General features: G+C 41.2%; 1 protein-coding gene across 2 annotated transcripts; it reads left to right on the forward strand.

Annotated features, from left to right (window-relative positions):
* The first annotated feature begins 4,795 nt into the window (after positions 1 to 4,795).
* mapk1 (mitogen-activated protein kinase 1) lies at positions 4,796 to 96,416 on the forward strand. 2 transcript variants are annotated; one of them, XM_072245303.1, is made up of 9 exons: positions 4,796 to 4,964; positions 59,660 to 59,842; positions 61,849 to 62,038; positions 69,956 to 70,072; positions 83,191 to 83,305; positions 85,312 to 85,443; positions 87,552 to 87,661; positions 90,499 to 90,641; positions 93,645 to 96,416. In XM_072245303.1, exons 1-8 carry the CDS (start codon positions 4,837 to 4,839, stop codon positions 90,616 to 90,618), a joined length of 1,095 nt encoding a protein of 364 aa, XP_072101404.1. In that variant the 5' UTR covers positions 4,796 to 4,836; the 3' UTR covers positions 90,619 to 90,641; positions 93,645 to 96,416. The 2 variants fall into 2 exon arrangements, with proteins under 2 accessions (XP_072101404.1, XP_072101412.1); XM_072245311.1 differs by lacking the exon at positions 4,796 to 4,964 and adding an exon at positions 56,291 to 56,358.
* Positions 96,417 to 144,179: the final 47,763 nt, after the last annotated feature.

Consider the following 144,179-nt stretch of genomic DNA (forward strand, 5'->3'; position numbering starts at 1 on the left):
ATGACTTTATGGTCAAAACGAGCATAGAAGGCATTGAGCTCATCTGAAAGCAAAGCCCTGTGGTCGCCTATGTCGCTTGATTTAACTTTATAAGAGGTCTGCCACAACTGTTGAGCATCCTTCGTTGATTCAAGCTTAGTCCAGAACTGCCACATTGCCTGTGAGATGGCTTTTTGGAGGTCGTACCTGAACTTCTTGTAACTTCCTTGGTCACCAGACCGGAATGCCTATGAGCTGACCCTCAGCGTAGTTCATCCAGGGCTTCTGGTTGGGGAAGACTGAATGATTTTGTGGGGACACACTCATCTACAACTGCTTAAATAAAGTCTGTGATAACTATGGTGTATTCACTCAGATCCATAGATGAGTCCTCAAACACGGCTCTATCCACCGACTTGAAGCAATCTTGTAACCATACTTCTTACTCCCACTACAGTACCTGCTTTCTGAATAACCTACTTCTGCTCCTATATCTTTTTGTTGTGCTAATCTCTGGAGCTTTGCTCTTTAGCCTCTGCCTGTATGAAGGTGGGAGAAGGAAAGGCAAGTGATCCGATTTCCCGAAATGTGGTCTGGCCATGGAAAAGTAGGCATTACTTATCTTAGTATAACAGCGGTCTAGTGTGTTGGGACCTCCGGTGCTACAGGTTATATGCTGATTGTAATTGGGCGGGGTTTTCTTCAAACAAACCTTGATGAAGTCCCCGACTATGATTTGAAATGCATTGGAATGGAATGTTTCTTGCTTGGAGATGCAATCATGTAGTATCTCAAGTGACTGCTGACGGTATGTAAACTGCAGTCAGGATATTGGAGAACTCCGACAGGCCTGCATATTAAAGCAATTGGTAGACAGGTAGGTCTTTGCAAATAAAATGACACGAGGCATTTTATGTTTAAGAAAAAAATGTACAACTTATTTATTGAACTCCAAAAAAAAACTGAACTTAAAAGCCCTTTCTATAATTACGTCATCTCAAGTTTCCATCAAACTCAATATATAAGTTTGCTGATGACACCACAATTGTAGGCCGTATCGCGGGTAATGATGAGTTTGAGTACAGAGAGGAAATTAAGAACCTGGTGGCATGGTACGAAGACAATAACCTATCCCTCAACATCAGCAAGATGAAGGAATTGGTTGTTGACTTCAGAAGGAGTAGCAGACCGCATGACCCAATTTACATCAGTGGTGCGCAAGTGGAACAGGTCAAAAGCTTTAAGTTCCTCGGGGTCAGTATCACAAATGACCTGACTTGGTCCAACCAAGCAGAGTTCACTGCCAACAAGGCCCACCAGCGCCTTTACTTCATGAGAAAACTAAAGAAATTTGGCCTGTCCCCTAAAACCCTCACTAATTTTTATAGATGCACCATAGAAAGCATTCTTCTAGTGTGCATCACAACCTGGTATGGAAGTTGTCCTGTCCAAGACCGGAAGAAGCTGCAGAAGATTGTGAACACAGCGCAGCACATCACACAAACCAATCTTCCGTCCGTGGACTCACTTTACACCACACGTTGTCGGAGCAGTCCTGCCAGGATAATCAAGGACACGACCCACCCAGCCAACACACTTTTCATCCCTCTTCCCTCCGGGAGAAGGTTCAGGAGCTTGAAGACTCGTACGGCCAGAGTTGGGAACAGCTTCTTTCCAACTGTGATAAGACTGCTGAATGGATCCTGACCCGGATCTGGGCCGTACCCTCCAAATATCCAGACCTGCCTCTCAGTTTTTTTTGCACTACCTTACTTCCCATTTTTCTATTTATGTTTTATAATTTAAATTTTTAATATTTACTAATTTTAACTATTTTTAATATTTAATATTTGTAATCCAGGGAGTGCGAAGCACAGCATCAAATATTGCTGTGATGATTGTACATTCTAGTACCAATTGTTTGGCGACTGTAAAGTATCTCGTCAGACCAGCCTCTTAAAGTGAAACCAACTCAAGGTCAATGGATATGAATTGTGTACATTTCCACCCTACATTTACGTTACCCTACAGACAGAGCAGAAAAATGATGGTTGAGGTATAGGCCGAAGTATGTACAATTTCTCTTCGTATTTTCAGTCTTCAATTTTTTTAAATTTTCGATTTAAGTAGAGAACCAGCCGTGATGGTGTTGAATGAGAACGCAGGTTCAGGGTATTGACTAGTTTACAATTAAAGTCATACATTACTGTTTTAGCGCAAACAACAGGAATTCTGCAGATGCTGGAAATTCAAGCTACACACATCAAAGTTGCTGGTGAACGCAGCAGGCCAGGCAGCATCTCTAGGAAGAGGTGCAGTCGACGTTTCAGGCCGAGACCCTTCGTCAGGACTAACTGAAGGAAGAGTGAGTAAGGGATTTGAAAGTTGGAGGGGGAGGGGGAGATCCAAAATGATAGGACAAGACAGAAGGGGGAGGGATGGAGCCAAGAGCTGGACAGGTGATAGGCAAAAGGGGATACGAGAGGATCATGGGACAGGAGATCCGGGAAGAAAGACAAGTGGGGGGAGGGGAACCCAGAGGATGGGCAAGAGGTATATTCAGAGGGACAGAGGGAGAAAAAGGAGAGTGAGAGAAAGAATGTGTGCATAAAAATAAGTAACAGATGGGGTACGAGGAGGAGGTGGGGCCTTAGCGGAAGTTAGATAAGTCGATGTTCATGCCATCAGGTGGGAGGCTACCCAGACGGAATATAAGGTGTTGTTCCTCCAACCTGAGTGTGGCTTCATCTTTACAGTAGAGGAGGCTGTGGATAGACATGTCAGAATGGGAATGGGATGTGGAATTAAAATATGTGGCCGCTGGGAGATCGTGCTTTCTCTGGCGGATAGAGTGTAGATGTTCAGCAAGGCGGTCTCCCAGTCTGCGTCGGGTCTCGCCAGTATATAGAAGGCCACATCGGGAGCACCGGACGCAGTATATCACCCCAGCCGACTCACAGGTGAAGTGTTGCCTCACCTGGAAGGACTGTTTCTGCACGCATGCAGAACTCGTTGACTTTATTAACTTTGCCTCCAACTTTCACCCTGCCCTCAAGTTTACCTGGTCCATTTCCGACACCTCCCTCCCCTTTCTAGATCTTTGTCTGTCTGTCTCTGGACACAGTTTATCCACTGATGTCTACTATAAGCCTACTGACTCTCACAGCTATCTGGACTATTCCTCTTCTCACCCTGTCTCTTGCAAAAACACCATCCCCTTCTCGCAATTCCTCCGTCTCCGCCGCATCTGCTCTCAGGATGAGGCTTTTCATTCTAGGACGACGGAGATGTCTTCCTTTTTTAAAGAAAGGGGCTTCCCTTCCTCCACTATCAACTCTGCTCTTAAACGCATCTCCCCCATTTCACGTACATCTGCTCTCACTCCATCATCCTGCCACCCCACTAGGAATAGGGTTCCCCTGGTCCTCACCTACCACCCCACCAGCCTCCGGGTCCAACATATTATTCTCCGTAACTTCCGCCACCTCCAACGGGATCCCACCACTAAGCACATCTTTCCCTCCCCCCCTCTCTCTGCATTCTGCAGGGATCGCTCCCTACGCGACTCCCTTGTCCATTCGTCCCCCCTATCCCTCCCCACTGATCTCCCTCCTGGCACTTAACCGTGTAAGCAGAACAAGTGCTACATATGCCCTTACACTTCCTCCCTTACCACCATTCAGGGCCCCAAACAGTCCTTCCAGGTGAGGCAACACTTCACCAGTGAGTCGGCTGGGGTGATATACTGCGTCCGGTGCTCCCGATGTGGCCCTTTATATATTGGCGAGACCCGACGCAGACTGGGAGACCGCTTTGCTGAACATCTACGCTCTGTCCGCCAGAGAAAGCAGGATCTCCCAGTGGCCACACATTTTAATTCCACATCCCATTCCCATTCTGACATGTCTATCCACGGCCTCCTCTACTGTAAAGATGAAGCCACACTCAGGTTGGAGAAGCAACACCTTATATTCCGTCTGGGTAGCCTCCAACCTGATGGCATGAACATTGACTTTTCTAACTTCCGCTAATGCCCCACCTCCCCCTCGTACCCCATCTGTTACTTATTTTTATACACACATTCTTTCTCTCACTCTCCTTTTTCTCCCTCTGTCCCTCTGAATATACCTCTTGCCCATCCTCTGGGTTCCCCCCCCCCTTGTCTTTCTCCCGGACCTCCTGTCCCATGATCCTCTCGTATCCCTTTTGCCTATCACCTGTCCAGCTCTTGGCTCCATCCCTCCCCCTCCTGTCTTCTCCTGTCATTTTTATCTCCCCCTCCCCCTCCCACTTTCAAATCCCTTACTCACTCTTCCTTCAGTCAGTCCTGACGAAGGGTCTCGGCCTGAAACGTCGACTGTACCTCTTCCTAGAGATGCTGCCTGGATTACTGTTTTAGATCATCTTGTGCATCGTGGCAGTGATGGTTCCAACGCTCTTTCTTTGCCCGAAGACCTGCCCACGTTCCGACGAATGTTCGATGGTTTTCAGAAATTACCGCGCTTTCCAATCGCGCACTTGTCGTCAGGTGATAGTTTAGGCCGCCCAATGCACTAGTTGATTAACACTGGGGTATCATGTGGTGCATGAATTGACCAATAGAGTTTCACATTGTGGGTTCCATCCGCTGACTCGTCGGTTGCTGTCGTGCAGATGTGTCTTTCATCGTCCAATCAACTTGTTCGTTCGCCAAAAGCATGAGATGGTCTATCACTGTCCAATCAGTTTATTCGATGGCTGCTGCAAATCAGCTGGTTTCCAGCGGTCCAATCCCTCTGCTCCCTGTTGATCTGCCATCACGTGTGCCCGACAATCCAATAGGCGGAAGCCTTGGCCATTCCGGGTTATCTGAGTAAGATGGCGGCCGCGCCGACTCTGCCTCCGTGCGCAATCGGGCCTGAAGTGATCCGTGGACAAGTGTTTGATACCGGGCCTCGATACACCAACCTTAGCTATATCGGCGAGGGAGCTTATGGCATGGTTTGGTGAGTACAGTATCTGTTGCGGGAAGAGGGGCAAAATGGGAGATGCCTGGAGGCCGCAGTAGGGATGACAGGGGCTGTAGGAGGAGGCCGAGATTTAGGGAGGGGAGAGTGGAGGGGCAGTTGAAAGTAGGAGGGGTTGTGGAAATGTGTGTGGAATTTTATTCAGTCGAGCAAGGGTTGAAGAGGGCGAGAGGTTTAAGAGGCAATTGGGGCGTTGAGTGCGATTAGATTGATAGGAGTTACGGAATAGATGCTGGATAGTAGGGACCAAGGAAAATGAAGAAAAAGAGAGCAAAGTACAGGGGAGTAGTTCAGGTGTTTGGGGAGAAAACAATGATTCCGGGAAATGTGAATGGGAAGGGGGAGACCTTGGTGCAGCGGGAAATAATGGATTGTAAATATGGAAAGTGGATTATTATCAGGGTGTGGTTAGACTTATGATATTGAACTCAGGAGTAGGTTTTGATGCCTTTCAGAAATCTGCTCACTCTTTTGGAGTTATAATGCAAAAGTGTTTGAAACGTCTTAGGTTCTATGTTTTTCCTTCTGCTTATGCATCTAGATAACTTGTAGAATTGAGATATTTATGTATGTAACTGCCAATTTGATGATTTGTGATTTGGAGAACCCTGCGTTCTACAGCACAATCAGTAACGTGTTGTGAATGAGTGTTGTCTCAAGCGGCGAGATGCAGTTTAAGATACAGTTTCTGCTAAAGCCTGTAGAGGATTTGCCTGCTGTGACAGGCAAGTAATGGAGCTGCTTGCCCGTGCTTGTAAATTTGGTGTTGTGTTGCTTGCTATATAATAATAAAAAAATAAGGTACAATTAGCAATTGCAATATCTTTAGTTGGTCCCAGAAGCACTGCATTAGGAGTAACCCTTAAGAGTTTAATATTTGTATCAATTTTTTATTGAAAAGGGCTATGGTTGGGAGTTTTTTTTTGGAAGCTTTGTCAGATCATGATTTTTGCGGAGTTGATATTCACTGTCATTAACTGGCCTCCATTATTTTGTGGTAATTTTTCATGAGTCTGGGCACTGTGTGGGTTTGTGCTGGTATACATGACTCTAAGTGAATATCAAAGGGAGATGCTGATGCAGAACATTTGTTCCATTGAAATGACTACTTGCTCACTTAATGTTTGCTTGAAGAACTTTTGCGTAAATAATCGTTGCTTGTTGCTGCTTTTGTGCTGAATAAGTTTTGTTTCTTACAATCTCATGATTAGATGAGAAGATGCATCCAACAACATTAGTAAAAATGTAATCAGTAAAATTAGTTTATTATTTTCATATGTACCAAGATACAATTAAAAAAGATGGTCTTTCATACTGTCCAAAAAGATCAATTACTTACAACAATCCATTGAGGGGTGAGGCAGGTCAAGGTAAAACAGTACAGAATGGTGTTGCAGTACAGTGAAAGTGCATTGCAGGAGGTAATTCTTAAGAGTAAAATGACTAACAGAAGTAATGAGTAGATCTGCAGAGAGCAGCTTGCAACGAGTCGCCACACTCCAGTGCCATCTCGATGAAAGTTATGACTTTTATTATAGAATAAGGTTTGAAGGATCGACATTTGTGTTTTGTAGAATTATCATTTATACTCTGATATTTTAAAGCAATAAATTGGAATAATAAGTTATCTTGCGCAAATGACTTGCTGCGACACTTTTGATGGTATGGTTACTTATGCACTTAGGTAATTGGTCTAATAACTTAAGCACAGATTAATCTTCTCCACAGCTAAGCAATATAATATTTTCCCATTCTCATTGGGAAATATATGACCTGTTTTAAATTTAGTCTTGTGTTAAATGTATTTTAATTTGTGCTGTGACTAATTACCCTTCTAGTCACAATGTGAGATCTTACATGTGAATTTTCTGCAAATATGGAAGTTATATAAGTGGTGTATAATCTACTAATTATATAGTTCTTGTCAATAAGGCTTCACTAATGGTTGTCTAAATATTCTGATTTTTAAAAAAAATTCAAATGTTGCCTTTTGAGTTAGTATTCCACTTCTGAGTACTTTGACTTCAGTAGAGTTGCAGACTATATTTGGAAAGATTCTGTGCCTATCATTTACTCTGGCCATGGATAGTTCATCTATTCAAGTAGATTTGGGCTTTTTACTCGTGCATTCATTGTTATAATTTTGGATAGGTTGAAATGTTCTGTTTGAACACGTAGGATATAGGCTTCTGGAAAATGATTAATTTTTTTTTTCTCCAAACTCTAGTATTTAGTTTTCAATCAGATTTTGGAGACTTTAGTACAAAAGCTCTTGTAGATATTCATACACTGCATTAATTAACGGTGGAAGCAGGTTCTCACTGTCCTTTTCTCTACAAGCCTTTGTAACTTAGCTGGAAGATCACTTTGTAATGTGACCAAAGAACTTTTTTGCACATTGATACAATGTGTGCAGTTTCCTTGAAAGTATTTGAAGAGGGTTTCCACCATCTTTTCAGGAGTATTTCCACAAACTGCAGAAACATTCTCTGTCTCCCCATTTGATGTTTTGCCAACACTTGTAAAGCTACAACTTGTTTATTGAACTATTTGCCTGAAGGTTAGTATTTTCTCTAGTGCAATTGCTTACGAGGTTTGCAGTGATAGTTTCTCAAGAGTTTATGAATAGGGGATTACTGATCCTGTTATTGATTTTCATGTCTTCTAAGTTCATTTATAAGCAGAAATGCCCCCATTCTAAGTTGCATCCTTATAATTCAAAAACATCCTTTCATTTGCAATATTCTTGACCAGAATTGTCTTCTGTTATCCAGCTGAGATTTAACTTTTGATTTTATAAAGTTGTAGCATCATCTTTTTGTTCTGTTTGTCACAACGAGACGTATTTCTCTATTACACTAAGATGCTTTTTTTGATCCTTGTGTTTTGAAATAGATTTTTGAAATTGTAAACAGAAAGTGATAGATTATGAATAATAAAGATTTATTTAATTTAAAAAATCCTAATTATATTGACATTTAAACATTTAATTGCAAATGTCCATTCTGACAGCATCACACAAGTTTTATGATATTGCAGAATTTCTGTTGTCTTGCCTAATGTTGTATTCTTTGTTTTTTCTGAAAACTACTTGAAAGCTTTCCTTGTTTTGCATCTGCAGGTTTATTCTAAAGGCTGTTTTTCATAGCCTGGATTCTTTTCAAACTAATTTTTCAATTTCTTTTGAGTAGTACCATTGAGAGTGACACGGTAGCATAAGGCTTTACGGAAAAGGCGACCTGGTTTAATTCTTGCCACTCTTGTAAGGAATTTGTATATTCTCCCTGTGAGCACATTGGTTTCCTCCAGATGTTCTGGTTTTCCCTCTCACTCCAAAGAACTACTGGCTGGTAGGTTAATTGGTCATTGTAAATTGTCTTGTGATTAGGCTATGGTTAAATCGGGGGATTGCTGGGCAGCGTGGCTCGAAGGGCCTATTGCGTTCTGTTGCTCAATAAAAATAAATCAATTTCTGGGATTCTTTCATTGAAATTCAGATCATGGGAATTCTCTGGTTAAAGAAATTGCAACTTTCCTCTTGTTCTGCTGTTAGCTACCCAATACGTGGGCATTCTGGTAACTGACTGTAACAATAAACAAGGCAAAGTAAATTGTCATCTTTCCTAGTGTGCTTTTGCCAATTGTAAATCTGCACACTCTGGAACTGGCCGTCCTGCCAGTGATGTTGTAAATGCAGAGAAACTCCCCAGACCTTAATTTCAAAATACAATCATGTTTAAAACAAAACAACGAACAACTACAGGTAATGATAGCTGGATCACAGGAGTGGAGGTGGTAGACTTGAGGCAGTGCTTAGCTTACAGTCGAATCATAAAGTTGTGTATAAAATGAGAAAATTGAAGATTCACTACCAGGTGATCCTTTATACCATTTCTTAAAATGATCATATCAAAAGCAGAAGATGGCAGAAGCATTCAGCGGTCTTTGTGAAGAGAGGAACTGTGCTAGTGTTTCCGGTTATTGACTCTTGTTTCCTTTCTCTTCTCTTCCCCTCCCCCCCCCCACCTTCTCCAACCCCAATCAGCTGTGATCCCATCAGATCTGGTGTTGAATGGTCAGACCAGTTTTCTCTGATTTGAGTGCATCCCTTCTACTAAAAACCTTGGTGATGCTACTATAATTCACAGTACTGCTGTTTGTTTCTGTAATACTCTTCTGGTCCACACTTATCAGGTGATTTACTGTATTTGAAGCAGGCAAATGAAATTGGATGACTTTGTTGTTATCCTAGTTGAGTGTAAGAAGTCTGCTGATATATGAAGTGTTTCCTGTTCTCTGTGCATCACCTTTCAACTGCTGTCAACTCTGCTGCGGTTGGTGTACACATAGCGTTTCTTGCAAAGCCTCAGATTCTTTACTAGTCTCTCAAAACTGAAACCACCATGCTTGCATTGTATTGCTCTTGGGGATTATGAGAAGTGTGTTTGGAGAACTGAATGAAATACTTCAAAGTTTTGAAGTTTGTGCGATGGTATCTTTGCTATCGATATTCATATATTTTAAGTTTTTGTTTATCATGTTCAGAAGCAATCTTAAACTAAAAGTACCATTAGGACATTTAAATGGTCAACAGATTTTGGCCACAGACCATTTGGCTAAGTGTGTGGTTTTGATGTATACTTGATTCAGTCGTTGCTACTTTGATTGCTCCTTCTGTCAGACAGGTTTCAGACTGTCATCGTTAATGTATTATATCACTATAATCTGTGACAGTACAGACTGCTGCGGGTGAAATTATTGAGGTTGAAATGCTGTATTATGACTGTCCCTTAACGTGGTTTGTTAGTATCAACATATACAGGAAAAGGATTTAAGGGCCTTTGTGGAAAGGTAGCCAGATGACATTGACATTGAGTCAGAGATGAGGTGAAGAATAAGTAATTGCACTTTAGGATATGGGGCAAGGAGATTTTGCTGCTTGTGCAAGGTTTATGTTCGGAAGTTGGCTAAAAGCCAAGTTGAATACTGCAGCCTCGAATTACAGAAGCACAATGAGTGTTTCACCAGTGTATGTACAAAGCAATGGCAGACCTAAGTGGTAAAGTATTTGTGAAAGAGCAGATATGGGGTTGAGATTGGAAGCTCGTCTTGGGGTCAAATAATGTTACATCAAGAGCATTCTGTTTAATGTAAAGGGATGCAATCTGTAGGGAGAGAAGGGATGGTGGTAGGACCAAAGGAATCATTTAATTGTCTTGATATATCAATTTTAGAACTGGGTGATGTTGGATGTACAAGTTGACAAAGGCAATAGGGAAATTGCAATGTGTCATGGAGAGCTATGGCTGGGTTTCATTATTGTACATGTCCAGTTTTACTTTGGTTCTGTTAATACTGGTATTTTTATTCAACTTTTTGGAATATTAATTGGAGCTTTGTTTTGAATGCAAGCTGTTTCTTTGAGAGTGCTATGAATTATGATGGCATATTTCTGTTTTAAGACAATGCAATATATGACAATATAAAACAGAAGCTGTTCCTAATTGCTCAGTGTACCTTCAGGCTCCATACTATTCAATATACAATGGCATACAAAAGTTTGGGCACTCCTGGTCAAAATTTCTGTTGCTGTGAATAGCTAAGCGAGTAAAAGATGACCTGATTTCCAAAAGGCATAAAGTTAGAGATGACACATTTCTTTAATATTTTAAGCAAGATTGTTTTTCTATTTCCATCTTTTACAGTTTCAAAATAACAAAAAAGGAAAAGGGCCCAAAGTGAAAGTTTGGGCATCCTGCATGGTCAGTACTTAGTAACACCCCCTTTGGCAAGTATCACAGCTTGTAAGCACTTTCTGTAGCCAGCTAAGAGTCAATTCTTGTTTGGGGGATTTTTGCCCATTCTTCCTTGCAAAAGGCTTCTAGTTCTGTGAGATTCTTGGGCTGTCTTGCATGCACTGCTCTTTTGAGGTCTATCCACAGATTTTCGATGATGTTTAGTCGGGGGACTGTGAGGGCCATGGCAAAACCTTCAGCTTGCACCTCTTGAGGTAGTCCATTGTGGATTTTGAGGTGTGTTTAGAATCATTATCCTGTTGTAGAAGCCATCCTCTTTTCATCTTCAGCTTTTTTTTTACAGGCGGTATGATGTTTGCTTCCAGAATTTGTGGTATTTAATTGAATTCATTCTTCCCTCTACCAGTGAAATGTTCCCCGTGCCACTGGCTGCAACATAAGCCCAAAGTATGATTGATCCACCTCCGTGCTTAACAGTTGGAGAGGTGTTCTTTTCATGAAATTCTGCACCCTTTTTTCTCCAAACATACCTTTGTTCATTGTGGCAAAAAAGTTCTATTTTAACTTCATCAGTCCACAGGACTTGTTTCCAAAATGCATCAGGCTTGCTTAGATGTTCTTTTGCAAACTTCTGACACTAAATTTTGTGGTGAGGATGCAGGAAAAGTTTTCTTCTGATGACTCTTCCATGAAGGTCTTATTTGTTCATATGTCGCTGCACCACCACTCCAGAGTCTACTAAATCTTCCTGAAGGTCTTTTGCAGTCAAACGGGGCTTTGATTTGCCTTTCTGGCATTCCTATGAGCAGTTCTCTCGGAAAGTTTTCCTGGTCTTCCAGACCTCAACTTGACCTCCATCGTTCCTGTTAACTGCCATTTCTTAATTACATTACAAACTGGGGCAGTGGCGACCTGGAAACGCTTTATCTTTCTTATAGCCTTCTCCTGCTTTGTGGGCATAATTTATTTTAATCTTCAGAGTGCTAGGCAGCTGCTTAGAGGAGCCCGTGGCTGCTGATTGTTGGGACAAGGTTTGAGGAATTAGGGTCTTTATAAAGCTTTGAAATTTGCATCACCTGGCCTTTCCTAACGATGACTGTGAACAAGCCATAGCCCTAACAAGCTAATTAAGGTCTTGAGACCTTGGTGAAAGTCATCTGAGAGCTCAAATCTCTTGGGGTGCCCAAACTTTTTCATGGTGCTCCTTTTTTTTTCACTCTAAAATTGTACAAGACAAAAATAATACACTAATCTTGCTTAAAATGTTGAGAAGAATGCTTTATCTTTAACTTTATGATTTTTGGAGATCGGTTCATCATCTACTCACTTAACACTCACAGTAACAGAAATTTTGCCTGGGATGCCCAAACTTTTGCATGCCACTGTATGTATACTGTAATTTATTCATTATTATTTTACTTTGGTTTTTTCTTCTACATTTTGTATTGCATTGAACTGCTGCTTAGTTAACAAATTTCAAGTCACATGCTGGTAATAATAAAGCCTGATTCTGGTACTGTACCTCCTTCCTGATGGTAACAATAAGAGGCCATGTCCTGGGTGATGGGGGGTCCTTAGTGAAGTATATCGCCTTTCTGAGGTACTGCTTCTTGAAGATGTCTTGAGTGCTATGGAGGCTAGTAGCCAAGATGAAGCTAACTAAGTTTACGACTTTCTGTAGCTTTTAGTTCTGTGCAGTAGTCCCCCCCCACCCCCATACCAGACAGTGATGCAGCCTGTCAAAATGCGCTCCATGGTTCATCTTTAGAAGTCTGAGTGTTTTGGGTGACAAACCAAATCTCTTCAAACTCTTAAAATATAGCCGCTGTCATGCTGCCTTTATAGCTGCATTGATATGTTGGGACCAGGTTAGATCCTGAGAGATCTTGACACCCAGGAACTTGAAATTGCTCATTCTTTCCACTTTTGATCCCTCTGAAGATTGGTTCATGATTTCTGGTCCTTCCTGAGGTCCATAATCAGCTCTTTCATCTTACTGACATTGAGTGTAAGGTTGTTGCTGCAACACCACTCAACTAGATGGTCTATCTCACTCTTGTACATCCTCACTTCTCCATTTGAGATTCTACCAACAATAGTTGTATCATCAGCAAATTTGTAGATGGTATTTGAGCTATACCTAGCCACACAGTCATGCATATAGAGAGAGTAGAGCAGTGGGCTAAGCACACACCCCTGAGCTGTGGAAGTGTTCATCGTCAGCGAGGAAGAGAGATTATCACCAATCCCCACAGTTTGTGCTCTTCTGGTTAAGAGGTCGAGTATTCAATTTCAGCGTAAGGTACAGAGTTCTGTAACTTAGTGATCAGGATTATGTGAATGTTGGTGTTTAACGATAATAACCCAGTTAGTAAAGGCCACATCAGGAGTGCAGCCGAGACGGTTTCCAGCTTTGCTTTGTAAGTGTGTAAATTCCTTTGGTTTCGGATATTTCTAAAATCTATCACAATTGTTTAAAAAAATGTTTTAAGAATAAATGAACTTAAACTGAAGTTTTTCTTTACTTTTGTTCCCCATCAAGTCAAATTTACATTCAAATAGAAATTCTGATTTGGCTGATGTAAAACTGCAGAGGTTGTCTTAATGTACTGGCATGTGTCACTGAATCCCAAATTATATTTGGTCTATTTATACTTTCCCTGTCATTTACTACCTGCACAACAGCCATCGTTTTGATATTGGCCTCATTAGTCACCCCAAACCTTACAAGCCGTAGTAGAAGTGAGTCCTTTTTTCTGAGGAACTGCCTGAGATTAAATTTCCCAGATATCAATCTGCAATTTTGTTCATTATGACTGTTGAAATATTCATTTGGGAAATGTGCCTTTTTCATGTGTGAATGTTCACGTCAAAATGGCATGTTACTTGAGTGAATATATCAGGTAATGTTATTGGGTTAAATTGTTAGGATATTTTCATTAGAAGTGTGAATCAAGTTTTCCTAATCATGAAGGCACCTCGGGTAATATCGATGCTTTCTACTTCTTTTGCAAGTGTGAAACTGTGACGGAAGTGGAGTCCAAGTGGAAAGTTTGATTATTCTTGAGCTGACTGATCATTCCCATCTGAAGCACTAATGATTTAGAGTAGTGGACTTCTGTGTTCAGTACAACTTGTATTTTCTCTAATGTAGCAATGCCAAATCAAGAACTTTTCGGTCTTTCAAAAAGTGTCAGCTTTTGAATGAAAGATTTTTTTCGTGTGGATAGTGCAGTGATAAAAGTAAGAATGAATGGTGAACTTGCCTTGCATCAGTTTGAAAGCTTGTGATCTAGTTCGAACCTTTTAGAGAAACTTGGCAGCACAATGACACTGTCTTTGCTGAACTACAAGCTCTAATTCCTATTATTTTCATACACTTTTGCAGTGCAGTATTAACAGCATTTGTGTTGCACTGGTAATGATAAATTGTCGGTTTTCCTGATGTGCAGTCACAGAATGCGTTGCCATTGGAATCCAGCTTTTGGCTATAGAGAATGCTAAGTGCTGCAATATTGCACCTCTATCTACACAAGATGACAACACATTTTAAATACAAGTATAATTATTTTTTGTAATGTATTTTTCTATTTCTACCATAGCTCTCAGTAGAGCTTTCAGTGCACTGTTGACAGTAGTGATGAATATTTAATTCTGATTCCACCTATACCCCATCAGTCCCTATCCCAACCATCCCCTGCCCTCCTACTGCTACATACTGCCAATCTTGCCTCTTCTCTAGCAATCTTCATACGGAGTCTTGACTCAATGCGGCTTGTGCCTTCTGCTTCCACAGATGGAGAAGTACAATACAGAAACAAACCTTCTGGCCCAGTGAGTTCACACTGACCATCAAACACCCTTTTACATCAATGGCGATTGACCCACTCAGTTTTTCACATGTTCTGATTTTTGTTGCACTTTTATCTATTTGGTGAAACTAATCACATAAGTTTCTATTGTGAGTCTGGATTGTATGAAGGCTCCTGATTTGGGAGTGGTATATAGATAGCTTGAATCGGCTTCTGAAAAGTCTTGAGTACCATTTTGTATTGTTATTGCTCAGTTGCGTTAACTGCCCAAGCAATGAGACCACACTTTGTTCATATTCATTCAAAATGTTTAATTCTGGAAAAAATCTTAGTGCTCGTTAACTGCATGAAGCTACTCTTTTCTCCGTCTCTTGCCTCCTCTCTCAAAAGAGCTGTATGATCATTTGAGTGCTTGTCAGATTGGAATGGTAACAAGTCTCTAACCCTCCGTCCAGTCAACACATTCACTGGCTGGGTAGATTCGTACTATTTGCAGTGATTTTGCATGGAGCTGACTTTATATCATGCTGTACAATGGAGTAATCTGTATTGGTTTAGTGCTTCACATTTGGAAATGCACAATGACCCGCTCTTTTCCTGTTCTAGGGAATTCCACCTTATGAAGAGCTATATGAAAAACACATTCATGCTAATTTGAGCTCTTGGCCAGAGCTTCAAAGTTGTAACCCAAATAGTTGGTTTATTTCCAAAACAATGGTTGGGTTATAACTTCTCCAGTGTGTTTTTTACTTGTGTTTCATATCTTTGAATCTCAAATACTTGCAGGGCTGTCTCAGCAGGGATTCACTGCAGGAGTATGACTGCTGTCAAACTCTGCAAACAGTAACTAGACAGTGATATTTCAAAATCTGATTTGATAGCTAAATATAACATAGTATTCAAAAGCTGCAACCAGCACTTAGCCTCCTTAGTCAAACCATTAGGACTCTTTTAGAAATAGTAATCATGTTTAACAGCTTCTTTTGTTTTCTGTATATTTAAAATGTGATGGGCTATTGGTGAAGTAGGTGGGAGGAGTTAAGAGTGTGACAGTTGAAATGACAAGACCACGGAAGTACCTTGGGTTAATAACTGTTTACTAATAATTCTGCTCTTGCACTGTTTGACTTTGTAATGCCTCCAAAGCAATCTTGTTGGCATTGGCAGTTGCTGGTTTTAAAAAAAATCTTGCACCCGTTTTGTATTGCAAGGAGTGCTTATTGCAAGAGACACAAAACTTATCACTTACTTTTATTGCAAAACTTGGAGGGTTAGTGATTGCCGATTCCTGTTCCTTTTTACTTGTAGGTTGGGAACAGTTACAGCATTTTGCTCCTGTGTAAAGCTGCCATTTCATTGTTGTAAAATTGTGGCTACCACATTGCTTGCTCTGAACATTTACAATAACTTGCTTTAAGACTCTTTGGGATGTTTTGAGGCTGTGAAAGATGTTTTTGTTTATATATAAAACCATTAGATATAGGAGCAGAATTCGGCCATTTGGCCCATTGAGTCTGATCCACCATTTCATCTTGGCTGATCCATTTTCCCCTCTCAGTCCCAATCTGCGCATTCTCCCCATTACCCTTCATGCCCTGAGGTTGAATCTATCAACCTTTGTCTTAAATATACCCAGTGACTTGGCCTCCACAGCTGTCTGTGGTGATGAAATCCACAGATTCAGCACTCTCTCTGGCTAAAGAAATTCCTCCTCATCTCTGTTCTAAAAGGATGTCCCTTTATTCTGAGGCTGTGCCCTCTGGTCTCCAACCATAGGAAATATCATCTCCATATCCACTCTATCAAGGCCTTTCAACATTGAATAGGTTTTAATGAGGTCACCCCTCATTCTTCTGAATCCCAGTGAGTAGAAGCCCAGAGCCAGGAAACACTCCTCATGACAAGTCTTTCAATCCCGGAATCATTTTTGTGAACCTCCTTTGAATCCTCTCCAATGTCAACACATCCTCTCTTAGATAAAAAGCCCAAAGCTGCTCACTATACTCCAAGTGAGGCCTCATAAGTGCTTTATAAAACCTCAACATCACATCTAGTCCTCTCAAAATGAATGTTAACATTGCATTTGCCGTCTTCACCACTGACTCAGCCTGCAAGTTAACCTTTAGGGAATTCTGCACAAAGACTCCCAAGTTCTTTGGTAAGCTTACTGAATATGTAGCATGTGAGTGCAATTGTTCAGTCTCTGAGAAAGCATTTCTAGCAGCATTGCACCAGTGTTAGCCTATATAATTTACTCTTGTTCAGGATCCTTGGTGTCCTGACTTGGGTGACTATGTTACCACTGAATGATACCTTTTTGATTTCATTGTAAGTGGGACAATGAAGTATGGGGGTCATTCACAGACCATGATTCAACAATACTCATACTAGCTTTATGTATAGGAGGGGTAGGTAGGAAAGGTATACTGTATGTCAAATATTCAACTAATGCTGAATCAATCAACAGTGCGAAGCAAGCATTCATTGAAGTAGCTGCCATCTTGATGCAGAAATGAGGAAAATTCCATTCTATTTTAATTTCAACCTTTCTCTTGCAAAGAAACTTGTTGGATTGTTTGTTATGGTCCATTATGCGTGCTTTTATTCTAAAAGTAAAATATACTGAAAATGCAAAACTGAAAACCATAGCTTTCACTGAAATGATTTCACACTTTTTGATGTTGCTATTGCAACTACTATCCTGCTGACTTTTGATCTTCAGAATTTAGTTAAAGATATTGGGATTGAAACCATTGGTATCCAAGATACTTACTAGCTTCAATCCATTGAAGTGAAGTAACTCCAGAAGTGGTTTAATGCAAAAGTAGCTTCATAATATTGTTTACTTTTCACAGATCTTGAAATATAGATGAATTGATCTATGCAACTAGATTTAATTCTAAATGATATTGGTAGAAGACAGGAATCACTTATGATTGGTCGTTAATCAGAAAAGAGCTTGATTAAATTGGTGAAAATAACATGGAGAGGATTTATTTATATATATTTTTAGAGACAGTGCAGCTACAGGCCCTTCTGGCCCAATGAGTCCATGCTGCCCAATTATACTCATGTGACCATTAACCTTCTAACCTTTACCTTTGGAATGTAGGAGGAAGCTGGAACACCCAGAGGAATTCCCACTGTCATAGGGAAAATGAACAAACTCCTTATGGACAGTGGAGGAATTGAACCCGGGACACTGGCACTGTAATAGTGTTATGCTAACTGCAGTATATGGAAAGTATTTTTTAGTATATGTTCAAGATTGGTAGAGCAGTAAGAATCTAAAACGATTTGTTGCAGTGGAATTTTATTACCTCCTGGGTAACTTCGCACGTGATACACATTTTGCAGTTTGCTTAGATGATAAAGTTTGCATGTCTCTGCATATATTTGAAATGTGTTATAAAAATGTGGATACGTAAAACATTGAAGCTAAAGTTAGTTTATTTTTGATGAGATATTTGTTCTTTAAATGACTCTTTCCAGCTGTGGAGAGAGGAAAGTGAGTCTTTTGAGTCTTCTAAAGAAATATCTGCATTAGAGTTGAGTTTTCCTCGCAATGATGGTTCATAATTGGCTCAGCTAGTTAGTTTCCCATTCATTTGGGTCCTGAAGTAATGGAAGAACACTAGCATGACATCAATTACTTCAAAGATGAACCTTGGACTTTTTGGCGTTAAATGTCACTTTGAATTACATAAGTCTTTTTTCTCAACCACCTGCATCCACCAAAATAAATTTATCTATATCTAGTCAACCAGCTGATATCAACTAACTTGCAAAGTCTACTACATGAATTCCTATAGAGATGGCCGGAGAATGGAGTTGGTAAAGATGCAAAAACAGCATCATCAGCCAGGACTTGCAGCCTCTTGGATGCTGAATGAATAATGGCAATGGGCAAGGAATTTAGGGTGGCAGTATTACCACTGTATCCTCAATCACACAAATTTAAGGATGCAGGCATGGATTCAGTGGCTGTTATCTAGGTGGTGTAAATTCTGTTTTTAAGTTGCTCTATTTTGACCTTAGTAGTCATGTTCCTTTTCTACTGAAGTACTGCAAACCTATGACTGTCCTGTAATGGGAGAGTCTAGAATGAGAGGGCAATGAGAGTCTTAGGAAAATGGTGCTGGCATTTGGTGGTACTTTGGCAATTAGTGATGTTTCATATTTGGCAGAAGTTGTTCAGGTGTACAATGCTCAGGATCATTGGGGACCCAAGTTACCCCAACCACATACTGTTCCAGCTGCTACCATCCGGGAAAAGGTATCACAGCATTAAAGCTAGGACTGACAGGCTCCAGGACAGCTGCTTCCACCAGGCCATCAGACTGATTAATTCAGGCTGACACAATTGTATTTCTAAGCTATATTGACTGTTCTGGTGTACATCTCACTGTACATACTATTTATTACAAATTGCTGTAATTTGCACATTCAGATGGAGTCGTAACGTGAAGATTTTTACTCCTCATGTATGTGAAGGATGTGAGAAATAAAGTTGAGTCAATTCAATGTTTGTCAGTATTAGCATTACTTTTGCCCTCCCTGCTCGAAGGAAAAATACAAAAATCATTGCTTTGCTGCTTGTGCCTATCTGCTGTTAGAGCCTGCTCGTGGTAATGTACTCAATGACTTCTTTGCAGATGAGTGTACTTAGTTGATTTGATAATGTAAACAAGGCTGAAGCAATGTAGATTTTAGATTACTCTTCCTGGTTGCAATTCTGTAGCTAGTAACTACATCCAAATTGTTGTATTAGAATAGAATTTTCCAATATAGAGGGTTTTCCTCGCTGCTTACAATGAGAAACTCGAATCCTTTCCATATTGGTGATTTCTACTAATTCCTTGTTTTCAGGAGTTTCTGAAGGCATGAATTCATGAAAGCACAGTTTTTAAAATTTATCAAATTAGAAGAATATCCATGGAAACTTGTTTCATTCGAGCCTTCATCAAACATTACTCTTTAAAAGTTTTGGCATGATGGGATTATTTCTCAAAAAATGCTCTGTTGTGTTTCGATGTATACATCAATGGTTTACTGTCATAAAAGTACAATGACTTTGCACTTGGTACCCTTTACATTAAGGTTAAATTAAATTTGTAATATGCCAAACTGCAGATCAGAAATTTCCCAATTTTATGTCTAGACTAAGATGCATTACTTTATTTTACTAATTTAATAGTATCTCTGCTTTTGGGGTAGCTAAGAATGTTGATTTAGCCAATCAAGAATAACGTTGGGATAGAGACTATATTATCTTTAATCCCTATCTAGACTTTAGAGTGTTAATTATTTAAGGAACAGTTAGATATGAGAGGAAAGGGAATGGAAAAAACATGAACTGATTTATAGAGAAAGGAAGTTTGTTTTAGGCCAATCTGGATGCTGTTGATAAAGTTAAGTTTTCCACAAAAGACATCTCCTGACTTTTCACACCTTTTGGTTTCGACAAAAGGCGGTTGCTGATGGAGTTTAAGACAGGACATTCCTTTATCAATTAAAATTTAAATTTCAGTAGAGTCTTTTATCAAAGTTATTAAGTCTTGCTCTCTCTGAGTAGCTGGGGTGTCTATCGAACTGAGTGTTCTTTTGTATTGGTGGCCTTAACTTGTAACAATTCTGACGTCAGGCAGTGAACTTGTTGAACCACCGGAGGGATGAGAATGCTTCTCCCCTGATGTCGGGACCAAGTTCACTTGCTGGCTGAGATAGAAGAAATAAACTGGTGAAAAGATAAGTAACAGTCTTTTTGTGCTGTGGTTATTTGATCTGGCAAATTTACGTTTACACTGTGATACTTGATCATTAATGATTGTAGCAACCAATGGATGTGTAGATAATTAGATAACTCCTCATCTTCAGTCCCTTTGCTTTATGCTTCATTATCTGTGGTGGTGGATGTCTTTGCTGAATGTGCTTTTCCTTCATGGGGATGTTTACAGCTAATCTTCCTTGTAATCTGTCAGCAACAAAAGCCTTGAGTATCTGTATAACTGAGGAGAGAGTTCACCTTTGATGATCTGAAAGTTTGAAGTAGTGCATGCAGTGAGTGCTAAGGGGTGCAAGGGTGAAGTCAAGTACTTCTGACAGTTGGGGAATGAATAGTGACTTTGCTGCTGATATCAATATTTGTATTGCAACCCACTCACAACTGTAGGTTTTAACATAGACATAGAAAGTAGGTGCAGGAGTAGGCCATTCGGCCCTTCGAGCCTGCACTGCCATTTATTATGATCATGGCTGATCATCCAACTCAGAACCCTGCACCAGCCTTCCCTCCATACCCCCTGATCACCGTAGCCACAAGGGCCATATCTGACTCCCTCTTAAATATAGCCAATGAACTGGCCTCAACTGTTTCCTGTGGCAGAGAATTCCACAGATTCACCACTCTCTGTGTGAAGAAGTTTTTCCTAATCTCAGTCCTAAAAGGCTTCCCCTTTATCCTCAAACTGTGACCCCTCGTTCTGGACTTCCCCAACATCGGGAACAATCTTCCTGCATCTAGCCTGTCCAATCCCTTTAGGATTTTATATGTTTCAATCAGATCCCCCCTCAATCTTCTAAATTCCAACGAGTACAAGCCTGGTTCATCCAGTCTTTCTTCATATGAAAGTCCTGCCATCCCAGGAATCAATCTGGTGAACCTTCTTTGTACTCCCTCTATGGCAAGGATGTCTTTCCTCAGATTAGGGGACCAAAACTGCACACAATACTCCAGGTGTGGTCTCACCAAGGCCTTGTACAACTGCAGTAGTACCTCCCTGCTCCTGTACTCAAATCCTCTCGCTATAAATGCCAGCATACCATTCGTCTTTTTCACCGCCTGCTGTACCTGCATGCCCACTTTCAATGACTGGTGTATAATGACACCCAGGTCTCGTTGCACCTCCCCTTTTCCTAATTGGCCACCATTCAGATAATAATCTGTTTTCCTATTTTTGCCACCAAAGTGAATAACTTCACATTTATCCACATTAAATTGCATCTGCCATGAATTGGCCCACTCACCCAACCTATCCAAGTCACCCTGCATCCTCTTAGCATCCTCCTCACAGCTAACACTGCCGCCCAGCTTCGTGTCATCCGCAAACTTGGAGATGCTGCATTTAATTCTCTCATCCAAGTCATTAATATATATTGTAAACAACTGGGGTCCCAGCACTGAGCCTTGCGGTACCCCACTAGTCACTGCCTGCCATTCTGAAAAGGTCCTGTTTATTCCCACTCTTTGCTTCCTGTCTGCTAACCAATTCTCTATCAACATCAATACCTTACCCCCAATACCGTGTGCTTTAAGTTTGCACACTAATCCCCTGTGTGGGACCTTGTCAAAAGCCTTTTGAAAATCCAAATATACCACATCCACTGGTTCTCCCCTATCCACTCTACTAGTTACATCCTCAAAAAATTCTATGAGGTTCGTTAGACATGATTTTCCTTTCACAAATCCATGCTGACTTTGTCCAATCATTTCACCGCTTTCCAAATGTGCTGTTATCACATCTTTGATAACTGACTCCAGCAGTTTCCCCACCACCGACGTTAGGCTAACCGGTCAATAATTCCCTGGTTACTCTCTCCCTCCTTTTTTAAAAAGTGGGGTTACATTAGCCACCCTTCAGTCCTCAGGAACTAGTCCAGAATCTAACGAGTTTTGAAAAATTAACACTAATGCATCCACTATTTCTTGGGCTACTTCCTTAAGCACTCTGGGATGCAGACCATCTGGCCCTGGGGATTTATCTGCCTTTAATCCCTTCAATTTACCTAACACCACTTCCCTACTAACATGTATTTCACTCAGTTTCTCCATCTCACTGGACCCTCTGTCCCCTACTATTTCTGGAAGATTATTTATGTCCTCCTTAGTGAAGACAGAACCAAAGTAATTATTCAATTGGTCTGCCATGTCCCTGCTCCCCATAATCAATTCACAAGTTTCTGTCTGTAGGGGACCTACATTTGTCTTTACCAGTCTTTTCCTTTTTACATATCCATAAAAGCTTTTACAGTCAGTTTTCATGTTCCCTGCCAGTTTTCTCTCATAATCTTTTTTCCCCTTCCTAATTAAGCCCTTTGTCCTCCTCTGCTGAACTCTGAATTTCTCCCAGTCCTCAGGTGAGCCACTTTTTCTGGCTAATTTGTATGCTTCTTCTTTGGAATTGATACTATCCCTAATTTCTCTTGTCAGCCACGGGTGAATTACCATTCTTGATTTATTCTTTTGCCAAACTGGGATGAACAATTGTTGTAGTTCATCCATGCAATCTTTAAATGCTTGCCATTGCATATCCACCGTCAATCCTTTAAGTGTCATTTGCCAGTCTATCTTAGCTAATTCACATCTCATACCTTCAAAGTTACCCCTCTTTAAGTTCAGAACCTTTGTTTCTGAATTAACTATGTCACTCTCCATCTTAATGAAGAATTCCACCATATTATGGTCACTCTTACCCAAGGGGCCTCTCACGACAAGATTGCTAATGAACCCTTCCTCATTGCTCAATATCCAAACTAGAATAGCCTGCTATCTAGTTGGTTCCTCGACATGTTGGTTCAAAAAACCATCCTGCATACATTCCAAGAAATCCTCTTCCTCAGCACCTTTACCAATTTGGTTCACCCAATCTACATGTAGATTGAAGTCACCCATTATAACTGCTGTTCCTTTATTGCACACAGTTCTAATTTCCTGTTTAATACCATCTCCGACCTCACTACTACTGTTAGGTGGCCTGTCTACAACTCCCACCAGTGTTTTCTGCCCCTTAGTGTTACACAGCTCTACCCATATCGATTCCACATCTTCCCGGCTTATGTTCTTCCTTTCTATTGCGTTAATCTCATCTTTAACCAGCAACGCCACCCCACCTCCTTTTCTCTCATGTCTATCCCTCCTGAATATTGAATATCCCTGAACGTTGAGCTCCCATCCTTGGTCACCCTGGAGCCATGTCTCTGTGATCCCAACTATATCATAATCATTAATAACAGTCTGCACTTTCAATTCATCCACCTTGTTACGAATGCTCCTTGCATTGACACACAAAGCCTTCAGGTGCTCTTTTACAACTCTCTTAGCCCTTATACAGTTATGTTGAAAAGTGGCCCTTTTTGATGCTTGCCCTGGATTTGTCGGCCTGCCACTTTTACTTTTCTCCTTACTACTTTTTGCTTCTACCCTCACTTTACATCTCTCTGTGTTTCTGCACTGGTTCCCATCCCCCTGTTGTGAACTCACCTCCTCTTGCCTAGCCTCTTTAATTTGATTCCCACCCCCCAACCATTCTAGTTTAAAATCACCTCAGTAGCCCCCGCTAATCTCCCTGCCAGGATATTGGTCCCCCTAGGATTCAAGTGCAACCCGTCCTTTTTGCACGGGTCACGCCTGCACCAAAAGAGGTCCCAATGATCCAAAAACTTGAATCCCTGCCTCCTGCTCCAATCCCTCAGCCACGCATTTATCCTCCACCTCATCGCATTCCTACTCTCACTGTCGCGTGGCACAGGCAGTAATCCTGAGATTACTACCTTTGCAGTCCTTTTTCTCAACTCCCTTCCTAGCTCCCTATATTCTCCTTTCAGGACCTCTTCCCTTTTCCTACCTATGTCATTGGTACCTATATGTACCACGACCTTGAGGTTGCTGGAGGGTTACTTGTGATGTTTCCTGCATCTTATATAACGCCTGTTCGGTTTTAAAATATTTTTTAGTGAATTGTGTTTGTGCTGATGATGTAATTACTGGGAAGTGAAGTGCTGCTGTCATTTAGTGTTCCAAAGGAACAATTTTAGTTTGAGCTATGCCATCCATCAGTGCGAGGTTGGAGTATGTGTAAAAGATCTTGCAGCATTTGTACAGGGCTTTGGTGAAAGCCCTTAACCTTTGGCCTTTGAAGCACAGAAAATTTATGTGATTGATTCTGATAAATGTTGACATTGTTAGATGAGGGGCTGCTTCCTTTGACTAGTGAGTCTGGAACTTGAGGATATAGTCTATCAATTATGACTGCAACTTCTTTGGCAAGGGATCTGTGGCTGTTTTGTTGACTATTCAAAACTAAGGTTGTTTACTATATAACTGAATCTAGGAATATGGAGAATCAGGCTAAAAATGTATTTGTAATGCTGGACTTGTCATGATCTAATTGAAATGCAGAGCAGGGTTAAAGGGTTCATTACTTAAAGGGTATTTTAATATTTTGTACTCTAGAGTAAAGACTGTTCAGAATCCTGTAGCTTTCAGAATGGCCAGGCTTCAAACTAAAACTGCTTGAGCTTTAAATTTATTTTAAGATATTCAAATTCCTGTTTCCTTTCTACTTTAGCTTGCATTTTCCTCTCCAAATGTTCAGAATGCCACTTTTATAAAGGCAGTGAGAACAAAAGTGCCAACATTTTAAATTTGGATTCCAATTGAGAAGTAGTCCTGATCTCCAAATGTGAGCAGGTTCAAAAAATAAATCAATATGCTTTAAAAAAGAAATAAAGGCTGAAAGTACTGATATCATTCTCAAGTAAATCTTTAATTCAGTATGGCATTAACGTCATTCTGAATTCATCTGTCATCCTGACTGACTTGTTTAGTTGCTTCTACATATTTATCACCCCTTGAACCCTTTTATAGTCAAATACTTTAAGATTAGCTTTGAAGCAGTGTTCTGCATTTGTTGATTTTACTTATGTTAGTTGAAAATGTATATGGACTAAATTAAGTTTCTGACTTTGAAAATAGTACTTCACTTGTAGGTGTGAATATTTGATGGCCTCGAACAAGCCTGAAACCGGTGTGTGTACTCATTTGTAGTGGCAGAAGTGAACGTGTCAATAGTAAATGGGTATTTTAACCCACAGTGGAATTATGGGAATATTGGATAGTAATCGTCAGAGTACAATTACTATACAAAACTCGAAGTATAATGTCTGGACTGTTGTTGAGTACCTATATTTAAGTACTCTGAGGCTTTTCAAAACCAGGTTTTGAAAATAGGGGACAAGTTTGGTTGTTTTGGGATTCGGGTCTTTCGAGTGAGTTAATTTGACTCTTTTTTTTTAAAAACTTGCTGCTATTTGGTGAAGGGTGCAATGATGAATAGATCAGCATACTTCACCCAGATGCATAGTACTGAAATCTCAATTTAATTGCAATTGGTATTTCATTTCTCTCATTTCCTTCTATAGCATTGCCAACGGCGGAATTGGCTCAATGCATTTGGTTTAGCACAATATTGTTTCGTGAGTGCAGGCTTGGCAGAGGAAAGAAAATCCCATATCCAGAATGAGCTAATTAAGTTTAATGGCAGATGGAATTTAATGTATATAAGTATAAGGTGTTGTATTTGGGAACCAGGGTAGGGCACCAAAGTGTGTGGTAGAACAAGGGACCCAAGAATACAAATGTAAATGTTTCTTGAAGGTGGCATCATGGGTAGAAAGGGTTGTAAAGAGCTTTTGCCCATTAGCCTTCAGAAATTAGGGCATTGAATACGAGAGTTGTATGTTATATTGAAGGAGACATGGGTGTGGTTAAATTTGGAGTATTGTACACAGTTCTTCTCACCTACCTACTGGATAGATAGGGAAGAACCCTGCATGCAACAATTAGAGGTCATAAGTTTAGGGTGAAAGGTGAAATATTTAAGAGGAATTGGAGGGAATACTATTTCACTTGGTGTGATGTGGAATGAGTTGCCAGTGGAAGTGATAGATGTGAGTTCAATTGTAATATTTAAGAGAAGCTTGGATAGGTACGTGAATGAGTGAGGTATGGAGGTCTATAGTTTGGGTGCCGGTAGATGGGTCTAGATTGACCAAAGGGCCTGTTTCTGTGCTCTGTGATCTTTATGGTGCGGGACTAGAATGTGTCCAGAAATCCCAAGCACACTAGACCTTTACGAAACATGCTATATAACATTTTATATTTTATCAATACTAAATGTTGAGTGTAGGGCACTGGTTTGGCACAATCCCTATGCTATGTAAAAGAATGCATTTCTTAGGATTTTCGTGTCCACTGAAAGTGTCTAAATACACTGAAGCGTTTGTGAGCTCTTGAAATGAGCCAAGTAGATGAGGGAAAGAAGCATCAAGAGACATTCTAGCAATAACAGGAATTGTATTCTCATGTTTTTTCTTTAGAATATGTTTGTGATGCCTCTGACACTCGTTCAGAATAAATCTCCCAATGCAGTATAGAATCATTACTTTGTTTTCATTTAGGAAGGTGGCTACAGTTTGGAAGTTATTTCCAGTATCAACTGAAAAATGCTGCACAAAACTATTGGCAGTGAAGATTTTTGGCTTGATGCAATCCTTAAGAGAACATTTTCATTGTTACTATTTCAAGTGGTTATGTTCTGAGTACAGTTGATGTCATGGGTGTTGCTTCAAATGCTCCGGAAATGTGCTCAGCCTTCAACTGATTGAATTAAGAATAGGTTCTGATCCTTCATACATTTGTCATGGTGTTTTTAAAAAATATATATAAATCTTGGAAGTTATAGAATTTCTCAGATGTCATTGTAGCATTTCTAGTGTTGTAGATGATCCCTCAAGTGCTTTGGTTGAAATTGATTTTTTTGTTGGAATGGATCTCTCTACCAGCATCTGGTGCTCCCAGTGCAACCTCCTTTACATTGGTGAGATCCAATGTAAATTGGGGGACAGCTTTATCAAGCACCTCCGCTCAGTTCTCCAAATGCAGAATTTCCGGTGGCCAACCATGTTAATTCCTATCCTCATTCCTGTTTCAACATGTCGGTTCATGGCCACCTCTTCTGCTATGGTGAGTCCACTCTCAGGGTGGAGAAGCAATGCTGAATATTACATCTAGGTAACTTCCAACCTGATGGTGTGAACATAGATTTCGGTATCTTTTTTTCTTTTCTTTTCCCCCTCCCCTTTCCCTTTTCTATTTCTCTGCTCTGGTCTCTTACCCCGTCTCACCTGCCCATTACCTCGCCCTGGTGCCCTCCCCCTTTCTCCCATGATCCACTCTCCTCTCCTGTCAGATTCCTTCTCCTGCCCTTGATCTTTCCCACCCACCGGGCTTCAATGAACACCACCTAGCCTGTCGTCCTTTCCTTTCACCTTCCTTTCTACTCATGAGGAAGGGTCTCGGCCTAAAATGTCAACTGTTTATTCATTTCCATAGATACTGCCTGATCTGAGTCCCTCCAGCATTTTGTGTGTTGCCTTGGATTTCCAGCATCTGCAGAATCTCTTGTGTTTATGATTTGCTACTATGCTGCAAAATCTCTTTGAAGTATGCTTTCTCTGAAGATGTTGAGATCATCTCTGACTGGAGTTCAGTGAGACCCTCTCACTGCTCTCCCTCTGATCTCTGCTGCTCTCCAACTCTTTGACCGTGTACTTACCCAGACACTCTACCATACCCATGTATCCTTCCAGGGAACTTTTCTTTGCACCCATCTTGTTTGACTTGACCTCCAGCTCTGTTTTCAGGTCTCCCAGTTTGGACCCAGCAAAGATCCCAGGTACCTGCATTCACTTGACTGGTTCTCCCTCTGAATTTTATGTGCCACCCTCTCCACTACGCAGAGATACCTGCAGACCCTGTTTCAGTCTCTGCCACAGCTCCGAGCCCGTCTCTCCTCTGCCTGCCATGGACCCCTCTATTTCATCCTCTGCTGTATCCATGCCTTCAACCACCAGTTCTTTTTCTTCCTCACATCCAGGAAGGATTGGAAGATGGCCCTTCTCCAGACTGTACATCTGGCTATCTACTCCTGTGGCCCTGGGTGCCTCCAGACTGTGGATACCACCTTCGTCAACTCCGGCTTCAACAATCCCAAGCAGCCCCAGACCATGCATCCCACTGTTGCCAACACTGGTTCCAAATACTCCAGATGCCTTCAGACCACGAATTATGTGGCTTCTAGCTCCAGCTCTAGGCAGGACTCAGCTGCCATTACTTTCAGACAGAACTTCCTTGCTGCTCCTGGGCCCCTGGGCGCTCCTTTCCTCACCACCACTCTCCAACCCTGGGTCTTTCAGTTTCCCCAGTCACCTCGGGTCCTTAGAGCCTCCATCCTCCACCCACCGTAACTTCTGTGACACCAGAACCTTCTCCACTTCTAACGCCACCAACTCTCATTGCCTCCCCGATTCCAGCTCAAATCTGCGCATTCAGTCTGACCTCTCCCTCTGAGACGGACTGTTCTGTTGTCAGCAAGGGCCTTACCATTTGTTTCCCTTTGCCCACACCTCGGTGAGTTCTGTACCAGTCATGACACTGAGCTCTTCTGTTGCCTTTGTCTCTGAGCCCACTTCTTTAGCAAGAATTCTCCACCCTGCCTGCTCTGGATCTTTTCATCTTTAATTGATGACGATCCATCAACCAACTCAACCAACACTACTCTTTTCAACTCAAACCTTATCCCCTCTAAACACACTGCCCACCTCGTGCTCTCTCTCACGCTCTCTAATCCCAACCTTACCATCAAACCCACAGACAAAGGAGGCGGTGTTGTAGTACAGTAGGCTGATCTCTACCTTGCTGAGGCCAGGTGGCAGCTCTCAGACACCTTTTGCGTAAAAGGAAAGGCTCAGGCTGGTGTTCAGTCACTGACACAATCTCAAACAAAATAGGCAAGTTTGTAATTTGTGGAGTTGTTCTTGAAACGGCATTTGACCAGCTGTAGAAATCATAACTGATGTGGTTCAGGCGAATAGAAAAGCCTTCTAAAGGCCAGAGAACGCTGGAGTGGCAGAAGATCCAAGGAGGAAAATTTGGGTGGTTGTATGCTCTAGAATACACTGCCTGAAACTGGTAGAGGCTCTTCTAGCCATGACTTTTGAGAATGAATATAGGAAATATTTAAACACAAACATTTACAGGGCTGTAGGGAAAATGTGGAGAATGGGAATAGAGAGATCTCTATTCAAAGCCTATATTGGCTTCATGGGCTGAATGATTATCTTTGGCATTGTTATGCTTTTAAACTTTTTATTTTCTGCTAACTTGGAAGCACTTTGGGACAATTGATTAAAATTATAAGTTATTGATATAAACTATATAGACTTCATGTCTTCACTTGGCATGCCCAAACTATAGTCCTTTGTATGGTATCAGAAAAATGCACAGTGCATGGAGAACGTTTAAACATTCCAGCTAAATGATGATATTATATGTTTGTCAAGATATTCAAGGGTCTTGGGAGCAGATTCTGAAGTAAAAATTGAAGTTTCATTTCAGCTGCTTGGCAAATAACCTATGCTAACAAATGACTGCCTTACAGAACTTTCAATCACGACTGTCTGAAGTATCACTGCTTTATTTTACAAGTCATATGGAACGTGACGTTCTCAGCAGTGAATATTTACTGCAGAGCATCTTAATTTATCCATGGAGTTAGTGCTATTTAAGACTCCAGCATGTATTGGGGGGGGGGTGGTGGAGTTTTTAGAGTTCAAAAGAACTTGGTGTCTTCTGTATGTGTTGTATTGTCAGTTTATGAATGGACCATCCTCACTTTGAAGTGATATGCATCTCAAAATTTTATTCTTGAATATCCTTGGCAGGTGTCAGAGGGTAAATGAGCATTTGACTTGTTTTCTGTTTAAAAATAATTACACTTAAATTAGTTTATTGTATGCAGAATGTTTATGGACACTTTAAGAGCTGTGATAAGACAATATTTTTCCTACAGGTTGGACCTGGTTGTCAAAGGAAGTGATGGAACTATTTGTAAAAGATGGGTTTATTCTAAATATTGAAGTTGAAATGAAATTAGCTGAATTTTGTTAATAGTGCTTTAATCATGAATGTTTTCTTTTATAAAAATGATTCATTTTATTAGCTTACTAATCACAAAGCACTTTGGTCGGGTTTGTTTGCTTGCCATTGTAACCTGGGTAAACCTTTTTGTGTTCTGGTTGGCCAAGTCCTGAGGAGACCAGTTTTGGGTTGAGATTGTGGAGGGCATTGGAAGAGATGTTTCAATGCAAGTACTTTAATGCAGAGGGGTTTTCATCCTTAACGAAATGTATAAACTGTGTAAAGTGTTGAATGCTGACAATCTATATTAAATGTGTATCTGATGTTTCAGAGAAAACTATTTATATCATGTTTTAAGATAACTTCAAATGAAAGACCCTTGCAGCTTACTTCAGTGCTGTTACTACGGAGGAGGATTAACATGGAGAGGATTCAAATTTAGTGCTTTATAGACATTAGCATTTTATTTGAGCTTCCTGCTCTTCTATGGTATAGATTTTTAATACACTAAAATATCCCAAGGTGCATTTAGAAAGATTATGATATCCAGACATGAGGACAATTGGGCAAAGATTTGGACAAGAGGGCTTTAAGGAAAGGGAAGTCATTTAAGAAGGAAAATGATCTCAGACATGGACTGAAGAAAGCTGTCAATGTTTTGTTTGGGTGCTTACTCCAGTCTGGATGAAGGATCTCAGTCAGAAATGCTGACAGTCCATTTCCCTTCATAGATGCTGCCTGACCTGTCAAATTCTTTCAGCAATTTGTGTATTCCTGCAGATTTGCAGACTCTTCTATCTCCAATTAGTTAATATCTCCTAGACTAAGATGCTTAATGCCCATTGTGCAGTTATATTAGTCATGGTGAATAAGCAGTCATTTTGGGCAAATGTTTGATCTCCTTTTTGCAGAATATCTCTAGCATTTTATGCTTATTTCAGTTTTCTAGCATCTGCAGTTTATTTTTAACCTCCTTTTTGCCACCATCCTTACTAGTTTTCATGGAAACAAAATCCAATGAAGTAACTAAAATATCTTGTTAAAGAATCTTGGCATTTATAATAGTTTGAAATTTGACTAATAAATGCAAATGTATGTAAACCTAGAATTCATTTTTCATTTTGGAATATGGTTTATAGATGGTTAATATAAATAATGTTTTGGTTTTGTCACAAGAATTTCAATATAATACCAATACTCATTGCAAATTTGGTACAGGTGTGAAGAGATAGATGTGTCCCAGTGGTATAGTTAAATTTTATTATTCTAACAAGTTGTCTGCACGTAATTGACTATGATGGCTTGTCTTACTCGAGTGTGGCAGTATTACTTGCCATTTAGTTTTCAGTCAGGCACCAGGTAATGCACGGCTGCAGAATTTGTGAGCAGTTACTAGGGCTTGTGGAAAATATTTTGTGCACCGTTTGATATTGCACATACTGGTTGTTAACCATCGAGTTACACTTTACGATAAAATCAAGGTTCAATAGTACAGAATAACCAGAGAATAAAACAATTGAAACAAATGATTTGGTAGATGTTACCAATATGCTGAATAACTGTAGTCACAACACCGTTCACTGAAATAAAGGACTATTGGAATGGTGTGTTAAATATGTTCTGTCTAATTTGAATGGTTACGGTTAATTTTCTCATGTTTGGCAGTGAAATGAGCTTGACAAATTGTTGCTGTGGTGGTAGTGGCACACACACTATAAATAAACTAAATGTGGCACAGCTGACTTTGTTCCTAATCCACAGTCGTGATTTCTTCCACCTACCATGATCTAGTTTAAGCATTAAGCTGCTTTGATTTGTTTGTACCATGATAGAAAAAGCGATCAAGGTGCAACAATATTAAAATATATAAGCTTTGGGTAAGTGCATATTACAGCGTGCTCATGCCATTTTCAGAACTGTGGGGAAGTGTTCCAGCTATCTGAATATACTGAGATTAATTTCTTAATTTATAGCAGTGTAGAAACCTGAGTAAATCTGCTAACTATCATCATCATCATCATCAGGTGCCATGTCCAGTTTGAGCTTTGACTGCCTTGGCCCACACACTCCTGTTTTGGGCTAAGTGGATCAATTCATTAGTATTCATTTCTAGTTCTCTGGCTGCTGTCTCCATCATCATTTGTCTTTGTCGTACTCTTGCTTAATTACCGTGCATTCCTAACTCCTCTTTCCTAATCACATGTCCAACGAAGTTAAAAATGCAAACACGAGGAATTCTGCAGATGCTGGAAATTCAAGTAACACACATCAAAGTTGCTGGTGAATGCAGCAGGCCAGGCAGCATCTCTAGGAAGAGGTACAGTCAACGTTTCAGGCCGAGACCCTTCGTCAGGACTAACTGAAGGAAGAGCTAGTAAGAGATTTAAAAGGGGGAGGGGTAGATCCAAAATGTTAGGAGAAGACAGGAGGGGGAGGGATGGAGCCAAGAGCTGGGCAGGTGATTGGCAAAAGGGACATGAGAGGATCATGGGACAGGAGGCCCAGGGAGAAGGAAAAGGGGGGGGGGAACCCAGAGGATGGGCAAGGGGTATAGTCAGAGGGAGAAAAAGGAGAGTGAGAGAAAGAATGTGTTTATAAATAACGGATGGGGTACGAGGGGGAGGTGGGGTATTAGCAGAAGTTAGAGAAGTCAATGTTCATACCATAAGGTTGGAGGCTACCCAGACGGAATATAAGGTGTTGTTCCTCCAACCTGAGTGTGGCTTCATCTTTGCAGTAGAGGAGGCCGTGGATAGACATGTTAGAATGGGAATGGGATGTGGAATTAAAATGTGTGGCCACTGGGAGATTCTGCTTTCTCTGGTGGACAGAGCGTAGGTGTTCAGCAAAACGATCTCCAGGGAAGATTATAAGGCTAGTAGGAAGGAGTTTAAGAATGAAATTAGGAGAACCAGAAGGGGCCATGAGAAGGCCTTGGCAGACAGGAATAAGAAAAACCTGAAGGCATTCTACAAGTATGTGAAGGATAAGACGTGAGAGGATAGAACCAATCAAGTGTGACGGGGGGAAAAGTGTGTATGGAACTGGAGGAGATAGTACAGATACTTAATGAATACTTTGCTTCAGTATTCACTACGGAAAAGGATCTTGGCAATTGTAGGGATGACTTACAGTGGACTGAAAAGCTTAAGCATGTTGAAATTAAGGAAGAGGATGTACTGGAGGTTTTGGAAAGCATCAAGTTGGATAAGTCACTGGGATTGACAAGATGTACCCCAGGCAGCTGTGGGAAGTGAGGAAGGAGATTGCTGAGCCTTTGGCGATGATCTTTGCATCATCAGTGGGGACGGGAGAGGTCCTGGAGGACTGGAGGGTTGCGGATGTTGTTCCCTTATTTAAGAAAGGGAGTAGAAATAGCCCAGGAAATTATAGACCAGTGAGTCTTACTTCAGTGGTTGGTAAGCTGATGGAGAAGATGCTGAGAAGCAGGATTTGTGAGCATTTGCAGTGGCATAATATGATTAGGAACAGTCAGCATGGCTTTGTGAGAGGCAGGTCGTGCATTATGAGCATGATTGAATTTTTTGAGGATGTGGCTAAACACTTTGATGAAGGTGGAGCTGTTGGTGTAGTGTATATGGATTTCAGCAGGGCATTTGATAAGGTACCCCATGCAAGGCTTATCGAGAAAGTAAGGAGGCATTGGATCCAAGGGGACATTGCTTTGTGGATCCAGAACAAGCTTGCTCACAGAAGGCAAAGAGTGGTTGTAGATGGGTCATATTCTGCATGGAGGTCAGTGACCAGTGGTGTGCCTCGGGGATCTGTTCTGGGACCTCTTCTTCATGATTTTTATAAATGAGCTGGATGAGGAAGTGGTGGGATAGGTTAGTAAATTTGCTGATGACACAAAGGTTGGAGTTGTTGTGGATAGTGTGGAGGGCTGTCAGAGGTTACAGTGGGACACTGATAGCGTGCAAAACTGGGCTGAGAAGTGGCAGATGGAGTGTGAAGTGATTCATTTTGATAGGTCAAATATGATAACAGAATGTTGTATTAATGGTAAGGCGGTTGGCAGTGTTGGAGGATTAGAGGGATCTTGGGGTCTGAGTCCATAGGACACTCAAAGCTGCTGCGCAGGTTGACTCTGTGGTTAAGAAGGCATAAGGTGCATTGGCCTTCATCAATTGTGGGATTGAGTTTAGGAGCTGAGAGTTAATATTGCAGCTATATAGGACCCTGGTCAGAACCCACTTGGAGTACTGTGCTCATTTCTGGTTGCCTCACTATAGGAAGAGTGTAGAGGTGATTTACAAGGATGTTGCCTGGATTGGGCAGCATGCCTTATGAGAATAGGTTGAGTGAACTCAGCCTTTTCTCCTTAGAGTGACAGAGGATGAGAGGTGACCTGATAGAGATGTACAAGATGATGAGAGGCATTGATTGTGTGGATAGTCGGAGGCTTTTTCCCAGGTCTGAAATGGCTAGCATGAGAGGGCATAGTTTTAAGGTGCTTGGAAGTAGGTACAGAGGAGATGTCAAGGGTAAGTTTTTTTTATGCAGAGAGTGGTGAGTGCGTGAAATGGGCTGCCAGTGACGGTGGTGGAGGTGGATACCATAGGGTCTTTTAAGAGACTCTTGGATAGATACATGGAGCTTAGGAAAATAGAGGGCTATGGGTAACCTTAAGTAATTTCTAAGGTAAGGACATGTTTGGCACAGCTGTAGGTTTACTATGTTTTCTATGTTTCTACCTGCAGGGAAATGCCAACCATTTTTCATTGGAATTGGAAACGTTTTGGAGTTAAACAAGGTTAAAGGTGCAGAGAATGAGAGAGAGGGAAGGCATGATGGTAATTACAATAATTTGTGCTAAATTAGGTAATCTGTCAAAAATTGAGGATGGATGGGGAAGAGGATGAGGTTAGGTATATCGCAAAATTATCCAAGGTTGTTCTTGTTGAAGCTATTTACACGAGAGAAGGGCCTGTCCATTAAGCAACTATACCGGTAGGCTTGGTCTACATTTCAGTGTTGACCAGTGAGAGATTCCAGAGCTTTGCCTTCAAGCCTTCCCTCCCATTTCTTCCATTTCACCATGACTCATTTCTCATGCCTTCACTCTTCCTCTGATCTTACCATCTCATTCTTTACTCCCCCTTCCCCACCCACCCACCTCCAAGTCCTTTCAAAAGTGCTCTGCTGCTCCTTGAGTGGCAGCAAGAGTTGAAGCCCCCCTCCCCCCACTGCACCTTGATAACCTGGAGCTCAACAGGGCAGGTTGGTAAGTGAAGGCCACTTAATCCATTGAAGCAGCAAGAAGGACAAGGAAATATTTGAAGCCCACTGGTACTTGGGTGGGGGATGTGATAGGCTTCAAGGACTGTGTTTGATGTCTTTTGCTCTCTGCCCAGGCTATTTTCAGCCAACAATTCCTGCCTAAATCAATCTGGTAGGCTTTTCTGATCAAAACCTAGGTTTGCCATGATTTTGGTGCAGACTTGAGGGATCTTATGGGCTATTCCCACTGTTACTTAGCTGTCTTGTGAGCTGGACTGACTTTTAGCTGAGCACTGGTTGGTTCAAAATTTTCTGCACCATTGCTTGCCTTCACTCTTTGAAGGAATGCTATAAACAAATATTGACTGACTGGGAGCAACACTGAAACGAATGTGGTTTGGGAGTTGCATACAGCAATGCAGGGTGTGGTTTCTGTAAATTGATCGTTATACATTGAACAACGATTGTAAATCAAACAAGCCAACAAGAGGAATGCCAATGGCAAGCCACGGGCAATGTTTGAGTGCAACACCTCAGCAATAAAGTACTAGGGTTGGCTTCAAAAATTAGTGCTTGGACTGAGCTGTGTGGAAGTAATTTTGTGTAATATATGTGAAAATGCAATGAACGATTTTTGACAGTTTCCTTTTATGCTAAATAATCAGAATGAATGATTAGATCTTGATTTGAACAAGTAAGAGGAGATCCTCCCGCACCTAATTTGGCGCATAGGGCGGCAACTTTGCCCTTTACCATTTGTTTTATGAGGCAGAGTAGCTAGCTCAACACTAACACAGCACGGGTGGAACTTGAGCAAGGAGCCAGCTGGATTTGAACCCAGTACCTCTCGTCCTGATGTCTGGTGCACTCCTGGCACTTGATTTGAATACTGAGGACTTCATTGGATCATGTCTAGCTAGTGAGTTAATGTAACTGAATTGTGATTGAGATTTTATTTCGAATTCTACTCAATCTTCAAAGGGACTAGAGCAGGGGTTCCCTACTTTTTATGTTCCATGGATCAGTACCATTAAGCAAGGGGTCCATGGACACCAGGTTGGGAACATCAGACGAGAGCAACAACTGGAAGATCAAAAAAAATGGAGGTGCTTTAATGAAAACAGAAAATGCTGGGAAATATTCAAGTTAGGCAGCATCTATGGAAAGATAAACAATGAATGTCTTTGGACCAGGAGCTATTATCAGGACTGGAAAGGAGAGAAACAAGTTAGTCTTCCATTACCTTAGCTAACATGGTTCTCTTTTACCATTCTGTTGAAGGATCCTGGACAGGAGATGTTGATGATTTCTTGTTCCACAGCTGCTGCCTTACTTGCTGAATGTTTCTAACATTTTCTGCTTTCGGAGCAACATTTAAATCAGGATGATCAATAAAAAGCTTGTTGTGTGATAGCATTCCATTTTAATTCCACACTGCAAATTGGCTTTATTTTTGCAGCTTGGTAAGAAAGTTGCTGTCTTTGGACAGCGGAGATGTGACTGGATTTTGAAAACTGTCAAATTAACTTTATGCAACATACCCAAAATGCTGGAGGAACTCAGCAGGTCAGGCAGCATCCATGGAAATGAACAGTCAAGGTTTCAGGCCAAGACCCTTCAGGACTAGAAAGGAAGGAGGAAGACGCCAGAATAAAATTGTTGGGGGAAGGGAAGAAGGATAGCTAGGAGGTGAAAGCTGAAGCCAGGTGAGTAAGAAAGGTAAAGAGCTGGAGAGGAAGGAATCCGATAAGAGAGGAGAGTGGACCATAGGAGAAAGGGAGGTGATAGGTAGGTTGAGAAGGGGGAAGGAAATTTTTTTTTACCTGAAGGAGAAATTGGTATTTATCCCATCAGGTTGGAGGCTACTGAGAATGAATATAAAGTGTTGCTCTTTCACCCTGAGGTTGGCCTCAACCTGGCACAAGAGGAGGCCACGGACCAACATGTCAGAATGGGAATCGGAACTTAAATGTTTTGCCACAGGGAAGTTCAGCTTTTGGCAGATGGGGTGGAAGTGCTCAATGAAGTGGTCCCCTAATTTAACATAAGAACATGAAATAGGAGCAGGAGTAGGTCATCTGGCCTGTCAAGCCTACTCCGCCATTCAATGAGATCATGGCTGATCTGACTATGGGCTTATCTCCCTCTGGCAATGAAGGCTAACACTCCGGTTACCTTCTTGATAGCCTGCTGCACCTGCAAACCTACCTTTTGCGATCCATGCACAAGCACTGTCAAGTTTCTCTGCACAGCAGCATGCTGCAATCTTTTACCATTAAATAATTGCTAATTTTTCCTTCCAAAGTGGATGACCTTGCATTTACCAACATTGTACTCCTGCCAGACTCTTGCCCACTCACTTAACATATCTATGTCTCTCTGCAGACTCTCTGTATCCTCTGCACAATTTGCTTTTCCATTCAATTTAGTGTCATCTGCAAACTTAGATATACTACACTCAGTCCCCTCTTCCAGATCATTAGTGTACAGGTTTCCCCCGCCATCCGAAGGTAGAGCGTTCCTATGAAACGGGTCATAAGCCGGAATGTCGTAAAGCAAAGAAGCAATTATCATTTATTTATATAGGAAAATTTTGTGAGTGTTCGCAGACCCAAAAATAACCTACCAAATCATGCCAAATAACACATAAAACCTAAAATAACAGTAACATATAGTAAAAGCAGGAATGATATGATAAATACACAGCCTATATAAAGTAGAAATACTTTTCCACAATCATTACTAAACTGTTCTCCGGAGCAAAAATCCTCACACAAGCGCCGTCGGCAGAAAATCTCACACAAGCACCGTTGGCAGGAAATCTCATGCAAGCGCTGTTGGCAAAAACACACGCAAGCGCTCTCCAGTAACCTTTAAGCTATGAAGCTGCCAAATCATACCAAATAACACGTAAAAATACACAGCCTATATAAAGTAGAAATAATGTGTGTACAGTGTAGTATCACTTACGGGAATCGGGACAGCACCGAGCACACTGATGATGGTGTGTTAGACTGAGTCGTCGGAGTTTGGGTGGTGCAGTGGCCCCCCACCCTCCAGGCCGCTGAGCGATACATTGCAGCGAAGAACGCAGGGGTCCAGCGGTAGCCGGGAGGTACACAGCACATCTTTAAGAAAAAAGCTGAAACAAACACGCTAATTAATTAGGTGCCGCCCGTAATTGTCGGCCTAGATCAGTGCTGATTTCCGATTGCGTCGTCTCTGATATGGGCCGACAATTACGTGTCGGCGGCACCGAATTAATTAGCATGTTTATTTCGGCTTTTTTCTTAAAGATGAGCTGTGTGCCTCCCGGCTACCTTTGCATTCTCTGCAAATCGGTATGTGTCCGTGGCCTGAGGGTTGGGGTGGTGGGACACTAGGGCGTCATCTCATCACCTTTTTCCATTGGAGCAGGCAGCTCAACTTCTCCTATGACTGCCTGCCTCGATGTCGAAGGTCGAGGTTCGTCATCTGCTGTGGCTGATGTGGAAGGCTTGCTTGACTGCTGAGCCTCGCGTATTTTTCTCTCACACAGTTCTTTAATAAGGACTCAAACCATCCTGCAAATATCTCCTAAACCGACGTACTCTTTCAAAATTAAAGTCATACTTTATCATTACTCATTTGGTTTCGATTGTTATCCTTTTTTCTTCCAATTGCATCAGCTCTTCATCTGTCAGTTCTTGATGATGAGATGCCAAAACCTCTTCAACATCATCTTCGTCAACTTCCACAAGCCAAACTCACATTGTCCTTACTTCGTTCATCACGATCAAAACGCTTAATTATGTCTAGTTTTACCGTAAGTGTAACACCCTTAAGAGCTCTTTCAGGCTTTTCCGATACCATAGAACTCATCTTGCAAACGGCTGCTCACAGGCTCGTGCTTAAGCAATGCTGGCGAGAATCGGGGGGAAAGTGGCAGCTCGGGGCGCGCTGTCTTTTATCGCGTGGCGATTTTTTCACGCGCTGAGTTTTTTTTTGTAACAGTGAAAACACCTTCTGAAAGCGAAAATAGAGTACTAATGTAGGTCTTTCATAACAGTGAGGTTTCGTAAAGTGAACGTTTGAAAAGCGGGGGACACCTGTATATCGTAAACAGTTGTGGGCCCAGCACTGACCCCTGTGGTACACCACTCACCGATTGCTAACCAGACAAACATCCATGTATCCCAACTCTCTGATTTCTATTCGTTAACCAATTCTCTATCCATGTGAATATATCACCCCCAACTATATGCATCCTTATGGTTAAGTCTTTTATGTGGTTCCTTATCGAATGTCTTCTGGAAATCCAAGTAAATAACTTCCATCTGTTCCCTTCTACCCACTGCACTTGTTATATCCTCAAAGAACTCCAGTAAGTTTGTCAAACTTTGCTGAAGCTGCGTCTGCCTGATGGACCTATTTCTTTCCAAATGCCTCGCTATTTCTTTCATAGCTTCAAACATTTTTCCAACTACAGATGTAAAACTAACTGGCCTAGAGTTACCAGCCTTTTGCCTGCATATTTTTTTTGAACAATGGTGTGATATTCATCATCTTCCAATCTCCCAGCACCTGTCTAGAGTCCACAAAATTTTGGTGAGTTATCACCAAAGCCTCAACTATAACCTCTGCTATTTCTTTTAGTACCCTGGAATGCATTCCATCAGGGCCAGGGGACTTACCTTTAGGCCCATAAGTTTGCTCAGTACTACCTCTTTAGTGATAGCTATTCTATTGAAGCCCTCACCTCCCATCGCATCCATATAATCTCTCTTTAGCATGTTAGACGTGTCCTCCACCATGAAAATTGATACAAAATAGTCATCCAAAGCTTTGGCCATTTCCTCATTACCCAATATCATTTTCCCCCTTGTCTTCCAAGGGACCTACATTCACATTGACCACCCTTTTCCGCTTAATATAACTGTAAAAAGTTCTATCCGTTTTTTATATTTTGTGCTAGTTTATTTTGTGTTGGCGCATGGTTAAGGCATTCGTCTAGCGATTTGAAGGTTGCTAGTTTGAGCCTTGGCTGAGGCAGCGTGTGTGTCCTTCAGCAAAGCACTTAACCACACATTGCTCTGCGACGACACTGGTGCCAAGCTGTATGGGTCCTGATACCCTTCCCTTGGACAACATCGGTGGCGTGGAGAGGGGAGACACGTAGCTTGGGCAACTGCTGGTCTTCCATACAACCTTGCCCAGGCCTGCACCCTGGAAACCTTCCAAGGTGCAAATCCATGGTCTCATAATCAATTGTCCCTTTCTTTCTTGCTCGCTTAGTGGTTCTTTATTTCTTTTTGAAGTATACCCAGTCTTCCAGTTTCCCACTACTCTTGGCGACTTTGTATGCATGAGCTTTTAGTTTGATGCCTCCCTTCATTTCCTTAGTTATCCATAGCTGGCTCTCCCTGTCCTTGCCATTAACTGGAATATACTTTTGTTGAGCACTGTGAAAAATCTCTTTGAAAGTCTTCCACTGTTCCTCAACTGTCCCACCATATAGCCTGTGTTGCCTGTCCACCCTATCCAACTGCTCCCTCATCCTGTTTCAGTCTCCCTTGTTTAGGCATAATACACTGCACCCTCCATTTGTATGAGAAACTCAATCATACTGTGATCACTCTTTGCAAGAGGATCCCTAACTACGAGATTGCTAATTTTACTCTTCTCATTGCACAGGACCAGATCCAAGATGGCATGTTCCCTTGTAGGTTACTTACCGTGCACTTCAAGAAACTATTGTGTATGCATTCTATGACATTCTCCTTAAAGACTGCCCTTTACCAACTTGATTCAACCAATCTATGTGCAAGCTAAAGTCCCCCATGGCAACTGCTGTTCCATTCTTAGATGCCCCAGATAGTCCTCTGGTTATTGTTTGTGCCACTGTAATGTTATTATTTGGTGGCCGATTGACAATTCCCACCAGTGATTTTTTTTCCCCCTCTTTACTGTTCCTAATCTCTACCCAGATGGATTCAACATTCTGCTCCTTAGATCTTGTATTGTTTCTCATTATCACCCTGATCTCATCCTTATTTAAGAGTGCTAACCCACCTTCTTACCTTCCTGCCTATCCTTCCATATTACCTGATAACCTTAAATAATTTAATTCCCAATCCTCTCCACCCTGCAACCACATTTCTGTAATGACTACTACATCATACCCCTTTATAGTGATTTGTGTCACAAGTTCACTGACTTTGTTACGATTACTACGGGCATTCAGATAAAGTGCCATTACACTCACTGTGTGTCTTTAAAATCTGGTAATCTTTATCTCTTATGCACTTGACTTCTCTGCACTCCACCCTTTTCTCCTTTTTTAACTTTTGCTTTTATTTTATCTTTATCTATACTCTCCAATCTGTTGAACCTACCCCCCCCCCCAGCTATTTAGTTTAAAGCCCTATCCACAACGCTAGTTATGCAATTCACCAAGATCTAGGTCCCATCACGGTTCAGGTAGTGCCTGTCCCAGTGGAACAGCTCTCTCCTTCCCCAGTACTGGTACCAGTTTCCCATGAATGAATTCAAACCCACTTCTCCCACACCAATTCTTGAACCACGTATCTAACTCTAATCTTCTTAACCCTGTGCAATTTATGATGGGCCTCACCAATGTAGACGAGGCCACATCGGCAGCACCCGATTAGTTCTATAAAAGTGTTTTTTTGAATTGGGCCGGACGTGAGGTAACTCCATTGTTGCATTAGTTTTTCTGTTTGAGCAAGTTATCTGGAAACGTTGTGGAAATAGGGTTTTTGCCAAATTTGCTTCATTGAGATGATCTTTTTAATTCTGTGGATTTGTCAGCTATTCAAGCTAATTATGTGGAACTAGTCATGTGAAGTAGACAATAGTGAGCAAATGTACAATATGTCTATCTGTCAAGAAAATTTAAGACTGTCTAATCTCCTCTCCCACTACCATCCCTATAAGAAGCAGTAGAGATCTGGAAGCAAGAGTATGGGTGAATATTTCATTTGATTTCTTTGTTCATTGATGTAATCCGTTTGTTGCATTTCATTTTGATATATATATAAAAAAAATGCCCCCTGAAAATCCTCAAAGGGCTTTCTCTCTGGGATACTTTAAAAGGCTGAGTGTTGCTGCTTTAGCTGATGACTGTGGAGCTCAGCTGATGTTTGATGTTGAAAGGGATCAGTTGCTAAAGCATTACAGCAGAGGTATCTTATGGAGGTGTCCACTTCAGAGTAGGAAGTAGATTGAGTAATTTTGGAAGTTTGTGTAATCAATAATGTCTACTGCAAGTAGCTGATGTAATTTCATGGCTCTAGTGCAGCCCCTGTATCCACAGAACCATCACTGTAATCACCTTTTATTGCAGCATGAGCTCAATTTTAAATAAAATACTAGTGAAAGTCAGCTAATTTACCAAATTGGAGAAGATTCAGATTAAAATTGTCCTCGTTAGCTGGTTGAGATTTTGGTTTAATATTCCCCCTGACGCCCCCGAGCCGCAGTACGCACCAGATACAAAAGCACCATAGTCATGTCTGACAGTTTATCTCTTCTTTCTAACATTGCCAGTAATATTGGAAAGGGTGTTGTTGGGTGAGCTTTAACCTTGAATTGTAGATCTCAGCAGTTTTGTAATATGGCTTTTGTTTGAATTGTACATAGAGGTGTGGGGAACAGAACAAAAAAAAAACAATTTACAAATCCGTTTTGTAGGATTTCTAACTTTGTGCTTTGGAAATCTATACATGACAGATATATTTCATTGTTCCATTTGTAAGGCATCTATTTTTCTGTCTGCATCTCCCCAAATAGCCAATATTAAATTATTCCTAGAAATTTAATGTTTGCATACACAAACTAATCCAGGGATTTGGGGCTAATTGCACGATGCTAAAGAAAGCAAAGGTGTATGGAGAAATTATGTTTAATGTAGGGCATATCCTAGTAGATCTGTTAGATTATTTAATTGCCTTCTGAGTACTTAAAATGCTTTTCCCTTTAATTAAATTACACCCAATTTAGTCACCACCTCTCAGCTGAGTTGGCATTAATTGTGATAGAAGACAATTTATAGTCTTCTGTACTTGGGTAGAGGATGGATATATCTGCTTGTAGTCCTGATCACAGTTCATTGTTTTCTGTTGGAAAAGTTATGAATGCAGATGTCAGGTTCAAGTCCTTAACTCTTTACCATTCACTGACATGGGTATCCAGAAACCTGGTTGGGGTATTGAAGTGGACCTCCTGTAGAATCTTAAGATGTGGCCTGGATTTTGTAGCTAATGGCAAAGAAGCAGTCTTGCTGTGTGCTACATTGACAGCAGGCAGGCCTTTCAGATTTTGTGAAGTTCCGAGTCCATTTTCAATGAACATCTGCTATGCCTCAGCCTTTGGCATAGGAATGTGTAGGTGAACAGCTGAAGAATCCTCAAATTTGTGGTGTATTGTATATGGGAAGCAAAATATAAAGAAACCTGTGAGAGAGAAATATAATTTAAAGTGTTTAAAGTATCCAGCAATAGTGAGAATCTACAAGTGGAAAAGTAAACTTTCAATGCTGGTGGAGAGAATGGAGTGATGTGGCTTTACCACTTGTACTGTTTTATTTACAAATCGTGAATGTGCTGTTCTCTGGGTATAAATGAGTAAGTACTACAGTAAGGAAGTGCACTTGCGTGCGCGTACTTCAAATAATTTTTAAAGTACTGTTCTAATAAAGCCTTTGGAATCAGCTGTTATTTACCCTGTTATACCAGAGTTTTGCATTTAACTGTATGTATAGTTGCAAGAAAAAAGCTTGTGAACCCTTTGCAAATACCTGGTTCTCTGCATTCACTATTCATAAAATGTGGTTTTATCTTCATCCAAGTCACAATAATAGACAAACACAATCTGCCTAAACTAATCAAACAAAAATAATTGTACTACCAGTCAATACAGTACGCCATTTAAACAACCACAGACTAGGTTTAAAAAAAAGTATGTGAACCTTTGAGGTGATGCCTTCTACAAAAGCTATTTGGAGTCTGGTCACAAATGAGAAGATCTGCGGGTGTTGCAAACTCAAGCAACACACAGAATGCTGGAGGAACTCACCAGGTCAGGCAGCATCTACGGAAAAGAGCACATTTGATGTTTTGGGCTGAGACCCTTCATCAAGACTGGGGGCGTAAGAAAGGTGAGGAGTCAGAGTAAGAAAGTTGTCGGGGGGGTGGGGGATAGAGGGGAGGAAGAACCACAAGATGATAGGTGAAGTAAAGAGCTAGGAAGTTAGTTGGTGGAAGAGATACATGATTTGAAGGGGGAAGCTGATAGAGGAGGACAGAAGGCTGTGGAAGAAAGAAAAGGGGGAGTAGCACCAGAGGGAGGTAATAAGGTGAGAGAGGGAAATAGTAATGGTGAAGGGAGGGGGGAGCATTACAAGAAGTTTCGAAAATTAATGTTTAAGCCTTCAGGCTGAGACTACCCAGATGAAATATAAGGTGTTGCTCCTCCATCTGGAGTGTGGCCTCATTGCGATAGTAGAAAAGGCTATGGACTGGCATATCGGAATGGGAATTGGAAGTGGAGTTAAAATGGGTGGCCGCTGGGAGATCCTGCTCTTTCTGGCAGATGGGGTTTAGGTGTTCGGCGAAGCGGTCTCCCAATTTGTGTCAGGTCTCACTGATTATATGGGAGGCCACACCTGGAAGGACTGTTTGGGGTCCTGAATGGTAGTGAGGAAGGTGTAGCACTTGTTCCGCTTGCAAGAAAAAGTACCAGGAGGGAGATTAGTGTGGAGGGATGAGCGGAGAAGGGAGTCACATAGGGATCCCACTGGAGATGATGGAAATTAAGGAGGATTGTGTTAGACACAGAGGCTGTTGTGGTGATAGGTGAGGACAAGAGGAACCCTGCACCTGGTGGGGTGGTGGGAGGATGAGGTGAAGGCAGACGTGCGCAAAGTGGAAAAGATGCAGTTGAGGTCAGCATTGGTGGAGGAAGGGAAGTCCCTTTTGTTGATGGAGAACATCTTCTTAGTTCTCGAATGAAATGCCTCATCCTGGGAGCAGATGTGTCGGTGATGGAGGAATTGAGAGAAGGGGATGGCATTTTTCCAAGTAGATGAGATTGGAGGTATGGGTTGTAGAGGTGCCCTGCCCTATATATTAAAAAACAACAAACACAGTCAGGTTACTGACAGAACCTGCTCTTAAGAAATATCTGATTATGTGCACCATGCCTTGATCAAAACAACTTTCAAAAGACCTTCAGAAGAATATTGTAGAGATGCATGAAGCTAGAAAAGGCTACAACAGCATTTCTAAAAATCTGTGCAACACACATAAAAGTTGCTGGTGAACGCAGCAGGCCAGGCAACATCTCTAGGAAGAGGTGCAGTCGACGTTTCAGGCCGAGACCCTTCGTCAGGACACCTGTGTTCATCAGTCCACAGTAAGAGAAATTGTCTATAAATGGAGGAAATTCAAAATTATTGCTACTTTCCCTAAAAGAAGGCATCCTGCACAGATCACACCATCACACCAAGAGCACAATGTGCAATGCTGGAGGAGATAATAAAGAACCCAAGGGTAACAGTAAATCTCCAGAACTTACTAAAGTCTCTGTTCATGTGTCCAATATAAGAAAAACAAGAATGGTGTTCATGGAAGGACACCATGGAGAAAACTACTGCTCTCCAAAAAAAAATTGCTGCACATCTCAAGTTTGCAAAAGACTTCTGGAACAATGTTCTGTGGACAGATGAGACAGAAGTTGAATTTTTTGGCAGAAATGCACACTATGTTTGGAGGAAAAAGGACACTGCATACCTTCACCAAAACCTCATCCAAACTGTGGAGCATGGTGGAAGGAGCATCATGGTTTGGGGCTGCTTTGCTGCCTCAGGGCCTGGACGGCTTGGAATTGTTGCAAGAACAAAGAATTCAACATTTTACAGGAGAATGTCAGGGTAGCAGTCCGTCACCTGAAGCTGAATAGATGTTGGATGATGCAAAAAGACAAGTAAATCAGTAAAAGAATGTTTTAAAAAGAAAGTTTGTGCTTTGGAGTGGCCAAGCCAGAGCCCAGACCTTAACCCAATTGAGAACCTGTGGCATGACCTGAAGAGTGCTGTTCTTGCAAGATATCTCAGAAATATTGATGAACTGAAGCAATTTTGTATGGAGGAATGGTTTAAAATTCCTCTTCACTATTGTGCACATCTGTTCAGCAGCTACAGGAAACATTCATTAGTTATTGCTGCTAAATACAAGGATTCATGTACTTTCTCCAGCCTGGATTGTGAAAGATTAAACGATGTTAATAAAGACATGAAAAGTACAAATGTTTATGTGGTATTAGTTTAGCCAGATTGTGCTGGCTAATGATTGTGAATTAGATGCAAATCAGACCACATTTTGTAAGTAATTAATGCAGAAAACTAGGTAATTACAAAAGGTGCAAAAGCTTTTTCTTGCAGCTGTAGGTATTCTGGAAGCTGCTGTAAAAATTTGGTAAAGATGAGTTCATTTAGCCCATCTGGTTTACCTTAAAATCCAGCAGTTTCCTCAACTGGTACTTGAAATTCCTATCTTAATGGGTTGTGCACTTCTTTCCTCAGTTTCCATCTACGTTAGCCCTATTTCATGCTTTAAAAAAAAATTTAAAAAGATCACTCTTTATGATTGAAATAACTAAGTTTTTCCATTGCTGCACTATTTTTGACTGCTTTGCTTTATTTTTGCTCTTTCAGGCTATGCATTCCAAATTTGATCCAGCAATATGTGAAAAGCAGTGTGATGTTTTGAAGTTGTCCATATCTTTCTTTTGCATTCTGAACTTGTGTGTCTGAACAATTTTAGTTCTTGGGGCAGATCGACAATGAAGAGAGTATTAGAACTGTTGAACTTGGCAGTTGTGGTGGGGAATAAAGCTTTCGTACTAAGTTTCTTGAAATTAAAAGCGGAGATTTTGTGGAATATCTCTAATAGCATACTTCAGCTCTTGTCTGAAGATTTGTTGTTAAATCACTCTAGCTTATGAAATTGGATACTGCTTGAAACCATGCCTTATACTGCAAACCCATCTTCATTTAGTAGGTATTTGTAAATTGTAAGGATGATTGTATTATTGTTCATTTTGGATTTGTAGCAATGGGGATTATGATTACATTGTAAAGATCTGCCTCCTTGTATAAGTGCAGAGATCTGAGTTTGGGTTTGATTGCTGTTAGCTAATCTCAGAGTATCATTTATTTTTGCTAGAAAGAGATATCTTTGTATTTACAGTGATGCTATCTGGTGACTTTTAGAACACGTATTCCTTTTTTCCTTTGTCCTGCCAAAGAGTTTTGGCCTGAAACATCAATGATACTCTTTTTTTTCCATGGATGCCTGGCCTGCTTTGTTCCTCCAACATTTTGTATGTTGCTTGGAATTCCAGCTTCTGCAGATTTTCTCGTTTGTTTTAGGCTCAATAAACTGATTAGAAAGGCTGGCTCTGTTAAAGGAGTCACACTGGAGTCTGTGGTAGAACAAAGGACCCTACGAAAAATCCTGGAAATGTTTCTCACCCTCTGCAAGCCACCTTGGCTGAACAGAGGAGCACTTTTAGTAGTAGACTAAGATAACTGCACTGCTCCAAAGAGTTCTATTAGGTCATTCTTACCCTTGGTCTTTGGGCTCTATAATGAGTCAACCTATAGCTGGGGAAGTGATGACCCCTCTTCTGTTAGATTGTTTGAGGTAACTTACTTTTAATCTATATACTACTAAAAGTCTCATGCTCTGTCTGTCTGTTTGTGACCTCCAATTAGCGCAAATGGTGCATTACAGCGGCATTTTTTTTTTGGCTAAATGGAATTAATATGCACTAACTTACTGAAAGTTCAGAGTTATACATACAAAATTGCTCACTTGCAAAAATCAACAGGCTGCCTTTCACCCGAGAGCCGATCCACCATCATGGAAATTAAAACGCAACAGCCCGACGCATGCTCACGGCCAGCCTCAGCAGCGACACCTACTGGAGCAAAAGGGCAGGGCAGCTCTATTTCGAGGGGTCACATTCTGCTAATCACCATCAGCATGTGCAGGATTGGGACAGATCAAACTGCCACCCATCAATAAGAGATAATTAAATCTTATTGTAATGACGTACTTCAAGACACCCATCAAACCCTTTGCTGCAGTCAAAAGAGAGCGGTGACTATATCGCATCCATTTAGGAGAGCGCCAACCACATCAAGAATAATCAGCATCCTTTAGTGTTACTGCTTCGTATCTTTTATCCAGCATTGGGGTAAAAAAAAAATGGTCAGCCTAATTATGCCGCATGGAAAGAGAAGTGGGACATTATGGTCAAGAGATGACGCCAAACATCGGGAGGCGGCAAGGAGGAGGGGAGAACAAGAATTGGATGAGGCCAGGGCTGCATGACTCCAGGATCAAAGAGTCAGGACAAAAAAAGATGAGAGAAGAGGAGACAGAGGAGGAGAGGCATGCACATCTCCAGGATCAGAGACAAACAACAAACAGCAGAAGAGATGAAGAGATGGGGGATGAAAGGACTGCACATCTCCAGAATGACAACGAGAGGCACAAGAATGGCAGATAAACCACAACTAATGCCATCAAAAGTGTCCTTCGTTAAACGAGGAGGAGCTATATTTGCTTTGCTATGCGTCGTTCTTCTTTAATAAACAGGTTTTCTGCTTCAGTTTCCAAAGCAAAGCGATACTAATAGCATTCAGGAAAATTTAATGTTCATTCTGGTCACATCGGATTGCACTACCCTTCTCTCAAAAGGTGCCCCATCAGGTCACCCCGTTGTCTAGTTACTATTTTTCTAATATTTGTATATCTGTGCACTTGTAATGCTACTGTGACACTAATTTCCTTTGTCAATAAAGTATCTATATAAACTTGTCAGCTTCAGCGTGATTTGCAGCAACAAAAACTTAACTAATATTTTAAATTTGATAGATATCTCTGGGGTGCTATCAAATAAAATTTGTTCAACTACGTTCAAGGTTTATGCTCAATCTAGTCCACTGCTGAGTTCACATCTTGCTCCACACACCTTGATGGTATTTTTGCACAGTTATCTATTTTCATTTGTGTCTAAGAGGTAGGTTATTGGCTACTGTAAATTACTCCCACTTGGTGATCCTAGTCCGTTAGTCCTGACGAAGGGTCTCGGCCTGAAACGTCGACTGTACATCTTCCTGGAGATGCTGCCTGGCCTGCTGCGTTCACCAGCAACTTTGATGTGTGTTGCCCACTTGGTGATAGTGGAATTGGAGGGAATTAATAGGCATGTGTTTGTGAGGTTACAGAGAGGTAAGTGAGGAAAAGATTGCTCAGCTACATGCTGAATCCATTGATGGAACAGAATGCCTGATCTTTTGGTACTGGATTTCCAGCTTTCCCTCTATCTCCACTTCCAACTGCAGGCAAGAATGCCAGAGATGAGAAATGTGGTGAAAGATTTTCAGGAATGCCTTGCAGGTGGAGCAGAATTGTCCAGAACCATGAGCCTCAGCATTTTAATGTACAGTACTAGCAGTGGAATGACTAAATGTGAGAATGGGCAAAGTGCCAGAATGAAAGACTGCAAATATCCTAGAGGGTTTCAGAAAAATCAGGAAGTTTAGAGGGGGAAGGGGGTGAAGTACAAGGTTCACTGGGATTTGTAAATGGATGAGGAAATTAAAGTGGTATTTGCTTAACCAAAAGCCTGTGCCTTAAGGTACATTTGGGATGGGCAGACAATTTCAAATTTGCCAAAAGTAACGGGGAGGGGGTGAGCAAGAACATGCTATACTTAAGCTTATTTTGTGTTTTGTTGTGAGCAAGGACTTCAACAAATGAGCTGGGACTGTTGAGCCTGGATAGTGTTACAGTGGTAGAGATAGTGTTTCTCTAATTGAAATTTCTCCAAATTCTCCCCTTCGGGTGAACAATTTGATTGGTTTTATGGAACAAGAGAGTTGTGGAACTAGATCTTATTAGTATTCACATAGATTCTGAGTGTTCTTAGACATTGGTAATAACAGGCCAACTAGAGATCCTCCCCTTCAGAGGCATGGTATATCAATATACAGTGCAAGCTTCTTCACTGTTTGATTATGTTTTTCACAATGTAGTGTAAAGACTTGGATGAATACAACAGACTTCTGGATAAATTAGGGTCAGAAATGTGACATCATTGGAAAAAACAAAGGCAACATTGGAGAAGCCCAGATTGATGCATGAAATCAGAGGTTGAGATAGAGGATGGACATGATGGAAGGCTTGGTGATATAGAGGATTGGGATCATCTGTAGATCAACAGAACTTTTTGAATGGTCTGCTTTGGCAATGTTGATTGATTTAGCTGGGATTTATGTGATGTTTCTCAAAGGTCAATGTATAACATAACTGAATGCACCAAGTTGTGTAAGTATTACTCTGCTAAATCAGAGAATCCCTTTCTTGATGGTGTTTGGTAGATCTGAAAGGTCAATTATCATTCTGTGTATGGGCTTATAAAGTCAAATATTTGACTTGTGTCCTAGATCTAGATTTTTGTGTACTTTTTTTCATAGTGCTCTTTATTTTCCAAACCTGTAATTTGTGCACCATTTACCAGCCAGTTGCGTATAGTATAAGGTTTTGCCAGTAACCTCAGACTTTTGATTTGTGGTATTAACTGATGTCTAGCCATTGTTCATCTTCAAATGCTGTGTTGATGATGAGTGTCAAAACATCACTTGAGAATCCAGCTGAGATCAGAAGCTCATTAAGTAGAACAATAAGTTGGGAGCAGATAATATTTTATCACTTGGCCAATTTAAATTTTAATCTGTAGTTGATGTCCCCATATAATTTAACAATCAACATAATCAGCACTGCACATTCCTTGGAGGTGAAAATCCCTGACTGTCACTTATTTTCTGTGAGGCAAGCTGTAGTTGCTTTGACACTAAAAAAAGATGCTGGAAATACTTGGGTGTGGCAGCATCTGTGGAGAGATAAACAGAATTAACATTTTGGCTCTACATCAGAACTACAAAAAAGAGATCTGTTCAAAGTTGTAGAGAAGAGGGAGGGGTGAAGAGAACAAAGCAAATATTTATAATGAGGTAGAGACAAAAATATGACAACACTGGTCGATGCACTGATGCAAAGAAGAAGGGGGAAGGGAATAGACAATAAGTTTGAAGAAAATGGGATTGAATGAGAACAGAAGGTGAAATGGAATCAGTACTGGAACAGACAGATACAGAATACAGCTGGAAATCTGAAAATCAGAACATCGGAAATGCTCATCAGGTCAGACTGCATCGGTGGAGAGGGAGATTGAGTGTTGCAATTTATTGACCTTGTATAGAATTGGTGAGCTCTGACATGAACTAGAAAGACTGGTTAGCTGAAGTTGCTTAATTCAATACTGTAATGTGCCTAGTAGGAGAAAAATAGATGAAATGTGGTCCTTTTGAGCTTTGAGATTAGTTGGAATAGTATGAGATCAAAGATAGTGGTGAATTAAAATGATGGGTAAGTAGATCGTTGCAAGTACTGAACAAAGCATTCACACAGCCTGTTTAGTTTCTGTATTGTGATCACTCAGTAAATTAAACATACTGTAATGTTTTCTGTATTTTTATTTATTTTCCTTTAAATGTCTGCCAGAAAATGAATCTCGTAGTATATGGTGACATATACTAATGAGTTCTGAGGCCTCCGTTGGTCAGAGCTGACCGTGGATATTGCATCCTAGCTGACTAGATACGCAAGCCTGGGCAGAATGATATGGAGAGCAAGCTGTTGTCCATGTAGCAAGCTCCCCTTCTCCATGCATTTGATGAACCCAAAGGAGCGGCAAAGACCGATACAGCTTGGTACCAGCAGCATTGCAGGAGCTGCCAGTCAGCATTGAACACAATGTAGGACTGCCTTAGGGACTCCAGCTGTGGATTTTGCCCTTGGGAATTGCTCCGGAAGCCTTCCTCAAGGTGGCGGAGGTTTGAACTCGGAGCTTTCCTTCTAGATGAGCTGCCAACCATGCTGTCAAGCCCTATCTGCCTGAAGCGCCTGGTTTTAAGGCGCCAGTAACCCGCCTTTGCCCCGTCTCCTGTCAGTTGAAACTGTGCTGCCGAGCTTAGTATCTAAGCCACATGTGAAGGCCAGGAGCTGGACTTGGTTGTCAGAATAGGTGGTGAGAGCTTGGCCTATTACCAGCCCCCCCCCCCGCCCCCCAAGCTATAACAACCTTAAGGAACTGGTGACTTACCTACTTTGACAAAATTACTTTGACTTTGTATTTCCTATCATTTGTTAGTGTTGTCCTGTTTGGATTTAATAATGGAAAGATGAAAACATTTTGCGATTTTGAATTACACCACTTCTGTGACCATTTTTGTTACAGATATTCCCAAATAAGGTTGTTATAGACTTTTTTTAAGAGTTGGGTTTATTGTGTATTACACCATAAAAAGGAATTTCATAACATTCACCCAACGAATTTCACAAAGTTCGAGAAGGATTTCAAACCATCTATGATGTTCACTAAAACTTACCCATCTTAAGAAAAAATGATTACCCCTCGTGCAGAAAACTTCCTTCACTACAGCATAAACCAACGAAAAAGCTGCAGATTTCTGTTAAACAGGAAAATGAAAATATTGGTCCACTTTAAAAAGTTCACTTTGAACAGGCCTCATCAGTAAGCTATGGACTATCTTGTAACTGGTAATGAAACGTAGAGTAGTTGCTAATATTTTTCCAGGAGGGATAATAATTTTATCAAATAATTAAGCCTCTTGTCTGCCCTCCAACTCAATTATATAATGCCTGGGGTACTTGCTTTAACATTATTGATGAAGAAGTTGGCTTCCTCTGATTTACAGGTTTTGCCTTCCTGTTTTGGTTATAATGCTTTTTTCCCCTATTCTCCTTTATGCTAGCAGTTTATGACAAGAAGAAAAAATAAATGTCAGTTTCCCAAGTTAAATATTTGCAACTTTATAAAATGGATTAAGTTGTGTTTGCTGAAGTTTAATTATCATTTAACCATGCATGAATACAGCCAAATGGAACATTGTTCCTTTAGGGCCAAGCTGCAAAACACAGTACCAACAGTCACACACAGCACAGGGCACAATATTACATGTGACATGCCCTGCGCAAGGGTGTTATCAGCATGAACAAGCAGTTTTCAGCAGTCTGAAGATGAACTTACGCACGCACTCATGAAATCCAGCCTGTCATTCCACCAAACACTGGAGGACAACACTGATGGCATGGATACTGCTCTACACCACCTCCGGTGTCTCCTCTCCTAGATTGCAGCAGGCAAACCCCACAGCTTGAGACCTAGTCCTCGCTATAACCGAGGCCATACAACTCTCCCCACTGTCTCACCAGTAAATGAGGGAAATGGACTTAAAGCATTTTATATTATTAATGTCCAACAGGGTCTTGCAATCACAAGAGAAATGTCCAGGACAATCACACACAATTAGTTTGCACACCACCTTGGCGCACAGACTCCGGTGCCTTCCCGTAGCAGGCAGTAACAGGTCCACACTAAGTCCAGCTCCTCTGCCAACGAGAAGCTCGCTGATGAGGTGGACTTGTGCAAGTGTGGATCCTTTCAGAGTTAGGAATTTGTCTTGATCAAATATGGCTGATATGCTGACCTTCACTTCAAATTGAATAGTGAGCTATGCGAAATTGTTTCATCATATGTGCACTCTTCAGGTAAAGAAAATCTATGCTTTCTAAAATGGGAAATCAGTTAAAATGTTAGCAGTAACAACTATATTGTTTTCAAAAATGTGACAGATCTTTAATTACTTATCAATGCTTTGACAACGAGGTGTTTCCATGAAAAATCAGAATTGTCTAAAAATGGATTGGATGCTAATACATTCATTTAGACTACTTGTCAAAAAGCTTCTTTTACCAAGATGACCATTTTTTAAAGTTTCTTTTGCAACCTGAGTGTTAGAAGGCCAGAATTTATTGCCTTTGGGAAGATGGTGAGTGGTTTTCTTCAAAGGTATTGTTGATGGGGAGTTCCAGGATTTAATAATAATGAAGGACCAATGAAACTTTCCTGAATCAGATTCTTGTACAGTTTGGAGGAGGAGAATTTGTAGGTGCAGATAGAATTGTTGTATAATTAGGGAGGGTTGTACAATTTGGATTAAAGTAGTTTATTTGATTAAATTTTGCAATGATTCCTTGTGCATGCAGCTGCTGATATTGATTTGCGTTCTACTATTTTCAGATGGTTTAACACAAAGGAGCTGGAGGAACTGAGTGGGTCAAGCAGTATCTGTGGAAGGACATGGGCAGTTATCTTTGGTTGTGACCCTTAATCAGGACGAGAAAGGAGTGATGGGATAAAAAGCGGTGGGAATAAGTGAAGCAAGTGCTAGCAGGTGACTGGTGGGTCTAGTTGAGAGGGATGATAGGCAAGTGATAGGGAAGGAGGACTGGCAATGATGCAAGAAGTTGGAAGAAATGACATAAGGCTGAAGAAGATGACATCTGAAGGTGGACAGTAGATCATAGAATAAAGGGAAGGAGGTGAGTGGGGATCTGGTGGGAGGAGTGTGTGGTTGATGGGTAGATCGAGAGGAAGGGAAGGAGAAAGGAGGAGAATTGGGTACTGATTGGGAAAGATTTCCAAATGGAGTCAATCTACTGTGTTCGAGCAATTGACTGCTGTGCAGAGAAGATACTAGAATGAGCTTGTTGCCTTGTATGGTTCATCATGGAGTGGATGACAAAGTTTGTTCTAGCCGACACCCTGTGACATTTTATGGATAAGACCCATACAGTTCTATTCACTAGTTTGCTAGGTTGTTCATAAAAGCAATACACACCTTATTATTCAATTTCTAACACTGGAGATGCTGCTGCATACATTTATAACCACTTTATTTGCAAGTTTTGTATATTGTATATTTTGTATATAATAGACAACCACTGGACAGAAACCAACAAGATACTTGGAGAGATAAGCATAGAGACGATGATTGTCTACCACATTGCATGCATGTTTGGTTAACCTTGCAGAGCAGCAGGAATGGGTAACCATGGCAAGCTGTGCACTTGATTTTGAATTTGATACTCTGTCATAGTCTTGTTTTCATTCATACCCTTGAATTCAGCAATGTAATACTTAGTAGGAAATGTGAAAATTTGCCTTAAATCTAACAGTAAATTGCTGCAGCAAAAATGGACCAGAACAGCTGTAAAAGGGCACTCATTGTGTGATGATGTATTGCCTTATGGGACTAGCTTCTCATAGCTGTATAGCGGTACTCTCTCTGGAAGAGCTTTTGAGGTCACCAAGATCACCTTTCAAGGTACCTCAAATTTGGCTAATGCACTCACTGAAATGTCTAATAATTGAGCAGCTCTGTATAGGTTGCAACAGTTACATTTTCATCTTTAAGGCTTTGTAATGCAGGCTGGACTTTAGAAATCTGAAAAAGGTGAGATCAATTCTGAACTTGCACAACTAAATGTTAGGACTTTTAAGTATTTGTGACTGCAGGAAAGTGAAGTTGCATATAATCTTAAAGTTTATAGTCTGAAGTGTAGTTATTTTTGGTGGGAAATTTTACTTTCGAAATTCACAAAATGGGTTAATAAGATGCTAATACACTGGAAAAAGTAAAACATCCCAGTTTTTAAGATTAATATGTACTTGTTGAATGTGTTAGAAATTGCCTACCCTGTACATAGTGGTAATATTGTTGTTTCATCTTTCTCAGAGGAGATTGCAGACAATGTAACAGCAGTGTCCCACTACAATTAGAATCCAGTGAAGACCTTCATGTACATTTGGCAAGTCTTTACTCTGTGAATATCAGCTTTGAAATTCTGTAAACAATTAGAAGAAGCAATGAGAAAAACAAGGAAAGAAAATGTATTCAGAGTGGGAACAAATATTGATTTAAGTTTATAACGTGCAAATATACTAGTATGTTTCATCTATAGAACAGTACAGTACAGGCCCTTTGGCCCAGGATGTTGTGCCTGCCTTTTAACCCACTTTAAAATCAATCTAGCCATATCCTCCTGCATAGTCCTACGTTTTTCTAAGAGTTGTCTTAAAAGTGCTTATCTTAGAGTTTCTTAAATTCCCCTAATGTATACCCCTGTACCTGCACCCCTGGCAGGGTGTTCACACAACTGTTTTTTTTTCTGATATTCTCTCTCTCTCTCCTCCCCCCCCCCCCCCATATATTCCTCCAATCATCTTGAAGTTATGCCCACTCATATTTCTGCCCGGGGGGAGAGGGGTAGTCTTTGGATATACTTGTACTCTTCAGCCTCTTGCATATCTCTAGCTCACTTAACCTATCCTCATAAAGGTATGCTCTCTAATGCAGGCAGCGTCTTGGTAGATCTCCTCTGTACCCTCTAAAGGTTCCACATCTTTCTGAATAGTAGTGAAAGTTTGAACTGTGACAATAAAGTGCTGCCAAAGCATTCGTGTGCTACTGCTTCTCAATCTGGGGTCCATGGACCCCTCAGTTAATGGTAGGTTTGGGGTCCCTTGCTTTAAACAGAAACTAAGTGCCATGTAGAGAAGGGTACTACACTTCATAGATAGTACCTTTCTCTACACCTCATAGTTATGTATTAATTAGGTGGCTGAGAACTACCAAGGTTTTGCATAATCTGTATAATTAGAAATGTTGTATATCAGATATTGTTGCTGAAATAAAATGCATATCCTGAAAAATGAGCCCCAAGTTTCATAGAAGTGCAATTGCAAGTGCAGAGAAGTTGTTCAATCACATTAATACTGAAAGGATGACATGAAGTGTATATTGCAGCAGTACAATGTAAATGTAAAGTTACTATAAATTGCATAAATAATGTTGGGGAGGAGGAATAATGAAGTAGCGTTCATGGTCCATTCAGAAATTTGGTGGAAGGGAAGAGGCTGCTTCTGAATCAGAGTGTGGGCGAAGAGTGCTGCTTCAGAATTCAAAAGTTTAGTGCTGCTTCAGAATTCAAAAGTTTACTCTTTAAAGACCTACCTTCAGATGTCAGTTGAGTTGTTAAATATTTTCTATGCTTCTTTGCCCAGGAATCAGTAGACCAGATTCTCATCAGTATTTATTATTATGGTAAAAATTGGACAGCAGCTTGCAGTGTCAGTATAAATGCAGTTAAATAAAATCCAAAAGCTGTATAATTTTTCTTGATCATTCACACGTTCACAACATCACAAATTGAACACTGGAATCCACAACAAGGGCACATAGCTGCAGTGGTCCCAAGTTGATGAAAAAGATCCTGAGAGGCATAATATGATTAGGAATAGGCAGCATGGCTTTGTCAAAGGCAGGTCGTGCCTTACGAGCCTGATTGAATTTTTTGAGGATGTGACTAAACACATTGATGAAGGTAGAGCCATAGATGTGGATATGCATTTCAACAAGGCATTTGATAGGTACCCCATTCAAGATTTATTGAGGAAGTAAGGAGGCATGGAATCCAAGGGGACCTTGCTTTGTGGATTCAGAATTGGCTTACCCACTGAAGGCAAAGAGCAGTTGTAGATGGGTCATATTCTGCATGGAGGTTGGTGACCAGTGGTGTGCCTCAGGGATCTATTCTGGGATCCCTTCTCTTTGTGATTTTTTTTTAATGCATAAATGACCTGGATGAGGAAGTGCAGGGATGGGTTAGTGAATTTGCTGATGACATAAAGGTTGGGGGTATTGTGCATAGTGTGGATGACTGTCAGAGGTTACAGTGGGACATTGATAGGATACAAAACTGGGCTGAGAAGTGGCAGATGGAGTTCAACCCAGATAAGTGTGAGGTGGTTCATTTTGGTAGGCCAAGTATGATGGCAGAATAGAGTATTAATGGTAAGACTGTTGGCAATGTGGGGGATCAGAGGGATCTTGGGGTCTGGGGTTAAGAAGGCATACGGTGCATTGGCCTTCATTGATCATGGGATTCAGTTTAGGAGCCAAGAGGAAGTGTTGCAGCTCTATAGGACCCTGGTCAGACCCCACTTGGAATACTCTGCTCAGTTCTGGTCGCCTCACTACAGGAAGAATGTAGAAGCTATAGAAAGGGTGCAGAGGAGATTTACAAGGATGTTGCCTGAATTGGGGAGCATGCCTTATGAGAATAGAATTGAGTGAACTTGGCCTTTTTTCCTTGGAGTGACGGAGGATGAGAGGTGACGTGATAGAGATGTATAAGATGATGAGAGGCATTGATCATGTAGATAGTGGAAGACCAGGGCTGAAATGGCTAGCACGAGAGGGCACAGTTTTAAGGTGCTTGGAAGTAGGTGCAGAGGAGATGTCGGGTAAGTTTTATGCAGAGAGTGGTGAATGCATGGAATGGGCTTGTGGTGGAAGTGGATACAATAGGGTCTTTTAAGAGACTCTTGGATAAGTTCATGGAGCTTAGAAAAATAGAGGGCTATGGGTAACCCTAGGTAATTTCTAAGGTAAGGACATGTTCGGCACAGCTTTGTGGGCCAAAGGGCCTGCATTGTGTTGTAGGTTTTCTGTTTCTAGAAACAAACTAAATCCACGATATCAATTGGGGCTGGTATATTCAGAGTTTAATTGTATATTTCGAGTTAAGTCCTAAGTAAAGACAAATAGCAATCTGCCATTGAGAATGTACTTTTACAAGTATATTCATCCTTCAAAGTTTGATTAATGGAGACAGTTTATGTCAAAATTTGAAAGCTTTTACTTGATATCTAGCTTTCTCTATGCATGATTTCAAAAACTGAGACCAGATACAATTTTGTGTACAGCTGTAAACTTTATGTATATTAGCAGTTGTGCTATTGACAGTGACTGGTTAGCTTCATATTTTGACAGCAGTTTTTACAGTTTCCACCAATGAGGGAAGTGTGAAGTTATTGGGTGTATTTTAAGTATATGTGACCTTTTTCAGATGTTGCTGACTTCATTATGATTGATCCATTCATTGGAAAATCTAATTTCTTCCCTTTACCCCACCCCTTTCATTTGTTCTCACTAGCCCCTCCCCTTTTCTGATTAAGCAATAGTTTTGTTTATCAATTTTTTAAAAAAAAATTGCTTTTCAGTGAACTTGTATTCCACTTGTGAAACAAAAATTTGTGTTTTTACAGCTCAGCTCATGACAACGTGAATAAAGTTCGTGTGGCCATCAAAAAGATCAGCCCTTTTGAACATCAGACATACTGCCAGCGGACCTTGCGTGAGATTAAAATCCTGCTGCGCTTCAAACATGAGAATATCATCGGCATCAATGACATCATCCGAGCCCCCACCATTGACCAAATGAAAGATGTGTATCCTGATGATTGAGTGTGTGTGTGATTATATAAAGGTTAATATAATTTGAGAAACAGCTGCAGAATGTTTCCATTGTTGGTTGGATGAATAATCCAGAAATATGAAATAACAACCCTCTTGCATGTTCCAAACCATTATGGATACTGGGCAATTTAAACTGTATTAGCTAAATCTAGAATTAGTTTAAAAAGCACTTTCTGCTGGTAACATGAACTCACTTGTTTGTCATGTAAACCTCATTAAATCACTCAAGTTCTTCATGGAAGGAATTCTTGTCACCTGACCTGGTCATCAGAGTAGGTCTGAAGTGGTCCATTAGTCTGTGCATTTGTAACTAAATCTTTATTAGGCTGTAATTTGAGATGTATCGTAGCTGTTGTTATCCCAGGGGACTTTTGATGTGCTCCACACAGTTGTACTTTGCAGGTTGGGAATGCTGTCCCACAGACCTATTTCACACAAGTATAGCCATACTCTTGGAATTGTACCTTGCATCCAGCATTCCATCATGATCCTTGGGTGTGACTGTTCTGTTGTCTGAGAAGTGCAGTGCAGTCAGGAATGAGTGCCCTATTCCCCTGGCAGCTTTCAATATTGAGTTTGGTCCCTGTGAAGTCTCATGGATTAGTGGTCAAGTAAAACAATTGTTTACCACTTGTTGCCCTGGTTGCCCTCATTGCCCTCAGCTGAATTTTCAACATTCCATATTGCGCAATTGAAAGAAGCCATGAGAATAACAACCCAAATGTGTTTAGGTTGAGGACTTCATTGTCCATCCCCAAGCGAGGTTTGGCACCATCAACTGAGACCTGAAGAGTGTAACTGCTGACCTGTAATATGTTAATGTGTGAACAGTGCAAGGGATTCATCAACTTGACCGTGGCCATATCCGTCTACCTTTCAGAGACATTTGTAGCAGAAGTTTCCACACTTTAGATACTCTCAGTTTAGGTGTATGGCACTGCAGTCATACTAAATGTAATTGATTTAGAATAGGCCTGGCATTACTGCAGAGCCTCACAGCACTGAGTATCCTTAGCAATAAAATTGTATTTTAACGCAGTGTATTCACGTGGCTTGGCATGCTTTAACTTTTACAGTTAACATTTAGCCAGTGTCAACTCAGATTCAATGGTGACTGTAGAAGGGCATTCAGGAGCTTCATCAGGTCCACCTTAAGATGCCAACCCACGAAAGTGACCACACAGAACATTAAACAGCAATGCAATCAAGCTAATCTGCCTCACATCAGTGAATCAAATCAAAGTTCTGCAATGAATGGTGGTGAATGATTAACCAGCAAATGAGAGGAGACTCCAAGAATATCCCCATCTTCAATGATACTAGAACCCATCAACTGAAAGCCAGAATGTGGCTGAAGCATTTGTATCAACCTTTGGCCAGGTCCCAAGAGGATAATCCAAATGTCTTTCCTTAAATTCCTGCTATCATAGTAGTCAGTTTTTAGCCAAATTAATTTCCTCTCTCTTAATGTCAGGAAATGGTTAGGATCATTGGATACAGCAGCGCCAATGGAGTCAGACGACACCTCCTACAGCAGTGCTCAAATCAACCTCCAGAAATAGCATTTCTCTAGCTGCCTTTTGCTCCAAAACAATGTGGAAAATTGCCTGTTTGACCTGTTAACAAAACATAAGAAATCCTAATCTGTTTAGTGCCACCTTTGTTTTTATCAACATAAGTGTATTCAATACTCTTGTCAGATGGCATTTTTCTCATTAGTCATTTCACTAGAGCTCATTTTGGGCTTAGCCAAGGCCAACGAGTCTCAATCATTACAGCCATGGGTAAGATTAAATTGGTGAAGAGGTCAGTGATTGATCTTGAAATCAAGACATCAATGTGGCATGGTGAAATGAAGGCATTAGATTTGAGGGAGAACTTCCCATTGGCTGGGGTCACCCTTTGCACAAAGAGATACTTTTATAGCAGGTTTTCCAGTGTGAGAATGTTGGTGTGGTTTCCTTGACTTTGTTTCCAGGTACATTGTACAGGATCTGATGGAAACAGACCTGTATAAACTTCTGAAGACTCAGCACCTTAGCAATGATCACATCTGTTACTTCCTGTATCAGATTCTCCGAGGGTTAAAGTACATTCACTCTGCCAATGTCCTTCATCGGGATCTCAAACCATCCAACCTTTTGCTCAATACTACTTGTGACCTGAAGGTTAGTATCTTTTCATCCCATGTTTTATAATCACATAGAAACTAGTGCAGTGAAATACTGGTGTGCCAGCAACCTTGGGTGCTACACTACCATTTTTCTGTGCCCTGAAGCTAGAGAGCATAATTAGCACTTTTGAGAAATAGCAGTAAGTGTTTTGGATGTCTGGTCGTTGAGGCCAGTCTAACGTAGAAGGGAATGTTGAGGATACAGGTTGAGCAGCCCTTCTCTGAAATGCTTGGGGCTGGAAGTGTTTTGGATTTGAGTTACTTGGATCTATGTAATAAGACCTTAGGGGTAGGACCCACGATTAAATAAGAAATCCATTTACATTACATATACAGCTTATATACCCTGAGGGTAGTTTTATATACCTGTTCATCACACATGTAATTCTGAAGCTGTTCAGCATGTTAGATTTTAATCAGCAACAATCTTGGCAAACGCCTCAGTTTCTTTGCTGCTTCATGATCAGCAGGCACTTTATCACCACAAATCTTTCGAAATTTAATGCCATGCCTTTTCTTAAATTCCTGTAACTAGTTCACAAGTACCTTCAATTTTCAGTTTGTCATGATAAATCTTGGATTGTTTCATGATCAGCATTCAGTTAAACTGCATGTGTTCACTCTGGCACTGACGATTCCACTCTTTCAATACGTGTTCGATCTTAATTTTTCAATTTATGCAGTGTTTTTCCATTTTTCATTAACTTCTGTTCATTACATATGTAAAGTCACTTCTCAGAAATGTCTGTGGTGCATAGACACCTGCCTGGGAACCTTCATAGCACCTCATGGGGTTTTCCATTTTTGCCATCATGTTAGCACTCAAAAACATTTTGGATTTCGGAGTCTTTCAAATTATGGAATTTCGTATAAGTGGTACTCAGCCTATATACCCACTCATAGAATGTGGGTACTGCTGACAGGTTTGCCATTTATTGCCCATCTCCAATTGTTCTTACAAAGATGGTGGTGGGCCACTTGAAGTCACAGAAGGTTCTTCTGCAGAGCTACTTAATAGGGAATTCCAGAACTTTGACACAGCAACAATAGGAAGTATGGGGGGGGGGGGGGGCGCCGGGTAGTAGGAATGGAGAGAGGTGGTATGTTTCAATTTGGAACAAATTTCAAGGACCCTAACACAGGTATTTAAAACATCCTTGGACGTGGGTGAGTTGCTGGAGGACTGGAGGACCGCTGATGTTCTGTTGTTCAAGAAAGGCGGGAAGTTGTAGGCCAGTGAGCCTGCCCTCAGTAATGGGTCAGATTATTGGAAGATATTCTAAGGGACTGGATATGAGTAGTTGGATTTACAGTGCCTGATTAAGGGTGGTCAATATGGCTTCATGTGTGGTAGGTCATGTCTAACCAATATTTATCATGGTTACCAGGAAAGTTGAAGGGAAGGCAGTGAATGTTGTCTGCATAAATTTAGCAAGGCCTTTGACAAAATCCCACATGGGAGGCTGGTCCAGAAGGGTCAGTTGCCTGGCATTCAGGATAAGGTTGCAAATTGGATACAACATTGGCTTTGTGGGAGAACCTAGAGAGTGGTAGTAGATGGTTACTTCTTTGAATGGAGGCCTGTGACTAGTGGTGCACCACGGGGATCAGTGCTAGTTCAGTTTGTCATCTACATCAGTGACCTGGATGATAATGTGGCAAACTGGATCAGCAAATTTGCAGAAGCCATTAAGATTAGGGGCATCGTGAAGAGTGAGGAGGGTATTCAAAGCTTGCAGCGGCATCTGGATCAGCTGGAAAATGGCAGATGGAATTTAATGCAGATAAATGTGAGGTGTTGCACTTTGGTAGGACAAACCAGAATGGGTCTTTGTACGGTGAGCAATAGGGCACTGTGAAGTGTGGTACTATGGAATCTGGGAATGGAGATCTGTAATTAATTGAAAGCTGTGTCACAGGCTGATAAGGAGAGAGCTTTTGCACATTGTCCTTCATAAATCAGAGTACTGAGTACAGGCAATGGGTTGTTATATTCAAGTTGTATCAGATGTTAAAGCCTAATTTGGAGTATTTGGTGCTGCTCTGGTCACCTACATATCGGAAAGATATCAATAAGATTAAAAGAATACAAAGAAAATATACAAGGAAATTGCCTGGATAGGTTGAATAGGTTAAGACTTTGAGGGGGAATTTGATGGAGATGTATACGATTATGAGGGGTATAGGTAGGGTTAAATGCAGGCAGTCTTTTTCCATTGAGGTTAGGTGAAACTAGAACCAGAGGTCACAGGTGAAAGGTGAAATATTTAAGGGGGACTTCACTCAGAGTGTGGTGCAAGTATGAAATGATGTGCTGGATGCACCTTCAATTGCAGCTTTTAAAAGAAGTTTGAATAAGTAGATGGATGGAAGACGAGAGCTTTGGGACTATGCAGAACAACAGTTTGACTTGAAGTGGATGGGCTGAAGGGTCTGTTTTTGTGCTACAGCACTCAATGATTCAAGGTTTAGTTTGCAAGTGAATGAATGCTGCGGTGGAGGAAGTAGAAGACTGGCAGTTTAAGAGAACAATAACTTGTTCACAATCGAGAAAATATGCAGATGCTGGAAATCTAAGCAACATGCACAAAATGCTGGAGGAACTCAAATGGCCAGGCAGCGTCTATGGAAAAGAGTACAGTCGATGTTTCGGGCAGAGACCCTTCAGCAGGATGGTACCTCCAGCATTTTGTGTGTGTTGCAACAACTTGTTTCATTTTGCTTAACCAGGGTTTTGGAGGGGAATGTAGTTGATGTTAAGAACCCAGTGAAGTATCAAAGAGAAGTGGAAGGGATTATTATAGAGAGTGATGATGCATTGGAATTGAATAGTTCAAAAGTACTATTATGAGGATGGAGGAAGCATTTCACAGGTTTAGAGCATGCTAAATAGTTTGAGCTAGAGGCACAAATAGCTAGTAAACCTGAGAAACTGTCACTCTTGGATCCCTAGTATTAGACTGGTAATTTCTGCATGATTGGTTATTGCTTCCATTAATACCTCAATGCTTGCTTAATTCACTTTAATATGACACTGCATTCCAAGCAGTATAGTGACAAAATTACTAAAGGAACAAATCAGGATGTAGTAGTGAATGGTTGTTCTCTAGACTACAGGGGCTTCTGCATTGGTGGGGTTGGTTTTGGGATCAGCGTTCTTAATGTTTTGATAACTGGGAATTCAGTGTGCAGAATAAGTTTATGCACATTTCATTTCATTTCATTCCATTTCCATGCTTAAACTCATTTTTGTAACTGAGTTTTATATTATTCTTTAGAATTGTTGACTATTGTTTTTGTTGTATGTTGCACCCTAACCAACACACCACAGCAAATTGCTAAAACATGTAAATGTATGTGTTGAATAAAGTTGATCCAAAGTTCAGATATTTGCATGTGATATGAAAATAAAGTATTGTAAACAGTGATGCCGTAGCAGACTTCAGGAGGCTAGTGGAGGTGTTGAGCTGGACTATAGTAATTAATCTCTGCAGTACATCTTGAAAGATATGAAAGCTTTTAAAGGATTCAGAAGGGATTAACTGGAAAGGGACTGTCCTTGCCAAAATAATTCAGGTAACTAGCTTCACAAATAATTAATTCTTGAATGTGGGTGGAGCATGCATCTAATGTGATGGGTATTCTGTAGGCTAATAAGTAGTGGAAGTACAATTTTAAAATCCTTGAGCACTGAGTTATCTTCAGTGGAATGACCTATTGCATTTAGAACTGGTGAAATTGCATTAAGATTTTGGTGAAAGTAAAGCTAACTTTACTGCTGCTTAATATTTCTCAGTCCACATTACATTGTGGGTCGTTATGAAGGCAACCTGACCAGGTGATGGAAGAATATCACTGAAGCTCCAGATTCATTTTTTCTCACCCAATGAGGTGGTGAACAGTATTTGACATGAACAGCGAGGACTTTAATGCTAACATAACAGCTGCTTCTCCAATGCTCAGACTCAACACTTCAATGTTGAGTCTGAGCGCTGGAGACACAGCTGTTGTTAATGATAGCGTTAAAGTCTTTGCTGTTTATGCCAAATACTGTTCACTACCTCGTTGGGTTATAAGTGAATCACTGGATTCGTAGTATATATTTTTCGGCATCTGAAGTCAAAGTGGCGCACAATGTGATGTGCATTTGAAACAAAATAAAGAATTTTCTTGTTTGATCCATGAGGGCCTGTCCTTGGATTTTTAAGGTGGGAGTAATTTCTAGTTTAAATAGGGTTATGACATTCAAAAATAGTCTTGGTGAATTATTCAGATGAGTGATCTAGTCAATAAACACAGAAATAACAATCCCTTAACTTAGTAAAATGGTTCTTCAGTTATAAATTGAGATTGGATTGAATTTTGAGGTTTGCAGGTAACTAATCAGAATGGGACATTTAGGGGGCATTTCATTTTTTAAAAAAATCAATCTCCTTTGTTAAAAGCCTAACTTTCTCACAGTCATTCACCACGGAACCAGGCCCTTTGGCACAAATCGTCCATGCTGTTGTCCAGCAAGTTAAACCCATCTGTCTGCATTTGGTCCGTAGCCCTCTAAGTCCTTCCTATCCATGTACTTGTCAAAAACAATACAGACAAAATGCTGGAGTTAATGCAGAAGGCCAGGCAACATCTATGGAAGAGAGTAAACAGTTGACGTTTCAGGCCAAGACCCTTCTGGACTGGAAAGAAAGAGTAAGGAGGTGGGGAGGGGAGAAAAAAGCACAAGATGATTGGTCAGACAGTGGGAGGGAGTGAAGTAAGGAGCTGGGAAGTTGATTGGTGAAAGATAAAAAGGCTGGAGGACCGACAGGCACTTGTATGGGTCCCAGTTATGACTGTTTTTCTTTTGTCGGCTACTTGGAACAGCCCATGTTCCAAGCCTACACTAATACTGCACCCCAACTCTTCCTTGGTTACATCGACAACTGCATTGGTGCTGCTTCCTGCACCTATGCTGAGCTCGTCAACTTCATCAACTTTGCCTCCAGCTTCCATCCTGCACTCAAATTTACTTGGTCCATCTCTGACACCTCTCTCCCCTTTCTTGATCTCTCTCCATCTCAGGAGAGAATATCTACAGATACTTTTATAAACATTACTCACGTGTGGCCTCATTCATGTCATGTTTAATCACAACATAACTTCCTTAATCCCATACTCAGTATCCTGACTGATGAAGGCCAGTGTGCCAGACAACTTCTCCACTTTATCTGCCTGTAATGTCACTTGCACTTTTACGCCCCTCTGTTTCTCCAGTGCCCTACCATTCACTGTACGAGTCCTGCCTTGGTTTGATCTCCTAAAATACATTACTTCACATCATCTGGATTGAAAGCACTTGCCAATTTTCAGCCTACATACCTAGCTGAACAACAGCCCCTGTAATATTTCATTATTTTCTAAACTATCCATAACTCCACCCATTTTAGTATCTTCTGCAAACTTACTAATCAAGCTTTGTACATTTATGACTAATTCTTTTGTACAGGTTATAAATAACAAAGGTCTTAGCACTGACCTGAACACACCACTTGACTCAAGCCTCCAGTGCGAGAAACAACCCTTGACCATCACCTTCTGCTTCCTCCCACAAAGCCAGCTATGAATCTAACCCACTATATTCCCATGGATCTCGTGCAGTCTGACCTTCCAAACAAGCTTGCCATAAGCGACCATGTCACAGGCTGTGTCAGTAAGCAGAAGTATTTGAATTGAGGACTCAACTGCATCTGGAGGAAAAATATATGGTTGAACTTTGAAAATAGAACCCTCGCTATCCTTAAGATGCTCAGTAACATCTCTAAATTTTATTCAATTTTTAATGTGTAACCTAGAAACTTTAAATGTGAATGGTCTCTCTGAATTGGTCCAGTTGGCAAAAACCATAATTGGAATAGGTTCCTAGTCAGTTCCTATGTGGTGTGCTGTTGTATTAATGGAATATCCTATAGGTCAGTTTTCATTTGCTAATCATCCCCACAACTCTGACATAAGCTCTGCCTCCCTGGTGATAATTTCCATAGAGATGCATTTTGTTGGCATGTGGTGTCCTCCAATGCAATAACCAGTGACCTCTTTGCCACTTCCTTAATGGTAAGATATTCTGTTGATCCTGGTTATATCCAACATAAAATTTCAAACTCCTAAGAGCATCAGGTTTATCAAGTTACTCTCTCCTCAGTCTTTGGTGAACTTAATAATTTGATAGTGTGTGTTAGAGCTTCTGAAAATCAGGTGATTCAAAATAGAATATTTAATATTGATAGTGGTCAAGAACAAGAAGAGGTTGGAATTCACAGGTAGCTTTGCTTGTGATCCATGAAATTTATCCTTGGATTTATGCAATTGCAACTTGTTGGTTGCCATAATTTACCAAGCAGTTTATTATGAAAGTTTGCAAATGAGCTACCTGCCACTCTTGACAATAGATCATCGTGGACTTCAACAAAAGCTTCTGCTAGGACATTCCACTAAAAATGGAAATTTAAGGGAAAACATGGATAAAACACTCAAAAGAGCTATTGAGCTTAATTTTTTTTACTCTATGTATGCTTGATGAGTAGCCTGTTTCTTTAGTTGAATATTAATATCCAAACATTAATCCCAATTTTTAAAAGCTGAGGTTTTCATATTTTCTCTCCTATACTTCTGAAGATATGATTAATTCTCTGGGTAGTTCAGTTTGTTGCTTTTTGTATTTATCCTGCCGGGAAGAAGTATTAGCCATTGCAGCATCAGCCTAATCAACTCATATTGTTTGTGGTGTAAATCAGTACTGAATCTGCAACAAATATAGCTGCTGAGCAAATCAGCACTCTGCATGATTTTTAATTTCTGCTGATACTGTGGAATGCTTCAAGCCAGATTTACATGATGTTGCCCAGTAGTTGTATTCTTGCTGATGCATTTAAATTGGCGTGTCCATGAAAGGGGCATTATCCAGCCTGGATAGTCTAATACATGTAATTGAATAGATTATGTATGGGAAAGTGAAAGAGCCTGTTTTGTGAAAGGTTGATTTTTGACATTAGGATAGAAATACAATATAACTAGGTTGTTTGCTAATCAGTAAAACTGAAATCTACATATGTGATAGTAAAAATAATTTAAAACGTTAACTGTTTCTTTAACCTGGTGTGACAAGACAAATCACATTGCATCTTGACCATGACATTTAATTTATAGCTTAATATGGAATTTGATAAATAGTGATAGCCAGCTGAAAACAATAGACTGGGTTGTTTTTTTTTGTGTGACTCTGGACCAGAATAATTCTACTGTGTTTCCTCTTCAGTTGGTGCTGAATATGCTGCCTATTCCTGCTGTAGTTGGTATAAACAAGACTTTCTGAAAGATTGTTGTGGCTTGCTTGTTTAGAACATCAGATTTTGCTTTGTGTGAACATTGCAAAATGTAGCAACCAAGTCAGTATAGCCTCTCAGGCTGAATACTCAGCATAATTTTCACTATTTTGGGCATTTTTACCTCCACTGACTGAAAAATTATTCTTAAACTGACAATGAGTGAGCAACTGCTATCAGCTAACAGACTATAAAGCTGTGTGCCTTGTTTTCTTGGCTCCATCTTAGCACATTATATCAAAAATAATTTAGAGTAGCTGTACTGCTATGAATATCGCTTGTCACTAATCATCCAATGTGTTTTCATGAGGGTGTGGGGCAGGGCAGCTGAATGTATGTTCTGTGAAAACCTACAGAAATTGCTACTGGTAGTGTTTGGACACTTTAGAATGACCATAACGGCTTCAGTTGTGACTTTGGAATTAAATTCAATACCTGCTTATAGGCAAAGTTTGAGTATAAAGGTGAGTTTGACATCAAATATGAGAACCACTTCAGTGTGTGTCTTCCTGGAGGAAAAAATTAAACTGCTTTTTCCTCCACTGCAGATCTGCGACTTTGGACTGGCGCGTGTTGCTGATCCAGACCACGATCATACTGGGTTCCTGACAGAATATGTTGCTACCCGTTGGTACCGGGCACCTGAGATTATGCTTAACTCCAAGGTGAGCTTTTGGGCCCTTTATCTTAAATCTCATCACAGAGCTGACTTCATGCAAAGGTGAGACTCTGTAAACAAAGCAAGTGATATTTATTTTAAAACACTTTTAGTCGTGCCTTATCCAAAAAAAAGCCAAGGACACTTGAGCTACTCAGCTGCATTATACTTCTACAGCAACACAAACTTCAAGCATTTATTTTCATATAAAACTCCGATACATTAACTAATATTGATTAACTGTTACTCATTAACTGTTCAGTGAAATTTGTATACTTCATTTCTTTCAGTGGAAAGAGCAAAATGTTGGTTTAATGAGTATTTTCTTTCCAAGTCTTGACAAAAATTATAAAATTATTTCAGTGGCAAAGCACTCTTGCGGAGATAAATTTCACTAGGGAAGAACTGAGAAATTGGTGTTTGTGATGTGACCATGTTTAGTTTTAAACTCTGAGGCTGAATCTGCAGTAATTCACAGAAACGGCAGGAAGAAAGCAAAGGTCTATCACTGAATTGAATAGTTTTGTTAGAAGCAGTGAGTTCCATTAATATTGCATTGTTAAAACTACTGATTACAGCAGTTGAACAGATTTGAATCTACTAAAATTCATAGATATTTTTGTAATTTTTTTCTTTGGTTAAAATGATGGGAACATAGTGGGTCAGGCAGAATCTTTGGAAACACACAATTAGCATGTCGCAGACTCTTCAAAGTAGTTTTGGTGAAGGCTCTTCTACCTGAGTTGTTGCCTGTTTCTCTTCTGATGTACAGTTGTGAGAAAAAGATTGCGAAACCTTTGCAATTACCTGGTTTTCTACATTAATTACTCATAAATTGTGGTCTGATCTTCATCTAAGTCACAATAATAGACAAACAATCTGCCTAAACTAATAACACAAACAATTGTACTACTTCTCGTCAATACGGAGTACATCATTTAAACAATCACCATCTAGGTTCAAAAAAGTATGTGAACTTCTGGGGTAATGCCTTCTACAAAAGCTATTTGGAGTCAGGTGTTCCAATCAGTATTGGAGGTGTGGTTTGTAGAGGTGACCTGCCCTGTTTTTAAAAAAAGGTCAGGTTATTGACAGAGCCTGCTCTTTTCAGGAAAGATCTGTTTATGTGAACCATGCCTCAATTAAAACAACTTTCAGAGGACCTTAGAAGCATTATAGAGATGCATGAAGCTGGAAAAGGCTATAAAAACATTTCTAAAGACCTAAAGTGATTTCCAAAGTGTTCATCAGTCCACAGTAAGAGAAATTATCCACAAATGGAGGATATTCAGTACTGTTGCTACTCTCCTAGGAGTGGGCATCCTGCAAAGATCACATCAAGAGCACAACTTGCAATGCTGAAGAAGGTGAAAAAGAACCCAAAGGTAACAGCAAAAGACCTGCAGAAATCTCTATAACTTGCTAAAGTCTTTGTTCATGTGTCCACTATAAGGAAAACTCTGAACAAGAATGGCCTAGGACACCACAGACACATTGTTGCACATCTCAAATTTGCAAAAGACCATCTGGATGTTCTACAACACTTCTGGGACAATGTTCTGTGGACAGATGAGACAAAAGTTGAACTTTTTGGCAGATTTTCATACCAGTATGCTTGGAGGAAAAAGGGCACTGCACACCAACACCAAAACCTTATACCAACTCTGAAGCATTGTGGAAGGAGCAGCATGATTTGGGGCTAGTTTGCTGCAACAGGGCCTGGACAGTTAAAGGAACAATGATTTCAAAATTGTATCAAGACACTTTACAGGAGAATGTCCACAACAGAATGGCTTAAAAAGAAAATTGTGTTTTGAAATGGCCAAGCCAGAATCCAGACCTTAACCTATTTGAGATGCTGTGGCATGACCTGAAGAGGGGTGATCCTGCAAGGTATCCCAGAAATATTGATGAACTGATAAAATTTTGTATGGAGGAATGGTCTAAATCAGGGGTCCCAACCTTTTTTGCACCGCGGACAGCTTTAATATTGACAATTTTCGTGGGGGGTGGGGGGGTAGGGCTGCCAACTTTCTCACTCCCAAATAAGAGGCAAGAGTAGCAGTCAAATACGGGACACTTGTGTTTATCCCGAGAAAGATTACCATAACTATGAAGCCTTGCAGGGGTACCTGTGTGCACATGTATGACGTGTGCAAGCGTGTATGTGCCAATTTTTTTCCTACAAGTCGTTTTGGCGATTCTGTTGATTCTGTTCAGTGAAACTACACTGTACATACATTATTTCTACTTTATATAGGCTGTGTATTTATCATATCATTCCTGCTTTTACTATATGTTAGTGTTATTTTAGGTTTTATGTGTTATTTGGTATGATTTAGTAGGTTAATTCTTTGGGTCTGGGAACGCTCAGAAATTTTTCCCATATAAATTAATGGTAATTGCTTCTGCGCCTTACGCCATTTCGGCATGAAAGGTTTCATAGGAACTCTCTGCCTTAGCGGGGGAAATACGGGGCAAGGGCGGTTCCGTATGGGACAAACCAATTTAGTCCAATATATGGGATGTCCCAGCTAATACAGGGGTTCCTTATGTGCAGTCTATTCCACAATTTAGTTTTCGTTGCATTCATTGCAGAAAACCCCGCTTCGCCGAGATATGTTGGAAATGAAAGCAACGTTTTCAGTGCTTTCGTGGCTGTCTCAGGATATTTAGCCTTGACTTTGATCCAGAACGCCGGCAGAGATGTTATATCAAACATACTTTTCAACCCGTTGTCATTTGCAAGCTCGAGGAGTTGATCTTCTTCCCGCGCTGACATGGATGACGTGTGCGTAATGACCTCACGTGCGTTCAAGTTCAACAGTGGGCGTGACAGGGAATGAGGAAAGGTGCAGCTGACTCATATCGCCAAATCATATCGTTTCCTAGTGGCCCGGTAGCACATGCTTTGCGGCCCGGTGGTTGGGGACCACTGGTCTAAAATTCCTCTTCACCATTGTGCAAGTCTGTTCAGCAGCTACATAAAACATTTGGTGGAGGTTATTGCTTCGAAAGGAGGTTCTACCAGTTATTAAATATCAGCGTTCACATACTTTTTCCCTGCCTGGACAGTGAGTACATTTGTTTGTGTGTTATTAGTTTAGGCAGATTGTGTTTGTCTATTATGACTTAGATGAAGATCAGACCACTTTTTATGGGTAATTAATGCAGAAAATCGGGTAATTGCAAAAGGTTCACAAACTTTTTTCTTACAACTGTAGGATGCCTGACCTGAGTATTTATAGCAATTTTTGCTACTATTACAGACTTCCAGCATTTTTAGCTATTTTCTTATACCTGAATTTAGTTATTTGAGAACTAAATTTACCAAAAATAACAAAGTAACTTCAGCTGAAACAGTCTCCTGAACTTTAAAGTTATCTTGATCCTAAAATGAATGTTTTTTTTAATAAAACAATGTTCATTGCTGAGCTGCTCAGGACTTGAGATTTGACTCCCAACACAGAAATTCTGTTATAAACTCCATTCTCAGTCATGTAGGGAGAGAACTGTTGTCAGGGTACTGGGTTTGTAATTTAATTAAGTTTTCATTTAGCACAGAACTTAAGAATTAGCAGGAGTTGGGTTAACTGTCCTTCAAATCTGTTCCATCATTCGTCAAGATCTTCGCCTTAGCACAACTTTCCTTCACTATCCATTTCTTTTAAATCCCTTGACATTCCGAAATCTTTAAAATGTTTTAACTCTGACAGGTCTGCCACAGTCCTCCATTCCGATGGTGCACCTTTCCGTTCCTTAAAGAATGCAGGAAATTCTTCATTCCTGAATAACCATCTCTTTATTCTGAGCAGAGCTCTAGTGAAACATCGACCCTCTCAAACAATGAAATTTTTGATGAGAGCTCTTCTTCCAAACCTAAAAATAACAATCCAGTCTACTTGGTGCCTCATACAGCAACTCCACCCCACCCCCGCCTCCTGCACATTTGGTGAATCATTACTGCATTTCTGATTCCCTCCATGGCAAATGTGTGAAAAGGTTAATTTATTCAAACAGGTTATAAACTTTTATGTTACACACGATAGCATGACTCAGAACATTGGAACATTTTGGCGCTCAATTCCGGCACTGTCCGTAAGGAACATCTGTATGTCCTCCCCATGGCATTCATGCGTTTTTCTCAGGTACTCTGGTTTCCTCCCACAGTCCCGAAAGAAGTACTGGATAGGTTAAGTCCTCACGAAGGGTCTCGGCCTGAAACGTCGACTGTACCTCTTCCTAGAGATGCTGCCTGGCCTGCTGCGTTCACCAGCAACTTTGATGTGTGTTGACTGGATAGGTTAATTGGTCATTGTAAATTGTCTTGTAATTGTACTGGTTAGGGCTAATTGGGGTTGTTGGGGGTTGCTGGGGTGGTGATACTTGAAGGGCCAGAAGGGCCTACTCTGTACTGTATTGTTAAATAAAAAATAATTTCTTCTGGATTTGGTTTTTGCCTAGAGTTAGCTGGATCCATGCATTTATACACAAGGTTAAAACCAACGGCAAGTGATTTGCTTTGTATTTTTTAGTTCTGGTGATTTGGCAGGCAACCTAATATAAAAGATAACTTTTCCAGTGTAACTTTCTCCAACTGAATACCATAATGTTGGGCCACTAACTAATTCACTAATAAACATGGTATCACTTGCAATGGCTTCTCTTCCTACTTTTACAGCATCAGGTCTGGTATTCTCAAGAATCTATCTGTTTCTGATTTCTCATGTACGTTCTGCTCCCAGATGATGTCACACGTTATCTCTACCTCACTTACATCAATTCTTTCACATTCATATACCTGTCATTGACTGACACCTAGTAGATGCTGAGGGGGGAGAATGGGTTGCGAATAAATATTGGGAAAGCAATGTATGAGAGGTTCTGTTAACTTTGCTGTCAACTTTATCCCATTCCCTGGCAGTTACTTGAAACAAAGCCAACCTCAACTGACCCTGTCTCATACTGACACTGTAATAAACTTAGTTGTACTTAGTCAGTCCACTTCTCTAATGTAACTGAAGTCAGATACTTGTCTGAGCTCATTGCCTGTTTGCATTCCCGCCTAAACCTTTGTTACTTCTATTCAAATTCTCTGCCTAGACTGTAAAATTCACCCTCTGTAAACTTGAACTCACTAAAAATTGTTTACTCATTATGTGTCCTTGTTAACTTATTAATTCCTGATCCCGGAACACTGAGTTTTAGTTGTTTCACTGTCCTGAAATTCTTGCTTGTGCATTCTGTATTGGCTACATTACCTGAGGATGGATGGGGAAGAGTATGTGTAAATATCATGGCTTCTGTTACCAAGAATTTCCCTTTCCTAAACTCCTCTGCCTCTCTACTTCGTCTATAAAATGCTCTCGTTTGTTTGATGACAACCTGTGGTGTTCCAGTAATACTTTGTCACATTTAAAAGCAATATGAAATCATAGTAATGCAGCACAGGAAAAGACCAAATAAGTTCTTGCTGACCATCAAACACGCACAGTAAATTCAACACATTGTATTTTGTCTTCACGTTCATAATTCTAGTTTGCACAGTCACACAGACATCAGCGGCAATATGTTTGAGCCAGCTTAACTCTGAACCCACAACTTTGTGATGAAGGAGAAAATGGGTCACTGGGAGGAGACCAACATGGTCATAGGGAGAATGTGTAAACTTGTCTGCATCAGAGGATCAGAATCAATCACTGAAACTGTAAATTTTATCAAAGCTAGTTTTATATCATAATTGGCCCATGATATCAAAATATATTAACAGAGGCAGATGTAGCTGTGTGACTCAAGTTCTGATCTATTGTTCATAGTGATTGAATATTTCAAAAAAGCCACATTGTACTAATAGGTGGTGCAAATGAATTCTTTGCACTAAACTGGCAACTGAATCCTATCAATAAATGTTAAGATCATAAGACATAGGAGCAGAATTGGGCCATTTGGCCCATCAAGTCTACTCCGCTATTTCATCATGGCTGATCCCGGATCCCATTCAATCCCATACAGCTGCACTCTCACCATATCCCTTGATGCCCTGACCAACCGGGAATCTATCAATTTCTGCTTTAAATATTCCCATGGAATTGGCCTCACCCGTAATCCGTGGCAGAGTATTCCACAGATTCACCACTGGCTTAAAAAAAAAAATTCCTCCTTCTGTTGTAAAAGGTCTCCCCTCTATTTTGAGGCTGTGCCCTCTAGTTCTGGGTGCCCCCACCAAAGGACACAACCTCTCCACATCCACCTTATCTTGTCCTTTAAACGTTCGGTAAGTTTCATTGAGATCCCAATGCACTGTTCTAAATTCCAGTGAGTACAGGCCCAAAGCTGCCAGATGCTCCTCATGTTAACCCCTTCATCCCTGGAATCATCCTCGTGAACTTCCTCTGGACTCTGCAATGACAATACATCCTTCCTGAGGTAAAGGGCCCAAAACTGTTGACAATACTCCGTGCGGCCTGACTAGTGTCTTATAAAGCTTCAGCATTATCTCCTTGTTTTTGTATTCTATTCCTCTTGAAATAAATGCCAACATTGCATTTGCCGCCTTTACAGACTCGACCTGTAAATTAACCTTTTGAGAGTCTTGCACAATGACTCCCAAGTCCCTTTGCATTTGAATTTTCTCTCTATTTGAATAATCTGCACTATTGTTCTTACCATCAAAATGTGATATCATACATTTCCCAACACTATTCCATCTGCCAGTTTTGTTTGCCCATTCTTCCAATTTGTCTAAGTCCTCCTGCAATCGCATTGCTTCCTCAGCACTACCTACCCCTCCAACTCTCTTCGTATTATCCACAAACTTTGCCACAAAGCAATCAATTCTATTATCTAAATCAGTGATAAACAATGTGAAAAGTAGCGGACTGTATACTGACCCCTGAGGAACGCAACTAGACACTGGCAGCCAACCAGAAAAGGCCCCCTTATTCCCACTCGCTGCCTCCTGCCTGTCAGCCGTTCCTCTATCCATGCTGGAATCTTTAATGTAATGCCATAGGATTGTTGAAATGATTTCTACGTATTGTATTGTAAATGCCACCTATCACAAGAACACATGCCCTTGCACTTCCTCCCTAACCACCGTTCAGGGCCCCAGACAGTCCTTCCAGGTGAGGCGACACTTCACCTGTGAGTTGGCTGGGGTGATGTACTGCGTCCAGTGCTCCTGCTGCGGCCTTCTATATATTGGTGAGACCCGACGCAGACTGGGAGACCGTTTCACTGAACACCTACGCTCTGTCCACCAGAGAAAGCAGGATCTCCCAGTGGCCACACATTTTAATTCTGCGTTCCATTCCCATTCTGATATGTCTATCCATGGCCTCCTCTACTGTCAGGATGAAGCCACACTCAGGCTGGAGGAACAACACCTTATATTCCGTCTGGGTAGCCTCCAACCTGATGGCATGCATTGACTTCTCTAACTTCCGTTAATGCCCCTCCTCCCCTTTTTACGTCATCCCGTATTTATTTTTTTTTTCTTTTTTCTCTCTCTCTGTCCCTCTCACAATAACTCCTTGCCTGCTGTCCATCTTCCTCTGGTGCTCCCCTCCCCCTTTCTTTCTCCCTAGGCCTCCCGTCCCATGATCCTCTCCCTTCTCCAGCTTTGTATCCCTTTTGCCAATCACCTTTCCCACTCTTAGCTTCATCTCTCCCCCTCCTGTCTTCCCCTATCATTTCGGATCTCCCCCTCCCCCTCCTACTTTCAAATCTCTTACTATCTCTTCTTTCAGTTAGTCTTGAAGAAGGGTCTCATCCTGAAATGTGGACTGTACTTCTTCCTATAGATGCTGCCTGGCCTGCTGCGTTCCACCAGCATTTTGTGTGTGTTGCTTGAATTTCCAGCATTTGCAGATTTCCTCGTGTTTGCAAGAATGTCATGATTGATGAATAGCTGATTCATTGATGCTGAATTTGCTCCTGAGGAGGACTCTTTGGAGTCTCATTTAGTACTGTGTAGCTGCATGGGGAAGATGCAAAGTGCTGGAAGTGACTTGACCTGTGCTGTCTGCAACAGCGCAAAGGCTGTTGTAATGATTATTGGACATGAGTTAAAGACATTGGAATTAAACTGAATTACTTCTCAGTAACAACCGTCCAAATGTGTGACTTCCCCATGGGTGAAATAAATCTGTTATATTTTATAGACTTGAGCAGCCCCATTGTTCAATCTGAAAGTCTTGACTAATGTATGGTTGTGGAGAAGACGAAGTCTCCACAGTTTTAAAATGTTGCTTTTGTATGTTTTACTCATCAACTGTCAGTGAAAACCCAACATAATTATTTATGTGCTTCGGTGGTTGTTGACGATTACTATAATTAATTCTGAACACTAAGGGCAGCTTTTTGTTTCAAGTAAGCCTGTTTCCTTTATATAAAAAAAAATAGTGTCCATAACTTGAATGATACTCAATGTTCCTGTTGCAAGACAGTATTTTTCTGTGGGTCACCACTGACCTGTAAAAGCACAAAGTATGGTTATAGTGACTGTGGATAAGTGTGGTTGGTGAGGGAGGGGGTGTTGTGGGACGATACTTGTCTAAAGTGCAGACACTGGAGCTGAAAGTGTACTGTCAGCAGCTGCAAGAGATTCATCTACCTTTTTGTGAGCAACCCCACAAAGGAATCCTTATCTACTACAGCTTTCTCCAGTATTTGTTCTTAACTGTCTGTGTTAAATTCTTGGTGCTTTTCTGAGGATTGAAATATGGAGAATGGTAATTTGTTTGTTTATTAATAGTTACTACAGTTGACCCTCCGTATCCGCGGGGGTTTAGTTCCGGAATCCCCTGCGGATACCAAATTCTGCGGATGCTCAAGTCCCGCATATAAAAGGCGTAGTATTTGCATATAACCTATGCACATCCTCCCATATACTTTAAATCATCTCTAAATTACTTATAATACCTAATACGATGTAAACACTATGGTAGTTGTTATACTGCATTGTTTAGGGAATAATGACAAGGGAAAAAAGCCTATACCTGTTGAGTACAGACGCAACCATCGTAGCTCTTCTGGGAACGCTGATGCAGTCTCGGCATCAGCCGATGCCGATTCTCCCGTGATCTTTTAAGTTCTTGAGGCCGTAGTGCTTTACATAGCTAGCCATCCGTCCCTGACTAGCCTTAAATCCCTTCCTCTCGCTCCCAACGCAAGTAGCGAACGAACGAGACGCGAGGCAAACAATGCTCAAACAACGAGTAATGCTTTTAATCATCTCTAGATTGCAGTACTTTACCTTAGCCTTTGAGGAACTTCTTTGACCACTTAATTGCTTTTTAGGAGCCATTTTTTCACAGAAACAAAGGGTGCACACAACACAAGTAGCGACCAAACGAGATGCGAGGCGAACAATGCTCAAACAATGAGTGCTGGAGAGAACTTTCGGGTTTTGTTTTCGATCCTGACCCACAGATATGGAGGGTCTACTGTACTACTCTACCCACGTACTAGAATTGTGTGACCAATTAACCTGCCAACCAGCTGTGAAAGGAAACCCACATGATCGCAGATAATGTGCATTGGGTCAGGATCAAGCCTTGGTTACTTGATCGGTAAATTTTTGTCAGAAATGCAGCTTAACACACTTAGCTGAAAATCAATTTAATGTATTGGTATATTAGAATCCAAATCAGATTTATTATCACTGACATATGTCTTGAAATTTGGTGTTTTGATATAATTTTAAGGTTATTCTAATCTTCTGATTGCTAGTTTCCTTTGGAATTCCTATTTAGCAAGCTGCAATATTGGCATAGACGTGGTTTTTCAAATGAGCCATTATTGATTTAGAAGTTGACTCCAGTTTCTCAGCTAATTGCAAAGTTCATACTTGCTCCCAGATGCTCCAATTTTATAACACACCAGTACTGGAGTGAAATTGGACATCTTGGGTGCTAATTGTCTGGAGGTTAAAAGTTAAATTGTTTAATGTAGCAGTGCCTCAGTAGATTTCCCCTGGAAGCAATTCTGGGAATTCAAAAGAACTAGCAATCAGAAAATTAGAATAACCTTAAAATTATATCAAAACACCAAATTTCTGGGAACTGAGGAAGTTCATGTTATAGACAGGCCAACTTCTTGGTATTCTATTCTGTAAATCACTTTCTGGGAACTTTTAGTTGAATCATTTGAGCAGACACACAGTAGTTTTGCTCATCAGTTTTAAAATACTTTTACAGATTTGCATCTTGGTTATACCCGCTTTTGATTGTAATGTTGTATGGGAAGATTTTAAGAAATGCATAAGCTCATGATGCAGACATGTTCAGTTCTTAAAATAGATCCAAACACAGCACAGTTTGGTAATTCTATCCTTTTTCTTTAAATGAAACAGATCCTTTTGATAACCCAGGGAATCAATAGAAATTGCTTGAATACTAGTGGTAGGTTTGCAATTAATTTCTTCTATTCTCTTGTCCCAAACTGTCTGTTCCAGGCTGAGGACAACTTAGGCTATGTCCACACTATACTGGATAATTTTGAAAATGCGGATTTCGCGTAAAAACGATAGGCATCCACACCAGGCGTTTTTGAAAATACCTCCGAAACAGGTATTTGGGCGAATCTCCTCCTACTGGGCATGCGCAGGACACATTTACGGAAAACAAGTGAAGAAGAAACAGTATACTTGGTGTGCGCTTATCCAGTTACAGACTTGAAAAACTTAAAAGAAAATTGCCAAACGATGGAAAACTGTTGGCTCTCGCGCAGGAGGACTTGAAACTAAAAAACAAATACTGGAGCGTATGGAGGCAACTGACAGGGAGTTCACAGACAGTATGACCCGGCTGACGACGAACATTGAAAAACTGACTAACTCTGTTGCAGAGAGATTTGCAATGATGAGGAATATGATGGCTCCCCCTGCCCCCAGCACTTTTCACCGCCACAATACTGGCCTCACAGCCACTACAATAGCTACACATACGGACACACAGACCCCCGGGTGGCCCCACCAATATCTTCCCCACTCCCACAAAGGGGTCACCCAGAAACATTTCCTACAGCCATAGTGTTTTCACCAATGAAAGGGACGACAGGTTTTTTTAAAACCTCCGGTTACCCCGTGCACACTACAACGCCCAACCGGCATTTTCAGATTTAAACACTCGACAGCGTTTTAGAAAAGCTCTGTTTTCGGAGGAAGAAAACGCAGTTTCAGTGTGGACGAAGAGAAAAAGCTTTGGTTACAGATTTATCCGGTCTAGTGTGGATGTAGCCTTAATGTTCACCTCTGAATTACCAGGGATTTCAGGCTATTAATGTGTGAAGGTACTAATAATAAAATTATTCTTCATGCACTTTTGTTTTCTGAGAGAAGGTAATTCTTTAAACATTTCCTTCATAACCCAAAGGCATTTTGTTAGCTTAGTTTTCTATCTGTCAGTCTGAAAATTGGAAATGCAACTGCTGGAAGATTGAACCCACGAACTTGTTGTTTTTTTTTGTAGATAATATAGTAAGATGGTGTTGTCCAGAGCAGATCGCACTCAGGATTGTTTCCAGGGGGAATCTACAGAGGCATTACTACAGTAAACGATTTAATTTTTCACCTCCAGACAGTTAGCACCCAAGATGTCCAATTTCACTCCACTACTGGAGTGTTATAAAACTGGAGCATCTGGGAGCAAGTATGAACTTTGCAATTAGCTCCATGAGGTTTACTCATTTCTGTGCTGAACTCCGGTTGTGGCCTGCAACTAAAAGGTTCTTGGATCAGCTGTGATTGGCTTTGTGGCTGTGGATTCACACCCCTGAACTTCAGTTCTGAATATTATTTGCTCACTTTTGATGGGTTCTATTGTGTTGTGGTTGACAGTAAGGAGAAAAATCTCAAAATTGGTATTTTGTATACATACTTTGATAATAAATGCACTTTGAACTTTGAAAAATTGGGAACATGTTGCACAAAGACACTGAAGAGTCCACATTATGACTGTCTTGTACACCTTTGCAAGCCTCTGTATTGAATGGTCATTGTTATAGAAATTGATTTAGTGATTCTCTGTCCACTGGCCTTGATCTTCATTAAACTTGGTAGCACTGATCGTGCAGATAGCCAGAGGCTTTTTCCCAGGCTGAAATGGCTAACACGAGGGGGCATAGTTTTAAGGTGCTTGGAAGTGGGTGAAGAGGGGATGTCAGGGGTAAGTTTTTCCACAGTAGTGGTGGATGTGTGGAATGTAGTGCTGGTGGCAGTGGTGGAAGCGGATACAGTAGGTTCTTTTAAGAGCCTCTAAGTGCCTCTTAGATATTCTAGGCAGTCTCTAGAGTAGGTTACATGGTCGGCACAACATTGTGGGCAAAGGGCCTGTATAGTGCTGTAGATTTCCATGTTTTATATTCTAAACTAATCTCTGGTTCCTTGATCAGTTAGCATCTTGCAGTGTCATGGGGCCATCAGCAGCACAGGAATCGATCAGATCATCATGTGGGGTTTCAGACAGATGGAACACAAAGTTATTCACACCTTCTGTTCCCTCCCCTCCATGGAGGCAGTGCTGCAGCTGGCATAGAGAGTATTATTTAAGTTCAAACTCATTTTTCCGGTGGTCACCACAGTAGTAAATGGAAGCCACAACTCTTGGTGGAACCTATTGCACAAGTCCAGTTCCGTAACATCAATCTGTGTGCAAACCCACAGAACTCCTTACAGTTTATTTTCACTGGTAACAAGTTTCATCGTACTGAAGTGAAATCCAATTCATTAGGCAATCTTGATCACATGGATTGTTCAAGAGCACCATGGATAAATATGGAAGCATTCCTCACGTCTGCATTTATGCCCAAGGCTAAAGCTTTTTAAATTTGTAGGAGTACTAAAGCTTTGTGTAGCTAATTTTCTGTTCTGATTTGTCTCATGGGTATATATCATTTCACTTCTGCAGTTCAGTTTTTTGTGGATGCAATTGCTAGTCTGTTTTATAAATAAAATAATAAGGGTAGCATTGCATTAAATGGATGCCTGCAGAACACTTAATAGCAAACAGAAAAGGGTTAGTTTATTTCTTAAGTATAGGATTTATTATAAAACTAATTGAACTGTCCTGGCTGCTCTATATTTATAATTAAATTCCAATGTAAAACAAAATGTTTTTCTTACAGGGTTATACCAAGTCAATTGATATCTGGTCAGTAGGCTGTATTCTGGCTGAGATGCTGTCCAGTAGACCGACTTTCCCAGGCAAACATTATTTGGACCAGCTCAATCATATCCTTGGTAAGAAATAAAGTACCACCTTAACTTAATGGCTTTTCATTTTATGAATAAGAGGAGATGGCTTTCTAGTGGAATAGTTACAGCATTTAACCTGACCTTAGTATCTGAATGAGGTGGTGGAAATCTTTCAGAAGGAAGAACATTAGTTGGTAAATGTTTTTCCTTTCATTTGAAATTGCACTAGAGTATATTTCACTTCAATGATCTATTTTGTGTGAATCTTGCTGTGAAGTGTGCAAGCTATTGGTTTGACTGTGGGAAGAAACAGGATTAGCTGGAGAACGACCAGAGATTGAACAGTTGATTAATTGCAAACACCAGGGGTTCCTGGATTAAAGGTTGCACTATTCTACAGTGGAAGCAAAACTGTTATACTTATGCCTGAAGGCAGAGATCCGGCAGACACCCATGATACAAGGAACTGGGTGATGGATGGAAAGACTCATGATCAGGAACTTCACCACTGCAAAAGCTTTCTATAGCTGTAGCAACCTTGCTCAGGGAGCCCAGGACAGCAGTGGAGGGTGGAGAGGCAATCAGTTACTGGTAGGAAAATTTTGAGATCTCCTCAGTTGCAATCTGTTCAGGCCATTCTTACCACTTCCCCTGACCAGAAAGAATTCAGAGAACATCCCAACTAAAGAATGATGAACCCTTGAGAGCAGACAATATCGCCATTGAAATTCTGAAACTTAGTGAAGAACTTTAGTCATGAAGCCACAGCTCACCCAAGAGGAGTATTTGTACCAGGAGACCTTAGATACTGTAGTCATGAGCATCTTCAAGAAAAGAGGCATTCTGACTGTGATAATTACAGTGTAGTTTCGCTAGTTTCCTCCTCCCAGTGCTGGTCCTGGAATTGCAGTGTGAATTTCATTCCATCTAGTGGCACAGTGGATGTGATCACCACTGTGCTGAAACTCCCAAGAGCAATGCCAGGAGCAGCATCAGTCACTATACATGTCTCATTTTAAGCTCGTTAATGTTTTTGGACTATTCTCAAGTGAGTGTTTGCGATGCCCTAAATTTGTCTTGTGTTTGACAATATGCAAACCATGAGACTCATCAACAAGTCTGCAGTGGTGCCAGTCTCAGTGAAGACTAGCACTATAGTGCTGTCACTGCCCCATCTCTTCAGTCTTATTGCAGTGTGCACTTTATCTTCAATTAACTTCTGTGGAGTGGACTTCGTATTCAGGGTTAATTGAAACTAACTGTGACTGCACCCCAGGAGTTGTGGTTGAAATGGTTGACACAAGAGGACACAGGTTTACGGTTCTGGGGAGTAGGTACAGAGGAGATGTCAGGGTAAGTTTTTTTACACAGAGAGTGGCGAGTGCGTGGAAAGGGCTGCTGGCTACGGTAGTGGAGGTGGATACCATAGGGTCTTTTAAGAGGCTTTCGGATAGGTACATGGAGCTTAGAAAAGTAGAGGGCTATGGGTAAGCCAAGTAATTTCTAAGGTAGGGATATGTTCAGCACAACTTTGTGGGCCGAAGGGCCTGTATTGTGCTGTAGGTTTTCTAAGTTTCTAACCACAGTTGCTCAAAGTTATGTAGTTGAACTACAGTATGCAGCCCCAAGCCATTGTTGACTTCACTATAGTTGCAGTTTAGATGCTTCCGCTATTTCAGGTCAATTTTCTTCTCTTACAATTTATTTCTACCATGGTTAGAGCTGTGGCTGGATAATTTAATTGAGCTGGGAAAGCTGAAATTTTGATTATCAACTAGTGTTTTTTTCAATGGAGAACCTGATCTTGCGACTTTGGGTAAGTCATCCCATTTGGAATTACGCTGTCATTTGATGTAATAAAGAATCTGGGATTATTAGTGAGGGGAGCACTGTGTGGGAAAATTGAAACCATCTGTTCATAAGCAGATAATGTACAGCTGAGATTGGCAAATAGGGCAAGTGATTAAATGTGGAATTTTGTCTGCATGCTTTACCGGACAATAAATTTACTGGCTGAATAAGGTTACATGCTGGATCACAATCTCTTTTAGGTATTCTTGGCTCACCTTCTCCAGAGGATCTGAACTGTATAATCAATGTCAAAGCCAGAAACTACCTGCAATCTCTGCCACACAAGAACAAAGTTCCTTGGAACAGGTTGTTCCCCAAAGCTGATGGAAAAGGTAAGATTTAGCAGCAGTGATTTTTGTACTAATGTGCTTGTATCATTGTCTGAAGTGAGACTTGAAAAGAAATTTAACGGTTGAGGTACATTACAAAAGGTACACCCAAACCTGAAAAGCCCTTTCTAGGGAATAGTACATGAATAATACTATGTTTTGGTGACTTTCCCTTTGGCCCAAACTGAAAAAGTGTGCAATACTGGAAAGGTCAGATGAAGATTGGTAGCCAAAATCCATTTTCGATTTACCCAGTGATGTGTTGACTTGCATTCATGTATTGCCTGTAAGGTTCATAGCAGATGAGTGTATCAATGATTTAACCATTTGGAAATCATAGAATATAAAATTTAAAAGTAGTCAACAAGCATCTGTAGGTAGAGGAATACATAATTTTGGTTTGGTAATCTTTCATCAAAATGCAAGGAATAAATACTTCCACAAGCTGTATTAAAGGTTCACATCGTTTCCTCCTCAGTTCAACTCTCTATTTCAGGGCTGTCTATCTTGTCCTGTGGGTGTGAGCTTTCCTGATGCATCTCAAATTAACTTAATCAGCCTTGCTGAATCAGATTCATTTATTTATCACATGTATATTGAGACATACAGTGAAATGGATATTTATGTTAACAACCAACACAACCTATGGACGTGCTGGAGGCAACCTGCAAGTATTGCTACACATTTTGGTGTGAATGTAGCAGCTATAATCTTCAGTAGAACAATGACAACAAAATAGCAGTAAAACAAGCCCCCTTCCTTCCTTCTATCCACCCCCACACGCAGTCCTCCAGTCTGAGGACGGGCTGCCTCCAACCCAATGGGACTTGTGGACTCGCAGTCATCGGGCCTCTAACTTCCCCAGTGGACTTGTGGACTCGGTCACTGGGCCTCTAACTTCCCCAGTGGGCTTGTGGACTTGGTCACTGAGCCTCCAACTTCCCCAGTGGGCTTGCGGTCATTGGGCTTCTAACTTCCTCGGTGGACTTGTGGTCATCAGGCCTCTAACTTCCACAGTGGATTTGCGGACTCAGACCCAGGGCTTCAGCCACTATGCCTCAATTTCTGGACATTAGATCGACCTTCAAGCTTTGATCTTCAGTACTGACCTCAGGACGTTAGCACCGTGCATGTGGAAAACATCAACAGAAGCTCATTGCACCCAGATATCATATGACAGTGTTCAACCATTGCACAATCCAGTATACTGTATTTTTGGAAAATCCAATTCTCAATTCTTGAGCAGTTGCTGGTTAGAGCATTATTGTGCTATTAAACCCTGATTTATGGCTAACACGAGAGGGCACAGTTTTAAGGTGCTTGGAAGAAGGAAGAAGAGTTGTTGGGGTAAGTTTTTTACGCTGAGAGTGATAAGTGCGTGGACTGGACTTCCGGCGACAGTGGTGGAGGTGGATATGATAGGGTCTTTTAAAAGACTCCTGGATAGACACATGGAGCTTAGAAAAATAGAAGGCTGTGGGTAACCCTAGGTAATTTCTAAAGTAAGTACATGTTCAGCACAGCTTTGTGGGCTGAAGGGCCTGTATTGTGCTGTAGGTTTTCTATGTTTCTGTTAGACCGCACTTGGATTATTGTGCTCAGTTCTGCTTGCCTTATTATAAGAAGGATGTATAAGCTTTAGAGAGGATGCAGAGAAGGTTTTTCAGGATTAGAGAGCATGTCATACAAGGATAGGTTGAGTGAAGGAGGATGAGGGGTGACATAAATAGAGGTGTACAAGATGATAAGAGGCATAGATTGAGTGGATGGCTAGAAACTTTTTCCTAGGGTAGAAATGACTAATACCAGGAGGCATAATTTTAAGGTGATTGGAGGGAAGTATAGGGGAGATGTTAGAGGTAAGTTTGTTTCACACGGACTAATGAGTGTATGGAATACCCTGCCATGGTGTTGTAGAGGCAGATACATTAGGGGCATTTTAGGCACATGGATGATAGAAAAGTGGTGAATTATGTAGGAGGGAAGAGTTGCATTGATTTTAGAGTAGGTTAAAATGAAGAAAATGTGGCAGCTTAATATTACAAATAGCTGTGTAAATGAGAAATGTGCATTTGCTAATTTTGATGTATAATGTTCCCTTTCTCTTCCAGCTCTGGATTTATTGGATAAAATGTTGACTTTCAACCCACACAAGAGGATTGAAGTGGAGGCAGCTCTTGCTCACCCTTACCTGGAACAGTACTACGATCCCAGTGATGAGGTAGGATGCAACATTGACTTCCATATTAGAAAGCTGCACCACTCACACCCCTCTTTACATTGACGGCACAGCAATGAAAACTGTGAACAGTTTCAATCTCTTGGGAGGACACATCTCGCACAACCAATTTTGGTCCAATCTAGTCCCAGAACAGATTTCTACACAATCAAAAAAAAGCTCACCAATATAAGGAGGTGAAATGTTCTTGAGCTCTTTGTTGTGACAGATATTACGCTTCAATCTCTGCTACAAACAATGAGAAGTTTTTTTTTAAATTGTTTCTCTTAACTAGCTTCAGTCTGCTATGGGGCCAGTAGGAATAGTACCCATGGACTGGAAGGGGGCAATAATATTTCTTCACTTGGAACTATATAAAAGTCAATCACTGATAAAAGCAGGCTGCAAAGACTCTCTGTTTTGCACAAACAGAAGTTGTATTTACCTATAATGCACCTTTATTCTAGCAAACTAATGCATGGCATATTGCTAACAAAATTTGGCATTGACTTAATGAGGAGACATTTGGACAAGTAACCAAATGCTTGGTCAAGAAGACTCTTAAAAGCAAAGAAAGATGCACATCTCAGGTTTAGGGAAGAAATTTGAGAGCTTCACACATAAAAATTGCTGGTGAACGCAGCAGGCCAGGCAGCGTTTATAGGAAGAGGTACAGTCGACGTTTCGGGCCGAGACCCTTCACCAGGACTAACTGAAAGAAGAGATAGTAAGAGATTTGAAAGTGGGAAGGGGAGATCCGAAATGATAGGAGAAGACAGGAGGAGGAGGGATGAAGCTAAGAGCTGGAAAGTTGATTGGCAAAAGGGATATGAGAGGATCATGGGTCAGAAGGCCTAGGGAGAAAGAAAGGGGGAGAGGGGAATCCCAGAGGATGGGCAAGGAGTATAGTGAGAGGGACAGAGGGAGAAAGAGAAAAAAATAATAATAAATAATGGATGGGGTACGAAGGGGAGGTGGGGCATTAACGGAAGTTAGAGAAGTCAATGTTCATGCCATCGGGTTGGAGGCTACCTAGACGGAATATAAGGTGTTGTTCCTGCAACCTGAGCGTGGCTTCATCTTGACAGTAGAGGAGGCCATGGATAGACATACCAGAATGGGAATGGGACGTGGAATTAAAATGTGTGGCCTCTGGAGATCCTGCTTTCTCTGGCGGACAGAGCGTAGGTGTTCAGCGAAAAGGTCTCCCAGCCTGTGTTGGGTCTTGCCAATATATAGAAGGCCACATTGGGAGCACCGGATGCAGTATATCACCCTAGCCGACTCTCACACATTTTAATTCCACATCCCATTCCCATTCTGCTCTGTCTATCCATGGCCTCCTCTACTGTCAAGATGAAGCCACACTCAGGTTGGAGGAACAACACCTTATATTCCGTCTGGGTAGCCTCCAACCTATAGATGCTGCCTGGCCTGCTGCATTCATCAGCAATTTTTATGTGTGTTGCTTGAAATTCCAGCATCAGCAGATTTCCTCGTGTTTGCATTTTTAAATTTGAGAGCTTGGTGTTTTCTAGTTGAAGGCATGGCCAACAGTGATGGAGTAATTTCAGGATGGTCAAGGGGCTGGGGTTGGGGTATGGGTGCAGATAATAGGGTTTTGAAGTTGGGGGAGATTACAGATTCAGTCACGATCAGGAAAGTTCACCAATGCCTCTACTTTCTGAGGAGGTGGAAATGCGTTGGACTGTGCAGCAGAGAGCATCCTAACGTGCTGCATGCTACAGAAACTGCTTCGTGGTAGACATGAAGTCTCTACGATGGGGTCAAAACTGTCAGCAAATCGCTGGCCCAAGCCTACCTGCCATCAAGGGCATATATACAGAAAAGTGCCAGAAGAAGACTAGGAATCAGATAAAGGATCTCACCCACCCTGCTCATGCACTGTTTGTCCCACTCCTATCATGGAGAAGGCTGTGTAGCATTCACACTAGGACCACTAGACTCCAACAGTATTTTTCCCAAGCAGTAAGGCTGATCCACACCTCCACCCATTAATCCACCCCACCAACTAGTACCTTATCATTTCTTGTCAGAGCCACCTTGTGTACAGACACTCCTGTACTAGGCATCACTTGATATACATACAGTCAGTCTATGTATACAAGCTATCTTATTTATACTTATTGTGTTTTATTACTTTATCTTAGTATGTTTTTTTTGTTGCATTGGATCTGGAGTAACAATTATTTTGTTCTCCTTTACATTCTTGTGTTCTGGAAATGACAAACAATCTTGGATCTGGAATTGCAATGTGAGAATTGCTGTAGAAGGAAGAGTGGGTTTGATTTGGTCTTGCTTCTGGGGGTGCACATCAGGGCTTGGAACTCGGAGTTCTTTGAAAGGAAGTATTTCATAAAATTAATGGGGCAGTTATGTACAATTAATGTTAGGTAATATCTAAAGATCAAAATAAGCTAATATTAGTCTTTCAGAATTGAGTGTAAGCTTTAAGCAAGGAGAGTGGGGTGTAGTGTGGTGGAAAATGAAGTGTTACAGAAAGCCAGGAGGAGGAGGAAATGTAGGTGAGAGGTGATGCAGCCACATGGTAGCCGAATCATTTCAAATTTTGAAAAGGAAGAAACTATATTACAGTATTGACATTTTAAGTAACGTTGGTGTAGGGAATAGCTCTTTATTGGCACAAGCTTAGGCAGCTAAATGGTTTCATTTCCTAAGGTGAAGAATTCCACGGTCTGTTAATTAGCATTAAACTTGATCTACTGTGTTTAGGAATCATGATGTTCAAGAGGAAACCTTTAGGCAATTGTTGGTATTTTATTCTCCAGAAACTGTATTAATTGGTGTTGCAATTTTAGCCTATTGCAGAAGCCCCTTTTAAGTTTGATATGGAATTGGATGACCTACCCAAGGAGAAGCTGAAAGAGCTGATTTTTGAGGAGACGGCCAGATTTCAACCACATTATCAGCATTCCTAAACTACAAGCACCCTTGCATACAGGTAAATTTCAACATACTGGTATACAGAAACAACTGAGGGCCATACAAGCGCTTCCCATGATACGTGTGGATTTCCTCTGGGTGCTCTGGTTTCTTCCCACAGTCCAAAGATGTGTGGGTTAGTAGATCAATTGGTCGTTGTAAATTGTTCTATGGTTAGGCTAGGGTTAAATGGCTGTGACTTGTTGGACCAGGAGAGCCTGCTTTGTGCTGTATTTCTAACAGAAATAAATAAATACTCACCCCAAAAGTAAATCGTGCTCGACTTTCTAACCTTCTGATATGAAACTTCCCTGAGGGGTTCCAATGTTGGTTGATCCCTTAAGTTTTAATAAGAAATACTAGTGATGAGGAATTGAATAGATTCTGCACCAGACATTTATTGATGGCATTAAGCACCTTGGCTGTCTTAGAATGAAGGTTAATTTTGGTCTGATCTAATACACTTCTCTAAGCTTGAAGTTTTTGGTCTGTTCTTATTCCCCATAAGACCAGTTCTTAGAGATTATAAATCGGATTGTTGGTTAATGAGCTTGTGCCAAAAGGATCAGCCTTCTAGCTAATGTCTGATCTTGGTGCAGTTATTCGCACCACATTGTTTTACCTTCAGTACCGAGATATATAATTCACATAACTAAGCATTCCTTAGATTCTCCAACTAGGGCAAGTTTTGAGGGGAAAATTCTTTGTTCCGTGCCAGTTAGTAAAATAATTCCTTAGACCCAACATGCAATCTGGAATCTGAAAAGTATTATTCACAAATGCAAAATCCCTTTGAACTCATTTCTTTCAGTTAAAGGTACAACTCAGATTTCTGGATTTGTTTACTTTGTTATATTGATTTACTACATTTTACATTTCACCATGCCAGATTACTGCCCTAAGGATTTTGACTTGAGCCTTGTATCCAAAGATGGATGAGGTTACCGATAAAGGGTTTAAGTTATCAAGTGAGTTTAGGGAAAGAACTAGAGATGTAACAAAGAGCTAACAATCTATTCCATTCTTCTCACAGAAAGATTCTAAATAGTTTTCTATTGCTGGTGTCTAACTGGTTCAATACAACTGTTCTCGGGCTAACCAGTCTATAATTTACTTTTTTTTTTCCCCTCTCCCCCTCCTTTTTTTTTGTGGGTTTGCATTAATTAACCTCCAAATCTAGAAGAATTAAACTAGAGTCCAAATGATGGGAAATGACCACCAATTATATCCACTGTTTCTAGGGCCACTTCATAGAGAATTAGACATGTACAACATGGAAATGGGCCTCTTGGCCCAACATCTCCAATCTGACCAAGATGTTTTTGAAATCTACTCCCATTTTTCTGCATTTGGCCCAAGATCCTTCTGAACCTCTTAACCTTTCCTATCTGCATACCTGTCCAAATGTATCAACTCTTACATTTGTATCCACCTCTAACACCACCAGTAGTGGCTCATTGCACATACCCACCACCCTCCATGTGTGGGAGAAACTTGCCCTGCATGTTTGTCTTCACTCCCCCACTTTAAACCTATGACCTTTCATTTTAGACTGTGACCCTGCACCTTATCTATGTCTCACATGATCTTTTAAAACTGTATAACTACAACCCTCAGCCACTTTCTGTCCAGGAAAAGCAGTCTTGCCTTGTAACTCAAATCCTCTAATCTCAGTAATGTCCTTGTAAATCTTCTGTGTCCTTGTGATTCTTTTCTGTACCTTCTGCAGCTTAATCCCATCCTTTTTGTAGTATAGCAACAAGCTGCTATCACAATATTCCCAATGCAGTCTCACCTGCATCTTTTACAGCTGTCTTGATGTTGCAACTTTTGAACCTAGTGCCCCCGTTCAATGAAGGCTACCTTGGCATGCAACTTCACTTTGTATTGTCATTTTCAGGGGACTCTGTGTTTAACCCCACATTTCCTCTGTTCTATGTCACTCCACAGTAATTTACTGTGCAATTCTTGCCCTGGTTAACTTGTCAAAATACACCACTTCAAATGTGTCTGAGTTAAATTCTATCTGTCATTCCTGAATGTCCTTTCCCAGTTTATTTACATCCTATAGTAAACTTGGACAACTTTCTTCACTGTCCACCACACTAATTTCAAAGGTTCGTTTAATGTCAGAGAAACGTATACAATATACATCCTATAATGCTTTTTCTTCGCAACCATCCACAAAAGGAGTGCCCCAAAGAATGAAAGACAGTTAATTGTTAGAATCCCAAAGTGCCCCCCCTGCTCCCCTCCCTCCTGTGCATAAGCAGCAGCAATGATTCCTCTCTCACTGGCAAAAAAAATGCATCGGCACTGACTTTGGTGTTATTTGCAAATTTACCATGTTGACAACTATGTAATCCAATTATTTCTGGTAAATGAACCCCAGCACCAGAACCTGCAGCATACCACTGGTCACACACCTCCAGTGGGGGAGAAACAACACACCCCTCCCACCTGCTGTCTTTCCACCAAGCCAATTTTGTATCCAGTTGGCTACAGACCATGTGATCAAACCTCCTGGACTAGTCTACCATGTGGGATTTAATTCCTATTTTCTCTAACACCATTTTCCTCAGTAATACTGATTTTCTTTGGTTGTTCTCTCTCACTGGACTTGAGATTCCTTACATTTGGATCTGAAGATGGCCTGAAAGTATTTATTCACTTGATCTGTTGTTTCTGTTCCCCTGTTGCTAACTGAGGGATTTCATTTGTATCCATCATTCTAGAAGTTTTCATTGTCAGTTTTATGCTCCCTGAACATTGTCCTGTATGGATCGAACAGTACAGGGGAATTCTAAATTAAGCTGGAATTCTGTGATTAAGTTGCAGGTTAACAAGTTGTGATATCAAGATTTGAACTACAAAGTAGGAATCTGAAACAAGTATAAAATGTTGGCAGATCATGCATTAACATTTCTCAACTGTTAACAAGTGGGCTGTGCATCACCGGCATTTTGTTTTTCACAGCAAGAATTATGCATCAAAGTTATACTAACTTTCATTGTCTTTCTAGGGCCAGGACTGCAGGACTGGACATGCTCAGATTTCGTTTGTTTCTAACTCCTCCTGAATCCTGTCTCGCGCATCTCAGCTTATCCATTATACTCTTAAAAACTCTGCCATGGCACCTGTAACCGTGGAGATCGTCCATACTGGAAGCCTTGGCATTTTATTTTGCTTGCTGTGGAGATGAGAATTCACACAGTTGTATTGGTATCTGCAGCAGATCAGAAAGTTGTACAGCCTGTGTGCGCACATTTAGTGATCTATATCCTATGTAACTTAGCAATGGTGTTTGAAAGAAAGCAGGACTGACTTGGTGAATAAATATACAGAAAATACCACAGACACATTTTGAGCACTTCAGTTTAGTTTTTTTGATGCACTTTGAGATATATTGAAACATAACTGATGATTCAGTATTACAGTTGCTGTGTCTGGTCACATCAAATGCTTCAAATCTTTGAATGCATTGTGTGGGATTTCTATTCCTTGCATGTTCCTGTGAGATCCCCCAAGCATAGGAAAATATTTAGATATTCAAGGACAGAAGATGTGACTAACCTGCATTCTTTTAAACCAGTGTTGCTTTGTTGAATGGTTGTATAGATTGTGTACTCATACACTGAAAGCCCTGTCAAGGTGGCTCCCTCACTAATGTCTTTTATTGATTTTAAAAGTAAATTACTGGCATATATTCCTGAAATATTATGCAGTGCTGATGTCAACAGAACTTGTGTATTACTTTAGTTTACTTTTAACAACATTCCATTCAATTTGTTATAAAAACAAACTGGATTCCATTTCAGAAATTTGTATTGGATAACACAGATCGAAAATAAAGTACCTGATCTGTGGAAAAAGTCTGCCTTGCATCCTCTGAAGAATTTCTGTGCTGGCTAAATTAGAGGAAATGCAAATGGATACTTTGCTTTGGGGGGGAAAAAAAACATCAAGTAGTTTTGAAGGAAGCCTAAGTGAGTGGGTCTCCTTGAGAGCAGCTTAGAATTCTAAGACCCTGTGTGCTTATGGCATTAAGAATGAAGGGTGTCATAAAGATTCCTGTCCCTTTTTCTGTGTTTGCAGAGTGTTTGTGGATGAAGCCTGTACAATGTGGAGCTTTCTTAGCTATATTTGAATTCAAAGTGCAGTGCCTGATCCTTAGTCTCAAAACCTATTGTGGTGACAATTGCCTTGTACAATTTACTGTGTCCAAGCATGACTGTTAAAGCTTTGTATACAAAGACTGTCCAAGTGCCACACACACGTACGCGCGCGCACACACGCGTATACACACGTACACACACATGTGCACACACACACACACGTACACACACATGTGTGTATACACACACACACACACACACACACACTTACCACGGACACATACAGACCCATAGTAGGAATAAATCTTACTGCTTCAAGCTTCGTCCTAATCCCTCCTTCGGTTTTCTTTCTGGTTTTGCTTTCTGTATAAATCATGCTTAATTCCTTTTTTTTTGAAAAAAAGCCGCCTTTTGCAGACTCTGTGATGTAACTGTATAGAGCACTCTATCATGTAACTTGTTCAGTTGGCTTTTTGTTCTAGTTGATCTGTTGCCTTTATAAATTGTGTACCCTCTGGAGAAATTTAAACATGTATAATAAATGGAAAAGCGGTTATGGTTAAATTTTATTGGAAGAAAACCTGCAACAATAGGTGTCAAAATGTGATGTAACCGCATAGACATACCTGATTGTATTGTGACTGGTATTGGATTTAAGCATATTATATATATGGACAAACTTGTAGGTACAAAAATTTATTTTGCCTTAAGTTTTTTTCAATGTTATATATGTAAACAAAATTTAATCAGTTAATGAATGTTCTTTTTGTTTCCGGCACATACAGCTCTTGTAAAATTCTTTAAATTGGTGTCTCCCTGCATCTTTTAAATACAGTATGTTCTATACACAACTAACTGTGTGCATGACTAATCTCTTGTCTTGCCTTGTGCCCTATACATTCATCAGATCTTTAAGCTTTTATTTCTCTGGCCTTCCATTCTCCTTTTCACTGGGAGAGAAGAAGTGTGGTGAAGGACAGCTGCCATGTATTGGTTCGCATGATTAAATGGAGCATGAGCTGACTGAGGCTAACGCTAACCAACCAAGAAAGTTGCCAGAAGTTCCATTACATCATTGCAACCTTCCAACCTTCGAAATCAGAACCATAGGCTTGAGAATTGATGGAATAAAGAGTCAAATATAGCCCAAATGATTAAGTAGAAAAGCTCAGCTTTGAAAGATTTGAGGGAGAGGGTTCAGCAAACTTTATGGAGAATGTTCTCTCAACTGGAGGGATCAGCTATGTAAAGCCCATGTTCCTCCAATTGGAATATTGGACAATTATGACAGTGTAGATGAAGCTACTTGTTTAAAACTTGTTACATTGTTAGATTACAATTTTGTTTTGTATAAGTAGGCTTCCATGCTGTACAATTGTGCAGATCAGCATGGCTCCCCTGCAATTAAATGTTAGTAAGAGAAGGCAGAATGTTGAGTTGGAATGGGAGCATGAGCTACATAGCCTTCCCATGAAAACCATTCGATCTTTCAAACACAATAAGAGAATTAGAAGACATTGTTACTTCTATCAGAACCAAGATTAATAGTCAAAATTATTTACCAAGTAAAATGCAGGGTGGTATGCAATTTTTTAAATATCGGATAATGTATTGTTTTGCATTTTAATCCAGTTAATTTGTTATTGGCTATTTTTTCCATTAAAATGTACATTGATTAATCTACAATGCAGCTTTATTTACAGGGATGAGAAATGTGACTTCTGGAGAATTTTGACGGTGTGGTTATTAAATTCAAAAAATTACAAATGTCTTACTCAACTTGCAGGTTTGCCACTAGGGAGATGTCATTGTCTTCTTCCTGATTGCACAACCACTCTTCTAGCTGGAGCCCAAGGACAGGCCAGACTAAATGTCCTTGGAAAGCAAGTAAAACCCACATTACTAGAGTTAGTTTACTGAAGGCAAAACCAAACTGGTCAATTAAATCAATGTTTGTAAAATTGTGCTGGAAGAAAATTTATGGATAACATTATACAGTCATGTTTTGGCGCTGGTCTTAACATTTTCGAGATTCTTGTGCAAGCAGCTTTACTGTTTTAATTTCTCCTCATACCTTCTGCACCTCCTGATGTCCAACCACTTGCACTTGTGGCTTGTTTCTTCCTTGACAAGTGCATTCTTCACATGAACCTGCTCAGTGTCAGTAGTTTTAACAGGAGGTGGAAATCTGTAAAACAAAATGTTGAAAATGCAAGGATCAGGCAGCACCTGTGGTGAAAATGAGCTGGGGGTGGGGAAGCTTCAAATAATCTGCTTGAGGAGCTTGGTGGTTGAGCAGCATTTGTATGGGATGGGGAACCAATTGCCATTGTTTTGGGTTGAGATCCTTCATCTTCTGTCTACCCTAACATCTCATGACTTGCATTAGAACTGGCAGTTTTAATGCCAGCTGGAAAGGCTGATTTCAATTGATAGCGTTCATTGTTTCAAGAGGGCAACAATGTTCATTGTTTCAAGAGATGGGTTAAAATCATGAGTTGTTAGGAGCTCATTGTCACGGTTGTGCATTGAATGGAGATATTCTGCCATATACTAAATTGGAAGTGAGCTATAGTTTCATAGGAAGAAGTCCTTGGTGGGAAGGGTAAAAGACAGATCTTAACTATAATGGTTACATGGAAAGGTGCTGTGAAAAGAATGGTGGTGATATGCAAGAGTGAACCTGGTAGGTGCAGAGTGAATGGGCTTATCAGTTGCCATGTTTGTTTTTTGCGGGGGGGAGTTTGGTGGTAGAAAAAATCATATTAAACAAGGAATGCATCATGTAACAGTTAATATTCTGGAAAGACAGATAACTACAAACTTCAAGCAAAGTTACTGAGAAAGAATTGCTGGTCATACGACTGGAGATGGTTAACATAATTCCTGATGTAATACAACACGTAGTGTAACATTAATACAAGCAAGTTAACAAATAGGCACATTTACAACAGAACTTAAAAAGTAAACAGTAGATACCTACTGGTGCTTCATGTAGGATGAGACCTGGGTGGTGGTGGGGAATAAGTAGTTTTACAGCTTAGGGGAAGAAGCTGTTTCCCATACTAACAGTTCTTGGCCAGTACCTCCAGCCTGGTGATAGGGATCAAAGAGATTGTTGGATGGATGGGATGGATCATTGAAATGTTAAGGGCCCTGCCTGTGCAGTGCTCCTCTCAGTCGTTAACACAATCCTTTGTAGGGACTTGAATTGACTTTTATTACTTGCACCCTTCACATACATAAGTAAAAATCTTTGCATTACATCTGTCTAAATGTGCAATTTATAATAAATAGTGTTTACAACAGGAGTGTCAATATAACATAGAAAAACAGTTGTGTCAGTGTGAATTAATCGGTCTGATGGCCTGGTGGAAGAAGCTCTCCCAGAGCCTGTGGTCCTGGCTTTTATGCTGTGGTGCCATTTGCTGGATAGTAGCAGCTGGAACAATTTGTGGTTGGGGTGACTCAGGTCCCCAGTGATCCTTCGGGCCCTTTTTACACACCTGTCTCTGTAAATGTCCTGAATAGTCAGAAGTTCACATCTACAGATGCGCTGTCTGCACTCTCTGCAGAGTCCTACGATTGAGGGAAGTACATTCCCATACCAGGCAGCAATGCAGCCAGTCAGGATGCTCTCAGTTTTGTGCCCTTGTAGAAAGTTCTGAGGATTTGGGGGCCCATACCAAACTTCCTCAACTGTCTGAGGTGAAAAGGCACTGTTGTGTTTTTTTTCACCACACAGCCAGTATATACAGACCACGTGAGATCCTTGGTGATATGTATGCCGAGGAACTTGAAGCTGTTTGCCACTCAACCTATTGATGTCAATAGGGGTTAGCCTGTCTCCATTCCTCCTGTAGTCCACAACCAGCTCCTTTGTTTTTGCGACATTGAAGGAGGGGTTGTCCTCTTGACACCACTGGGTCAGGGTGATGACTTCTCTGTTCACTTAATTCCTATACCAGATGGTGATGCAAGGGTTAGGACATTTTTGATGCTGCTCTGGAAAAAAACTGCTTACAATGTGGAGCCTCACTCACATCAATCTCTTCAGGAAGTGGAGACACTGCTGCACTTTCTTGACCAAAGAGGTGGTGTCAAGGGATGAGATGAGATTATCTGTTAATGTGCCCTCCCAGAAACTTGGTGTTCCTAACCTTCTCCATGGAGGAACCTTGTATACAGTGAGGAGTGGTCAGCCTCACTCTCCTAAAGTCACGTTGGTCTTGTCCAAGTTGTGCTCGCACCATTTTACCAGCCACTCTGTCTGCCATCTTGTCATCATTGTTGAGGCCAACCACTGTTGTGCCGGCAGTCATGTGTCAGCTGCAGGCTGAGCATCAGTGCTGACCGTGGTGGAGCTAGAGAAGTTTCTGCCAACACTGACTGTCTGGTCTTCCTGTCAATAAGTCTAGACTCCAGTTAAAGAGAGATATTGAGACCCAATGAGGCCCAGCTTCTGAGGAATGATCATATTAAAATGCCAAACTGAAGTTGATAAACAGCTTCCTGGCATTTGAGGCACCTTTTTCCAGATGGGGTAGGATGAAGTATTGAGAGGCATCACCAGTGGACTGATTTGAGCAACAGGCTAACTGGAAAGGGTCCAATGTAGCAGGAAGATGGGATTTAATGCAATCCATAAACACCTGCTCAAAGCACTTCATTATAGCTGAGGTCAGTGACACTGGACAGTAGTCAGTGAGGCAGGTTACTGTCACCCCCTTAGGCACTGGGATGATGGTGGCTGCCTTGAAGCCCAAGGGGACAGTGACAGATGGTGCCAGGCTTTAGATGTTTCAGAAAGGACAGGGAGGGAGGCAAAAGAAGTGGGGGTGTGGCACTGCTGATCAGAGATAGTGTCACGGCTGCAGAAAAGGAGGAAGTCATGGAGGGGTTGTCTACGGAGTCTGTGTGGGTGAAAGTTAGGAATAGGAAGGGGTCAATAACTCTACTGCGTGTTTTTATAGACTACCCAATAATAACAGGGACATCGGGAAGTAGACAGGGAGACAGATTCTGGAAAGGAGTAATAATAACGGGGTTGTTGTGGGGAATTTTAATTTCCCAAATATTGAAAATGAACCCGGTGTCAGTTCTCTCAGTGGGAGAGGATTTTGGCGATAGTGATCACAATTCTATCTCCTTTACCATAGCATCGGAGAGGGATAGGAACAGACAAGTTAGGGAAATGTTTAATTAGAGTAAGGGGAAATATGAGGCTATCAGGCAGGAACGTGGCAGCATAAATTGGAAACCGATGTTCTCAGGGAAATGTATGGATGAAATGTGGCAATTGTTCAGGGGATATTTGCATAGGGTTCTGAGTAGGTATGTTCCAATGAGACATGGAAAGGATGGTAAGGTACACCATGGTGTACAAAGGCTGCTGTGAATCTAGTCAAGAAGAAAAGCTTATAAAAGGTTCAAAAAACTGGGTAATGATAGGAATCTAGAAGATTATAAGGCTGGCAGGAAGGAGCTTAAGAATGAAATTATGAGAGCCAGAAGGGACCATGAGAAGGCTTTGGCAGACAGGATTAAGGAAAACCCCAAAGCATTCTTCAAGTATGTGAAGAGCAAGAGGATAAGACATGAGAGAATAGAACCAATCAAGAGTGACAGTGGAAAAGTGTGTATAGAACCAGAGGAAATAGTGGAGGTTCTTAGTGAATACTGAAGCAAACTATTCATTATCGAAAAGGGTCTTGGCGATTGTAGGGATGACTTGCAGTGGACTGAAAATCTTGAGCATGTAGATATTAAGGAAGAGGATGTGCTGGAGCTTTTGGAAAGCATCAAGTTGGATAAGTCACTGGGACTGGATGGGATATACCCCAGGCTACTGTGGGAAGCAACGGAGAAGATTGCTGAGCCTCTGGCAATGATCTTTGCATCATCAAAGAGGACTGGAGAGGTTCTGGAACCATAGAACCATAGAAACTACAGCACAGAAACAGGCCTTTTGGCCCTTCTTGGCTGTGCCAAACCATTTTCTGCCTAGTCCCACTGACCTGCACATGGACCATATCCCTCCATACACCTCCCATCCATGTATCTGCCCAATTTATTCTTAAATGTTAAAAAAGAACCCACATTTACCACCTCATCTGGCAGCTCATTCCATACTCCCACCACTCTGTGTGAAGGAGCCCCCACTAATGTTCCCTTTAAACTTTTCCCCCCCTCACTCTTAACCCATGTCCTCTGGTTTTTTTCTCCCCTTGCCTCAGTGGAAAAAGCCTGCTTGCATTCACTCTATCAATACCCATCATAATTTTATATACCTCTATCAAATCTCCCCTCATTCTTCTACACTCCAGGGAATAAAGTCCTAATCTATTCAACCTTTCTCTGTAACGGAGTTTCTCAAGTCCTGGCAACATCCTTGTAAAACTTCTCTGCACTCTTTCAACCTTATTTATATCCTTCCCGTAATTTGGTGACCAAAACTGAACACAATACTCCAGATTCGGCCTCACCAATGCCTTATACAACCTCATCATAACATTCCAGCTCTTATACTCAATACTTTGATTAATAAAGGCCAATGTACCAAAAACTCTCTTTACGATACCTGTGACGCCACTTTTAGGGAATTCTGTATCTGTATTCCCAGATCCCTCTGTTCCACTGCACTCCTCAGTGCCTTACCATTAACCCTGTATGTTTGTCCTTCCAACATGAATACCTCACACTTGTCTGTATTAAACTCCATCTGCCATTTTTCAGCCCATTTTTCTAGCTGGTCCAAGTCCCTCTGCAGGCTCTGAAAACCTTCCTCACTGTCTACTACACCTCCAATCTTTGTATCATCAGCAAATTTGCTGATCCAATTTACCACATTATCATATTGTGGATGTTGTTCTCTTATTCAAGAAAGGGAGTAGGGATCGCCAGGAAATTATGGGCCAGTGCATCTTACTTCAGTGGTTGATGGAGAAGATCCTGAGAGGCAGGATTTATGAACATTTGGAGAGGCATAATATGATTAGGAATAGTCAGCATAGCTTTGTCAAAAGCAGATCATGCCTTACAAGCCTGATTGAATTTTTTGAAGATGTGACTAAACACAGTGATGAAGGTAGAGCAGTAGATTTAGAGTATATGGATTTCAGCAAGGCATTTGATAAGGTACCCCCATGCAAGGCTTATTGAGAAAGTAAGGAGGCATAGGATCCAAGGGGACATTGCTTTGTGGATCCAGAACTGGCTTGCCCACAGAAGGTAAAGAGTGGTTGTAGATGAGTCATATTCTGCGTGGAGGCTGGTGACCAGTCATGTGCCTCAGGGATCTGTTCTGGGGCTCTTTTCACTCTCTGTGATTTTTATAAATGACCTGGATGAGGAAGTGGAGGGATGGGTTAGCAAATTTGCTGATGTCACAAAAGTTGGGGGTGATGTGGATAGTGTGGAGGGCTGTCAGAGGTTACAACGGGACATTGATAGGATGCAAAACTAGGCTGAGAAGTGGCAGGAGGAGTTCAACCCAGATAAATGTGAGGTGGTTCATTTTGGTAGGTCAAATATGATTGCAGAATATAGCATTAATGGTAAGACTCCTGGCAGTGTGGAGGATCAGAGGGATCTTGGGGTCCAAGTTCATAGGTCACTCAAAGCTGCTACGCAAGTTGACTCTGTGGTTAAGAAGGCATATGTTGCATTGGCCTTCATCAATCATGGGATTGAATTTAGGAGACGAGAGGTAATGTTGCAGCTATATAGGACCCTGGTCAGAGCCCACTTAGAGTACTGTGCTCAGTTCTGGTCGCCTCACTACAGGAAGGATGTGGAAACCATAGAAAGGGTGCAGAGGAGATTTACAAGGACGTTGCCTGGATTGGGGAGCATGCCTTATGAAAACAGGTTGAGTGAACTCGGCCTTTTCTCCTTGGAGCGACGGAGGATGGGAGGTGACTTGACAGAGGTGACAGGATAATGAGAGGCATTTATCATGTGGATAGTCAGAGGCTTTTCCCCAGGGCAGAAATGGCTAGCATGAGGATGCATAGTTTTAAGGTGCTTGGAAGTAGGTACAGAGGAGATATCAGGGGTAAGTTTGTTTGTTTTTTTTATGCAGAGACTGGTGAGTGTGTGGAATAGGCTGCCGGTGGTAGTGGTGGAGGTGGAAAAAATAGGGTCTTTTAAGAGACTCTTGGATGGCTACATAGAGCTTTGAAAAATAGGAAAAGGTAAAGCCTAGGTAGTTCTAAGGTAGGGACATGTTCGGCACAGCTTTGTGGGCTGAAAGGCCTGTATTGTGCTATTGGTTTTCTATATTTCCATGAAACCCTTCGGCGGGCCGCTGCTGAATCCCTGCCGAAGGGTTTTGGCCTGAAACGTCAACTGCCTGGCCTGCTGAGTTCCTCCATTTTGTGTGTGTGGTCCTAAAATGTTGAGCCTATCGAAGTAGAGCAAATGTCTTGCCTTCTTGGTTGAATCAATGCTGGATCGATCCTCTGAGATGTTGATGACCAACCAGGGTACGAAAACCTGTCCCTCTCTCTTCCACGTGTGCGTTGATCTACTTACATTTGGAGTTTATCACCCCAGAAAGATAGACCAGAACAGGGTGGTTTTCAACTCAATACAATGGCATCAGTCTGAAAAACATACTGCTCACTGGACCAGACTGGAATAACAGTCATAACAAGCGTCCAAAGAATTTGACAGTCTACACAGCCAAAGTAGTGGAAGTACATGGCCACAGACCATAATCACACTTCTCGATCTGTCTAAGTCTCTCAGCTCAACAACACCAACTATTTCACAGTACTGTTATTTTTGTACAAACCACACTCCACTGGCTGCACATAACCAGTCTACGTGAGCTGGCTGATGCTGATGCTAATATGGAGATCCAACCACAAGGGCCAAGCTGTGCCACTCGTCGGCCACCAACTCCAGGGAGGTTTAAAAAATTCTCTTCCTGGATCTCCTTGCAAAAAGCACTTGAAACTGAATCATATTCAAGCCTACTGTGCAGTTCCCTACCGAGTGCAGAAGTTGGGATAGATGTTTGAGACCCCCACACCACCAACGTACACAGTTCAAGGCAACGAGCATAATAATCCACTCTGTGCAGATGGCCACCTTTTCTGATGATCTAGACATTTTTTCTAAAGGGGTAAGCCTCAACAAGAACAACCCACTCTCTAAATTGAATCCAATGGTAGGCAAAGAATTAAAGAAAGGGGCTTCCCTTCCTCCACTATCAACTCTGCTCTTAAACGCATCTCCCCCATTTCACGTACATCTGCTCTCACTCCATCCTCCCGCCACCCCACTAGGAATAGGGTTCCCCTGGTCCTCACCTACCACCCCACCAGCCTCCGGGTCCAACATATTATTCTCCGTAACTTCCGCCACCTCCAACGGGATCCCACCACTAAGCACATCTTTCCCTCCCCCCCTCTCTCTGCATTCTGCAGGGATCGCTCACTACGCGACTCCCTTGTCCATTCGTCCCCCCATCCCTCCCCACTGATCTCCCTCCTGGCACTTAACCGTGTAAGCAGAACAAGTGCTACATATGCCCTTACACTTCCTCCCTTACCACCATTCAGGGCCCCAAACAGTCCTTCCAGGTGAGGCAACACTTCACCTGTGAGTCGGCTGGGGTGATATACTGCATCCGGTGCTCCCGATGTGGCCTTTTATATATTGGTGAGACCCGACGCAGACTGGGAGACCGCTTTGCTAAACATCTACGCTCTGTCCGCCAGAGAAAGCAGGATCTCCTAGTGGCCACACATTTTAATTCCACATCCCATTCTCATTCTGACATGTCTATCCACGGCCTCCTCTACTGTAAAGATGAAGCCACACTCAGGTTGGAGGAACAACACCTTATATTCCGTCTGGGTAGCCTCCAACCTGATGGCATGAACATCGACTTCTCTAACTTCCGCTAAGGCCCGACCTCCCCCTCGTACCCCATCTGTTACTTATTTTTATGCACACATTCTTTCTCTCACTCTCCTTTGTCCCTCTGAATATACCTCTTGCCCATCCTCTGGGTCCCCCCCCCTTGTCTTTCTTCCCGGACCTCCTGTCCCATGATCCTCTCGTATCCCTTTTGCCTATCACCTGTCCAGCTCTTGGCTCCATCCCTCCCCCTCCTGTCTTCTCCTATCATTTTGGATCTCCCCCTCCCCCTCCAACTTTCAAATCCCTTACTCACTCTTCCTGCAGCTAGTCCTGACGAAGGGTCTCGGCCTGAAACGTCGACTGCACCTCTTCCTAGAGATGCTGCCTGGCCTGCTGCGTTCACCAGCAACTTTGATGTGTGTTGTAGGCAAAGATAGTCTGCTCAGAGTTGGAGGTTTGATTAAAGCACGAACCCCTTTACCTTGGCCACCAAGCACCACGTCTCCATATTGCTCATACACCACTATGATGCACAGGTGGCGCATCAGGGACACACATTCTCAGAAAGAAAGAAAGAGCTATTAAAGCAGCTGGTATGTAGCTGATTGATGGCAAGAGATGCATAGGTAGCTTTTTATATGACTGTGTCACTTGTTCTAAGCTGCAGGGTAAAATGGAAAGGCAAATGATGTCAGATTTGCCAGAGGAGCGACTAATCACCTCTCCATCCTTCACATACACTGGTCTGGATGTCTTTGGTCCTTGGACTGTGGTTAGTGGACATACAAGAGGAGGTCTAGCTCACAGCAAACAATGGGTGGTGCTCTTTACTCTCCTGAGCACTCGAGCTATTCAAATAGAAGTGATTGAGTCCATGGATTCATCTAGCTGCATTAATGCGCTGGACAGTTCTTTGCCATCTGTGATCCCTCTAAAAGACTATATTCTGGTTGTGATGCAAATCTTGTTGGTGCTTGCCATGAACTTGAGTTCCCGAAAGTTATGTAAGACTCTGAGGTGCAGAGGTATATCAAAAGCCAAGGCTGCACTTGGGACTTTCATCCACCACACTCCTCACATATGGATGGCATGAGGGAGCACATGATCAAAATGGCAAAGAGAAGCTTGAACTCTATGCTGATGTGCATAGGATCTTCCAGATTGAGCCATGAGATTCTGTACATTCTCATGGCAGAAGTAATGGCAATTATCAACTTGAGGTAATTGTCACGTGTTTGGACTGTGGGAGGAAACTTCTTACAGGCAGCGGCAGGAATTGAACCCAGGTTACCTGTACTGTAAGGCGTTGTGCTAACCATTAAGCTACCATGCCGCCCCATATCTAATTTTCAAATTCTAAAGGAAATTTCTTTTAAGCCTTGATACGCCTAATTCTATATTTAAAAAAAAATCCATTTCCATTCCAGCAAGTACCCCGCATTTTTTCATAATTCTGCGTTCACATATGTTTTGTTTAAAATGATTATCATCTAATTCTAATTTCATGGAAGTATTCCATTCTGTTTTATGAATGTTGCCCTGACTCTGGAACCAATTGAAGTTTAGTGATGATTTAAGGATATGTAAAGAGGAATGCGTATTAGCAAGTAAATCCGTAGGGGAAGTTGACAAAATAATGTAAAACCATTGGATCTCCTTGCATATCACATGACAAGGGCATTTTGAAAGTCTACAGTTTAAGAAAGGAGGGTGAGAGAAAACAAAATACCTGTACGTTGATGTTGACAATTGCAAATTACTGGAAACTATTATTATCACGGCACTTTGAGAATAATAGTAGGACTGAGCAGGGTCAATGCTAATTTATGAAAGAGAAATCATGTTTGCCAGATCTAATGAGTAATGAGCTGAATAGATGAAGGCAAACTATTTAATGAATGTATGGATTTTCCGAAGGCCTTCAATATGGTTCCATAAAAAAAGATTTATTGATCAAGATTAATGCTGTGCACTCTCTGCTGGTTAAGGAACAAGAAGCAGTGCAGGAAAAATGGAGTCATAATCGGGTTGGAAACTCTTAAGACTGATTTGCCACTAGGACTGGTGCTGGAATACCAGCTGCTCTCATCTATTTCACTCTTGTGAATGAGGACATGCTATCAGTCTTCGGATTGCTGCCTGCGCCACGTGCCAATGAGAGTAAGAATAGGATGATTTGGCTGATGAATGCGTGGCTGAGAAACTAGTGCAGGGGACAGGGTTATAGGTTTCTGGATCATTGGGATCTCTTCTGGGCAAGGTGTAACCTGTACAAAAGGGATGGGTTATACCTGAATCTGAGGGGGACCAATATCCTTGTGAGCAGGTTTGCTAGAGCTGTTGGTGAGGGTTTAAACTAATTTGGTGAAAGGATGGGAACTGGTGTGAGAGGGCTGAGGATACGGTTAGGAAGGACAAGCAGATGATAGGGCAAAATTGCATTCAGTGGGAGAAACTGCAGTGTAGAAAGAGGACAAAATCAAAAAGGGTGTTGGCTACAGGATTGAAGGTTGAATATTTGAATACATGCAGTATACAGAATAAAGTAGATAATTTTGTAGCGCAGTTAGATATTGGCAGGCATGAATTTGTGGCCATCACTGGGTGGTGGCTGAAAGATTATAGTTGGAGGCTTAACATCCAAGGAAACACATTGTATCAACAGGACAGGCACAGAGGGTGGTGCAGCTCTGTAGGTAAAAAATGAAATCAAATCCTCAGAAACAGGTGACATAGGTTCAGAAGATAGAAACATAGAAGCCCTACAGCACAATACAGGTCCTTCGGCCCACAAAGCTGTGCCGAACATGTCCCCACCTTAGAAATTACCTGAGGTCCACGTACCTATCCAGGAGTCTCTTAAAAGACCCTATTGTATCCGCCTCCACCACCGTTGCTGGCAGCCCATTCCACGCACTCACCACTCTCTGCGTAAAAAAAACTTTCCCCTGACATCCCCTCTATACCTACCATATAGGTACATTTTCATGACCTACCAATAGGTCATGAAAATTGTTTTGTGGCAGCAGTACAGTGCAGGACATAAAAATTATCAGGAGTAAGTGGTGAGGAAGGCGAATGCAATATTAGCATTCATTTTGAGAGGAGGAGAATATAAAAGCAAGGATGTAATGCTTTATAAGGTACTAGTGAGGCCTCACTTGAAGTATTGTGAGCAGTTTTGGCCCTCTTATCTAAGGAAGGATGTGCTGACATTGGAACCCTCTGCTGCAGAGGAGCCTGTGTGGCCTATCACTGTGCCTGGAGGGGAAGCCTCTGCACTCAAGCCTGTCTCCCTCTTTCCATGATGTCGGGGGATGTTGCCAAGGTTCTGTATTTATGGATTTGGACTACGGATTATGGACTTTTTCAGTCTTATTGTTTTTATATTCTGTGTTGTTGCCCATTCTTCCCTGTTTTTTTGTGTGGGGGAGGGGGTTTTGGGGTATTGATATTCTTGTTGCATTTTTGTGTGGGTGGGAGGGGTTTGGAAGTTGATGTTCTTGTGTTTTTGTGTGGGGGAGGGGTTTTGGCAGTCAAGTTCTTATTGTGTTTGCGTGCGTGGTGGGGGAGGTTGATGTTCTTCTTGCATTTTGTGCAGGGGTGGCGGGTTTGCTGTTTCTGTTTGAACTTACTCCCATGGTTTTCTTTGCTTTGTGGCTATCTGGAGAAGAAAAGTCTCAGAGTTTTTACATACATACTTGGATAATAAATGAACTTTTGAACCTTTGAAACCTATCAAGTGTTGAAAGATCTAGATAGTGTGGATGTGGAGAGGGTGTTTTTTAAGTTCGGGAAATCTGGGACCAGAGGGCAAAGCCTCAGAAAGCAGGAAAGATGCTTCAGAATGAAGATGAGGATGAATTTCTTTAGCTGGAGGGTGGTTAGTCTGTGGAATTCATTGCCACTGGTGGCTGTGGAGGTAAGGTCATAAGGCGGAAGTTGATAGGTTCTTGACCAGGGAGAAGGCAGGAGAATGGGGTTAAGAGGGAAGTGGGTCAGCTATGATGAAATGGCAGCGCAGACTCTGGACTGAATGGTCTAAATCTGTTCCTATGTCTAATGGACATCAAGCTTCAAAATATACAGATTTGCTTTAGATAGAAAGCTGGGAGCTAGCAGGGGCCATAAACAAGATGCAGACAGGTTTCGGGTGAAAAAGGCAGATCAAGTGAGACGTCTGGAACTTGGGTACAAGTCAGTCTGCTTGACTAAAAAACAATATACTCGTGACACAGGGAACACAACCAAAGGTTTACTAGATTGAGTCTATAGATTACCTAGGTACCAAATGTGGAGAGGAGAGTTGGACTTGGCCGAGAGCTTGCAGTTTGAAAGATGAAATGTGATTTCTGTGAAATGTACAAAATTCTTACAAGATTGGAAGCATAGATGTAGGGTAAGTGGATCTGGTTGGCGGATTGATGTCTTTTTTATGGAAGCTTGTATGGCGTATAGCTCCGGGTTTGTGCTCCAAATGGGCTTTTTCCCCTCTCTTTTTTGTTAGCTGGGTTTTTTTTAAATTAGTAGGGGTTCTTTTTCCCTTCTTTCTTTTTTACAAAAAAAAAACAGCTTTAACATTTTGTTTTTTTAAATTATTATTATTATTGATATATTGTTTAGCTTGGTTAATAGTTTGACTCTTATTATACATATTGATATATTGACTTGATTGTTTCAATGTATATTTTTGTTGACGATTTTCAATAATAATTAATAAAAAGATTTAAAAATGGAAGCATAGATATAAAGATGCCGTTTTCACAGGACTATAGCATCTAGAACTGAAATTGAGGATAGGAATGAAAAGAATTTTTTTCTGCCAGAGGGGAGTGAATATTTGTAATTCTGACCCAGGAGGTTGTGGAGGCTCAGTAAAGATGAAAGATTAGCTTTATTTGTCATGCGTACTATACAAGGGAATTGGGGGGTGTGAGGTTAGAGTATGAAAGGGGCTGTGAGATAAAATGGCTTTAATGGGAAACAGGCAAGAAGGGACAAAGGACCTATTCCTGCTATTTAGTCTTATGAAGTGTGTGAGGGGGTGCAGATATTGAAATTATGGGCAGTATTTTTTCCATTGTCTCAAACTCTAGGAACCAATTCAGCCACACTTAATGTTATTATTATTTCAAAGTTTTCATATTGAATGCACTTATGAGTAACTAATGTGATTCAGATGATGTCCTGCATTATAGAAAGGGACGCAAGGGAATGTTTTGAGTAAATATCTGTCTCTTTGAGGCAAAAAGGTCTAACTGGGGAAATCAAGGAACAGCATTTGCAGCAGCAATTGTTTAAAAAGTTATATTTGATACTGGCTGGAAATAAACTTCTTCTAAATTCTATTATCTGCCACTTGCATAGGGAAAGCAAACTGAGAATAAATCACATGGAAAGAATGAGCCAATCAGCAGCAGTACAATAAATAAATTGTGACAGAAGTGTAACAAAGATGCTATGCTGGCATATAATATATGGATAGATGTTCTCACATGGTCTTGTTCATAGTTCGTCAAGGAAGTGGAATGCTTTTGAGTTCTTTGTTGTGACAGATGACAGACATTACACTTCTATCTCTGGCACAAACAAGAATAACAAGGCTTTTTTTGAAAATTTATTTCTTTTAAGCCTGCTATGGAGCCAGTAGGAATAATACCCATGGACTGGAAGGGAGCAATAATATTTGTTCACTTAGTTAGGGCTATATAAAACCAATCACTGATAATAGCAGGTTGCAAAATACCCAGTTACAGCAACCAAAGTTGCATTTACCTATAACACACCTTTATTCTAGCAAAATAATGCAAGGAGTATTGTAAACAAAATTTGGCACTGACTCAATAAGGAGACATTAGGACAGAGAACCAAATACTTGGTCAGTAAGAGTTTAAAAGCAAAGAAGTATACACAGCACAGAGGTTTAGGGAAGAAATTTGAGAGCTTTGAGTTTTGCAGTTGAAGGCATAGAAACATAGAAACATAGAAAATAGGTGCAGGAGTAGGCCATTCGGCCCTTCGACCCTGCACCGCCATTTATTATGATCATGGCTGATCATCCAACTCAGAACCCCGCCCCAGCCTTCCCTCCATACCCCCTGACCCCCGTAGCCATAAGGGCCATATCTAACTCCCTCTTAAATATAGCCAATGAACTGGCCTCAACTGTTTCCTGTGGCAGAGAATTCCACAGATTCACCACTCTCTGTGTGAAGAAGTTTTTCCTAATCTCGGTCCTAAAAGGCTTCCCCTCTATCCTCAAACTGTGGCCCCTCGTTCTGGACTTCCCCAACATCGGGAACAATCTTCCTGCATCTAGCCTGTCCAATCCCTTTAGGATCTTATACGTTTCAATCAGATCCCCCCTCAATCTTCTAAATTCCAACGAGTGCAAGCCCAGTTCATCCAGTCTTTCTTCATATGAAAGTCCTGCCATCCAACAATGATGCAGTAATAATTTCAGGATGGTCAAGGAACTGGGAATGGGGGTTGGGTGCAGAATTAAGAGGGTTTTGGAGCTGGAGGAGATTACAGGGACAGAGAGTGCAGGGGTGCTTTAAACTATGGAGGAGGTGATGCTGAACTAGGGTCCTACATAGGACAGCAGTGAAGAGAAACTATTAAAAAACCTAAAATTCATTTTTAAATGTTGTTCTATTCTTACCATTTTATTGTACCAAGCTCTGATACCAGACTATGTGTACCTGGAGCATATCAATCTGCACTTCTACCTCTGAATTGCTGGATTGTGGGCTTGGTTGGATTCAAGCTCCACTCAAGAGACTTAAGTTTAAAAGATAAGCCAACATGAAGTGATACTGTTAGATCTTTTCTTTCACATGAGACATTATACCAGGTGGATTGGAAACTCCTCATGGCACAAACGGGAGAAAGGATCATTTTCTCTTGGTATCCTTCCATTATTTAGCCCTTAGCAAACACTAACTAGAACAGGATTTCTGGTAATTACTGCCGTATGATTTGTGGGATATTTCTGTACTTAAATTGACTGCTGCATACAGACAATGTAACAATGTCAACATTACAGGTATTTCAAGATTCAAGATTGTTTAATGCTATTTCCTGAACACAAGTGTAAAGGAGAACGAAATAATTGTTACATCAGATCCAATGAAGCACAAAAACTACAGAAGATAAAGAACACAATAATACTAAAAAGGCACAATAAATATAAATACCTAAGATAGCTTATGACGGAGATTGATTTTATGTCTATAAAGTGACACTAGGCTATACATAAGGTGACTAACAGGAAATAATCAAATAAAACATAGAAACATAGAAAACCTACAGCACAATACAAGCCCTTCAGTCCACAATCCTGTGCCAAACATGTCCCTACCTTAGAAATTACCTGGGGTTACCCATAGCCCTCTATTTTTCTAAGATCCATGTACTTATCCAGGAGCCTCTTAAAAGACCCTGTTGTATACACCTCTACCACCGTTGCCAGCAGCCCATTCCACGCACTCACTACTCTCTGCGTAAAAAAACTTATCCCTGACATCTCCTGTACCTACTTCCAAGCACCTTAAAACTGTGTCCTCTCATGTTAACCATTTCAGCCCTGGGAAAAAAAGCCTCTGATTATCCATACGATCCATGCCTCTCATCATCTTATACATCTTTATCAGGTCACCTCTCATCCTCCGCTGCTCCAAGGAGAAAAGGACAAGTTCACTCAACCTATTCTCATAAGGCATGCTCGCCAATCCAGGCAACACCCTTGTAAGTTCCTCTGCACCCTTTCTGTAGTTTCCACATCCTTCCTGTAGTGAGGTGACCAGAACTGATCACAGTACTCCAAGTGGGGTCTGACCAGGGTCCTATATAGCTGTAACATTACCTCTCAGCTCTTGAACTCAAACCCATGGTTGATGATTACTACTATATTCTGCCATCATACTTGACCTATCAAAATGAACCACCTCACACTTATCTGGGTTGAACTCCATCTGCTACCTCTCAGCCCAGTTTTGCATCCTATCGATATCCTACTGTAACCTCTGACAGCCCTCCACACTATCCACAACACTCCCAACCTTTGTGTCATCAGCAAATTTACTAACCCATCCCTCCACTTCCTCATCCAGGTCATTTATAAAAATCACAAAGAGAAGGGGTCCCAGAACAGATCCCTGAAGCACACCACTGGTCACCAACCTCCATGCAGAATATGACCTGTCTACAACCACTCTTTACCTTCTGTGGGCAAGCCAGTTCTGGATCCACAAAGCAATGTCCCCTTGGATCCCATGCCTCCTTACTTTCTCTTACATGGGTTACCTTATAAAATGCCTTGCTGAAATCCATATACACTACATCTACTGCTTTACCTTCATTAATGTATTTAGTCACATCCTCAAAAAATTCAATCAGGCTCGTAAGGCACGACCTGCCTTTGACAAAGCCATGCTGACTATTCCTAATCATGTTATGCCTCTCCAAATGTTCATAAATCCTGCCTCTCAGGATCTTCTCCATCAACTTACCAACCACTGAAGTAAAACTTACTGGTCTATCTCTACCCCCTTTTTTTGAATAAGGGAACAATATCCGCAATCCTCCAATCCTCCAGAACCTCCCCCATCCCCATTGATGATGCATAGATCATTGCCAGAGGCTCAGCAATCTCCTCCCTCACTTCCCACAGTAGCCTGGAGTATATCTTGTCCAGTCCCAGTGACATATGATGCTTTCCAAAATCTCCAGCACATCCTCTCTCTTAATCTCCATATGATCAAGCTTTTCAGTCCGTTGTACATTTGCCAAGGTCCTTTTCCGTAGTGAATACTGAAGTGTATTCATTCACTACCTCCTCCGTTTCTATACACACTTTTCCACTGTCACATTTGATTGGTCCTATTCTCTCATGTCTTATCTTCTTGCTCTTCACGTACTTGTAGAATACCTTGGGGTTTTCCTTAATCCTGCTCACCAAGGCCTTCTCATGGTCCCTTCTGGCTCTCCTAATTTCATTCTTAAACTCCTTCCTGCTAGCCTTATAATCTTCTAGATCTCTATCATTACCTAGTTTTTTGAACCTTTCATAAGATTTTCTTTTCTTCTTGACTAGATTTTCAACTGCCTTTGTACACCACGGTTCCTGTACCCTACCAACTTTTCCCTGTCTCATTGGAACCTAACTGTGCAGAACACAATGCAAATATCCCCTGAACATTTGCCACATTTCTGCCATACATTTCCCAGAGAACATCTGTTCCTAATTTACACTTCCAAATTCCTGCCTGATAGCTTCACATTTCCCCTTACTCCAATCAAAAATGTTTTCCTGATCTGTCTGTTCCTATCCCTATGGTAAAGGAGATGGAACTGTGATCACTATCTCCAAAATGCTCTCCCACTGAGAGACCTGACACTTGACCAGGTTCATTTCCCAATACCAGATCCAGTACAGCCTCTCCTCTTGTAGGCTTATTTACATACTGTGTCAGGAAACCTTCCTGAACACATGTAACAAACTCTACCCCATCTTAACCCCTCACTCCAGGGAGATGCCAATCAATATTGGGGGAATTAAGATCTCCCATCACGATAACCCTGTTATTACTGCACAGTTCCAGAATCTGTCTCCCTATCTGCTCCTCGATGTCCCTGTTACTATTGGGTGGTCTATACAAAACACCTAGTAGAGTTATTGACCCCCTTCCTGTTTCAAACTTCCACCCAAGAGACTCAGTAGACAATCCCTCCATGACTTTCTCCTTTTTTGCAGTTGTGACACTATCTCTGATCAGCAGTGCCACTCCCCCACTTCTTTTGCCTCCCTCCCTGTCCTTTCTGAAACAATTAAGTAGCCATTCCTGTCCCTGAGCCATCCAAGTCTCTGCAATGGTCACAACATCATAGCTCCAAGTACTGATCAACACTGTAAACTCATCCGCTTAACATTAAATGGAATCACTTAGATTTGTATGTGATCTTCATTTTGATCAACAAGGGAATTACCTAGCTAGACATTTATGTACTTGTAAAACCGATTTCCTGTTGTCACAATCACATACCGACTAAGAACTGTTCATAATGTCTGGTGTAATCTGTAATAAACTGAACTTTTTTATCTGTCAGCAAGTGCGTTAATCTGTTCATACTGGTGTAGAATATCTTCAATATGACTAAAGATGCTTATCCAAATGCCTATCACATGCCAGTGGGAAAGTGAACTGTTAAGAGGATGCAGAGGTTAAAACAGGGATGTACACAGGCTAGTTAAGCAGGAAATGTATTGGATTACAATGTGATAGACAGGACTTTATTCATTTTTTGCAGGAAGAATGGAAAAACTGAATATTTTAAATTGGAGAACAAGTATTAGATGGGTATGTTCAGAGTGAGTTGGGTTGCCCTTCATGCAAGCTACAAATTTAGTATGTAGTAGTATGCAAATACACAAAGTAATTAAGGTTGATACCCAAAACAAATGATGTATCGGCCCTGACTGCAAGGGGCTGGGCAGAAGCATAAGGAACTCTTGTTGCAGTTTTAAGTGAGACCACACCTGGAAAATTGTGCATAGCTTAGTCTGTCTCAGCAAGCAATGCAATGAGCATTTATCAGGCTAGTTCTTGGGAGGTGAGGTGTAACCCATGAGTAACAATTGAATAAATCTATGGGGTATACAAGAAGATGATTTCATGACAGGGTACAAGATTCTGAAGGGGCTTGATAGGGCTGACACTCAAACGTTATTCCCTTCAGCTGTAGAATCTAGAACCAGAGGGCATTGTCTTGGAGTGAGATCAGGAACCTTTATCATTCAAGTAGGTTGTCACTCTTTGAAATGCTCCATTATTCAGATGAATAGATTTACAGATTCCAGGGCAGATCAATGAAACTGTGGTATAGAGGAAGATTAGCCATGTTTGTGAAAAAATAGCACAGGAGTTATTTCTTCTGCTAACATTGAGCTCAGGGTAACATGCATCCTTATTGGCAGACAACTTCAGGGGGGCAAATACTAAAGGGAGGGTTGCATTAACACCTTACGGCTCCAGCAATTGGAAGATCAAGGTCAATTCCTGCCACTGTCCATAAGGAGTGTGTATGTTTTCCCAGTGACCCTGCATGGGTTTTCTCCAGGTGTTCGGTTTCCTCCCACGTTCCAAAAATGTACAGTTAGGGTTTGTAAGTTGTGGGCACTGAAAGTATGGTGACAGTTGTGGGCTGTCCCCAGCACATCTGGTAGTTAGGTATGTGGCTGCCAATTGGCAATGGCTTTCAACTCAGATAACCACAAAGTGTTCCATTTTGGGAAGTCAAGCCAAGATAGGACTTGTACAGTGAATGTGAGCATTGTGAAACAGAGGGATCTAGGACAACAAGTACATAATGCGGATCATTGAAAGTGACGCTACAGGTAGATAGGGTGGTGAAGGTGTTTGGCATGCTGGCTTTCATCAGTCAGGGCTTTTGGGCATTATGTTGCAGTTATACAATACATCAGTGAGACTGCAATTGAAGTATTGTGTACGGTTGTGGTCATCCTGTTGTAAGAAAGTCATTAAACGGAGTAACACACACACAAAATGCAGGAGGAACTCAGCACATCAGGCAGGATCTATGGAAAGTCGATGTTTTGGTCCAAGAGCTTTCATCAAGACGGGAAAGAAAGGAGGAAGAAACCAGTACTGTATAAGAAGGTGAAAGGAGGGGGAAAGAGTACACACTGGAAAGTGATAGGTGAAGCCAGCTGAGGGGGAAGCTAGGTGGATCGTGGAGGGGGCAATAGGTGAGAAGCTGGGATGAGATGGGCGGAAAAGGTAAAGGGCTAAAGATGAAGGACTGTGATAGGAAAGGAGGATGGACCATGGGAGAGAAGATCAAACAAAGAAGATTTACAAGGATGCTGCCAGAGTTTGAGGCCTGAGTTATAGGGAGAGGTTGAGCAGGCTAGGATCTTATTCCCTGGAACATAGGGGATTCAGGGGTTGAACACACATTATCTTTTTCCCTGGGAAAGGAACTAGAAACTAAAAGGCAAAGGTTTAAGGTGAGATGTGAAAGATTTTAAAAAGGACCTGAGGAGCAACTTGTTCATGCTAAGGCCAGTGTGTATATAGTATTAGTTGCTAGAAAAAGTGGCTGAGGAAGGGATAATAGTAATATTTAAGATACATTTGGATAAATACATGCACAGGAGGCTTTAAAGGGACAGGAACCAAAATGGGCAAATTGACTAGCTTGCAGACAAGGACATCAATTATTGCCCTTTCCCAATTTAGCTGAGAAGATGATAACAAGACATCTCCTTACATAATAATATATCTATTGAAGGTACTTGTGCAACCTTATGCATATTATAAGTTCTGCTATTTAAATATAATTTTTACTATTTAATATAAATTCTATTGTATTTATTTTCCTGTAAGTGCCTGCAAAAATGAATCTCAAGGTAGTATATGGTGACATATACAGTACATTTTTTGATAAAATTTACTTTGACTTTAACCTGCATTGATGTAACAAAGGCAATATATGGTATATCCCAGTCAGGACTGGGTGTCACTGGAGAACTTAGGAGGTGCTGGTGTTCCCACGCACCAACTGCCATTATCCTTCTAGATGGTAAAGGTCACACTCCCGGGCGGAGTTGTTGAAGGAGTCTTGATGATTTAATTGCAGCAAATTTCCCAGCTCTAATGAAAGGGGTCTTCTACCTTGAACCTTAACTCTGATTCACTGTTTACACATGCTATCTGACCTACTGAGCGCTTCCAGCATTTGCAATTGGTTGATTATCTTTGCTGAGGATTGTATTTATTGTGTACATTCTAGAGATGGTGAGCTAGTGGTGGAGAAGTAAACCGTTTAGCCTCTCTGTGGGCTGCTTTGTCCTGGATGACCCATCACAGTATGGTTTTGAGTGTCACGGGTGGTGGAGGCAGTAAGCTACTTACATCAGGATAACCAGCTTCTGACTTGACCTACAGCATATTAGGTGTAGAAGTTTCCAAGTAGGAAAACACACTGCCCCATAAGACATACATGCAGAATAAGGCCTTTCAGCTCATCAGATATGCTCTGCCATTTGATCATGGCTGATTTATTATCTCTCTCAACCCCGTTCTCCTGCCAATAAAATAAATTTGATTCTTAAAATAATCTATAATATCACAATAAAGTTGTGAAAGTTAAAGCATTTCCACCTATTCTCAGGCATTGTATCTCCAGATACAGTACGGAAATCATAGCCACAGGCAAAGCCACAGGAAATCTATTGGTCCTTTCCATCCACTTCATCATTGTAGCTATCACTTTAAAACAAACCAAAACCACTGATACACCAAGCCAGGAGATCGGCACTGTATGACATGCTTCCAAATAACCAATTTCCAAAGTCGATAAAGGTACTTTCGATCCTTTATTACGAAACCAGAAAAAATGAATGAATCTTATGGTGATAAAAAAAATTAACAAAACTAAATTAGCAAAATAGTGATCTTAGCATTCAAATCAGTGTAAGGAAGCATTCTAATTAGCGATATCAGAATTGGCATTCTATAAGTGAAGTTAGCATTCCAATAATGTCCCAGTTAGTGGACCCGAAGGTGGCTGACTGTTGTAGTCTGCACCAGCACGGCCACTCCTGCGACGCTGCTGGCACCAAATGATATCGACTTTCGTCGTTCCTTTGGACCTGTCATCAGCATGGAGAGGGGGGTCCCACTGCATGGGGAACAGACGGATCTCCATATCAACTCTGCCCTGGCTTGCGCCCTGGAGAGGCCACTCCCCAGTGACCACCAGAGGCACAGTACCCATGGTCGACCACGACCAACGGAGGCCATACACGCAGAGGTTAAGAAATAAAAATCATTCTCCATGGCTTACTCACTGTCCACTAGATTACACAACTACAAGGTGGGAATTCGTAACTACGCTCAATCACTTCTACCACACCCCAACCCACATGACAAAAAATAGATATATGGCTCCTACAATCATACTGAAACTAGAATTTGTAGAACTTCTCAAATCCACTGTGAAGGATTAATGTCTTGAGAATATATTTTTAGAATAATCCACAATAAATGAATTTGAGAAGTATCGGCGTGCTGGAATAGCAGAAGAAAATGCTCGAAATGCTTATTGTCTTTGGAAAGGAAACATTCCTGTTAAGGTGAGATCTTCAACCTCTTTTTCTGACAAAACATCGATTTCACCCTACCAGAGATATTCCCTGCACTCCCCCACCCTTCTTCCATCTTTTCTGTAATTCAAAACTAATTTGTTTTCTCCCTCTGACATTCTGATGATGATTTCTGCATTGTTCATGATCTTCACCTCCTAGACAGAAGCTCAGTATTGTCCAACTGCGTCAATAGCCTGACCACCAACGTAGAAATGCAGGTTTATTCAGTAGTAGCATTGGGGATGGAGCTATGAGAGAAAGAAACTCAGTAATTTGTGACTGTTTGATAAAGAACAAAGAGCCCTCTGTTCTCCTGCCAACACTACTGCAGATAACTGCCAGGTAAACATTATGATTTATTTAGCAGATTGCTTGGCAGATAATGCTTCACAGAAAGGCTCTACAACAGTAGTCAAAACTGCCCAACACAGGACTGGCACCAGTTTGCCTGCCATCAAGGACATATATACAGAAAGGTGTTGAAAAGGGATAGTAACATCATGAAGGATCCCACCCACCCTGTTCACGGACTGTTTGTCACATTCCCATCAGGGAGGACACTACAAAGAATCCGCGTCAGACCACCAGACTCAAAAACAGTTACCTTCCCCAAGGAGTGAGGCTGATCAACACCTCCACCCACTTAATCCACCACTAAAGTCAGTTAGACCAGTGGGAAGGATTTAAAAGGAGAAGAGTTTTTTTCCTTAGCAGTTTGATTGAGGTATGACTGCGCAAGCACGTGGACATCAGCAAATTAGACCAGTGGGAGGGATTTAAAAAGAAGACAGCTTTATAGAGCAGGCGCTGGAGTGAAGAGAGTCAGAGTAGGAGGGCTTTGGCTCAACGGGGCTTCAATGATAACGGGTTGAGGCGAGGTATGTTGCTTGTGTAGAATAGAAACAGGAAGTATGACTGTGAGGCCGGTGTTCCATACTAGGTGTCAGATGTGGGATGTCCAGGAGACTCCCAGACAGCCACATCTGCGCCAGGTGTGTCAAGCTGCAGCTCCTTAGGGTTCGAGTTGGCGTATTGGAGATGCAGCTCGATTATCTTTGTCTGGTCAGGGAAAATGAGGAGGTGATGGAGAGGATCTATAGACAAGTAGTCACACTGGGACCTCGGGAGACGGATAAATGGGTAACAGTCAGGAGAGGGAAGGGCATGAGTCAGATACTAGAGATCACTCCTGTGGCTGTGCCCCTTGACAATAAGTACTCCTGTATGAATACTGTTGGAGGGGGACAACCTGCCTGGGGAAGCAACAGTGGCTGTGCCTCTGGCACAGAGTCTGGTCCTGTGACTCAGAAGGGAAGGGAAAGGAAGAGGAAGGCAGCAGTAACAGAGGACTCTATAGTTAGGGGGTCAAACAGGTGATTCTGTGGATGCAGGAAAGAAACACGGATGGTAGTTTGCCTCCCAGGTGCCAGGGTCCGGGATGTTTCTGATCGCGTCCACGATATCCTGAAGTGGGAAGGTGAACAGCCAGAGGTTGTAGTATATATTGGTACCAATGACATAGATAGGAAAAGGGAGGAGGTCCTAAAAACAGATTACAGGGAGTTAGGAAAGAAGCTGAGAAGCAGGACCTCAAAGGTAGTAATCTTGGGATTATTGCCTTTGTCATGCGATAGTGAGTATAGGAATAGAGTTGGGTGGAGGATAAATGCGTGGCTGAGGAATTGGAGCAGGGGGCAGGGATTCAGATCCCTGGATCATTGGGATCTTTTTTGGGGCAGGTGTGACCTGTACAAAAAGGACGTGTTGCACTTTGGTTTTTTCCCCCTCTGTTATTGTACCATTTAAATGGCTGTGGTGTGTTCTTCGTGCCGGATGTTGGAGAACTGGGAGACCCAAAGTCTCCCGGGGAACTGCATCTGCGTGAAGTGCATCTGGCTGCAGCTCCTTGAAGACTGTGTCAGGGATCTGGAGCAGTAACTGGATGACCTTCAGCTTGTACGGGAGAGTGAGGATATAATTGATCACAATTACAGGGAAGTAGTCACCCCGAAGTTGCAGGAGGCGAGTAGCTGGGTGACTGTCAGGAGAAATGGAAATAGGCAGACAGACAAGCACACGCCTGTGGCCATTCCCCTCAAAAACAAGCATACCGCTTTGGATACTTTTATTGGAGGGATGACCTCCCAGGAGAATGCCATGGCAACCGGGTTACAGGCACTGATCATGGGTCTGTGGTGAGGAGAGAAAGAGAGAGAAGAAGGGAATGGTACTGATAGGGGACTCAATAGTGAGGGGAATAGACAGGAGATTCTGTGGACGTGAATGGGATGGATTGTATGTTGTCTCCCAGGTGCCAGGGTCAGGGATGGCTCAGATCCCATCCATAGCATTTTGGAGAGGGAGGAGGAGCAGCCAGATGGCTTGGTACATATTGGTACCAATGACATAGGAAGGAAAAGCAATGAGGTCCTGAAAAGAGAATTTCGAGAACTAGGTAGAAAGCTGAGAAGCCGGACCTTCAAGGTAGTAATTTCTGGATTGCTGCCTGTGCCACATGCCAATGAGGGTAAAAACAAGATGATCTGGCAGATAAATGTGTGGCTGAGAAGCTGGTGCAGGGGACAGGGCTTTAGGTTCTTGAATCATTAGGATCTCTTCTGGGGGAGGTATGGCCAGTTTAAAAATTGACAGGTTGCACCTGAACCTGAGGAGAACCAATATTCTCACAAACAAGTTTGTTAGAACTGTTGGGGAGGGGAGGTTTTAAACTAATTTGGCAGAGGGTGGGAACTGGAATGAAGGGACTCAGGATAGGACAGATGGTAAAAAAGTAAAGATGGTGTGCAGTCAGACTGTCAGGAAGAACAGGCAGGTGATGGGACTTAGTTGCAGTCAACAGGCTGAGTATCAAGTCATTAGGGATGCAGAATCAGAAAGGACAGCAAATACGGTACTCAAGGTGCGTGTAATATAAGGAATAAGGTGGATGATCTTGTTGCAATATTACAGATTGCCAAGTATGATGTTGTGGCCATCACTGAACCGTGGTTGAAGAATGTTTGCAGTTGGGAGCTCAATGTCCAAGGTTACACTTTATATTGGAGGGATAGGAAGGTAGGCAGAGGGGGTGGTGTGGCTCTACTGGTTTAACATGCAGGTCGATTGGGAAATCAGGTTGCTAATGGATCTCAAGAGAGTGAGTTTGTTGAATGCCTAAGAGATAATTTTTTAGAGCAGTTTGTCATTGAGCCTACTAGGGGATCAGCTATACTGGATTGGGTGTTATGTAATGAATTGGAGGCAATTAGTGAGCTTAAGGTAAAAGAACCCTTAGTGATCACAATATGACTGAGTTCAACTTGAAATTTGATAGGGAGAAAGTAAGGTCTGAAATAGCAGTATTTCAGTTGAGTAAGGGAAGTTACAGCAGTATGAGAGAGAAGTTGGCCAAAGTAAATTGGAGGGAGCTACTGGCTGGGATGTCAGCAGAGCAGCAATGGCGTGCGTTTCTAGGAAAAATGAGGAAGGTGCAGGACGCACGTATTCCAAAGATGAAGAATAACTCAAATGGTAAAATAGTACAACCATGGGTGACAAAGGAAATCAAAGCTATTGTAAGAGCAAAGGAAAGGGCATACAACTAAGCAAAAATTAGTGGGAAGATAGAGGATTGGGAAGTTTTTAAAAACCTAAAGAGAGCAACTAAAAGAATCATTAGAAGGGAAAAGATGAAATGTGAAAGCAAGCTAGCAAATAATATCAAAGTGCATAGTAAAAGTTTTTTCAAGTATGTTAAAAATAAAAGAGAAATGAGAGTGGATATAGGACCACTAGAAAATGAGGCAGGAGAAATAATAATGGGGGACAAGAAGGCTGATGAACTAAATGAGTATTTTGCATCAGTCTTCACTGTGGAGGACACTAGCAGTATGCCTGATGTCGTAATGTGAAGGAACAGAAGTGGATACAGTTACTATTACAAGAGAGAAGATGCTCAAAAGCTGAAAGACCTAAAGGACCAAAAGAACTGCATCCTAGGGTTCCGAAAGAGGTAGCGTTAAAGATTGTGGTGGCATTAAAAATGATCTTTCAGAAATCATTGGACTCTGGCATGGTGCCAGTGGACTGGAAAATTGCAAATGTCACTCCACTATTTAAGAAAAGGTGAAGGCAGCTGAAAGGAAATTATAGACCAGTTAGCCTGACCACAGTGGTTGGGAAGATGTTAGAGTCAATTGTTATGGATGAGGTGACGGAGTACTTAGTGACACAAGACCAGGTAGTACAATGTCAGCATGGTTTCCTTCAGGAAAAATCCTGTCTGATGAAACTGTTAGAATTCTTTGAGGGGATTACAAGTAGTATGGATTAAGGGGATACAGCGGAAGTTGTATATTTGGACTTTTAGAAAGCCTTTGACAAGATGCCACACATGAGTCTGCTTACCAAGTTAAGAGCCCATGATATTACAGGGAAGTTACTGACATGGTTAGAGCAGGTAGCAGGCAGTGAGTGGGAATAAAAGGATCCTTTTCCAGTTGGCTGCCAGTGACTAGTGGTGTTCCACTGGGGTCAGTGTTGGGACCACTTCTTTTTATGCTGTATATAAATGATTTAGATGATGGAATAGATGGCATTGTTGCCAAGTTTGCAGATGATACGAAGATTGGTGGAAGGGCAGGTAGTGTTGAGGAAACAGGTAGGATGCAGAAGGACTTTGACAGATGAGGAGAATGGGCAAGAGAGTGACAAATGAAATACAATGTTGGAAAATAAATGGTCATGCACTTTGGTAGCAGAAATATTTTCTAAATGGGGAGAAAATCTAGGAGTCTAAGATGCAGAGGGACTTGGGAGTCCTTGTGCAGAACACCCTGAAGGTTAACTTGCAGGTTGAGTCAGTGGTGAGGAAGGTAAATGCCATGTTAGCATTCACTTCAAGAGGTCTGGAATACAAGAGCAATGATGTGGTGCTGAGGCTTTATAGGGCACTGGTGAGGCCTCACCTTAAGTCTCATCTTAGAAAAGATGTGCTGGCATTGGAATACAGTGTCAGGAAGTGTATGGTCATGTACTTTGGTAGAAGGTATAAAAGTGTAGACTCTTTTCTAAATGGGCAAATTATTCAAAAATCCAAGGTGCAAAGGGACTTGGGAGTGCTCACACAGGATTCCCTAAAGGTTAACTTGCAGGCTGAGTTGAAACATAGAAAGTAGGTGCAGGAGTAGGCCATTCGGCCCTTCGAGCCTGCACCGCCATTCAGTATGATCATGGCTGATCATCCAACCCAGAACCCTGTACCTGCCTTCTCTCCATACCCCCTGATCCCCGTAGCCACAAGGGCCATATCTAACTCCCTCTTAAATATAGCCAATGAACTGGCCTCAACTGTTTCCTGTGGCAGAGAATTCCACAGATTCACCACTCTCTGTGTGAAGAAGTTTTTCCTAATCTCGGTCCTAAAAGGCTTCCCCTTTATCCTCAAACTGTGACCCCTCGTTCTGGACTTCCCCAACATCAGGAACAATCTTCCTGCATCTAGCCTGTCCAATCCCTTTAGGATTTTATATGTTTCAATCAGATCCCCCCTCAATCTTCTAAATTCCAACGAGTATAAGCCTAGTTCATCCAGTCTTTCATCATATGAAAGTCCTGCCATCCCAGGAATCAATCTGGTGAACCTTCTTTGTACTCTCTCTATGGCAAGGATGCCTTTCCTCAGATTAGGGGACCAAAACTGCACACAATACTCCAGGTGTGGTCTCACCAAGGCCTTGTACAACTGCAGTAGTACCTCCCTGCTCCTGTACCCGAATCCTCTAGCTATGAATACCAGCATACCATTCACATTTTTCACCACCTGCTGTACCTGCATGCCCACTTTCAATGACTGGTGTATAATGACACCCAGGTCTAGTTGCACCTCCCCTTTTCCTAATCGGCCACCGTTCAGATAATAATCTGTTTTCCTGTTTTTGCCACCAAGGTGGATAACCTCACATTTATCCACATTAAATTGCATCTGCCATGACTTTGCCCACTCACCTAACCTATCCAAGTCACCCTGCATCCTCTTAGCATCCTCCTCACAGCTAACACTGCCGCCCAGCTTCGTGCCATCCGCAAACTTGGAGATGCTGCATTTAATTCCCTCATCTAAGTCATTAACATATATTGTAAACAACTGGGGTCCCAGCACTGAGCCTTGCGGTACCCCACTAGTCACTGCCTGCCATTCTGAAAAGGTCTCATTTATTCCCACTCTTTGCTTCTTGTCTGCCAACCAATTCTCTATCCACATCAATACCTTACACCCAATACTGTGTGCTTTAAGTTAGCACACTAATCTCCTGTGTGGGACCTTGTTGAAAGCCTTTTGAAAATCCAAATATACCACATCCACTGGTTCTCCCCTATCCACTCTACTAGTTACATCCTCAAAAAATTCTATGAGATTCGTCAGACATGATTTTCCTTTCACAAATCCATGCTGACTTTGTCCGACGATTTCACTGCTTTCCAAATGGGCTGTTATCACATCGTTGATAACTGACTCTAGCATTTTCCCCACCACCGATGTCAGGTTAACCGGTCTATTATTCCCCGGTTTCTCTCTCCCTCCTTTTTTAAAAAGTGGGGTTACATTAGCCACTCTCCAATCCTCAGGAACTAGTCCAGAATCCAAAGAGTTTTGAAAAATTATCACTAATGCATCCACTATTTCTTGGGCTACTTCCTTAAGCACTCTGGGATGCAGACCATCTGGCCCTGGGGATTTACCTGTCTTTAATGCACCTAACACCACTTCCCTACTAACATGTATTTCCCTCAGTTCCTCCATCTAACTGGACCCTCTGTCATTCATTTTGAGAGGACTAGGATATACTGTAAGAGTAAGGATGTAATGCTGGGGCTTTATGAGGCATTAGTCAGACTGCATTTGGAGTATTGTGAGCTGTTTTGGGCCCTTTATCTAAAAGATATGTTGGCATTGGAGAGGGTCCAGAGGAAGTCATGAGAATGATTCCCAGAATGAGAGGGTTCATGCATGAAGAGTGTTTGATGGCTCTGGGCCTGTACTTGCTAGAAGGCAGGAGAATGGGGTTGAGAGGGATGATGAACCAACCATGATGGAATGACAGAGCAGACTCAGTGGGCAGAGTGGCCTAATTCTGCTCCTATGTCTCAAGAGGTTCTGCAGATGCTGGAAGCCCAGTGTAACACACACAAAATGTGGAGGAACAGTCAGCATCAATGGAGAAGGATACAGAGACGATGTTTCGGGCTGAGAAAGGCCTAAGTTTTGTGTCATCCATAATTTTATAAGTTGCCCAATCTAGGATATTAAAAGTAATACTTGAAAAACACTACTCTTCACTTTTCTTCAGACAGAAATACAAACATTCAATGCAACCTTCTCTTGTCTGTTACTGAGCAAACCTTCTGTCTACAGTGGTGCTAGAAAATTTGTGAACCCTGTAGAAGTTTATCTATTTCTGCATAGAAGTGACCTAAATTGTGATCAGATCTTCATGCAAGTCCTAAAACTAGATAAAGAGAACCCAATTAAATAAATAACACAGAAAACTTGATACTTGTTCATTTATTTATTCAGAAAAATGACCCAATATTACATGGATTTGTTGGGAAAAGTATGTGAACCTCTGGGGTAATGCCTTCCACAAAAGCTATTTGGAGTCAGGTCTTCCAACCAACAAGGTGAGATTGGAGATGTGGGTTGTAGAGCTGTCCTGCCCTATAAAGACACACAAAATCAGGTTCTGACAGAATCTGCTTTTATCCGGAAAGATCTGTATGTGTACCATGCCTCAATCAGAACAACTTTCTGGGGACCTTAGAAGAACCGTAGAGATGCATCAAGCCAGAAAAGGCCACAAAAGCATTTCTAAAGACCTGAGTGTTCATCAGTCCACAGTAAGACAAATTGTCTACAAATGGAGGAAACTCAGTACTGTTGCTATTCTCCCTGTGAAGTATGATGAAAGGAGCATCATGGTTTGGGTTGCTTTGCTACCTCAGGGCCTGTTCAGCTTGCAATCATTGGGGGAGTTATGAATTCAAAATTACATCGACATTTTACAGAAGAATGTCAGGGCAGCAGTTCATCACCTGAAGCATAACAGAAATTGGATAATGCAACAAGACAATGATCCGAAAGACAAGAGTAAATCACCAACAGAATAGCTTAAAAAGTAAATTTGTGATTTGGAGTGGCTGTGTCAAAGTCCTGACCTTAACCCTATAGAGATGTTGTGGAAGGAGCTGAAGCAAGCAGTTCATGCAAGGAAGCCCACCAACATCCCAGAGTTGAAGCAGTTTTGCAAGGAGGAATGGTGTAAATTTTTCCAAGCCAATGTGCAGGACAGATCACAGTTACTGGAAATGTTTGATTGAAGCTGTACAAGAGGATCACACCAGTTACTGAAAGCAAAGGCTCACGTACTTTTTCCAACAAATACATGTAATATTGGATCATTTTTTCTCAATAAATAAATGAAGTATAATCTTCGTGTGTTATTTATTTAATTGGATTCTCTTTATCTAGTTTTAGGACTTATGTGAAGATCTGATCACATTTTAGGTGCCTTATTTTAATTTACATTTACTAATGAATCACAATCTCTGATTGGCCACTGTTTAAATGCCAAATCTCCCATGAAGCACTTCTTTTTAATGCGCACTGGCTGACCTGAGTGATTCACTCCTCTCACTCCCGACCTCTGACTGCCCACTGTTCAAAATGTTCATCCACTGCATTAGCTTCCTCTTTCTGGTAACTCATTCAAAATGCTTGTAAAATTCTTAAATGTGATATTCTCTTACCAAAAATTAAGGTGTTTCACCTTAATTTGTTAATTTCCTCCAGATGATTATTAATCCTAACCTGAATTAATATTTCTGAATACTTCCCCATGATTAAGGTTAAACTGATTAGTGTTGGTTGTTGGGCTTATCCTTATTCAATCTGGAACAAGGAAACAACACACACAAAATGCTGGAGGAGCTCAGCATGTCAGGCAGCACCTATGGAAAAGAGTGAACAGTCGATGTTTCAGGCCCAGTCTCTTCTTCAGGACCATTTGTAATTGTCCTGATTTCTAATATCACCTCAACATGCAAACTGAATTGGAAGATTTTGGTCAATGCCTCTGCAATCTCCTCCCATATTTTCCACAAAACCATAGTAAGCATTCCATTCTGGTCTTGATGTCTTGGCTGCTGCTATGATACCTTGGTGTTATCAATTTCAACATACATAGCATCTCACCTAGTTCTGCCTTCAGTACTACAAGTTCAATATTACTTGTAAACACTGAATTAATTCTTAAATGTTCATCGTTGCTTCTGTCAGACCTTTCAAAGTAGCTTCTTAACTCACTGTTGGGGTACAGGAGAAGAAGGGATGGGGGATATTCATATAAAGTTTGCTTTATTCAAATTTGGGACCCTTGTTTCAGATTGAGATAACCAACTTTAACTTTTATATAAATTACCATTAACTTGTCATACCATTAACTTCTTTCCATGCTCCTTAACTACTAGGTTATCAATGAGCCTTTTTTCAATACACATTGCTATATCTAAAGATGTCTGTTCTCTCATTGGTTCCTTAACATCACAATCGAGGAAATATCACTTATACCCTAAGAAATCGCCATCCATGGTGTTACTGGTGATTTAATTTGCTCAGTCAGTGTAGGCTATGCAAACCAAGTCAGAGGTAATAGTAAGGAGGACAATTATTAATGATTTTCCTTAATTATTAACCTTGCATCTCTAAATTCCCAAATTTTACTCTTCCCTGCATTATCTGTTTTTGGCCTTACATACAACTCCCATCAGGTTTGGGTTCAATGTTTTCTCCCCTACTACTTCTTTCAGGTGAAGCAGCAATTCTTATAATCTGCTTTTGGTGTTCACATTGTGGTCTCCTCTATGCTGGAGCAACTACATGCAATCCGGTGACCTCTTTGTGAAGCACCTCCATTCAGTCTGGAGGGATGACCCCAAGCTATCAATGGCATGTCACCTTAATTCTCCATTCTGACCATTCTGTCTGTGCCCTATTGTGTTCTTCCCAAAAAACCTAATGCAAGCTTGAGGAACACTACCTTGACTTCCCTCTGGTCATGTTGAAATATTTGGGATTTGTGTTCAAGTTCAATAATTTCAGATAAATTGCATTATCAATTGTTAACAGATCCAACCAGCTCTGCGTAGATTAGTAATGTATATTATTCCCGTTTTCTGTCTGACTGACGCTGCCTAATCTAGTGGGCATTTTCAGTATTTCCCTCTTCACACTACTACCTTCAGGAAGGAAGTACAAGAGCCTGAAGATTCATAACTCAATATTTTAAGAAGAGGTGCAGCCATCAGATTTCTGAATTGTCCATGAACACCATCTCATTATTCATCTTTTGCACTATTAATCTATTTTGTAAGTTATGGATTTTTTTGTGTATTGCATTGTACTGCTGCCATAAAGCGACAAGTTTTGTGACATATGTCAGTGATAATAAACCTGACTTTGAAGTCTCACCAACAACGCTAACATCATTTCACAGATTTACCATATTCTACTGTTTTCTCTCTCTCTAAATTATTCTATAATCTATCCACAAATAATGGGATCAGCTCCAAAACTCTGGCTTTACCCTATCAGAGATATTCTCTTTGTCCTATCCATCCCTTCTCTTCCCCCCCCCCCATTAAAACTAACTTGTTTCATAATTTTTCATGTTCTATTAAAGGATTCAACATGCTGACTTTGCTTCTTTTTTCACAGGTGCTGTCACTGCTGAGTTTTTCCCAACATTTTGATTTTATTTCAGACTTGTCAATGATTTGGATTACAGAATTAATGGCTTTGTGGCCAAGTTTGCAGAGGATACAAAGATAGGACTCTTCATATCATGTTCTTGATATTTAATACTTACTTATTATTACTTTGAATTTGCATAGTTTGATGTCTTTTACACATGGGTTGTTTGTCCATCTTGTGTGGAAGTTTTTCATTGATTCTATTGTTTCTTTGTATCAACTGTGAATGCCTGCAAGAAAATGAATGTCAGGGTTGTAAATGGTGATATAAATGTACTTTGGTGATATATTTACTTTATAATTGCTGAATGTTGTGGGGTTTTTTGTTGTATGTCGCAACCTGACCAACACATCCCAGTAAATTCCTAATACATGTAAATGTATATGGTGAATAAAGTTCATTTTTGATCCTTGATCTTTAAAAAACTGAGTGTTCTACAGTTAAAGGCAGTTGTGCTAGCAAGTTATGAGGAACATGCAAAGAGCTGCATCATGCCTGGCTTGTTGAGTTCCTTTGGTATTTTGTGAGTGTTGCTCAGGAGTTACAGCAATCTGCAGAATCTCGAAGTTCAAATTCAAAGTAAATTATTATCAAAGTTCATATATGTCACTATATATAACCCTGAGATTCATTTTTCTGCAGGTGTACTCAATAAATCCATAATAGAATAACCAGCAAATCAATGAAAGTCCATACCAACTTGGGCTTTCAACCAGTGTGCAAAAGATAACAAACTGCAAGTTCAAAACTAAATAGATAATAACAATCAATAAACAGTAAATATCAAGAACATGAGATGAACAATTCTTGAAAGTGACTCCATAGGTTGTTGGAACATTTCGAAGAGGGGGAAGTAACGTTGAGTGAAGTTATCCCCTTTGGTTCAAGAGCCTGATGGTTGAGGGGTAATAACTGTTCCTGAACGTGGTAGTGAGAGTCCTGAGGCTCCTGTTCCTTTTCCCCTGATGACAGTAGTGAGAAGGGAGCACGTCTTGGGTGGAGAGGGTCCATGACAATGGATGCTGCTTTCCTACAATAATGCTTCGTGTAGATGTGCTCAATGGTTGGGAGAGCTTTGCCCATGATAGACTGGGCCAAATCCACTACTTTGTAGGATTTTTCCATTCAAAGCCACTGACGTTTCCATACCAAGCTATGATGCAACCAGTCAATATACAGTCCACTACACCTCTGTAGAAGTTTGTCATAGTTTTAGATATCATGTCAAATTATTGAAAGCTCCTGAGGAAATAGAGCTGCTGTCGTGCTTTCTTCCTAATTGGACTTGCATGATGGGCCCAGGACAGACCCTCTGAAATAATAACACCAAGGAATTTAAAGTTGTCAACCCTCTTCACCCCTGATCCTCTGGACCTCCAGTTTCCCCTTCCAAAAGTCAATAATCAGTTGCTCGGTCTTGCTGACATTGAGCAAGAGGTTGTTGTTATGACACCACTCAGTGGGTTCTCAATCTTCCTGCTATATGCTGATTTGTCACCACCTTTGATCCAGCCAACGACAGTGGTATCATCAGCAAACTTGAATAAGGCACTGGAGCTGAGCTTAGCCTTACAGTCATAAGTGTAAATCGAGTAAAGCAGGGGGATAAGCACACAGCCTTGTGGTGCATCTGTGCTGTTAGAGATTGTGGAGGAAATGCTGTTGGAGACCTGAAACGACTGGGGTCTGCAAGTGAGGAAATTGAGGATCCAATTGCACAAGGAGATATTGGAGTTGACTTATTAGTTTTGAGGAGATGATGGTATTAAATGCTGAGCTGTAGCTGATAAAGAGCATCCTGATGAGCATCTTTGCTGTCTAGATGTTCCAGGGTTGAATGAAGAGCCAATGAGATGGCATCTGCTGTGGACCTATTGCTTTGGCAGACAAATTGAAGCAGCTCCAATTTGCTTCTTAGGCAGGAGTTGAAAAGTTTCATCACCAACCTCTCAAAACACTTCATCACAGTGGATACAAGTGCCACTGGGTGATAGTCATTGAGACAGTTAACCACATTCTTTTTAGGCACTGGGATAATTGAAGCCTGCCTGAAGTAGGTGGATACCTCAGACCACCAAAGAGAGAGGTTAACGATATCAGTGTGGGAGTTTGTGATGGTTCCTCCAAGTTTTGTGCTCCCTTGTGCTTGTGTTATAGAAACTAGCTCTTGCTATCCAGCAATACAGTTCCACAACAAATATGAGGCTGGAAGCTTTATGAATTTTAGTGTATTCCTAGATTTCTCCTGGCAATGACCATGGTTAGCTGTTGAATGTATAATTGCTGCCACTGGGACAAAGCCTTTGGAAGGTCACCTTGCAGGACCACTACTGTTTACATTTGATACAGAAAGGGAAATAGTAACATAGCAATTTAAAACAATGAACATTGGCAGAATTGTAATAGCCAGAAGTGAAATTTGTCCACAGGAAATCCATGCCCTTTGCAAAGTTTGCAATCACATCAATAGACAATTTGTAAATTCACAATCATTTTGAATCTGTCATTTTGTAGTCCCTTTGTTGGTTTATCAGTGCATTCTTGGGCTTTCAAATGCATTTTTTAAAAGAAACAAATACATCTAAATGCAAGAGCATTGGAATTTGTTACCCATGTTGGTCCTGGATTAATTCGATCCATTTCATGCCAGCTGAGTGATCATGCTGACGGGGAGGATGGAGGCGGGGTGTCAGAGCCTGGAGCCATCTGTCTGCCTGTGGTGCCATTGTCTTCGTGTCAGCTTTCATCTCTCTTCAAGTGCTGTGAAGTGTTCTATTTGTCTGTTTTGTACTGACGGCCGTCTCACTAGGCAACATGAGGACCGGTGCGAGTGGAGGGGCACAGCTGTCTACATGGCATGAATAAATGCCACCAATCCCAACTCGCTGACAGATTAATTTGTTTTGTTCGGCTGCTTAAACCCTGGGCGTCAGCATGTCCTGTTGGTGTTTGCGAGCAATGAAAGGAGCAGGGTCCAAAGCTGAAATTTCAGAACTCCATCCCATATTTCTGATCCACTGAATTCAAGATCTAAAGATTGTTTATTGTCATTTTTCAGCACACAGGTGTAAAGGAAAACGAAATGATTGTTACTCCAGATCAGATGCAGCACAAAACAAGCTTAAAGAACACCCATAAAATATAAATTTAAAAGCAATTCTATAAAACACAAAGTATGAGTAGCTGCTATTTTCCTATATGTATAGACTGATTGTATGTAAGTAAAGCGACATATATTGCACTGTCTATTGAGATATTAGGTGAATTTCACAACTACAATCTATGATTCATCTTCCTTGAAAGTGAAAACCAATGGTCCTTTCCCTATCTTGGTCCTTTTTAAAAAAAAATGTTATGCTTGTTCAGAATTCCTATTTGTCACATCTCTGCCCCGCGTAGGACAGATAAATATATTCTCACTTTTTTTGTTGGAGGCACTCAATTTCTTCCAAATTTCTTTGCAACAAACTTAAATGCTTTCTTTTAAACAGGAAAAACAAATAACTATTTTCTTGCTCTCTAGGAGCTATAAAATTACAAACTGCAAACCTCTCTTAATTAACAAATAGGTTTTGTGTCCTTAGAAACACAGAAAACCTATAGCATAATACAGGCCCTTCGGCCCACAAAACTGTGCCGAACATGTCTCCACCTTAGAAATTATCTAGGGTCACGCACGGCCCTCTATTTTTCTGAGCTCCATGTACCTGTCCAGGAGTCTCTTAAAAGACCCCATCGTATCCACCTCCACCACCGTCGTCAGCAGCCCATTCCACGCATTCACCACTCCCTGCGTAAAAACTTACCCCCGACATTTCCTCTGTATCTACTTCCAAGCACCTTAAAACTGTGCCCTCTTGTGCTAACCATTCCAGCCCTTGGAAAAAGCCTCTGACTATCCACACGATCAATGCCTCTCATCATCCTATACACCTCTATAAGGTCACCTCTCATCCTCCGTTGCTCCAAAGAAAAAAAAACCAGTTCACTCAACCTATTCTCATAAGGCATGCTCCCAATCCAGGCAACATCCTTGTAAATCTCCTCTGCACCCTTTCTATGGTTTCCACATCCTTCCTGTAGTGAGGCGACCAGAACTGAGCACAGTACTCCAAGTGGGGTCTGACCAGGGCCCTACATAGCTGTAACATTTTTTGGGTCTGGGAACGCTCAAAAATTTTTCCCATATAAATTGATGGTAATTGCTTCTTCGTTTCACGCCATTTCGGCTTACAAACGGTTTCATAGGAATGCTCTACCTTCGGATATGGATTCCCATTCGGATATGTTCATACATGGCCTCCTCTACTGCCATGATGAGGCTAAACTCAGGTTGGAGGAGCAACACCTCATATACCATCTAGGTAGTCTCTAGCCCCTTGGTACGAACAATGAATTCTCCAACTTCCGGTAATTCCCTCTCCCTCCCTTCCTCTATCCCTATTTCACTCTGCCCCCTCCTCCAGCTGCCTATCACCTCCCTCTTGGTTCTGCCTCCTTCTACTACCCATTGTGCTTTCCCGTATTCCTTCTTCACCTTTCCTGCCTATCCCCTCCCCTACCCCTTTATCTTTCCCCTTACTGGTTTTTCACTGGAACCTACCAGCCTGCTCCTTCCCACCCTCCCCCCACCTTCTTTATAGGGCCCCAGCATCTGCAGAGTATTTTGTGTTTAGAAAAGGCTGAGTTCACTCAACCTATTCTCATAAGACATGCTCCCCAATCCAGGCAACATCCCTGTAAATCTCCTCTGCACCCTTTCTATGGTTTCCATGTCCTTCCTGTAGTGAGGCAACCAGAATTGAGCACAGTACTCCAAGTGGGGTCTGACCAGTGTCCTATATAGCTGCAACATTAACTCTCGGCTCTTAAACTCAATCCCACGATTGATGAAGGCCAATGTACCATATGCCTTCTTGACCACAGAGTCAACCTGCGTCACGCATAAAAATTGCTGGTGAACTCAGAACGCAGCAGGCCAGGCAGCATCTATAGGAAAAGGTACAGTCGACATTTTGGGCCAAGACCCTTCATCAGGACTAACTGAAAGAAGAGATAGTAAGAGATTTGAAAGTGGGAGGAGGAGGGGACAATCCCAAATGATAGGAGAAAACAGGAGGGGGAAGGGATGGTGCTAAGAGCTGGAAAGTTGATTGGCAAAAGGGATATGAGAGGATTATGGGATAGACAGGAGGCCTAGGGAGAAAGAAAGGGGGGGGAAGGGGGAAGCCCAGAGGATGGGTAAGGAGTATAGTGAGATGTCCTATAGACTCAGACCCCAAGTTCCCTCTGATCCTCCACACTGCCAACAGTCTTACCATTAATATTATATTCTGTCATCATATTTGACCTACAAAAATGAACCACCTCACACTTATCTGGGTTGAACTCCAGCTGCCATTTCTCAGCCCAGTTTTGTATCCTATTAATGTCCCGCTGTAACCTCTGACAGCCCTCCACACTATCCACAACACCCCCAACCTTTATGTCATCAGCAAATTTACTAACCCATCCCTCCACTTCCTCATCCAGGTCATTTATAAAAATCACAAGGAGAAGGGGTCCCAGAACAGATCCCTAAGGCACACCACTGGTCACCAGCCTCCATGCAGAATATGACCCGTCTACAATCACTCTTTGCCTTCTGTGGGGAAGCCAGTTCAGGGAGGCACTGCTCCTTGGCCTACAGACACTTTCTCTGAGCTCATAACATCAGACATTTCTACATGCATTTTTTTTGTGAAGGACAATAATGTATCCTTACATTATTAGATTACATTCATATTTCTGCCCTGTTTGTGGTGGTGAAGCCTCAGTTTAGTGGAGGAAATGGAGAGGCTGGATAAGCATGGTGCAGATAACCTATGCACAGATGTGTTGGGTGCATTTATATATTATAGAAGTTTGTTAGAAAAACTGAAGATCATGGCAAACAGATAAACAGAGATATAGAACGGCAGCCCTCTCACAACTCCAGGATCAATACTGACCTTGGGTTCTGTCTGTGTGGAGTTAGCACATTGTCTCTGTGACTGTGTGGGTTTCCTCCTGGTGCTCTGGTAATAGGTAGATTAATTTGCCTGATACAAGTGAATGGGAGGAGAATTGGAAGGTGCTAATGAGCATCAGTAAGAAAATAGTTTGCAGGGAATAAGGGGATTGACATGATGAGCCCAATCAAAACTGACATTATGAGCCAAATGGCATTCTATATTGAAATAACTGGGGATTATAAGAGAAAGGAACAGTGGTATCACACAGTCTCAGTACAAATAACATTACTGTTTTCCCATATCTGAACAATTTGGATTTATAGTAGAGAGCATTATGACAAGAAGGAAAAAGATGAGAGGAGATTTGAGGATCTTTTTCCCCCATTTTGGAGCATTTCCTGGGTGGATGGGGAGGACAGGTACTGTTTCAACACTTAATAATTACGTGGTCCTGGTTAGATGAGTACCTGGTCCAAGTGATGAGATAAATAGGATGAGGATAGGTGGTCAATATGGCCACAGTGGAATGAAAGTTCGGTTTCTGAGCTTTACAATCATGTTAAGATCTGCAGAAGGCTCAAAACCCAGAAATGTAATTGTGCTGGGAAGTCTGTTTAGATTTACAAGGACAGTATCTAGATTGGAGGACTTCAGTCATGTGGAGAGCTAGGGTAGGCTGGATTTGATTCTCCTCGAATGAAGGGGGCTGAGGGGGAACCTGATAGAAGTATATGATTGTGAGAGGCATTGATAGGATTCCTTATGGTTGTCTACAAATTAGTCTAAATTTATTACAATTATTAAACACAAAATAATTGATTGCTTAATTACTCACCCTCTTCAAGTCAGTATTTAGTAGATGCACCTTTGGCAGCAATTACAGCCATTGTGTGGGTAAGCCTGTATCAGCTTTCCACATCTGGACACTGCAACTTTTCCTTACTGTTCTTTACAGAACTGCTCAAGCTCTATCAGATTGCATGGGAATTGTGAGTGAACAGCCCTTTTCAAGTCAGCCACAAATTCTCAATTGGATTGAGGTCTGGACTCTGACTTGGCCGCTCCAGGATATTAACATTTTTTTAAACCATTCCTCTGTAGATTTGGTTTTATACTTGGGGTCACTGTCTCGCTGGAAAACAAATCTTTTCCAAAGTCACAGTTCTCTTGCGGACTGCATCAGGTTTTCCTCCAGGATTTCCCTGTTTTTGCTGCATTCATTTTACCCTCTACCTTCACAAGCTTTCCCAACCCCTGCTGCAGTGAAGCATCCCCACAACATGATACAACCACCACCATGCTTCACAGTAGGGATGATGTGTCTTTGATAATATGCAGTGTTTGGCTTACGCCAAACATAGCGTTTAGTCAGATGGCCAAAAAGCTCAAGTTTGGTTTCATCAGACCATAGAACTTCTTCCAGCTGACTTCAGAGTCTCTCACATGCTTTCTAGCAAACTCTAGCCAAGATTTCATGTGAGATGGTTTCAATAGTGGCTTTCTTTTAGCCACTCTCTCATAAAGCTATGACTGGTGAAGCACCCGGGCAAGTTGTTTTATGTGCAGTCTCTTCCATCTCAGCCACTGAAACTTGTAACTCTTCTAGAGTTGTCATGGGTCTCTTGGTGGCCTCCCTCATTAGACCCCTTCTTGCACACTCAGTTTTTAAGGCAGATTCACAGCTGTGCCATATTCTTTCCATTTCTTGATGACTCACTTAACTGTACTCCAAAGGATATTCAGTGACTTGGAAATTTTCTTGTATCCATCTTCTGACTTGTGCTTTTCAATAATCTTTTCTGAGTTGCTCGGAGTGTTCTTCTGTCTGCAGGGTGTAGTTTTTGCCAGGATACTGACTCACCAGCAGTTGAACCACCTTCTTCTTCTTCTGCTGACTTTTAATGGCGATTGACAGTCCAACCTAAAAGTGCATTATCGCCACCAACTGGACTGGAGTGTGGGAGTGTGGTGTAGAGCATTGGGAAATAAAACCCCTACTAGTTCCTTATCAAATTAAAACCAAATTACCCCAAAAAGCCCTATAGAATGTAAATAATGAAAGGCAATTTTGTGAATTAAAGTCACTTACATAGCTTAGTAAAGTTTTTTTTAAATGAAAACTATCAACCCCCAAAACTAGTAGTGCAGTCTGCATTGGCTTTCTTTCAAACTTATGCGCTTCACATTGTAAAAGAATGTGTTCAACTGTTTCATAATAATGACAAAATCTACACACCCCAGAATGATGTTTTCCAACAAGATACAAGGAATAAGTAAACATAGGGTACGCCCAATTCTAAATTGAATCAATATAATTCCTTCCCTTCTTGTTTTACCCCCTTCTTCCAGCAATCCAATTTTTATGTATTCTGTAAAGGTGTCTCCTCTTATGCTCATTATCCCACAAGTCTTGTCATGATCCCCTAATTCTTAACCCTGTCAACCCCTTCGCTTCTGATTTGTTAAGTGGAAGGTCAAAATCCACTGATGAACTTTCAACAGCTTGTTTGGCTAAACAATCAACCTACTCATTCCCCTCAACACCTCTATGTGTGGGGGCCCATAAGAAGCAGACCTGAAAACCAATATCTTGAGTATGAAATAAAGTTTGAAGAGCTTCCAGCAAAAATCTGACCTACTGCTAGAATGACCTGTTTTAAGTCTAGTTAAAACTGAAGAATCTGAACAAATTATAACTTTGCGAGGACAAATTTCTTCCACCCACTGTAAACCCAAAAATGATTAACATATCACAATAATTCTCCTTATCATATTGATGAATCAACAGACTCTCAGGCATGTCAGGATTCTTGGACTTCATTAAATCATGCAATCTAAAGTCAACTAAAGGTGTTGGAAAAAACCACAGTAGGGTTACCAATAAAGTAACAGTGGGACATATTGCATAATCCAGTAAGACCATATCCCTATCGTGATAAGAACACAGCCACCCAAAACTAAAAACATTTTTTGTGATGTTTCCAACAGTCTTCCAACACACTTTTAACAGGGTGATCATTCCTCTGCCCCCTCAAAATAATCCAGTATGTTAACATCAGCTTCAACCTCCACAACTGAAAGGGTAATTGTCCTATTTCAACAAGTAAAGCTGAAACAGGAGACGACCTCACTGCACCACAATATGGTCTTAAAGCCTGTGCTTGTATCACATCCAAACATTTTAAATTTGAAGATGAAGCTGATCTATAAGCAACATGGGCATAATCAAGTATAGATCTTATTAAACAAGTATAAATGGTCAACAGAAATTTTTGTGTAGTATCCCAAGAGTACTCACATAGACAACTCAGGATATTTAATGCCCCTTTACATTTGTCTTTACATTTTACTGATGTGGTGCTTCCACGTCAGCTTATTACCCAGCCATATGCCGAGAAATCTTACCACTGACACTTCAAGAGTTTGACCATATAATTACAAATTTAGTGCAGATTTATTGATCCTCTTTGTAAACACATAACTTGGGTTTTAGCTACTGAAAGCTTAAATCCCTATCTATTTGTCCACTGTTCGACCTTACTAATCACTAATTGCATCATATACACAGTTAAATTGAAATTTCTACATCTGATCCATAAAGCTCCATCATCTGCAATAAGTGATTTGCCCACCCCAGTACCTTAGAGAAAATATCATTAATCATAATATTAAACAATGAAGGGCTGTAAATACAGCCTTGTGGGGTCCCATTCCCTATCTCATAGAAGCCCAAATGTACCTTACCTACCCTTACCTGCAAAGACTGTCGAAATAAAATTATATAGCCTTCCTCTCACTCCTAATTTCCATAATTTAGTCAAAAGACCCACCCTCCATATCATATGCTTTTTCAATATCAAAAATACTGCAATTACAATTTTTATTTACTTATGCTTTCCTAATATCTTCAAAACATAAAAATGAATCCAATGTCATTCTACCCTTCTGAAATCCACTCTTATAAAATGCTATATCTCCTCTTTTTTCCAAAATATAATTCAACTACTGTATTACTGTACATTCCATGAGTTTACACAAATGGGATGTTAGAGATATTGGTTTATAACTAGAAGGATCCATGGGGATTTCCCAGGTTTTCCATGAAGAGGGAAGATGGCCTAATCTCCAAATATGATTCAAATATTCTAATATTTGAATAATTGAATTCTAAATATATGTTATTCTAATATTTGAATAATTCTAAGAGAGTTGTCAGCCATATGTTTAAACATACAATAACATATATAATCATTTCCTGGAGCTGTCTGACCTGTACTAGCAGTTGGACCTTCCAGATACAGGTGTATTTTTACTACAATCAATTGAAACACCCTGATTGCATACAAGTGATCTCCAGTTAACTAATTATGTGACTTCTAAAACCAATTGGCTGCACCAGTGATGATTTGGTGTGTCATATTAAAGGAGTTGAATACTTATGCAATCAATTATTTTGTTTTATATATTAGATCACTTTGTAGAGACTGTTTTCACTTTGGCATGAAAGTCTTTTTCTGTTGATCAGTGTCAAAAAAAGCCAAATTAAATCCACTTTAATTCAATGTTGAAAATTTCCGGGGGGGGGGGGGAGAAATACTTTTTTTTTCCCCCAGGCACCATATGTCCTGTCCTGGTTTAACTTCCCAAAATGGATCGGATATCAGATAAAACAATTGCATGTAGACTGGCACTTAGATAACTACATCCCCTCCGGTAGAACCATCAGGCTCCTAAACTGGTGTGGATGGATAACTTAACTCTGAACTGATTCCATAACCTACAGACTCACTTTCAAGAACTCTACAACTCATTTTCTCAGGATTAATTAAATAATTAATTGATTGCACAATAAATATCTATTTAATTATTTAATTATTTGCATAATTTGTCTTTTCTTTTGCACATTCATTGTTTGTCAGTATTTGTGTATTCATAAATTCTATTGCATTTCTTATCTTCCTGTAAATGTCTGCAAGAAAATGAATCTCAAAGTTGTATATGGTGATGTATACGTACTTTGGTAATGAAGGCACAGAAGGACGTGGTTTGAATGTGGGCACAGGGGATTCGTGTGGATGTGCAAACAGGACACAGTGGGCCAAAGGGCCAGTTTCTCTGCTGGACGGCTGTGTGACTGCTGGAGAGAATGGGTACATGTCAGATGTGCCAGTAGGAGTGGCATAGTGGTGCCTCACAGCTCTGGCAACCCACATTCAATCTGAATTTCTGGTACTGCCTATGTGGAGATTACATGGTCTTCCTGTAACTGCACAAACTTCTCCTGTTTTTTTTCCCCCAGTTGCCAAAGATATACATGTAGCTAGATTAAAACTGCATTCTAAATTGCACCCTAGTTATGTAGATGAGTGATAGAATTTTTTTATTTTTTTTATTTTTTTTAAGGTGGGGAAGTGGTTGAATGGGATTCATGTAAGTGAGTAGTCGCTAGCTCTTGTGGGCTCTCTGTGCCAAAGGCCTCTTTACTCAGAGCACCACAGCACAGAAACAGGCTCTTCAGCCCATCTAGTCCATGCTGCCTTGGTCTTTTCCCTCATTCCATCTACCTGCAGCTGAACGATAAGTCCTCCATAGCACTCTCATCCATGTACCTGTCCAAACTTCTCCTGGATATTACAATTAAACCCAATCTACCACTTCTGTTGGCATCTTGTCCACACTCACACCGCCCTAAGAGTGAAGTAGTACTCCTTAGATGCCCTTAAATATTTCACCTTTCACCCTAGTTATAGTCTCACCCAACCTGAATGGAAAAAGAGCCTGCATGCATTCATTCTTAATAACTTTGTATACTTCTATAAGATCTGTTTCCGTGATATGTAACACTATGAAACATATTGAAGAAGTTTTTTCAGGAAGAATCAGCAAATATATAAAGGGGCTGGGAGAAGAGGTATATTTGTGCACAGATCTTTATATTTACATGGTATGTTAGAAAAGCAGTTGATACAGATAGGAATCCTGGGCTTTATTCAAAGCAACATTTGCTAAGAGTTCAAAAACCAGGATGTCATGCTGAACCTATATAAACCACCAGCTAGAGAATAGCACTTACTCGCATGAGGAATTGGAGGGATAGCCTGGAGGGACAGTGACCTAGACTGGGGTGCAGGGAGAGTGGTGAGTTGTCCTGTTGAGTATGTTAAATTCTTATTATTTACAAGGAATAGAGGTATTTTGATCCCCATGGATAATGATGATAAAAAAAAAGTACCTGTAAGGCCACTAGCAATAGCATCAAGGTTGCAATGATATTAATGGTCACCTCTCAGTGGCTATAACTTCCATGCAGGATTTAGCAGCAAAGAACCAAAGTGCAAATGAAAATTACTTTGAGGCAAAGGGAGTGTACTATAAGAGAAAATTCATTGAAAATATAAATAGAAATCCAGAAGTTTAAAAAGGTAGTACATGAAGGTGTGGGGTCTGTTAAAGAGAAAATTGGAGCCTGCAGTTATGCTAATAAGATTGTTCGTAACTGTCTTAAACAGGGTAAAGAGGGTTCTAAAGTAATGTAGGTTGAAACTCTCTGGTCCAGCAGGTTTTAAATCTTTAGGACAGCTCTACATTAATGAACTAATTCTAACCATGATCTAACATTAACTAAAATCTGTACTAATCTGTAGCTAATTTTCCTACCTGTGCAATCTCAGCTGACAGCATTTTGAACCTACAGAAATGTCGGGTTACAGACAGTCTTGGACCTCTATGACCCAGGTACTACTACTACGTCGACTCAGGCTTAGGGGGCCGGCGTCGGGCACGATGACGGACTCTCCGCTCCTCCCTCATCAGTGTGTTCAGTTCATCTACATTAGCCATGCCACTGTCTTCTAGGAGAAGGTTGACCATAGTCTTGGGAGGGCGCCCAGGGTTCATCCTCCCATGCTTGGGCTCCCATATGATGACTAGTCTGGCAGGTAGCTCAGGGTGGTGTAGACAGTGCCCCGCTAGTTGCAGTCTTCTCGCCTCGATCTTAGTGGTGAGCATCGGTAGGTCGTCATAGAGCTCGACATTCGTCATGTGCCAACTCACGTCCAGAGCCATCCGGAGCAGGGAGCACTTATATTTAAAAAGAATAGTTCTCCTGATCAGAGGAAGACATCTGGGGGCAAGTTCTATGGTTTGCATTTTCTCTGGACTGTCTCTCGTCAAGTTCTAAGGGGGCCAGACTAGAAAGTTTCAATTTGTAGTCTTCCTGAGTATCAGTGTTTTCAGTCCTAACCCCAGCCATATGCTCATTCCTTACTCCTTTGAGAGAGTAGACAGATCCATAGATGCAAGTCAGTAGATAACAAGGACCTGTTGGATAAGCAGTAGTTGTTCAAACTCATTGTTTCTGCGCTGTGAATGGTGACAAAACATGCAACTGGAATGATTCAAAACAAGCAACTAACTTCTTTATCATAATGAAATTAGGGTTCATTACCCATTGCTCAAATAATGAAAGTAGGACTAAGAAAGATGGAATGAATTGTAAGTTTTATACCTTGCCACAGTAAATAGAGCTGGAAAGAGCCTGTGTCTTTCCAAATGTTTTAACCCCAAGATTGTGAAATTCAGTCTTTATTTTTTGCACCATTAATCCTTTTTAAAATTATTTTTAAAATTATAGAGACATACAATATGTTAAAAAAAACTCATTGGCTCACCATCTACCATCTAGCCTTTCTATGCCTTTCTCTTTATGTTCCCACTAACACCTCATCCCCTCCCACCTTCAGATTTCACCACTGTGTTGTCCCAGGTTAGGTTTAATTTAAATTGGAAGTAAAACATATGAACCATGTCAACTGGAAAAGGTGATAACTGTCTCTTTATATTTGCAGGGATTCAGATTTCAGGATTATTAGAACCCCTTTCGGAGCAGGCATGACCTGTACAAAAAGTTCGGTTGCACTTGAATCCGAGGGGGACTAATCCTAGCAGGGAGGTTTGCTAATAACAGGGTTGTCGTGGTGGGAGATTTTAACTTCCCAAATATAGACTGGCACCTCCCTAGAGCAAGGAGTTTAGATGGGGTGGAGTTTGTTAGGTGTGTTCAGGAAGGTTTCCTGACACAGTATGTAGATAAGCCTACAAGAGGAGAGGCTGTACTTGATCTGATATTGGGAAATGAACTGGTCAGGTGTCAGGTCTCTCAGTGGGAGAGCATTTTGGAGATAGTGATCACAGTTCCATCTCCTTTACCATAGCATCGGAGAGGGAAAGGAACAGACAAGTTAGGAAAGTGTTTAATTGGAGTAAAGGGAAATATGAAGCTATCAGGCAGAAACTTGGAAGAATAAATTGGGAACAGATATTCTCAGGGAAATATACGGCAGAAATGTGGCAAATATTCAAGGGATATTTGCATGGAGTTCTGCAGAAGTATGTTCCAATGAGACAGGGCAAGGATGGTAGGGTACAGACGCCGTGGTGTACAAAGGCTGTTGAAAATCTAGTCAAGAAGAAAAGCTTATAAAAGGTTCAAAAAACTAGGTAATGATAGAAATCTAGAAGATTATAAGGCTAGCAGGAAGGGGCTTAAGAATGAAATTAGGAGAGCCAGAAGGAAAACCCCAAGGCATTCTACAAG

This window comes from Mobula birostris, chromosome 2 (assembly GCF_030028105.1).
Source record: "Mobula birostris isolate sMobBir1 chromosome 2, sMobBir1.hap1, whole genome shotgun sequence".
In the NCBI taxonomy this organism is placed as follows: Eukaryota; Metazoa; Chordata; class Chondrichthyes; order Myliobatiformes; family Myliobatidae; genus Mobula; species Mobula birostris.

Excerpts from the sequence above, each read along its gene's own strand:
- mapk1 (XM_072245303.1), top strand. The coding sequence starts at position 4,837 with ATGGCGGCCGCGCCGACTCTGCCTCCGTGCGCAATCGGGCCTGAAGTG. Across the intron at positions 70,073-83,190 it reads AGATTATGCTTAACTCCAAG|GGTTATACCAAGTCAATTGA; the intron begins GTGAGCTTTTGG and ends TTTTTCTTACAG. Across the intron at positions 87,662-90,498 it reads ACTACGATCCCAGTGATGAG|CCTATTGCAGAAGCCCCTTT; the intron begins GTAGGATGCAAC and ends TTGCAATTTTAG.